Source organism: Rhamphochromis longiceps, linkage group LG3, assembly GCF_057381845.1.
Source record: "Rhamphochromis longiceps isolate RC_006_pf linkage group LG3, R_longiceps_female_GT1.1, whole genome shotgun sequence".
In the NCBI taxonomy this organism is placed as follows: Eukaryota; Metazoa; Chordata; class Actinopteri; order Cichliformes; family Cichlidae; genus Rhamphochromis; species Rhamphochromis longiceps.
Window position 1 is genome coordinate 69427686 of NC_140559.1, and position 144179 is coordinate 69571864.

At 41.9% G+C, this 144179-nt stretch overlaps 6 protein-coding genes across 8 annotated transcripts; 4 read left to right on the top strand and 2 right to left on the bottom strand.

Annotated features, from left to right (window-relative positions):
* Positions 1 to 586: 586 nt before the first annotated feature.
* LOC146676573 (neuroligin-3-like) lies at positions 587 to 1254 on the bottom strand. Its single transcript, XM_085401205.1, has 2 exons — positions 1154 to 1254; positions 587 to 848 (listed from the first exon to the last, which is right to left on the bottom strand). The coding sequence occupies exons 1-2, from the start codon at positions 1252 to 1254 to the stop codon at positions 587 to 589; spliced, it is 363 nt and encodes a 120-aa protein (XP_085257331.1).
* A 15536-nt stretch (positions 1255 to 16790) lies between these two features.
* On the top strand, positions 16791 to 21326 carry LOC146676574 (protein NLRC3-like). The gene is made up of 3 exons (XM_085402210.1): positions 16791 to 17086; positions 17231 to 19022; positions 21134 to 21326. Exons 1-3 carry the CDS (start codon positions 16882 to 16884, stop codon positions 21324 to 21326), a joined length of 2190 nt encoding a protein of 729 aa, XP_085258336.1. The 5' UTR covers positions 16791 to 16881.
* Positions 21327 to 23340: 2014 nt separating this feature from the next.
* LOC146676575 (ribonuclease inhibitor-like) lies at positions 23341 to 99896 on the top strand. Its single transcript, XM_085401207.1, has 4 exons — positions 23341 to 23396; positions 33292 to 33468; positions 35839 to 36012; positions 97843 to 99896. The coding sequence occupies exons 1-4, from the start codon at positions 23341 to 23343 to the stop codon at positions 97850 to 97852; spliced, it is 417 nt and encodes a 138-aa protein (XP_085257333.1). The 3' UTR covers positions 97853 to 99896.
* LOC146676576 (protein NLRC3-like) lies at positions 74354 to 94642 on the top strand. 3 transcript variants are annotated; one of them, XM_085402148.1, is made up of 8 exons: positions 74354 to 74936; positions 77726 to 77861; positions 79284 to 79397; positions 81504 to 81605; positions 83076 to 83152; positions 83269 to 85096; positions 86607 to 86783; positions 91076 to 91589. In XM_085402148.1, exons 2-8 carry the CDS (start codon positions 77752 to 77754, stop codon positions 91269 to 91271), a joined length of 2604 nt encoding a protein of 867 aa, XP_085258274.1. In that variant the 5' UTR covers positions 74354 to 74936; positions 77726 to 77751; the 3' UTR covers positions 91272 to 91589. The 3 variants fall into 3 exon arrangements, with proteins under 3 accessions (XP_085258274.1, XP_085258273.1, XP_085258275.1); XM_085402147.1 differs by lacking the exons at positions 74354 to 74936; positions 77726 to 77861; positions 79284 to 79397; positions 81504 to 81605; positions 83076 to 83152 and adding an exon at positions 88523 to 88699 and having other exon boundaries at positions 83275 to 85096; positions 91076 to 91585; XM_085402149.1 differs by lacking the exons at positions 74354 to 74936; positions 77726 to 77861; positions 79284 to 79397; ... (1 more) ...; positions 83076 to 83152; positions 91076 to 91589 and adding exons at positions 88523 to 88699; positions 94447 to 94642 and having other exon boundaries at positions 83348 to 85096.
* Positions 99897 to 105108: 5212 nt separating the features above from the next.
* On the bottom strand, positions 105109 to 107223 carry LOC146676577 (neuroligin-4, X-linked-like). The gene is made up of 2 exons (XM_085402175.1): positions 106945 to 107223; positions 105109 to 106639 (listed from the first exon to the last, which is right to left on the bottom strand). Exons 1-2 carry the CDS (start codon positions 107043 to 107045, stop codon positions 105811 to 105813), a joined length of 930 nt encoding a protein of 309 aa, XP_085258301.1. The 5' UTR covers positions 107046 to 107223; the 3' UTR covers positions 105109 to 105810.
* Positions 107224 to 126605: 19382 nt separating this feature from the next.
* On the top strand, positions 126606 to 139660 carry LOC146676578 (protein NLRC3-like). The gene is made up of 8 exons (XM_085401208.1): positions 126606 to 126731; positions 126844 to 126993; positions 127100 to 127213; positions 130433 to 130509; positions 130626 to 132441; positions 133952 to 134128; positions 135867 to 136043; positions 139465 to 139660. The coding sequence occupies exons 1-8, from the start codon at positions 126643 to 126645 to the stop codon at positions 139658 to 139660; spliced, it is 2796 nt and encodes a 931-aa protein (XP_085257334.1). The 5' UTR covers positions 126606 to 126642.
* Positions 139661 to 144179: the final 4519 nt, after the last annotated feature.

Below are 144179 nucleotides of genomic sequence, written 5' to 3' on the forward strand. Positions count from 1 at the left end.
TGACGGTAAATAGCGAAACTCTATTTTTCTTTGGTTTTTCTTCTCCCTCGATGAGAAATGAAACACAGCAGTACTTACTTGGCACCTAAAAATGCTGGTCGAATGAAAGATATCAGTGTTTTCATAGTTATATGTTTAGTGTACGCCTCCCGCCTCCAAACTGCTCAGCAGATCGGGAATTTTTAGAGAAGAGCAGGAGGGAGGCGTGTCAAATGAGAGGAAGAGAGCAGTAATAAAACACGGATGTAGAAAAGAGAAGCATAATGTGCACATAACACACAGGAGATGGAAAAAGAGATGACGCCAACGTAAAAAAGAGAAAACAGCGAGGAGCGAGAGAGCATTCGTCCCTTTGACAAATGTTGGAGGTCATGAGCCTGGAAACAGCAGACCGTCTTTGAAAACAGTATCTTTGAAAGATCTGAGTCACCCACCCCAAACTGCTCATCTGCTGCTGGACACTTCAGTTGCACCTCCACATGCCACCAGTGGAGGGAGCTGCCAAGTTTCACAGCACATGACGCAGCAGGTGTAGTTGCTTTTGGAGAAAGAAGAGAATAAGAGGACAGAACGAAGGCCCAGCGCATCATCTGGTGCCGGGGTCACGGCCTGCGGGGGAGCGCGTAGTGGTGGGAAAGAGCACGTCGTGCAGGCTGTGAAGATGAGGGACTAATTCCAGCCAAAAGGCCACTTTGTTAGCTCTGTAGTTGTCTCTGACACGAGGTTTCAAACCGATGTGAAGGTACTGCTTGTCCTTCCAGTTGAACTTGGTCCAGATGACCTCCTCGAAGCGGTTGGGCTTGGTATGAATGAACTTGGTGTCCTGAGGGACGGGCAGGTTGGGGTCCCTGGTGGAGCATAAAGGTTAAACGTTTCAGTTCAAAGTTATATTCAGTCTCCATTATAAGTAACATGTGGCATCAATACACTGAATACAGACAGGAGGCCCATTCTCTGTGCAACCTTTAAACTATCTAAGACCAACCGGCTGCTCTGGGATCTGGATGCTTTTGGTGAACCAGTATGTTCAATTCTTCAAAGCCACACGGGAATTAAACTAGCAACCTAGATTCAAGTATTCAAGATGACTAGAAGGCTATCAGTGAACATACAGTAACGTGTACAGTTTACACTACTGTGACATGAGGCCTACCCAGTCTTTGCGAAGTTAGTCCAGTAAGTCATGACCACAGCGCTCAGCATCACATCGTTCTTGGAGAAGTTGCACGGGAGCAGGTCCGTGGCACCGATCATCGGTACGCCGAACACGTAAGGTATCTCGTCTCCGTGTGCGGCGTCAGCCCACTCGGGCCGCGTCTCGGTCTGGCAGTGGTGGTAGAACGTGTAAAAGTAAACTGGGGACTGAAACTCAGCATGGAGTTTGGCAGTGGCCACAGCCACAGCTGGTGCCACCCACTGGTGGTCCGTAAACAGGAAGTGAGTGAGAAATCTAGAGAGGAAAAAAAAGTCTTTCTGATAACAGAAGGAGTGACAGGCAGCAGAGAGGAAGCATGACTGCATTATCCAAACATGTCTGTACTGTGACTGTGGTCCGGCTGTGAGGGGTTCGCAGGCCGATCTGTCAGAAACACCGACACTGAGATTGGGAGCCCACTACCTGGGGGATGATAGCATTACTGCCCACAGAGCCTCAAAGGTTAAGGCGCAGACACGCCGTGATGTGGATGAGTGGCTCTCTTTAGCACGCTTGTCTTGTTTGATGCACTTCACTGGGCTCACATGTTACTGATTCCATTCTTTACTCGCATGTTTTAAACGCTTAAAGCACTTTCACAGCTTTTTATATTCTTTTGAAAATTCATGTGAACTCAAGCTGTCAGAATTGTAATGTAAGCTTTGATAATTGTCCACATTTGTCATTTTGACGATTATCCGTTTATTTTAATGAATACAGCAAACAGAAAAAAACGAACAAATCAACAAACGCGGCTCCTAATGAGACAAAACCTGATGATGCTGCAAAATGCAGTTAAGTGAGAGGAGGCTGTAAAATGGAATAACTGAAAAAGTGGCAGTGTACAGAGGTGGCGTCCTCACCCTCTGGGTAGCCGTAGAGGTTGTCAACAAAGTTGGAGATGGTGTAGTCGAACGCCGCAGCTGAGATGCCGTCGTTGTCCTCACTGTCGTCCACAAACTTCAGCCCCTCTCCCTGGTTCACTCCTATCAAGATGTCATAGTTTAGGAGCTCCCCCTGGTGGAGCAAATAAGGAAGAACATGCTGAGTGCTGGAACAGAGCCTGTGTGCATCACAAGTCTACAACAGGAAGTGCAGCTGAAGCACAGCTTTGTGAATTGGCAGCATTTCATTTCCCAGTAAACAAAATAAAGATTAGCTGTTGCCATGAAATTCCTACTATAAACTGTAAATACTGCAATATATGCAGGGTTCATACACATTTTTAGGGTCAAATTCAAGCACTTTTTAAGCACATTCAAGGTCAATTTTCAAGCTTTTCCAGCACATTACCAAAAAAGAAGCATGTTTCACTTTGCATCACCTCAGTAAGACCTTGTAAAAATTTAAACAAATCATCTGAGGTCGATTTAAATGTCTTTTGTTCCCCTTTTGTTAAAAGAGCAGCACACAAAAATACAGAAAAAGGAAACGGTTGCCTTACATGCATATAGTGTACAAACTCAAAAAACACATTCCTCTTAAAAATTAAGATGTGCAAATGTGAACAAATCAACTTGTTAGAGATCTTCATCTCCACTGTAAATAAACAACAAGCCAGAGAACAAGAAAACTGCACCAAACACCACAAACACCAACAAATTAATGTCTTCTCATCAGACATTGAAGCTTCTTTCCTGTGTGACATAAAAAATAAGAGACAGATGTTTGTTTGTTTTTTTAACTAGTTAAGCACCCACGTTCAGTCATCCACCCATTCACGCACACATTCACACACTGGTGATGTAGCTACAGCCACCCTGGGGCGCCACCAGGCCCTCTGACCACCACCAGTAGGCAACGGGTGAAGTGTCTTGCCGGGTGAAGTGTCTTGCCCAAGGACACAACGACCGAGACTGTCCAAGCCGGGGCTCGATTACAAGGCGAACTCCTAACTCTTGAGCCACGATCGCCCAGTGGGGACATGGGGACATTTCAATTTCCAGCAGGAAGCTCCCCCTTTTTGTTAAACCCTTTAGATCAGGGGTCGGCAACCTGCGGCTCTTTAGTCCTTATAGTGCGGCTCCGCGTGGTTTGTGAAAATAAATTAGCTGAAGTGTATTTTATTTATGTTAGTTCTTTTTTTAAACTTGTAGTTCTAAATTGGAAGATTATTGTGATTTTGCAATATACAAATAAAATTTTGTTATTTTTTCATTGCTCAAAATAAGCGTCACACTCACGGAAGCCGGTGTACCCGGCGAAACGCCGTGCATTTATCGAGCCTTTCAACCCCAGATAGGCCAATTATGGCTCTTTGGCTCTTTGGGTCTTAAAGGTTGCTGACCCCTGCTTTAGATGAACAGAGTTTTTTAATTAAATACATAATCTTTAATAAATGTTCTCTTTTATAAAAAGTAGGATAATTAAAAAAACTTTTATTATACCTCTATTGCGTTTAAAAAAAACTCGTGTTTTCTGTCGTCTGTTATATAATATTAGTGATGTTTGTGACACTTAATTTCTTAATCGGCTGGACTAACCAATAGTCCACAACCAGGAAACACTGAAATTTTAAGTTAAGTTTGAAAACAGTTTAAAAAAAAATACCCCATTCCAAAATGTCTTGTGACAATCTCATTGGCTTAGGGAGTGATGATGTCATAGATCTTAAGAATCTTAAGTCCTTTGATGTTTTTCCTTAAGTAGGGGTGAGAAACAGCAAGTTTTAGTTCGTTTCAGCAGCATCTGTGTTTGCAGCCTACAAAACGTTCACCACAAGCTCTTCAAAGTCATCGTATAGAAACTCCAACATGTTTCCAAGAAAAAAACAACCAATTCAAAAAGATTACGCCGCCTCTCCTTCCTGGCGTGGCCGGCCAATTTCCCCAAATGGCTCCTCATCCTTCCAAAGGGCGTTAGAGGAGAGTAGGAAGGAAAACTACCTTCTCCAGAAAAAAATGCAACAAATTGAAGAAGAGAAACTTCAACTGGAGGACAAATGTAGACGAATGGAAGCCCAAAATAAAGAGCTGGAAGAAAGACAACAGCGCCAGCCGGACATAAAAATTATTAATGAGGGCTGGGGAATCAAGTTTGCTCAGACCCGAGAGCAGATTGTGCACCTCATTAAAGAAAACAGGCAAAAGAGTGCAGAACTCAAAGAAATGACCAACCAGCTCCAAGACAAGAAAACGATGACTGATAAGATACAACGGGATCTCCAATACATGGACCGAAAAAATCGGCTCCTCCAAGGACAGCTCCATGAAGCTGTGGAAGAAAAGAAAGAATTCCTCCAACAGAAGGAAGAGCAGGACAAAAAGCAACGAGACATGCAGCACGAACTGAAGAGCATGCAGGAAAAATACCGCATGCTGAAAGAAAGCCTGGATGAAACACTGCGCCAAAATAAAGACCTTCTTCAACAGAAAGAGCAACAGCAGGAAAGACTGAAAGAAGGAAAACGTATCGTCCAGGACTTTGAGTCTAAAAATCTAAAACTGCAAGAGTTTTGTAATCAGCTGGAGGACAAAGCAACTAAAGTGGAAGAAGAAAAGGACAAACTGGAGAAACGCTGCTCACAGATGCAGAGAAGGATCGATCAGATAGCGAGAAACAACTCCGAGCTCGTTAAGGGGATTTTGGTGGAATTCAATAACTTGAAGCGTGAAAACACTCAAATGCAGGCGCAAAAACAACAAGAAGACAAAATACATGAAGACCTTCAGCTCACGCTCCAAGAAATCCAGAAAAGAAACGAGCAGTTAGAAGACAAGCACAAAGAGGTCCAACAGAGAAATGCAGACATGCACAAGGACAAGCTGATACAGGAGGCAACATCCAAACAACTCAAAGACAAGCTTGAAGAACAACAAGCAACATTGGAAGAGGTGGAACAAAGATGTGAGAAACTTGAAGAACAAAACGCAGAAACCATCGATGAGCTGAGAAATCTCATCCTGGAGAAAAAAGCGCTCGTGGAAAAGTGCATGAAAAAAAAGAGAAAATGGTTCCACTTGTTCCGGAGGAGAGACGCTACTGCTTCCTCACCTGATGTAGCCTCGTCTTGCTCCACCTCTGTTCACCCCCCCAACCAGTCCCGGCCGTTGACTGTCCCCTCCTGAGCCTGGTTCTGCCGGAGGTTCCTGCCCGTTTAAAGGCAGTTTTTCCTCCCCACTGTCGCCAACTGCTTGCTCAGAGGGGATTGTTGGGCTTTTCTCTCCTCTGCCTTGTTTCTTCATTTACTTGTTTAACTTTTTTCAACTTATCTAAATAATAAACCAATTAAATTTATCCTTTGAGTATTTTTCATCTCATCTTTACAGAATCTTTCCAAAACATTTTCAAACATTCAGATCTGTCTTTTATTTTCTTCTTGAAGCCTCATAAATGGTGAACTAAAAACCCGGAACATGGTTTGAAACATAGTTTCAGCTGAAACTGGCATAACATGCTGTGTGTGTGTGTGTGTGTGTGTGTGTGTGTGTGTGTGTGTGTGTGTGTGTGTGTGTGTGTGTGTGTGTGTGTGTGTGTGTGTGTGTGTGTGTCAGGATATCACTAGTTAGGTCATCATGTTTAGACTCATTCACTCCAAAATTATTTAGGCCAAATCTTTAAAACAGTGTCATTTCATACACATTTTCAATTCACTTCAATCGCACAAATGCAGAAATAATTATTTGCAGTATCTTATTTATTATGAGAATGTCATGCCTGATCATTTGTACCTACACCACCAAAAATGGGGGCAAAAGGGAGGAGATCATGTTTAATCGGTTATAAGAAAAGGTCAGAAATATAAGTGCCGACATGAGCAGTGTCCACAGAAACCTCTGACTCTCAGCTCAAAGCTCATATAAACCATTTCTACAACCAGCAAACAAACAAAGACACCGAACAGTTAAAAGAGCAGTGACGTCACCACGAATCTGTGGTCAGGTAATATCCATGTTTTGACTGATGATTTTCTGGAGTTAAATGTGAACCGAAGCATATTTTGGGTGTTATATGCTATTAAATACTTTTTAATTTATTTAAAAGTATTTAATAGCATATAACACCCAAAACATGCTGGGTGTGGAAAGAAAAAAATCAGAATTTCCTCTGTTTGAGTCACAGTAACTTTGACATAGTAACATTTGCAGTAAGTCCTAAATGTTCACCTTTAAAATCCCTCCCTCTGTTCATTTTGCCCACATCATGTTTCAGTGGTTGGCCTCAGGTTCTTCAGCTTCCTGACAGTCTGAAGTCAGCTGACAGAGTTTCACCTGCTAAATACACAGAAAATCTTGTTAAAGCCGCACAGTTTGCCCAACAGTAATATTCCCATTAAGCCCTTTCTAAACACTTTATAACAATGTGTCATCACTAAATTATAAACTTCTTCTCCAGATCTGCACGACTGCACTTAGTCACAGACTTTATTTAATTGTCCTGCGGCTGCTATCATATATTTTACCAAACAGTTCTTCTCACACAGTCACAGATATATTTCTCTCAATGCAAACTTCACTCATGTCTCAGACAGGAAACTTGAGTTTTTCTTTTTTTTTCTGTCCCCACTCATTCAACTAATTTGCATATTGAGTCACATCTCGAGAAGTTGCCCTGACAACAGAAATGCATATTCAAAACATTGCTGCATAATTCAATTATTATTATTTTATTTTTATTTCTACAGTCGTCACTTCTTTTGCTCAATCAGCTGGAAACCACTTCTAATTCACTATTTTAAACCTGCTTTAAGCTTCTAATCCCTGGTTGGTCCTCCCAGTCTCTTTTTCCTTGTCACAAAAGTCGCTCTATTGTCCTGCAACTTCCTGAGTTATTCCTCAGCTTCAGCCTTTAAGTGTGTTAAATCTACACCATTCAGCATTTATGTCATGTATTCACATTCATGAGTGTAAGCATGTCTTCATTGCGTGTATGTTGTGTGTTCATATTAATATTGAGTGTAAGCTGGTCTTCGTTGCCTCGATGTGTTTTTATAATCAGATTTAATTCCTGCATCTTTGCGCTGAACTGTGGATTCAAACTGTCTCACTTCTGATTCTCTCCAAAAACAATTTCACATGTGACAATTTCTACATGTGTGTTTTCTATTTTTCTATTCATTTATGTATTATTAGTTCATTTATTTCTTTATCTCTCTCTCTCTCTTACTTTTTTTATTTACCTTTCTGTTGCGATGCTCTGGATGTTTCTAAACCCCACAAATGCAGTCTCACTGTTCAACCCAATTTTCCTATGCTGGCATCCTGGCAGCTGCACGCTTGACTTTTCTCAGTTCATGGGCAGTTATTTTGCGCCTTGGTTTTTCCACACGCTTCTTGCGACCCTGTTGACTATTTTGAATGAAACGCTTGATTGTTCGATGATCACGCTTCAGAAGCTTTGCAATTTTGAGACTGCTGCATCCCTCTGCAAGATATCTCACTATTTTTGACTTTTCTGAGCCTGTCAAGTCCTTCTTTTGACCCATTTTGCCAAAGGAAAGGACGTTGCCTAATAATTATGCACACCTGATATAGGGTGTTGATGTCATTAGACCACACCCCTTCTCATTACAGAGATGCACATCACCTAATATGCTTAATTGGTAGTAGGCTTTCGAGCCTATACAGCTTGGAGTAAGACAACATGCATGAAGAGGATGATGTGGACAAAATACTCATTTGCCTAATAATTCTGCTCTCCCTGTAGACTTTTGTCTTATCGCCTTAACCTCCATGGTCTCAAATTCTTTAAGGATATAATTTCTTTTAACCGGATTAGGGCAAATTTCATTTATCAAAATATTCCTGATCACTTTGTTTGTAAACCTGCTGTCACCAAATTCAACTCCAGCTATGCAGAGCTGCCTCAGTCCAGGAGAAATTTTAGAGTGCACAATATCTTCTTTTATCATTGATCTCAAAGGGACTGGGATGGCTTTCACTGGGGATTTATATCTCTTAGCAGTACATCTTACATCAAATTTCTCACAAAACGTCTCATGTTTTAGTAAGACCCCATTATCATCCATAAAATGAGCTACAGCCCAAATCCCTTTAGATCTCCATTCATCCACGTACACAGGTTTCCTACACAAACGGATATACCTGTTGTTCCATATAGGGGTGTTGTGAGGAGTAAAGCTATGTTTATAGATTAATTTCCAGTAGAGACGGACCTGCTGATGGAAAGCTGAGAGTTTAACAGGTAACGAACTGCAATCAAAGTCACAACGTAACAAAAAGTCTATTCCACCCATTTTGCCAAAAATCACATTGGGAATAATGTTCCAAAAGGAATTTTTGTTCCTAATGAAAGATCTTAACCATTTCAATTTTAGTACACCATTCATAACATCAAAGTCAGTGGCATTAGCCCCACCCTCTTCATAATTCTTAATCACATCATTTTTCTTTATATAATGACATTTGTTCCTCCATATGAACCTAAAATTAAGAGTATTTATAGATTTAATTAGTTTTGGAGGTATGGGCAGAGAAAAGGCTGGATAGATGAGTCTGGACAGACTGTCCATGTTGGTTAGCAAGATTCTCCCAAACAGAGTTATGTCCCTTTGCAGCCACATGTTTAAAATTGACTTACACTTTTCTATATTGGTACAGATATTCTTATTTTCTGTTGATGTCTTATCCTTGCAAATTACAATGCCCAGATACTTCACCTCTTTTTTGATCTGCATATTATTTATTGCTTGCAGGGGACACTCATGCAGAGCTAGAATTTTGCATTTATTAATATTCAGCTGTAGGCCAGAAGCTTTGGAGAAATGGTTGATCGCCTGCAAGGCTAAAGGAATCTGGTCCTCATTTCTTAGAAACAGGGTGGTATCATCTGCCAGCTGACTGATTATTATCTGTTCACCCATCACAGTTAACCCCTTAATGTGACTGTTTTTAATCAAAATAATTCCTCTGACACAGAAGACCTACATTCCTGGTTTAATTCTTGCTGTCAAAAAATCATGGACTCTGTGGCTCCTTTAAAAACCAGGCAGCTTAAGGCTAAACCTGAGCCTTGGTTTAATGAGAGCAGTCGTGCTGTTAAGAGGGAATGTCGTCGAGCAGAACGGAGGTGGAAAAAGGATAAACTGCATGTATCATTTCAAATTCTCAAAGACTGCTGGCATCGCTACCAGAACACTGTTAAAGAGGCAAAAAGGGAATATTTTGCAAATATTATTTCTTCCAACTGTCATAACCCACGTGTGTTATTTAGGACCATTGACTCCTAAATAACACACGTGAATTTAGCAGGTTTAACTATACTTGGGGCAGTCATTTTACTACTTTCGAGTGGAAACAATAACGAACACAAAGTAAATTCTGGGACAAGTTCAACGAGCTCCTAATTCGTGCGACTGCTCAACTCGCCATCTTGCGCCACCGTCTCACTACTAGATGAACTTGTGACACACATCTGCAGCAGAGGCTGAGTGGCTGCTCTCACACCTGGAGCATCCAAATCGACCCACAAACACGTTGAAAGATGCAATGCCATCAATGTGGATTGTCAAGACTGAGAGACCTCTTCCCTCTGACCCCTCCCCAAACCCTCAAACCCTCCTACCCACCTCGACATACAAACTCTGTGTGGCTTCACGTGTTCTGTTGATGTTTACATGATCGAAATAACTTGAACACAAACACAAACAAACAAAGAGGAAGACCGCACCGGAAGGAAAAAACTACAAGTCCCAGCATCCTCTGTGTTTAGGGAGCAGCAGTGAAAGTGAAAGCAGGAGGAGGAAGGTGGAGCTGAGGCAGGTGAGTGTTAACATGAATATGTTTCTTCTTATGACATAAAATAATTCCACGCTGTTCGTGTCTGTGGGTGAAATGTGAGGCCGGTCGGCTCCTCTGAGCGCTGGTTTCCTGTAAGTAGAGAGGAAGTGAGTTTAGCTGAGCCTCCGTTTAGTGTGAGAGAGCAGGAGGAGAGTGAGAGCTGTGCTGAGGCAGGGTGAGTGTTAACACCGCTCTGACATTACTGTGTCTCTGTGGCGGGAACAACAGGCTCCGTCAGTGGAGGCAAAAATAATCAGACTTTGGTTTTTCAAAGGAAACAACTTTATGTCGGAAGTTCCCGCACGCTCATTGGATAACGATGTGTCAATCTCGAGCTATTAGCCAATGAGCGTGCGGATTCACAGAAAGACCCGCCTTTATCACGGGACTTTAAAAACTACAATGGCGACAGAAACTCCGTGAGTGGAGTTCAGGGTGACGTTATGAAACTGTGACGTTTGAGCCACTTCCCGTTGATCGTGAAACTGATGGTTTCTGGTGTTTGGGTCTGTTTTTCTGTATTTATGCAGATAAAGTGTAAACTCAGATGAATTATACCATCAAATGTTAAAGGAAAATATGAGGATGAGTGTCTGTGAGCTGAGAAGGACGTGAAGCGAGCAGTTTATCCCAGAGCTGAAGCTGCTCTGTGTGCAGAGATGAGCTCAGATTCCTGCTGTGATTGATCAACAGTCACAGAAATGTAGACTTGTAGTTATTACTGCAGTATGGTCACAGCAGATACTGATAAACATGTATTATGAGGATGGATGATCAAGTTTCTCACTCTCTCCTTTAAATCTCAGTTTTTTCTTCTTCACAGTTTATCTGTTAATTTATTAATGAATAACACTGAAAGAGTTTCTGTTATATTTCCCCTTGAACATCAGCTTATTAGGGCGGCATTAGGAAATAGCCCCCCTCCAAAGAATGAATAAATGAATGATGATAATAATAAAATGATTCAAAAGCAGAGCTCAGAGTGGTAGAATGGTCAAACATGGATCCACGGGTGGTTCAACTGCATTTGGTGACGTGACCAAAGCAAATCTTTCAAATAATCCCACCATCAACGGGATGTTGTCTCCTATACTACGGTTACTTTACTTGGTCACCGTGTGAATTTCTTTGAAATGAACCAAATTCTTTTATTTGTCGGTTGTTGCATATTTAACCTCTACAGTCAGGAAAGGAGGAGATGAGGCCTCAACAATGTTGGGTTGTAGCTGTGCTTCAGGTTAGAGTGAGTGTCCATGGAATAAATGTAAGTCAGTGAACTGGAAACATGACTGTGTTCAAACTTTGTTTTCCTTTTTATAATGAGTCTAATCAAAGGTGGACAGAAGTATCTCCACTGTGACTTTTCTGTGTCACCATCAGAGCTTCTGCACAGTGTTTCTGGGGCAGATAACATTGCAGCATTATGGAGACATTATGGAGACAAAAAGAAAAGCGTCTGGACTTCTTTAAGTTAAACTTAAAGAAGTCCAGACGCTTTTCTTGGACTGTTGGTTTCAGTGTTGAGTCTCATTCACACACTCCCTCAGACTCTTCACACACACTGATTTGCTGACATAAACACACTCCTGTGTGCTTCACACACACACTGAGGACCATCTACAGACTGTGAGCTCCGTCTTCTTTGTCTTTGGAGCCGAACTCTGACAAAGTTAGGAACAAAACTTTCTCCAGCGTGTGAACTTTCCTCCTAGACTCAGTCTGAGCAGTCAGACCACATATTTCTAAAGCAGCACATGAAGGTGTGGCTCACACACACACAGGTGAAGGAAACAGCTGCAGTATTAAAAACTGCTTCACTGTCTACAAATATATGAACTGAATGTTTCTTTCAGGCTGTAAAAACCTTATTTATCCTCCATTACAGTCCTGCATTCAGAGCATTACTTCTGTTATATTAGTACATGTATTTTATTCTGATGAACACATGAAACTCTGAGCTGGATTGAATCCATTGAATCAGAGTCCAGGACTCAGACTAAACACACTGAATGTGTCCTGAGCTCGGCCGCTGTTCCACAGTAACTGCTGTCAGAGTCACTGTTACTGAGTTAGCTTAGCTAGCAGAGCAGCTAGCAGTTAGAGTATGAACTCTGTAAGCAGTCAGCTCGGTCCTGGACATGGTTACTGACATAAAGCTGCTCTCTGCAGCCATGTTTGACCTGCTGCTTTGTAGGACTACAGTAATGGAGGATTTGGAGGCTGAACTGGGCTCTGTGACACTTTTTGTAGTGAACTGATGAAAGCTGCGTCTCAGATGGATGTTAGTCCAACACATCAGACACGACCTCTGCAGCTCTCAGTTGATGTGCACATGAATGATTTGTGTTTCCTCTGCAGGTGAAGGTAGAAAGTGTGTGTGAGCTGATGTGAACTGAGCAGCATGGATCAGTGTGAGGACAGAGAGGAGGGAGTCCCTCCCTCTAAAAGCACTCTGTGTGGGGAACATGAGAGCCAGACCAAAGCTCAGAGGTGAGATGACCATCTCTAACTGTCCATGACTCTTCTCCATGTCACAGCTCAGCACTCACATCACTGCTCCATCATTATTCACACTCATACCTCTGTGTGTGTTGTTTTAAAGCCCAGAGCTGTGGGGCGTACCAGGCTCAGCTGGACATAACCCTGAAACTAATCCAGAGCCTGGACCTGAACCCAGCTGTGTTTCCTTAAAGAGCAACATGTCGAAGGGTGTTATTGTAAACTTTAACAAAAGACTGTTATGTGACAAAGAGTAAGTACATTATTTTTATGAGATTGTTCATCATGTCTTTAATTTAATGTTTCCAGTTTTTCTTCCTATCTCATGAAGCTGTTACATTTATTGTTTTTCTTTTAGGATCAATAAGAGGCCAGAATCTCCTGGACCTGAACCCAGCTGTGTTTCCTTAAAGAGCAACGAGTCGAAGGGTGCTGATATAAACTTTAAAGGCTGTTCTTCTGCTGCTGAGAGGTAATGTGTGTCTAGATGTTGTTCCTGACTCTGTATTTCTGAATAAATCCTCATGTTTAATATCAGCTCAGCTCTTTTTCACACACATTTCTATGTTGGTATGTGAAGCGGTGTGTGTTGGAGTGTTTCCACAAACACAGCAGTCAGAGTGGAAAGAGTGGATGTTGTAGGAGGTGTTTGTGTAGTGAAGAGGCTGAGTGTCTGTAGGACTCCAGCTGCTCCAGCAGGTGTCTCCTTTGTGCTTTGCTTCAAACACAGTGTAGGGAGGAGCTTCCACTCAGGTGTTTCAGGTGTTGCTGGATGGAGGAGGACAAATAGTTTTTCCCTTCAGTGACACTTCAGCAGCTCAATGTTCTGGGAGATGTTTGTCTTTATGAAGGTTTATGGATTCTTGTTCTTACTTTGGTTAAACTGAGCAACACATTTTCCATCTAACATTTAAAGTAAATTTCCAGGTGAATAAAAGATCTGCAGCTGCAGCCTCTGTGATGTTTCACAGTCTGAAAGTAACAAATTCAACCAGAGTTCAAACAAAGGCTTAATATACGTGTGTGTTTGATATAATGCCAACAAGTACAAACAGGTGTTCTTACAGGTCTTAATCACAGAGCTCTGATAAGTCTGGTGACTTTCACACTCAGCAATTTTGCTGCCTTTTATTTTATATTGGCCTTTTTAAAGCCCTTCAAAGTCTCCCACATTCATACAGAGCTTTTAACACCAAACTCCTTTACAGTCCTTCTCCTCTCACACACGATCACACGACTGATTTGTCTGCAGCAGCTGTGTTACTGCTAGTATTTTATTATGTGTGTAATCTCCTCATATTGTTCCTGTGGTTTAGTTTGACTTCCTTCTGCAAACTCAGCTGCTCTGTTGCTGATACACGTCTCCATGAATATGATTGATCAGATGCTGCCAACACCATGTGTTTCATGTGAGCGCTCAGCTGAAACCCTGGGTTGACTTATCGAGTTAATAACAAGCTCCACGTGACTGTGAATGCTAAAGTGAATCAGATAAAGGAAAGAGACCCTGCTAATGTTGGACTCACTTCTTAGTGTAGATCCCAGGAGGAAGTTCAACATAGCCATTCTTTGTGCTAGCTCGACCAAACCTGAGACCACAGTGCAGGATAATGATCATCATCTGTCTCTGTCAAGGACATTTAAAATCCACAAATAACAAACATAATTATATTTGATCATTAAAAATGATGATTAAACAAAGTGTCAAACATACTTAAGTAGAAGGACTGATGTTTGTGTTAAAATACCCTCTTAAAGCTGAAATAATGATTCAACTTCTTTACTCAAGTAAAGGTAAAAGAGTACAGGCTCTGAAATGTACTCACAGTATTAAAGTAAAAACGCCATCTTTGAAGGAAATTTCTGCCAGTTTTTGTGCAAAGTTCCCTGAATTTCTACCTCCAACATTAATATGAGAAAATTATCTGAACTTTTATTCTAATGAATTTAATCAGCTTGAACATTTTGTAGCACAAAAGTAGAAAAAACTCAAAGGGAATCAAAAATAGCTCCGTTTGCTGTTGCCTGCATTGTAGATGGGCGGCTTTGCCTCAACACCTAAACAGGAAAATGAGTTTAGTCAAGTATTAAAGTGGGATTGAAGAGGTGAGGAAACCAGAGATCAGGTGTTGTGGTGCAGCATTAAGATAAGATGGGGCCTGATTATTTAAGACCTTGTATGTGAGGAGCAGCCAATGAAGGGAAGCCAAAACAGGAGAAATCTGCTCTCTTTCTAGTCCCTGTCAGGACTCTTGCTGCAGCATTTTGGATCAGCTGAAGGCTTTTCACTGAGTTTTTAGGACATCCTGATAATAATGAATTACAGTCGTCCAGTCTGGAAGTAATAAATGCATGAACTAGTTTTTCAGCGTCACTCTTTTTAGCATTTTTTAACAACAAGCTTCTATCTATTAGGGCTCTTGTCTCGCCGACTGCTGCCTCAGATCCGAGTCTTTCTCCTGTGTGCTCAGCTGTCTTAGAGCAGTTTGATCCCGTCTCCCTTAATGACTTGACTGCGGTAGTTCGTAACCTAAGATCATCACACTGCCCCTCTGATTGTCGCCCCCCAACTACTCTTTCAAGGATTGTCAGGTTGGAGATTGGCCTATAATTAGCTAAGACAGCTGGGTCTAGGGATGCTTTTTAAGTAAAGGTTTAACTACAGCCAGCTAGGGATGGGTACCGTTTAGATTTGAAAACCTGCTAAATCAGAATCAGTTGCTGATGATGGCTTTTTTCTTTTCCATCAATCACGTATAATCTTAACTCAAAGTGAACATAGACTTGATTGAAGTAACTCAGATCAGCCAATTCAAAATGCTAATTCAATCAACTCTGAGTTCATGGCTAGACTCAGTTTGTTGGCCCTGCACCTTAAAACTATTTCCTGTTTGTCTCTCGTGTTTTTTGGATATTGTTTTCACATCTTATGTCACGGCTAGCGGGGCGAGCCATGTTGAATTTAATAAAGGACCCAAGATGCCGACACTGCTGTGAAGTGAGTGAGCTTTATTGAAACGGTGAAGTGCAGTGGAGATGGCCTGTGCAGAAGCTAAGATAACCTCTACTGAAAAACTACAAAACTAACCTGAAACCTTAAACGGAGACACGGGGAGACAACACAGACGAACCAGCAACAAGCAGGAGAAAACAAAGAGCTCATATACACAAAAGAGCCATCAGGGAATGAGAAAAGGGAGACACAGCAGGATTCATTGGACATAACCAGACAAGGGGAAGCAAAAGTAGACACACTAACATAGGACATGGCACTGTCAAAATAAAACAGGAAGTGAACACAGAGACACAATACTAACACAGTACAGAGGGAACACAGAAACCAAAACCTCAGAACTAGAAAATCTTAATCAGAATGAAATTGTAACAAAAGACAATAACAATCAAAACAAAACTACTGAGTCCACAGACTCGGGACATACATCGGCTCAAACTGTGGTCATAAATATTTTGTACTTGTAAATCAGACTGTGTAGTTTTGAACTGAGTTTTGTAACATTGTGAAACAAAATATCTGGAAAGTTTATGTTTTTGCGTTCATTGATTTGTGTGTGTAAAAATGTAAAAATGTAATAAATGTAAGAAACATTAGAACTACTTTTGCTGACACAAAGTTTGGCGAGCACTGCAAGTTGTCCCTTTAAACCAGTCACTGATATAAAGAGAGCACCTTGTTCCAGGGCATCTGAGCATGGAGGGAAAGCTTTATGCAGGAGATGGTAAGAGCTGTTGGGACTAAAGAAACTGAGCAGAAAACTACAGACATCTGGAAACTGAGTTGTTAATTCTCAGTGGGATCAGCAGGACTAGCAAAGCTTCACCATGACAGTCATCTGATTGACTGAACCCATCCAAACATCACTTCATGGACCTTTAGCTTGTGTCTGTGTGTGGACAGACATAACATGAGCTAATTATACATTACTCCTCCACAGAGTGGACCAGCAGAGAGCAGAGGTTTCCACTGGTCAGTCTGCACAGCAGCATCAAACACACCTGGACTCTGTGGTTATGGTTTGTAGTACTACGTTTACATTTGTTCTTTTCAGTCACCTCTATGCTGCACTTTGTGGACCAGAGGATTGTCAGTGTGTCCAACATAAGTCAGAGTTTGGGCTCCATGATTTCAGTCAGATTGGGGTGACTGTAGCTCAGGAGGTGAGCAGGTCAGCTACTAGTTAGGTTTGTGAATCAAACCCTGGCTGGCAAATGTACTGGGTAACGTACTAAACCCAAGCTGCCCTCTGATGCATCCATCAGAGTGTGAAAGAAAGTATTTAAGCATAGAACAATGTGCTTGGTTGAATGAGGCATGTTGTATAAATGCTTTGTGTGCACAGAGTATCAAAGAGAGCTATATAAGAACCAGTCCATTTACCACTGGGTAATTCATATAGTCTTCTTTTCCAGCGGCTGGAGGACAACATCACCATGTTTGTGAAGAACGAGCTGAAGAAGATCCAGAAGCTTCTGAGTCCAGATCACCCAGAAACTTTAAAGAGCCAGATGGAGGATGAGGAGATGTTTGAAGGTGAGGATGAAGATGAAAGAAAGAGCTGCAGAGAAGCATTTCTGAAGATCACACTCCACTTCTTGAGGAGACTTAAGCAGCATGAGATGGCTGACCATCTGCAGAGCAGTAAGAGAATTTCTCTAAAGACTGAATATTGATCTTTCCTAATAGCTCAAGAAATGGACCAATAGACATTCATCCTTTCAGGGTACTGAAAGGCTATGATATTTATTATATAATATTTGTTTCTGAATTTCTTACCTTCAGAAATATTTGCTCCACTCTGTAAACGTGAACTTAAAGCCCAACTGAAGAAGAAGTTCCAGTGTGTGTTTGAGGGCATCGCTAAAGCAGGAAGCCCAACCCTCCTGAATCAGATCTACACAGAGCTCTACATCACAGAGGGAGGGACTGCAGAGGTCAATGAGGAACATGAGGTCAGACAGATTGAAACAGCATCCAGGAAACCAGACAGACCAGAAACAACAATCAGACAAGAAGACATCTTTAAAGCCTCACCAGGAAGAGACGAACCAATCAGAACAGTGCTGACAAAGGGAGTGGCTGGCATTGGGAAAACAGTCTTAACACAGAAATACAGCCTGGACTGGGCTGAAGACAAAGCCAACCAGGACATCCAGTTCATATTTCCATTCACTTTCAGAGAGCTGAATGTGCTGAAAGAGGAAAAGTTCAGCTTGGTGGAACTTGTTCATCACTTCTTTAATCAAACTAACGAATCAGGAATCTGTAGGCTTGAAGACTTCCAGGTTGTGTTCATACTTGATGGTCTGGATGAGTGTCGACTTAATTTGGACTTCAACAAAACTAAAATCCTGACTGAAACAAGAAAGTCCACCTCATTGGATGAGCTGCTGACAAACCTCATCAGAGGGAACCTGCTCCCTTCTGCTCGCCTTTGGATAACAACACGACCTGCAGCAGCCAATCAGATCCCTCCTCAGTGTGTCGACATGGTGACAGAGGTCAGAGGGTTCACTGACCCACAGAAGGAGGAGTACTTCAGGAAGAGATTCAGAGATGAGGAGCAGGCCAGCAGGATCATCTCCCACATCAAGAAAGCTCGAAGCCTCCACATCATGTGTCACATCCCAGTCTTCTGCTGGATCACTGCTACAGTTCTGGAGGATGTGCTGGAAACCAGAGAGGGAGGAGAGCTGCCCAACACCCTGACTGAGATGTACATCCACTTCCTGGTGGTTCAGGCCAAAGTCAAGAGGATCAAATATGATGGAGGAGCTGAGACAGATCCACACTGGAGTCCAGAGAGCAGGAAGATGATTGAGTCACTGGGAAAACTGGCTTTTGATCAGCTGCAGAAAGGAAACCTGATCTTCTATGAACCAGACCTGACAGAGTGTGGCATCGATATCAGAGCAGCCTCAGTGTACTCAGGAGTGTTCACACAGATCTTTAAAGAGGAGAAACAACTGTACCAGAACAAGGTGTTCTGCTTTGTTCATCTCAGTGTTCAGGAGTTTCTGGCTGCTCTTCATGTCCACCTGACCTTCATCAACTCTGGACTCAATCTGCTGGAAGAGCAAGAAACAACTTGGAAGGTGTTTCAAACAAGAAAATCTTCAAAGAAATACTTCTACCAGTGTGCTGTGGACAAGGCCTTACAGAGCCCCAATGGACACCTGGACTTGTTCCTTCGTTTTCTCTTGGGTCTGAAGACTAATCAAACTCGTTTGCAAGGCCTGATGACACAAACAGGAAGTAGCTCAAAGACCAATCAAGAAGCAGTTCAGTACATCAAGGAGAAGCTCAGTGAGAATCTGTCTGCAGAGAAAAGCATCAATCTGTTCCACTGTCTGAATGAACTGAATGATCGTTCTCTACTGGAGGAGATCCAACAGTCCCTGAGATCAGGACGTCTCTCCACAGATAAACTGTCTCCTGCTCAGTGGTCAGCTCTGGTCTTCATCTTACTGTCATCAGAAAAAGATCTGGATGTGTTTGACCTGAATAAATACTCTGCTTCAGAGGAGGCTCTTCTGAGGCTGCTGCCAGTGGTCAAAGCCTCTAAAAAAGTTCTGTAAGTTATAAAGTTTTTATTATTTAATTTGGTTGGTATGTTATGAAAAACACACTGCCATGAACTTCTGTTTTGTTTTTGTCAAAATCACTGTAATATAATCACTGTACCTTTATATACATGCGACTTAATGCTGCTGCCCTCTTGTGGCTAAAGTGTAATTATGTTATTGTTATTAGGGAGGATTTGAGAGTAAGGCTACGTTCACACTGCAGGCGAAAGCGCATCAAATCCGATTTTTCTGACCTTTATAAATCTGACTTTTTTGACCCTATGCGACCCATATCCGATCATGCTATGACAGTGTGAACGTCGCGAATCCGATATTTTCAAATCCGACCTGGGTCACTTTCGTATGTGGTACTGAATCCGATACATATCCGATGTTTTAGAAAGCGACTGCTGTTTGAACGGTCATGTCGCATTAAATCCGTCTTTTACGTCACCAACACAAGACAGACGCCAATTATCAGCGCCCGATAAGACATCGCGAACGCTTCCTGTCCATCCCGTGTAGATGTCAGTGAAACTGTTGGGAAGACAACGTTGGAGAAACGTGAACATTTTATTTGTACTGTATAATCTACAGATTCTGAGAGAAATCTGCAGCTATCCTTTGAAGCACCGCTCCTCTAAAACAGCAATAAGGATCATTATTAGGTTATCTACATTATTATGTAAATAACAAAATAACTTAAAGCAAAAATTGGGAAACGTAAAGTCCGAAGTCTTCATATTAAGGGTCATCTGTCAAACAATATTCTTTGCTCTGGGTCTAAACAGAGCGCGTTGTGTGTGAAGTCTTCTTTTGCGCATGCAAATGCACAAATGCGTCCTTCATTTCCCCGAATTTGAAGGATTCGTCGGGTGTGTCCTTCGTGGCCCACCATATCCCAGAATTCATAGCGCGGCCCAGCCAAATTTCCGCTGCCAACAATGGCGGCTGCTACTAAGTTTTCAAATTACTCTTATTAATCTTTCTGGGTCACAAAATAAACTTTTAACATATTTTCAGGCGAGAAAGTAGCTGTGTAAACTTCAAATATCTGCTTGGTTTATCAAGACATCGCATATTTGCAAAAGTGTGCCGACGTTTTCGGAGACGTCTGTTCCCCACCCGCTCGCTAGCAAGCCGGGGGGTTCAATGGTCACTCCAGCCGGCGAGAGCAGCGGACGCCCGGCTTCATCGTTTTCAGACCCCTGCTCTTTCGCTACTCAGGTTAAACATGATATATAAGTCACCCGGATAACTTAAAAATGTAATTGTTTGCCTTTTTTCTGTGTTTTATTTGTTCCCGAGTAAATCGGTTTGGCTGAGATCAAAGTTCCTCCGGGATTTTCACACAGCTGAATAAACGTTAAACAGGAAACTGATTAAACAGAAGTGTGAGACGGTCGAGAATTTACGCCAGTGTCCTGTTATATTTTAGATAGCAAGGAGCAGACGGGCGAGTTTATTAAACTCCACCAACACAGCGGTGACGCAAATCTGAAGGCTAGACCGTCCCATTTCACAGCCTCGCACTTCCAGCCTTTTCGATCTTTGAAGGACCCGGCCCACGTAGACCACGAATACCGGGTCCTCCGAAGGATGCAGCCGACGTTTTGGGACACAGCTAGTGTGTGATGTTCTTTCAGTGTTGCACTTTGTAGACGCTCCCTGAGCACTGGTCTCACAGCCAGCTGCACATAGAGACCAGTGTTGTTAGTCCAGGTCAGAAGATGACTTGTTGGAATGAAAATGAGCTTGTAGTTTGTCTGCTTTAATAATGTGACTGGAAAAAGGTGTTGGACTTCAAATATGTCCATTTCTTTCACACTTCACCTTTAAAAGTGAAGCCTTGTGGTTCCTGGAACGGAAAAACACGACTTTTTCAAGTCTTTGTCCTGTTTTTATGATAAATGTACGACTTTAATGTGAAACATTCAGAGTTTTTTCTCTTGTTGTGTTTGTTTGAAGCTGCTTCCTGTTGGCTTCAGCTGTTTGGAGTTTCCATTTTCTAAACTTCTACATTCTGAACCTTCTTCAGCTCTGAACAGATGATGAAACACTGAATGATTTCAAGCTCACACTTTGTCTAATAAACTTACATCTTTCATTCTTTATACAGATTGGAGAGCTGTGGTTTGTCAGAGATCAGCTGTGATTATCTGGCAGCAGCACTGAAGTCCAACCCCTCCCATCTGAGAGAGCTGGACCTGTACAACAACAAGCTGCAGGATTCAGGAGTGAAACATCTGTGTGGTTTCCTGGAGAGTCCAGGATGTGGACTTGAAACTCTGAGGTCAGTCAGCATGTTTTAGTTGTGCTGAGATGAATATGATGTGAAAGTTGTGCTGACACTAAACTGCAGACATCAGGCTGATATTATACTGATCCACACTGAGGATCTTCATGGTAAAGTCTGTTTTCTTCTTCTCTGGTTTAGTCCATTGACTGCAGCAGAACAATGTTCACATTTCAAACCTTCAAAGAAGAAGAAAAATCCTCCACTGGATAATTCACTGTGAAACTCTCCAACTCTTCATTCCACCTTAAAGTCTGTCTGACACTGAAATCCAAAGCAAAATGTGCGTTTGCTTTACAGACAGCAGTCCAACACAAACATACACACATCATCCAAAACACAGTCCAACATCCAAATCTCCTCCACTGCCAGCATGAATGATGGGAAAGAGAAGGAGGAACACTCTGACATTCAGGGTTAGAATGAGTTTCATGAAGCAGACTGTGAAGATCAAAGCTGCATTAGAAAGCTTACATGAATGAATGAGTGGACAGAAGTGGACAGAGATCATCTGAAGCACTTCAAAGGCTTTAAATCAGCACATTTCTCTTTATTCTTTATCAACTCTGTTAGTTTCTCTCAGTTTTCTGTGGAATGAAGCTAACAGCAGGCTAATAAGATGCTGACCAATAGGTTTCTATTAAAGGTTGTAATTTGTATATGAAAAAGTGCTTTGGCTCAGCAGGGATCAGCTTACAGGTAGAATACAGCTGCTGGATGGGATTAGCATGTCATAGCTATCTACCAAACTGCTAACTGGGGGATTTCAGGCCATCTATGGATCATTTTTGCTAACTGTTTATTCAGCTTAGGCTCACAGGGCTGCAGCCTGTGCCCTAGCTGTCATAGGGCAAGAGGCGTGGTCCACCTGCACAGGTGAGCAGTCCATCACAGGGCCAACAGAGAGAGACAGAGAAGCACTCTCTCACATCCACACCTACAGCCAATTTAGAAGCACCAATGAACCTAAGCAGCATTTCATTGGACTGTGGGAGAACATCCAACCTCCACAGAAAGGCCAACAAGCTTCAACCTACAACCTTCTTGCTTTAAGGCACTAGTGCGAACCACTTTTCCCCATTTCAGCCCAAATCCTGCATCTTCCTGTTTCTGACTCCAGGCCAGCTCCACTAACACTTTCTCATCAGACACTGCCACCTAGTGGAGGAAGTCTTAGTTCCATTTGAAGCTTCAGATTATAGTTAGTTCCTTTACAAAGAGGTGGAGGTGGTGGGGCCACAGCACCATCATCACTGAGTGCCATAGGACACTTAACCTTTGTTTCCATATGCTGGGAACTTCCTGTTGTTCCAAGGAGGACTGGAAAATGTGTGAAAATCTCCCAGTCAGTTCCTCACAGCACACTTCAATCATTTCCCTCCCACAGCATCAGGACCAGGGCTTTTTCTCTCTTTGGTCCCACTAAGAGATTTCCACACAAACACCTCATCAGTGGGACTCTCAGAGCTACCAGCCCTTTGCTACAATCACAAAGCTCTTCATTGAAATCAATGATATCAAAGCTGGAATCAAATGAGTCCAAGTCTTCTGCTGATTCAGCATCACATTCATCTTTGCTCCTTGTCCTGCATCCCCACCATGGACTTCATTCCTTTCCAAGCCAGCCTTGAGTGTCCTTTATTCAGCTCATCCTCTGCTTTACTTTTACACCTGATTTTAGCTGCTTTATCTCTCTTTCAACAAGTTTCTGTGCCTCAATCTTTTTCTTCTCTCCCTCATAACAAGACAGCTTCTTCTGCCTGAGAACATGTTGGAGTGATTTACTAATCCAGGGCTGCTTATTGGGGAAAATACTTCCTGTTTCCAAAGTAATCCCCATTTTTCCCAGAAAGAAATGCAAGTAGAAATCGATGATCTAAGTGAGAACATGAGCCTTTAACAATAGCAGCAAAATATCTCTCCAATCTCAATACTCCCTCTCTCGACCTCTGGAACACCAGAGGTCACAATACATTGTGTTGGGTCACTCCTCGGCCCACTCAGCTGCTTCCATGTCCATCCATGGCATCATGGACATCGGGGTCACCACTCCCGCTCTGACCCTCTCTAGCCGTCCTCTGGCTCAGCAAATCAGACAACCTCATGTCATCTAAGTGGTCCAGTAATAAACACCAGCTCCCCCTCGAGAACACTCCATGCGTAAGATTAGGTTTTTTCTGCGTCCCTCTCTTGTGGTCCATCATGCCTCGGGCCTCCAGGATCCTCACCCCCCTGTGGTCGCCGAGATCTTGTGTAAAGCAAACCAAACACCTTTTCCTGCACCTCCCTAACTTATCATCTCTGGGACTCTTTAATCAAAAGCCTGATCCTAATTATCTTCTTGACTTATTGACTTGTATTTATATATATTCTTCAACATTACTCATCATTTTAAAACTCTTAAAACGCTGCTTTCACGTCCCTGCATGCGTTTCCTGTCGCTTGCCTTATCTAATCATCAACATCCTGTACACAGAAGTCTCGCTGCTGCAAGGCCTCCACTCTGACCTAGAATCTCCTTTCACAAGAAAATCATTATAAGCGCCTATTCTACTAAAAGATCCAAAAAAAACAACCACTTTAATCAATTAAGTTTAAACATATAAGCAATTACTCCTGCATACATTTTATCACAGCTAAACGCTGCCTTGAAACAACTCCTGTGTGTTAACACTAACTTCATTTTAAAACTCACATTTCCTATGTTATAGCCTGTTTTTGGTACAGCCTTTTTATTTCATCTTGCTCCTTTGATGTAACAATACCTTCTCATTCTAGTTTATCAGACTTAACCAAAATATATGCTTTCCTTCCTTTGGTCCTTCTCTAAAGCAAGAAACTCCTATTCAGTTCCTCTTTTCTGTCACTTGTTACAGGGCCAGCTCAAGTTCAGTTAAACGCTAAATTAATTTGAGGCCTTTTGCCTGGAATCAATACTGTCATGTGTGTTTATGGACTCTATATGTCTGTAAGCGTGTGCAATCCTTCAATAACTCATATCATCCTCACAGTAGATTGGCTAATAATAGCGCTAGCCAAAGGCTCGTGACCCACAAGAGACGAATTGAGCCACAACTCCCTTAAAGGCACAAAATGCAATATGTATAAAAAGTCATTTCTACGTATAAGCTCTCCCCTTTATCCTAAAAATAAATCTATGTAATATCTGTGTGTCTTCTATTCATTAATGTAATTGTCAGTTATTTTCTCTCTTTATTTTACCTTCTTTTTGTTTACCTCTTTGTTTGTGACGTGGACATCCCTAAACCATCCTGAGTTCCGGCTTCAATTTCAACCCAATTGTACCCTCTATTCTCGCAGTCGAACTCGTCTGGGCTTCACCTTCCCACTGGCCCCTGTGCCCTTCTCTTAGTGTCCTTTGTTGTCTTGTGATCCCCAGCAAACACAGTCTGTTTCTTCTCTGTTTCTTCTCCGTTGCTCTTTTCAGTATTTTCCTTTTAGATTAAATCCCAGCCTGGCAAAATATCCCATTCAGTGTCTTTAAACAGTTATGTCACACTGTTCTTACCAGCCTGCAGTTCACCGTGCATTTTCCATCACGTGCTTTTCTTCCATGCTGCTGCTGGTATCGTCAGTGTAGTTTCAGTTGCACTGTCTTTTGCCTGCTGTTAATTCTTGAAGTCCACGATGTTCTGTCGGTCTTCATCAGGAGATTAACTGTCCTATGAGCTTCTTCTCAGGATCGGGACAAGTGGGAGGTCAAGCTGTAAAATTTTAAGCCAAAATCTGGCCTGTTTTCCTCCCAATTCTGTTAATCAATGGTTTTGTACTCAAGATTCTAGGTTGAAAGAAGTCCACCTGTATTGACACACTAAAGCATACAATTAATATCCTTTTCATTTCTTTTCTTAAAACCTCCATTTGCTTCATCTGCCTGGAGTTTAACTCGTATGTTTCTCTCTCTGTGTGCTCACTTGTCACAGTCAGTTCCTTTTATGGGCATGCAAAGTTCCTGTCACACACACCATTTCCTGTCAACCTTGCAGCTGCTCAGAACCATATTTTCTGTTTCTATCTCTCCTGTTTTGTTTTTTTTACAGGCTAATAAAACTCTTGTTTTACTAAGTCTTGATCTAAAACAATTCACCCTTATTTCACGCACACACTTCTAAATATACTAAATTCTTTGCGTTTGTCAGATCGTCTCACACACACACCGCCTTTTCTCTCACACTTCCACTTCTGCACTCACTCTACTATCAACTTTCATAGTGTTATTATTATTTATTATTTTGTACAAATCACACCCAATCACTCAAAACCTGCTACTCACAGCATTCACACACTTAAACTGTGACAAGAGTTGAGGAATATACTCACAACACGCTTTCCTAAGAGTATTTCAGACATGCCTTTCATAATCAGAAAGAGCAAGTCAAAGAAAACAATTGAAACCTCTATTAATTCTCACAGCACACACATAGAATAGAAAAAATAAAACACACCAGCATTTATTGCTGATGAGAGGTTACTCCTAAAAGTAATATGTTAGTCTTAAATATATACAGTGCACTCACTATATTTATATATCAAAACTCAGTCAATTACTATACATCCACTACGGCAACTCAAAACTTTATTTATAGCCCTCTAATGAACATAAATGGCGTCTTAAACACACACTCAACAATGTTTGCAGCAGTATTTGTAAAACCAACTGTGGTTTAAACAGTTCACTGCTGACTAATTTGCATTTTCACACTCACACACACACAGTCTAAAAATAGCTCCAGCACTGCCTCAGACTCCTTTCACACAGAGATCTCTTATTTTATATTACAAAGACGTCTTATATTTACAACCACTGTCACATCTGTCAGCTTTAGCGCCTAAACAATTTCGACAAATTTAAGTTAACGGTCCAACCGATAAAGTCCAACTTTTTTGTGATCAATTAACCAGTATCTGTCCAACTGGCCTCATCTCTAAAATCCCTAACTCAATTTAAAAGCGTCAACCAACCCAAACTTTGCCTGAAGCTCTATTTTTGGCATTTCACAGCCAAGACTTACCCCGAAGTTTTAAGTTAAAGTTACACGCCCGAAGTCCAACTTCTGCTGGCCAAAAAAGTGCAGACTACCGTTCCAAACGGTAAGGAGACTCTAACTCCTAGTTATTCTGGAGTGCCCCAAGCTCCACAGTGACCAACTGACTATCCCTCTTCGAGGACAATGCCTAAGCGTCCTTGGCATTGGCAAGCGTTACCTCTGAGCACTGCGCTTCCTATCAGTCCAACTGACGTTCTTGAATAATTTATAATACTTTGGAACAACAGTAAAACAGCCAAAAAAGTGTAAGACTGAAGCAGGTCCAACCTTATAACCAATACGGGCTCCACCCCAAACAATAACCAAATTCCCTAATATACTAAAATCACTCAGCAGTCCAACTGCTTTCCACGGTCCAACCGTATTAAATCCTTTAGCGGTCCAACCGCATTCAATCATTTTTAGCAGTCCAACCGCATTAAATCCTCAGTACTGTCATGAGATTCTCATCAAAATCAAAGCAGACATTCCCCAGTAATTTCAGTGAGTAGACTTTAATTTGTAATGTCCAATTTGGCACACTTTGGAAATAATTCAACAGGTAGTGCCTTACCTTTGGATAAGCGGCTTAGAACAACAATGAGAAAAAGAGAGCTGATTATTAGCTCATCAAAACACAAAACAAAATCACAATGAATTATCGGTTAATTTCATTTAAAATAATTCATTAAGTATTTATGTACAATTCAAATTAGTTAATTACATATTTTGTTGGTTTGTTTTCTATTTTAATTATTTTACTGACACATTTAATGAATTATTTAATGATGTATTTATTTAATTCACATTGCTACTCCTGGCCCTGCATTGCTGTTCATAAATACATTTTATTTGTCAGCTTCACCCATCAAAGTCAGGGGGCGGGGTTAATGCTGATCAAGTCAACACCATTGCTTTGGTCTGGTGGGCGTTCTTTTAGTGGGCTTTTCTCAATACTAAGTAGGCCTACACACCAGGGTTTGGACATGTGTGGACCCAAACTATACTTTTACCCTTTTTTGTGTGTCACCAAATACACTTTAATATTTTCTAGACAAGAATGTAGTGGCGTAATCTTTAAGCTCTTTTGGCTCCAAACAGAAGTGACAGACTTGAGCAGGGTTCATTTAAAGGCTGACAGAAGTGGAGTGGTGACGGGGAGATGTTTGACAGGACAGTGTTTCAGCCTCCACAGGTTCATGTTGTGCTCCATCAGTCAGTGAAGATGAAGTCGGTGCTGATGAGGCTGTAGAGTGTGTGAGGGATGTGAATGAGGATGATGAAGATCTGATGATAGCAGATAAAAACAGGCTGCAGAGACTTTGAGCCATACAGGGCACACAGTGTGTGTACAGAACAGCTGAAATCATTATGGAGGCCTCACTGGGATATGGAAGCATCACAGTACAGCTTCAGTGAAGCATTAAAGTCTCTGATATGAGATGAGAAATGAAGCAGCCAGAGCTTTTTCATGAGTGGAAATCCACTGTGACTGTGAGCTGCTGCTACAGCCTCCAGATTAGCCAGCAGCTCATCCTGCTCAACATTTCCTCACCAACTTTAATGGAAGTGTGATGTTTTCAGCTGGAGTGATGGTCAGGGTGGCCTCCCTCTCCTCTTCTTCTCCTCTTCCTCTTTCATTTGTAAAGCCACTTCTGCTGCTTTCATTCATTTGGAAGTCCTGTAGCTGAGTTTGGGAGAGACTAACAGCCTCGGCAGCAGAGGGGAGAAAGGCTGTAACACCACCACTTTACTCTGTTCTACCTGTCACATCATTTTATCAGGAAACAAATGTGCTCATGTTTTTACTATGTTTGTCTTGAAGATGTAAGAAGATCACATGGTGCTTTTTATTATTGTGTTGGTTTGTTTGCTGTCTCTTGGATGGAGCCCAGCTGTGCGTGGCCCCTGGACCTGTGGTCAGAGTGTGTGCTGGATAATCCGGCCCAGGATGAGGCCAAACTGACATGGGATGAAATGTCTGTCACATAATTGAGCTTAGTGTAGTTTCATTTCTGCACAATTTAAAAACAACCAAAACTTTGTTCTGTCTTTTCTATGTTATACTGTAGACTTTCTTTGATACTGTGTCCAAAAGGAGCAGCTTTTACTTTGAAGGGGAGGCGTCTCTGTTTCCTCTTCAGGTTGGATGATGGAAGCAAATTAGTAGCTGTGTCCCAAAACGTCGGCTGCATCCTCCAGAGGCTGCATTTGAAGGCCGATTACGTCACAGCCAGGCAATGAAGGCTGTCCGTATTTGTCGACTCCTTCAAATGTGCCCGACAAATGCGTCCTTCATTTCCCCGAATTTGAAGGATTCGTCGGGTGTGTCCTTCGTGGCCCACCATATCCCAGAATTCATAGCGCGGCCCAGCCAAATTTCAGCTGCCAACAATGGCGGCAGCTACTAAGTTTTCAAATTACTCTTATTAATCTTTCTGGGTCACAAAATAAACTTTTAACATATTTTCAGGCGAGAAAGTAGCTGTGTAAACTTCAAATATCTGCTTGGTTTATCAAGACATCGCATATTTGCAAAAGTGTGCCGACGTTTTCGGAGACGTCTGTTCCCCACCCGCTCGCTAGCAAGCCGGGGGGTTCAATGGTCACTCCAGCCGGCGAGAGCAGCGGACGCCCGGCTTCATCGTTTTCAGACCCCGCTCTTTCGCTACTCAGGTTAAACATGATATATAAGTCACCCGGATAACTTAAAAATGTAATTGTTTGCCTTTTTTCTGTGTTTTATTTGTTCCGGAGTAAATCGGTTTGGCTGAGATCAAAGTTCCTCCGGGATTTTCACACAGCTGAATAAACGTTAAACAGGAAACTGATTAAACAGAAGTGTGAGACGGTCGAGAGTTTACGCCAGTGTCCTGTTATATTTTAGATAGCAAGGAGCAGACGGCCGAGTTTATTAAACTCCACCAACACAGCGGTGACGCAAATCTGAAGGCTCGACCGTCCCATTTCACAGCCTCGCACTTCCAGCCTTTTCGATCTTTGAAGGACCCGGCCCACGTAGACCGCGAATACCGGGTCCTCCGAAGGATGCAGCCGACGTTTTGGGACACAGCTAGTGTGTGATGTTCTTTCAGTGTTGCACTTTGTAGACGCTCCCTGAGCACTGGTCTCACAGCCAGCTGCACATAGAGACCAGTGTTGTTAGTCCAGGTCAGAAGATGACTTGTTGGAATGAAAATGAGCTTGTAGTTTGTCTGCTTTAATAATGTGACTGGAAAAAGGTGTTGGACTTCAAATATGTCCATTTCTTTCACACTTCACCTTTAAAAGTGAAGCCTTGTGGTTCCTGGAAGGAAAAACACGACTTTTTCAAGTCTTTGTCCTGTTTTTATGATAAATGTACGACTTTAATGTGAAACATTCAGAGTTTTTTCTCTTGTTGTGTTTATTTGAAGCTGCTTCCTGTTGGCTTCAGCTGTTTGGAGTTTCCATTTTCTAAACTTCTACATTCTGAACCTTCTTCAGCTCTGAACAGATGATGAAACACTGAATGATTTCAAGCTCACACTTTGTCTAATAAACTTACATCTTTCATTCTTCATACAGATTGTGGGGCTGTGGTTTGTCAGAGATCAGCTGTGATTATCTGGCAGCAGCACTGAAGTCCAACCCCTCCCATCTGAGACAGCTGAACCTGAGCCTGAACAACAAGCTGCAGGATTCAGGAGTGAAGCATCTGTGTGGTTTCCTGGAGAGTCCAGGATGTGGACTTGAAACTCTGGGGTAAGTCAGCATGTTTTAGTTGTGCTGAGATGAATATGATGTGAAAGTTGTGCTGACACTAAACTGCAGACATCAGGCTGATATTATACTGATCCACACTGAGGATCTTCATGGTAAAGTCTGTTTTCTTCTTCTCTGGTTTAGTCCATTGACTGCAGCAGAACAATGTTCACATTTCAAACAGTGAGACTCAACGTATGGCCCGCGGCCCACACGCGGCCTGCCCACCTTTCCTGATTCAGAGAGAGGGGACCCTGATTAACTGTGTAGTGTTCTTCCTCACAGTTCTAAGTATCAGACACAACAATGAATAATCCACAGCTGACTGTCTTTAGCAGGTCAAAGGTCACGACACACAGCAGACAGTGGGAAATATTATAATTCTGATCATTTATCAGCACATATCCATATGTATAAAAACAAAGCTGACACTGTGAGACTTGATCAGAGGTGTGATCATCACAGCAGAGGCCTTTGTGTCAAAGTCACTGAGGATCAAACAGAAACACATGAAGCAGATTTTCCTGTTCTGGCTTTTTATAGCAGATAACCTTCAAAATATTCTGCAGTCCATCAAAAACTGAAGCAAACCATGAATCAACATGTGAACATGAGCTGATGCTGCTGAAGGGAAGCAAAGTTACAGAGGTTTGATTACAGACACAGCTGAGAGTTTGTAATCTGTCATCATTTTAAAAGGTTTACATTTCTTCAGTATATCCACATTTGCAGCTGGTACCTCAACCTCCACTTGTCCAACACAACTGCTGTCCACTGCCTCCATGACATTGTGATTTTGCTGTTGGTCTTCTGTCAGATCTTCATCAATCACTTCTGCACGGGGCACACCTTCAGACTCTGCAGCTGCATAACGAAAGCCTGTAAGATAAAATTAGACATAAGGTAAATGTACACCAATATTCCAATGACAGGTGTGTGATTCATCTGGAAGTTATGTGCGGATTAGTGTACAGTGATAGCAATTTAGTATGTTTTTAGAGGGGGGGGGGGGTTGTTTACCTCCGATGGGTGCTCTTTTTCGCTTCCGTTGCGTACGCCTTGAGTGCCGGTCCGAGTCTGATACAGGTATGTCGTCATGCCCCATGTGCAGTGTTGGTTCCCAGTCTGGATTTGTTACATCCATTTCATATGCTGGTTTGCCTGCAATAATGCCAAATCATAAGCTACTCAGTCGACATGATGTGGTTCTGCAGCATCACACATTAGCATGTTTTATCTCATTATCTATGACCTCAGCACGTTGAAAATAACACTAAAAGCCTTTCAAGAGTGATATGAATTAATTTAGAACTCACCGGAAAGAAAATGCCGTGAGCAAACCAACAAAAAGCTGGGGATTGCAGAGAACTCGATATCCGCTCGTCTCACCGCTGCAATCCAAGCCTGACGTCTTTGTTTAGTAATATCGGATACATGGGATCCCTCACGTTGCCTCCAGGATGGAAAACGATGAAAAGAGAGCCCGTTATCCAGCTTCTTGCCTTCACGATCGTGTGATCTAACGTTGCAACCGACAACACGTACGATCCATAGCTGAAATGGTATCCTTTGGCTGGCCTACTGTCATGGCGGAAGGGGGCATGGCCCATCTCCCGTGACATCACGCTCCAAAGCCCTATAGGTGGGAAAATGTACCATGTCGACCAATCAAAAATGATATGGAAACATGACATTTGGTTGTTTAGCAAAAGGGGGAAGTTTTAGGAGTGACCGGCAAGAGAGAGCGAGTGAGCGAAAGAGAGAGAGAGTTTTGATACGTGAGAGATTTGTGACGTTTACCGTGTTTGGTCTCAAGTTAGTTTGTTGTCTTGTGTATTTAGTGTGTAGCTGTTGTTTTGTTTTGTGTGTCAGTTCTACTAGTGATCGTCACAGTTGCTGCCTTAAAGCCAACAAAGGCAGATTGCAGTGTAAACGCTGAGTGACACACCTGCTGTCAGACCTGCAGGTTTATCCCTGTGCTGTTCTCATATGTGTTAGAGTGACACAAACTATTGTTTGACACCTGATTGTTCTGTAAATAGTTTGAAATGATTATATGAAAAACGTCTGAGCCTTGGCTGCATTTTTTGCTAAATAGTACCATATAACTTTGTTGTTTGCAAAACGTGTGCGTATTTTTAAAAATGTACAATCTCTATTTGCATTTCAAGTTATGAAGATGATTCGTTAAACATGTGTGTGGTTTTTACAGTCAAAATATCACTTTCTACGTGTATTTTAAATTTTGTCTGAATTTAGATAAATTGTGCTGATACAGTTGGTCAAAATGAGAAAATAACAGATTGGCAAGATAAACTGTTTTTAAAGGTAAAATATAGAGGCCACATCAAAAGTAGTCAAGAAGGGTTAAAGGCTAAAAGCAAAGTTGTCACCAAGTACTGTTTATATTTGTGTGTATTGCTGCAGCTTTTTTGAGTATTAATTTGGTGCCTTTGTGTGAAATAATGGTATTGTGAGTGATCCATATAGTCACAAAGAATAGCCACTTGTTTCTGTGCTACCAAAGTTCCCCGGCTTTCATTCAAAATGTGTTTATCGTCAGCACCTGCACATTAAACTACTTAAACATTATAAATGTCTTCAAGCTCACACTGAGGCCTGTGGGGTACTATCAGCCACTGAGACAGTACACACATTTATATGTGTTTGTATATGAATATTTCATACTTTAAGACTGCCTGTTTATTTAAGGGAGATGAACAAAATACATTGGAATTGTACAAAATAATATCATGGATGATAAATTAAATAGATTTTAAGTAGATGCTTGTGCATTCTTAAAGTCTTATATGTTGAACTGAACTATGTGATCTGTTCAAAGCCTTAATCTTAATTTGAAGTGAAATGTGCATTTTGAGTTTATACACTATGTATATAAGGCGACCGTTTCCTTTTGCAGTATTTTTGTGTGGTGTACTTTTCTATGTCTTAACAAAAGGGGAACAAAGGTGTTTAAGTTCACCTAGGATGATGTGTTTTAATTTTCACATGGTCTTGCTTGAATTTGACCCTGACAAAGGCGTATGAACTCTGTCAGCTGTTTGGAGTTTCCATTTTCTAAACTTCTACATTCTGAACCTTCTTCAGCTCTGAACAGATGATGAAACACTGAATGATTTCAAGCTCACACTTTGTCTAATAAACTTACATCTTTCATTCTTTATACAGATTGAGGGGCTGTGGTTTGTCAGAGATCAGCTGTGATTATCTGGCAGCAGCACTGAAGTCCAACCCCTCCCATCTGAGAGAGCTGGACCTGAGCTGCAACTACAAGCTGCAGGATTCAGGAGTGAAGCATCTGTGTGGTTTCCTGGAGAGTCCAGGATGTGGACTTGAAACTCTGAGGTCAGTCAGCATGTTTTAGTTGTGCTGAGATGAATATGATGTGAAAGTTGTGCTGACACTAAACTGCAGACATCAGGCTGATATTATACTGATCCACACTGAGGATCTTCATGGTAAAGTCTGTTTTCTTCTTCTCTGGTTTAGTCCATTGACTGCAGCAGAACAATGTTCACATTTCAAACCTTCAAAGAAGAAGAAAAATCCTCCACTGGATAATTCACTGTGAAACTCTCCAAGTCTTCATTCCACCTTAAAGTCTGTCTGACACTGAAATCCAAAGCAAAATGTGCGTTTGCTTTACAGACAGCAGTCCAACACAAACATACACACATCATCCAAAACACAGTCCAACATCCAAATCTCCTCCACTGCCAGCATGAATGATGGGAAAGAGAAGGAGGAACACTCTGACATTCAGGGTTAGAATGAGTTTCATGAAGCAGACTGTGAAGATCAAAGCTGCATTAGAAAGCTTACATGAATGAATGAGTGGACAGAAGTGGACAGAGATCATCTGAAGCACTTCAAAGGCTTTAAATCAGCACATTTCTCTTTATTCTTTATCAACTCTGTTAGTTTCTCTCAGTTTTCTGTGGAATGAAGCTAACAGCAGGCTAATAAGATGCTGACCAATAGGTTTCTATTAAAGGTTGTAATTTGTATATGAAAAAGTGCTTTGGCTCAGCAGGGATCAGCTTACAGGTAGAATACAGCTGCTGGATGGGATTAGCATGTCATAGCTATCTACCAAACTGCTAACTGGGGGATTTCAGGCCATCTATGGATCATTTTTGCTAACTGTTTATTCAGCTTAGGCTCACAGGGCTGCAGCCTGTGCCCTAGCTGTCATAGGGCAAGAGGCGTGGTCCACCTGCACAGGTGAGCAGTCCATCACAGGGCCAACAGAGAGAGACAGAGAAGCACTCTCTCACATCCACACCTACAGCCAATTTAGAAGCACCAATGAACCTAAGCAGCATTTCATTGGACTGTGGGAGAACATCCAACCTCCACAGAAAGGCCAACAAGCTTCAACCTACAACCTTCTTGCTTTAAGGCACTAGTGCGAACCACTTTTCCCCATTTCAGCCCAAATCCTGCATCTTCCTGTTTCTGACTCCAGGCCAGCTCCACTAACACTTTCTCATCAGACACTGCCACCTAGTGGAGGAAGTCTTAGTTCCATTTGAAGCTTCAGATTACAGTTAGTTCCTTTACAAAGAGGTGGAGGTGGTGGGGCCACAGCACCATCATCACTGAGTGCCATAGGACACTTAACCTTTGTTTCCATATGCTGGGAACTTCCTGTTGTTCCAAGGAGGACTGGAAAATGTGTGAAAATCTCCCAGTTAGTTCCTCACAGCACACTTCAATCATTTCCCTCCCACAGCATCAGGACCAGGGCTTTTTCTCTCTTTGGTCCCACTAAGAGATTTCCACACAAACACCTCATCAGTGGGACTCTCAGAGCTACCAGCCCTTTGCTACAATCACAAAGCTCTTCATTGAAATCAATGATATCAAAGCTGGAATCCAATGAGTCCAAGTCTTCTGCTGATTCAGCATCACATTCATCTTTGCTCCTTGTTCTGCATCCCCACCATGGACTTCATTCCTTTCCAAGCCAGCCTTGAGTGTCCTTTATTCAGCTCATCCTCTGCTTTACTTTTACACCTGATTTTAGCTGCTTTATCTCTCTTTCAACAAGTTTCTGTGCCTCAATCTTTTTCTTCTCTCCCTCATAACAAGACAGCTTCTTCTGCCTGAGAACATGTTGGAGTGATTTACTAATCCAGGGCTGCTTATTGGGGAAAATACTTCCTGTTTCCAAAGTAATCCCCATTTTTCCCAGAAAGAAATGTAAGTAGAAATCGATGATCTAAGTGAGAACATGAGCCTTTAAAAAGTCCCAGTGGGTGCAGTCAAAGCAGTCCCTCAGTCCCAGTATAGAGTCTTTGGTCCAGACTGGAACAACTGTGTGCCCAGTTTGAGCTCTCTTCAGTGCTGTGACCTGACAGACCCAGAGGGGCCATCACATCACATTTAGAAGCTCCCCTAATGGAGCCACAACACATGTCCAACACTTAGTCTGTCTTGTTGGACCAACTGGAAGAAATGATTCAAGGACTTAGTCACAGAACAAAGTTTCAAATCTCCAAAATCCAACTGGCTGCATCAGGACATATAGTCTGAAACTCTGCACAGTTTCCTGTTTGAAGCTGCTCCCTGTTGGCTTCAGCTGTTTGGAGTTTCCATTTTCTAAACTTCTACATTCTGAACCTTCTTCAGCTCTGAACAGATGATGAAACACTGAATGATTTCAAGCTCACACTTTGTCTAATAAACTTACATCTTTCATTCTTTATACAGATTGAGTTACTGTGGTTTGTCAAAGATCAGCTGTGATTATCTGGCAGCAGCACTGAAGTCCAACCCCTCCCATCTGAGAGAGCTGGACCTGTGGGGAAACAACCTGAAGGATCCAGATGTGAAGCAGCTGTCTGATCTTCAGCAGAGTCCAGACTACAGACTGGAGACTCTGAGGTCAGTAGAGTGATGGAGTGAGTGGGTGGTGCTGTCAGCAGTATTGTACTAAACACAGTCAGTATGAAACAAAGATCCAGTGTTTCCTGTAAAGCTGCAGCTTCTCAGTGAAGCTGTGAGAGGAGAATGGTGACAGGCTTCAGGATTGGACACAAACACTTCCTGTTTCTGACCTTTATGGTCACCATAGTAACGGCTGACACGCTCAGATCAAACACTGTCAACAGCCAATCAGCTCTCTGAACAAAGCAGCACGCAGACCAATGACTGCATTCATTTCCAAGTTTAAAGCAGTGAAGAACACAGTCTGTAGGTGAGGAAGAATTTAGTGAGAGCAGATGTTGGGATGGAATTCCTCCAGTTAACAGCTGGAACCGTCCATCTGGATTGTTGGGCTTGTTGTTGGGGTTCCTACAGAGCTCAGAGTGGACACACCAAGGTTCTTCTAATGAATGAAAGTCCAAACTCAAACTAGGAGGGAAAAACATTTTCATCAACTTCAATAAAAATCCAAAGATTAGAAAAAGTGAAGCAACAATGAGTCCTAGTACAGTCCCAGCACTGAAGTCCCTGCTGCTCTTTATACTGGATGTGCTGCATCACTGACTGACAGCTGATGAAGAGTCTCTGGAAACACTCGTTTATCTCCTCTGCTCTTCCTTCTTCTCTCTGCAGGTGGGGCTGATGATGGTAAACAGGACGGTGTGTGTGCTGAGAGAGGAGGAGCTGTGTCCTGATGATCCAGAGAGGTTGAAGCAGCAGCAGCTTGTGTGTAGAGACGCTCTGACTGGGCCATGTTACTGGGAGGTGGAGAGGAGAGCTTCATCCAGCAGTGACTGACAGAGGAATGAGAAGAAGTGCAGATGACTGTCAGTGCTGCAGAGTGAACTGCTCTGAGAACAGCTCCACTGTCAGACACAATGTAGAGTCCAGCATCATCCCTGTGTGTCCCTCTGGATCTGACAGAGGATCATCAGTGTATCTGGACTGCTCTGCTGCTGCTCTGTCCTTCTACAGTCTCTGCACAGTCTCTGTCTGACTCTGGCTTCAGACCCTCCTGGATCAAACTCACCTGGAAAGACTTTCAAACATCACTCAATAGATTTGAATACAGAATATATTTGATATATACTGTAGATGTACTGTAGAGTTGCAGTTTGTCACTTGTAAATACAGTCTGTGAGCAGCTATGAGCTGAAAGATCTTTCTAGAATCAGGAAATGTTTTCACTCTTCTGTGCTTTTTCATATATTTCCACAACATTAATATTGATCCCACCTGTCTCACCTGTTTCATGCTTTTATACATAATAACAGGACACGTGTGATCTGAGCGCTGCTGTGGTTGCTGTGCTGCACGTCTTCATTTAGATAACAGAGACATCTAGTGGTTCAGAGGGAGAACTGCAGGAGGTGGAGCTGTGTTTTAGCATGGAAAACTTTTTATCTTTTAGGCGCAGATACAAATATGACAAGTATCAGTGTGAGATAAAAAAGGTCACATCAGTCAGCAGAGGGAACAGTGATCACACAGCAATGTAAGAATAGAAACATAACAGTGAATCTGGACATGTATGCAGATGGAAGCAAACAAACAGGATGTAACACTACATTAAAGCCACAAATGGGAAGAAAACAAACACAAAGGAAAATATATTTGATCTCAGGAATCCAAATCAGATGCTTTAGAGCAGGGGTCGGCAACCCTGGGCACGCGTGTCACAGCTGCCACGTGAAGGGTTAACTGATGGCACGACCATAGCTGGACTGGCCATCGGGCATACTGATGGTGATTTTTCGTTTTTAATGGGCCGATGATGTTTTTTTATTTTTTTGTAACGGTATAAACAATGAAAGATGGCGGATTGGCCGGATGCTGGTCGATGTGTAAAAATAAGTCAGTTGTTTGGTGGTGGCTATGGCGGAGCTTCCACAGAGGCAGCAGGTGGATGAGGGAAAGGGGAGGCAGGAGGAGCAGAGACCCGAGGCGGCCGCCGGTCCGAGTGTCAGGTGAACTGAACTTCTGGTAAGAAGTTATGACCTGCAGTCTGTCTGGGTCAGATATAAACCAAGTTTAGGTGGAGTTTATTTTCCTTGTGCTGACTTTTTACAGTCAGTTATAATAACTCCCACTCAGAGGAGACCAGAGATCACATTAACATGTGTGTCTCTGTAGTAACAAACATGCCATATTGGCCCAGTTTATTTTTCTTATCATTGTTGTGAGGAGACCATAAATAGCATTTGTATTTTCTGTTGTACAGTTCATTTTCTGTTATGGATAAAAAGTCTTTCTTTGTTTCAAAATAGCTGATAAATATTCGCTGATAGCTGCAAACATCTGCGCACAAATATAATCCTATGAAGTGGTTCTATATAGTGTGTAATTTATTGCTAATGCAATCATATGGCACATTGACTTCTGAGGAAATGTTAGATGCACTCATCATCAGAAAGGTTGCCGACCTCAACCAGGGGGTTTAGAGTATCATAGAGTTTTTGTGGTTTGTTTTCTTTAAGTCATTTCACAGATTTTCTCTATAATTTCAATTCCTTGAATAAAACAACAAACTTAGGGGATGATTTTGTAATCCAACTTTATGTATGAAAGATTTGACTAAACATAAAACAATCTTCCAACTCAGTCGTCATTCTTATCTTGTGAAATCAAACCAAATGTTCTGTTGTCTCTAAATCAGGGATTGATGAAATCTTTGGTTGCATCCATTTATGAACATGTTCTCATTCATATTAAATCGTAGTCTAAGTCCTTCTTTAGAGGGATAAATGTCATTCATTGTCTTCAAATGTGTTTCTGTTGTTTTGGGGGGAAGTTTGAAGTCCATTGTTCAAAGTCTGTTAATGAAACTTTATGAAGTTTATGTAGGATGTTTTTCCTATTTTGTATTTGTTTGAATTATGATGTATTTCTGACTCTTGCTGCCATGATGCCAGGTCTCTCTTGAAAACCACATTTTTAATCTCAATTAAATTTTCACCTGGAGAAATAAAGATGATAATAATAATTTTGTCTTCAGGGAATCATTTCTCTGTAAAACAGCTTCTTCTGAAACTCTTGTTACATTTCTTGTTTATTGTTTGCTGGTTGTAGAAAAATGTCATCGTCTCTGTGTGAACTTAAACTCTACATGTGGTGTCAGCTATAAACGAGCTCTAGAGTCTAATAACGATGCTTTTATTATTGTCTGGTATCCAACCTAACCCTGGGCCTCTGGCTGAATGTGAAACACCAGCAGATGTTAAAAACTGTCTGGGTTACACGTGCATCACGTCGTGTGCTTCCTAACATGGATATGATTGGAATCTGGGCCTGTTCAAGCGGTGCTGGTATCGTTGTTGTTTCTGAGACTTTCCAAATCTTTACTGGATAAAAACGTAGCAACTGATGGATTTAACATTTAGCTCTCAGACTGTCCCAGAAAAGGCGGAGGTCTGGAAGTTTATGTGAAGCTCTGTCTTGCTGCTCAAGTCTTGTTCTCTCCATCTGCACCTCAGCCATTTGAAATCTTGGCCTTAACTATTGATCTGTTTGGAAATCAGACTGTTGTTGGCTGCTATCAGCCTCCACCTGCTTCCCCCAGCACATCACCGTCTCTGGTTCAACTTTTATCTGAGCTGCATTTTAATGATGTCTTTCAGATGGATGATTTTCATTGGGACTGGCTTTCTTCTGTGTCTGATGATTTTAAGGCACGCTGCTTGTTTTTAAAACTGACTCAAATTATTTAAAGCCTCACACGCCTTGATCCTAAACACCCAGATAAATCTGCTCTTATTGACCTTTTTTAACTAATATGCTGCGTAAGTTTTCCACATCTGCAGTTTTTGCCAACGACCTGAGTGATCACTGCATAGTTGGTGCTGTGAGAAACACTAAAATCTCACGCTCCGAGCCCGCATCAGTTTGAACTGGGGTCGTATTAAACAGGCTGACAATGTCAGTTTGGGAACATTTACAGGAGAGTTGTGTCTACTTTGTGGACAGACACGCCCCTTTTTGCCAGGTCAGGGTGAAAGGTCGGGACAGGCCTGGTTTGGTTCAGTACCGGCCGATCTCCTACATGAGAGAAACCAGGCCTGGGCAGGAAGTCTGGCTCTGATGCTGATTGGCTACGTTTTCATTAGCTGTGTAATCGGATTACTGCCTCCATCATCAAGATGTAACTATTTTTTACTTTAACGACTGACAGTCCAAACGACCGTAGGAGGTTTTGGCAAACTATAAAGTGTCTCTGCCAGCTGTGACTCCTCAGAGCTTCCTCCTCACTTAAATATCGACTCCACTCCTGTGTCAGACAAAACTGAAATGTTGCTTTAACAAACACTTTGTTGCTTCTTGCTCTTTGTTCAGCACAGTATCTGATGGTAAACCTCTTGCACACAACTCTGCTCGTAGTTCCTGCTTACTGATACCTTTTCCTTCACACCTGTCACAGTAGAAGAGGTTTGTAAGGCTTTGAATAGCCCCAACACCAGAAACTCGTCCTCACAATCGTTCTCCTTCCTTCTTGCACTTGGCTGCAAATATCATAGCTGAGCCAGTGTCTTATATTTTTAATCTTTCTCTACAACAGAAGAACACCACTATACTCTGTGTTCTCTGGTTAACTGGTCCTCATTGGTCTTACACAGGATGGTCCATTAGTATCATTTTATCTATAAATCTGTTTCTGGGTTACTGCCTCCTATTCATCAGAGTACATGTTAGGCAAACAGTTTAGTCACAGCCTGCAGTCTCAGGACATCATTACATTCACTGTTCCATCAGTTCATGCAGAGCTTGGGAAGAAGGCGTTCTCCTTTTCTGCTCCGTCTTCATGGAAAACATAACCGAAGGATTTAAGGCTCTCCGTTGATTTCACTTGCAGACTTCAAAAGACGTACACATGTTTTTGTGAAACCATCTCTGGGAACTTGTTCTCGTTTTTAATGTGACTGAGTACATTACACAAACTTTTCTCTTATTGTTGTAATTTTAATATGTGTGTCTGGAACAGGTCTCTCTTGTAAATGAGACATTGAGTCTCAATGAGCCGACCTGTATAAATAAAGCTTCAATTACAAAGTCCTTTGTATAAAAGCTCCTTCAGCTGCCAGTGGGACGTGCTGTGGCACTATCGGTTGCAGAGCCTTTATATTGTTAGTTAGAAACTACAAATATAATGGCTCACTGTATTTCAGAATCAGAGAAACTTTATTAATCCAGGAGGGAAACTGAGTTGTCATAGCAGCAAATATACAAGAAACAACAAGCACTCATATAAAGTGAGTGTAGAAACAGAGTTATGATAAATAAATATTCAGATAAATAATATCAATATATAATATAAATAATCTATAATCCAGTTTTGAGTTCCCTCCCCAGACACCTTAACGCCCACTCACATCCTGGGCCATCTGACCTCAGGAAATCACATGATAGGGTGGGGCCAGGTTTCACAATGAGCTCACCCGAAACCCTGGCTGATTAGGACCCACATCCGCTTTCACACCTTGGCTCATGTGATTACGTAGAGGATCATCAGGGGGTCCTTTGTCCCTCTTTGGGGGGAAACTCCCACTGGGTTTAAATCTGGGACTCCCCACCAACTGACCCTTAGAACTGAAGAAGCTTCTCAGATGAGAGGTGAAACGTCTTCAAGCAACTCAAAGAAGTCCAGACGCTTTTCTTTGCAAGCTCCTTAGTCTACAATGACCTGGATGACTGAGAACCGTCACAGACAACTCAGTCCCATATTTTAGGTTATTCTGAATAAATCGTTCATGCCCTCTCTTTGGAAAGAAGCTGTTGTGGTTCCTGGTCCTAAATCTAGTCGTCCAAAAGTTCTAAACGACTTCAGGCCTGCTGCCCTCACCTCAGTCTTTGAAAAAATCATCAGAAATGTGATTATGGAAGACACTGAACTTCAGCTTGATTCAATGCAGATTGCACATAAGCCCAATAGAGGAGTGGAGGACGTGCTTTTGATTCTACTTCACCTGATTGTCAAACATGTAGAGAGTAAAGGACTTCAGTTCATCGATTTCTCTGCTTCTTTCAATAACACAGCCCCAGATTTGAATCAAAAGACTTTTAGAACAGTTTGAAATCCGGACAAACCTGAGCAAGTGCAGTCATATAAATATCTTGATGACAAATGCTATTATTTTTCTGTAAAGCAAATTGACCTAAAAGTAAAGTAACCTTGATATGTCAGGATGTAGATGTCCCACCCAACAACGTCACCCAGCCCTGAAACATCGGTACTGTTCAAGGCAGCATTGCTGTCCACACGTCCATCAGAGTGTTTCTTTGGACTTCATGGTGTTGCTGCTCCCAGTATTCTCTGAGACAACCTCTGAGGCCGTCACAGAGCAGCTGTATTTGTACTGACATTACATTACACACAGGTGCACTCTATTTAGTCATTAGCACTCATCAGGCAATGTCTATGGGCAACTGACTGCACTCAGACCAAAGGGGGCTGAATAATAATGCACATAACAATTCTCTTCACTCTGCTGACAAGAGATTCAACCCCCACTATGAGCACCTTCTAAAGAGCACCATTGAAAGTATCCTCACCAACTGCATCACTGTGTGGTATGACTCCTGCACTGGGTCCTGCAGGAAAAATATGACAACGGGTAGTGAGAGCAGTGGAGAGGATTGCAGGGTCCTCTCTTGCCTCCCTCCCCAGGAGATCTACTGTGCCTGCCTCATTCGAAAGGTCCTCTTCATTACAGGTGACTCCACTCATCTCTTCAACAGCGTCTTCAGTTTGCTGCCATCAGGAAGGATACTGAAGAGACCTTTTGACCTTTACATTTTCGTTAATATCTTTAAAACAGAAGCAGCAGAAACGAGAATTTTAGCAGCACAAACCAGCACAAGCGTAGCACAGTTGATTGACACCAGTTTTGTTTGATTTAATTAATGTGGGGGGGCTGGTTGACCTCTGGGGACCTCTAGAAATTTTCTTGAATATCTTTAAAATGATAGCAGCACAAACAAAAATTTTTACAGCACAAACGTTGCATAAACGTTTGATACCACTTTTGTTGGATTTGAAGAAGGTGGGGGGTCGCGGGAAAAACCAGCAAAAGAACTCGAGCAGCCGGGCTATGTAAAAGGTGTAGGGGGGCATGTTTGCGGTCACGTCCAGCGGGTGTGTGGGCTGTTTGAGTCATCTGTTACCAGGCAAACTCCAATGCAGCAGGCTGCTGAACACACACAGGCCTCCTGCATCCTCCTCTTCAGCTCTGCTTACCCGATATCGTGACCTAAGCAGGGTCGGGCCTGGTCAGTACTTGGATGGGAGACCGCCTGGGAAAACCAGGTGCTGTTAGCTTTTGCACTTCCACACACAAACTGCAGAGGGCACTTCTGCTCCTGCTTGTGCTTAGAGGCATGAGAAGTTAACATTTATGGGTGATAAAATCCTTTTTCTATATTTTTAACATGAGAATATCAGTTTTCCATCTTGTGTTCCAGAGTAAAACAAAAGACAAACGTAGAACAAGGAAAAAAGAGGCCAAGTGTCTCACCTATAAAACAAAATGACTGTTTTCTGAATAGTCTCACACAGATAAACATTTGCAGGGAATACCTTTTCCTTCAAAACAAACGTCACAGACTGTGTTTTTCTTTACTGATTGTATTTGAGTAGAAACTCAGATTAAAATGGCATCAGTGCTCATAAAATGATTTAACTGTAAAAGTAGGTGTAGTGGATCACTTTGCATAGATCTAGATAAAAGTGCAGTAAGCAAAGACTACAGTGGTCATTGAGCAGCTGTTCCTATAATGTGAATCTGGGATAAAGGCACAGATTATTTGTTTGCCTTTGTTTCCTGGTTCTTTCTTTCTTATCCAAATGGAAAAAGAGAGCATAAAAGTACTGTTTACAAGCAGCTTATCTATCTCATTGTGCCCACTATCATAAAATCTTGGTTGACTGAGCACTGAGCCATCTACCACTCGAAATTGAACCTGTGTGGGACAACAACAAAGTCCAGTATACTAAGTTTCAGTAATGTGCAGTTTTTTCTGTGGAAGATGTAAATCTAAATAGATGTCCTATTGTATGCATAATATACCACTGAACTTTATAAAACAACTTCTAAAAGCAAATTTCGATTTATTTTAGATTTTCTCAAATCCAAACAGTGCTAAAAGCATGCACACAGTCAAATATTTTTCATACGAGGTGCTGAAGGTTCTGCAATGTTCTGTCAGTGCGCCCCAGGGCAGCTGTGGCTACAATGTAGCTGCCATCACCAGTGTGTGAATGTGTGAATGATGTATCTGTGGCTTTTTGTCACACTTGGAAACCACGGTGTTGTGCAGCTATTTGCCTTGTTGCAGGGTTTTTAAAAAACTGCAGTTTTGATTTTAGTGAAAGACACCGTCTCATGACTCATTGAGTGCCGCGACTGACGAGCCAATCCGTGGCCTGCAGTCTGACGATGTCACATTTCCTGACTGCTTGGAACCCCGACTAAGTCGTCCTGTAGCCCACATCATAATGTTTCCATCTCTCTGCTTGACTGCGGGGATGCTATTTTTTGCATCACACTCCTATTTCAAAAGGTCAGTTAAAGCCACATAATTGGAATTTGGTTTCATCTCCCCACAGCACTTTCTCCAAAGTCTTCCCTGAATCATTTAGATGTTCACTGGCACTTGAGATGGGCCTATACATGTTTCTCCTTGAACAGGTAGCTACCCTATGTTAGCCTAGCTTTCTATCACTGATGCTCTGTATGTATGCTGCTGCCTCTCTCTCATGTTACTTAAAAAATTAACCCCACAGCTTCAATAACCGTATCTAAAAATCTCTCAGTGAAAGTTACGGTTGTAGGTTTGGAAACATTTTGGGGTAGCCAGTGTTAAATAGAGACAGGGCCACATTCTTTATCTAGTCATTGTAATGAAAGAAGCACATTAAAAACTATATGAGAGTTTGCTTTTAACAAGCATGTAATGACTCTACTTAGTTTAGGTAGTCTTAGGGAGTCAAACTGAAAGTAGCATTTTGTGGATGTTTTCCCTGCTGCCCGATCCCATCAGTCTCTTAAAGCATCATTTTTATGCGCCCTGGTGTGAAAGTGGTTTCATGGCGCTACAGGTTACCTGAGCACATCAGGTATATTACGGTTGAAAACCAGTGCCCGGCCTTCCAGTGGGTGTTCGACCCCTCGTGCACAGCTCAGGAGTCTAAACGACCCAGCAGTTATGGACATGTGTGTTTTTGGTGTGCTGTCCCTCGTTCTCCCTGCTTGCAGGTATATCTGTGTGTGTGTGTGTGGATGCCGGAGTTTCTGAGAGCACCTGTTTACAGGCACCTTCAGGCCTGGTGGGTGTGGCCCTGCCAGGTGGTTGGCCACACTTGAAGACCATCACGCAGCTGATCAAGCCTTGTCAGAGGAGCTACTTGAGAATGCGGTGGCGCTCTCTCTGACGCTGGATCATTGCGTGACTTCACGTTAGTCTCTCGGCCCAGTCAGTACGGATAGTCTGCCGCATTGTATGTGTCTTACGGCTGCCTGTTTGTTATCTCCCCAGGAGAAGCGTGGAGATGAGAGGGCAGCGAGCACGGGGTGCTCAGACACTGAGGAGCGGAGACAAGGAACACTAGCACTGGGAAGAGGACATTTCACGGGAGTCGGGAACGCACTGCGGATTTATTGTTATTTTCCATTCACTGTAAATAAACGCACTGCTTGCATTCAGAGCTCCGTGCCTGGCTCCTCCTTCCTCACATCCCCACGGTTGACGCTGGCCAACCGTGACAAATAGCTTTTCTTAGATTCATTATTAGTTCAACATTGACAAATAGTAGTTGACTAATATCAGGAGCCAAAAAGAAAACAAAAAACAAACTAAATAAATATTTCAGACGCTGAAAATAAATTATTACGGTTGTTTAAATTTGCTGTCAGCAAGTTAGGTCTAATGCATGTAGTCAATCTAATGAATCAATATTACATGTAAAAAGTACAGAACTGAAAATGAAACTAAAATATAACGGTAAATGAACTGGTTCTTGTATAAAACCTTTCTACTCTCTACAACTTGCCTCATTCATGCACTCACTTTTTTCTATGCTTTTTCTCTGTAAGTGCTTTCTATCTAACATTAATACGCATTCATCCTCCCGATGGATGCATCGGAGAGCAACTTGGGGTTAGCGTCTTGCCCAAGGATATTTGGCATGCAGGCTGGAGCAGGCGGGGATTGAACCAGCAACTTTCTGATTAGTAGGTTTCCTGCTCTACCTGAGCTACAGACACCCCAATTTGTGGTGCTCTGGAAACAACACGTTCTCATCCCAACAGGTAACGATGCTATGTGACAAATCATCGGTATGTGTAAATGTGTTTTTTGTTCTAATCATGAATCGCTTTGTAAAACAAGACCTGATAGGGTTAAGGTTAAAGTTATGGTTAGAGTTAATGTTAGGGATAGGGCTGGAATGGACGGCTGGAGCCTCTCCTCCAAGTGTGTGTTACTGCCGCCATCAGCATTCTGTTGTATTCTGTTGTCTGCTTTTCTCTGTAAGCGCTTCGAGCCTGTACTTTTTTGCTTTAGCTGAGTAATGAAGTTGAATCAGTACTTTAACTTTCACTGGAACAATAGTATTTTTACTTCTACTTAAGTGGAGAATGTCTGATCTTTTGCCAACTCTGGCTGTCTCTCAGTCTTGGAATACCCACTTGTTGTCCAGCGGTGTCCTGGGAATATGGGAACTAGACAGACTGGGGAAACAATGGGAGGAGACACAAAGATGGAATCACTTTTACCATCTTTTATGTATTTGCTGGTCGTCTTATTTCTTCTATTTTGCAAGCACAGTGTTGCAATCATTGTCTTTGTGGTACAATGACACAGGTAGAATGCAGGTGTTTTCATGTAACACGATGCCAGAAAGATGAGTAATGTGTTTTGAAGAGAAGATAAAACATCATGTTTGAACAAAGATAAGCAGCAGACACGTCTGTGTGTGAGTTGTTCAGGTTCAGTAAGAAGGTAATATGTCTGCAGAATTTGTAATTCTTATGAAGATATTGCTTGTACAATAAATAAAATCCCTTTAACTTCTTCTGGAGAGTGTCTTTATATATTTAGTCATTTTGGGGCGATCCTTTATTTAGTAGTAACTCTAGTCGGGGATATATATCAGAGTTTACTTTCAGATATGAGCATTGTGTTTCCTGTGGATGAATGAATGAATTATTTATTTATGTAATTTTTGAAAGACTGGCTCATGTAAAATCTCTGAAAGTATGACAAAGCTCTCCTGTTACACTTTATGGACACCTGAGCGTCACCATGAGGGCCTGTCTTTATTCACTTTATTCACTGAAATCCACTTTTATAATGAATTCACAGTAATCACTGACACCTTCAGAGCATTACATTCATTAAAGACGTCTTCTACACCTACTCTTCCAGACGACCGACACATGCTTCAACCACTGCAGGTTAACCAGCCACTCATCAGTAAAGCAAAAACTAAATGTAAATGTCCTCATGTGGAAAAGACTGAAACACAACTCCCATATATCACTAATGTAACAGATCCATTTAGGGAGAGTGAGAACACTAGGCTGGATGTGTTTTAATGCAGGAACATTCATCATGTCTTCAGTTCAACAAATCATTTACATTGAATATGTGAGCTGGATGGTTACACGACACAATGTGATTGTCAACAATAACTGCAATGAACGCTGGTTTGAGGGCGGAGTCAAGGAGGCCATTTACGTGAAAAGGGAAAGACCCTCTCTGAATCAAGGAGGGGGCCTAAGGGTACATCTGTCACCATCTTACAATGCTGTGATTGCAGCCGTTCTCCAACTCTCTGTGAATGGTACTCAGGACCATTGATCAGTGGTTGTTGATCAATGGTCATGAGAATTTGCATAATCATGATTAAGGAACTGACCTCCCAGCCCATTGTTCCTTCAGTCGGCTGGTTTCTCTGACTGAAAACGCTACGTCCAGAAGAACAGAATCAACTTTTGGAGATTTACTTCCCTGATGATTGAGCACGCATCAAGACCTTTTAATCAGGCCAACAAATATCTTGTACTCAATTTTAGCAGCAGCCATTGTGACACTGATGATAAAACTTGTGTAAAAGTGCGAAGCTGTAAAAAAGTAATTATAAAAAAGCGTTTTTGTAGCTGAATGTTACTGGATAGCTGTTTCATCTGTAACACATCAAAATAACCTGCTAAGGTTTAATAGGCTATAAGGAACACACTCACTTCCTGAGCCCTGGGCAATAAGAGACGTTTTGTGTTTTATAATTTATTGATATGTTTGATCCTTTCTGACCTGCGTTAATGAAGCAGTCATTAGAGCACCATGTCAGCTAGAATAGTTCTGTAGTTTGATGCTTGAGTCGCTGCAGACTTGTTGAAACTCCCTCACCCGTCAAAGCAGCGTCTTTGTTATTCGAGTCCAGCAGATGGCAGTGTTTCACTGTCTGACGGCTGTCTGAAGCTTCAGCTGGATTATCCGTTTAAATGAGATCGTTTTATAAAACTTACAACAACAGGCCTGAACCTGCTCAGCTCCAAAGAGCTGGCTAAACGATGGGGCATGTTCAGAATCTTCCTGAAGTTTAACAATTTCCCAAAAAGCTACACAAAGTGAATTTTCATATAAGACAAGAAGGAAAGAACAGGGTGTGACGTGGAAGGGGCCCTCTGGCAAACAAATTACTGCTTTTATTAAGTTACAAAACTCGCAGTCCTGTTCACGAGTGATCAGAGAAGGGAACAGGAGATGGACAGATGGATCGGTGCTGCGGCTGCAGACTCTTCACCAGTCCCTCTTTACCAGTCGATTTACGTCCTTACCCTCTGTCACAACGGGACTGAACGGACTCACGCGTAGGCTCTGAGTAGGGAACAATAAAGGTTTTTTATTTACAGAAGCACCAGGTGATCTATTTACACAGTGGGGAAAAGACGGGTTCCGGGAATCCACACACGAACAGGAGGGGGGAAAGACACTTGCAGTCCACACACGCTCCAAAGTCCTCACTCCATCCACGCTCCACGCTCCTCTTCACACTCCACAAGAAACACAAAAGCTCGCTCCAATCCTCACACACTTGATCGCTCAGGTAACACAGGGGCAGGTCCAGGGAAATCTATTCACAGAGATGCAAAAGGTTACTGTAAGAAGATCGCTAGGGAAACACGAGAACGAACTGAGCTGGGGTTAACACTGACGAGAGTCGGCAACGGTCCAGCGACGAGAAATACAGGGCTGCCATCTTATAAGGGGACTGGAACACTGTTGGGTGATGAGCCACAGGTGTCACCAGGTGCGTGGGCCAAGGGCAGGAGCCCACAGATGAGCTCCGCCCAGGCAGTGAGAGAAGGAGGGAGGGAGAGAGCGGGGACAAAATCAAAACAAAAAAACACATGTAGCCACACTGAGGCGACCGGGTAGACACAGGGACCCTGACACCCTCGCCTTTTTCACAAATGTCATGTATGAAAATCTATAATAACTCCAGTTATACGGATATCAATATCCTCATAAGTGAGGATATTGATAAACTGATTTGAACTTTTACTGATTTCTGTTTAGATATAAATTGATTCAAAGTGGTCAGATATGCAGATCCTGACCTTTCCTCTGGCAAATATATAAACTCACTGAAAACAGTTTGACTTTTCAGAGAGTTTCCTATCTATCTGTATTTTTACTTTAATAGTTAAGCACGATTAACATTTAGGAAAATGGAAAAATAAACAAGTTAATAAATGAAATGAAATAATACTGATTTATATATTCACTCTGTTTACTTTTTCGATATAGAAATACAATGAAGACTTCCATGTTCCTGCTGGTGGCGCTCTCTGGCACTGTGCTCTGCATGACTAACGGACGTGTTCAGAAAACCAGCATATCATCAACATGATCCCACAAGGGGGATGTGATGATCTGATAGCAAACAGAGATAATAATGGTAACTGTAAGCGCAAGAATACCTTTATCATTGGTGACTTTAATCAAGTTAGAACAATTTGTGATCCAAGCAATTGTATCAATGCAAATAGAAATCATTATAAAAGCCCCACAGACGTGCACATTCTGTATTGTAAACTGCTGGGACAAACAACGATACCCATTGTACATCCAGATACAGATGAAAAGGCGTATTGTAATTGCATGTGATAAAATCAATACTTTCCTTCAGCCTGTGCACTTTGAATGTTGCTCTTGAGTTGAGAGATGCTGTGAGCTTGCTGCCATCTTTAAACATCACTTCATGATGCTGGTTTAGATGCTTTATAAGACTTTGTTACGTTTCTTAAACAGTGATGAAAATAATAAAGAGGAAATATGAGAGAAGTGATTTTCAGTGAATGTTGAAAAAAATCCCACAATAACAAAAATGATGGCAACATTGCTACACTTTGCTTTCTTAGCTTGCATATTGTACATTTTCACAGTTGTTTCTGATTGGCTCCATCTTCTCTCGTTGTCACAGCTGTTGCTCAACTTTCAGCACTCATTCAATTAAAAAAACAACAAACAAAAAAACCAAGCTGCTGCTGGTAAGGTTGGCATTCTTGCAAGACTCAGTAACACAAAACAAATAAAAAAATGCACATCCCATGTTTATCCCATGTGATTCCAGGCTGAGTTTATGCATTTATGCTTATTTGTTTATAAAATATTATAAGCTGGTCTGAGGTCATTTGTTACTAAAGAAAAACAAACAAACACTGTGTCATTATTTAATCCACTAAAACTAAGACACAATGCAGAAGCAGTGTGTGAAAACTAAGTGCACCTTCACTGGTGTAGCATCTGCCTTAGAAACAATGAAGTCAAATGAAACTGTTGAATCATCTCTATGTGCTAAAGGCTCATTTTAATGCAGCATTAATCACGTTGCTTTAACAGTGCTGCATTTTAATAATGTTTATCACGTTCTTTGTAGATTTTAATTATCACCATCGTCGCTGTGAGAACATGTCTGGTTGGAGCAGGCGGCACTCAGGGATCATGTTGTGTGGAAGAAGAGTCATGTGATTGTTTTTTTAAAGATTTATTTCTATGAGTGCACAGAGTGTGAAACAGAAAGATAGGATCGACAGAGAAAGCTGATCATGTCTGTTGTGACACCTGCAATCTCTGACTAGAGTTTTAGGTTTTGTCAGGCAGCTAACACAAAGAAAGCCTGGCTTCATTGTACAAATACAACTTCCATATACAACACATGACATATTACACAGAGTCATTATTTATTCAACAAAAACTAAGCCAGATGCAGTTTTTGGATTTTATTTCAAAATGTTCTTATTCTGATTGTTTACTTAATATATTTAGACACATTTGGTTTATTTCTATAAAAATGATATTTTACACAAAACTTCAAACAGCTGCCTGCAAACATGGCTCTTTATTGTAAAGCCAGGTATGAACAACAACCTGCAGCTGCATGCTGTTGTGCTCATTGGTGTCACATTAGGTTCTGAACCACAAACAGAGAAGTTTCTTAGAACTGCTGGGCTAGTGATGTAGGTGTTGATGCAAATGATGGCTTAGGGTGGTGCTACGACAGTGTATAAAAACTGAAGCTCCCAGAGCCAAGTGTTATTTGTTCTTCCGTAACTGAGGTGAACTATAACCTGCTCAGGTAGAATTTAATAACAGCGTGTCTGAACTGCTCGTCTCCAGGCTTCACGTCTCATTCTGTAAGAACTTGTTGTTTGTTTATTAACTTTTTAGAAACAACAGACTTTTGTATACTTCCAAGAAAGAGGGAGAACTGACTCTTCTGCCACACTCACGTTCATCTTTATCTGTCATCAGTTCAGATAAAAGCATCACTGATTATTCTGAACACTGTTTTAAAGCTTCTGCGTCACTCTGATTTCTTCTTAAAGTTGGCAGACAGGATTGTGAAGAAGGACATAGTGGATCCCCCCTTTTAATGAGCATATTATCTGTGAACACTGAATACAAACAACCTAAATGCTCATTAAAGAAGCAGGTTGGCTCATAAAGTGCTCTGTACTTGTTTTATGCAAGTGCTGTTTCTGGAAACAACCACCATCTGTAATCAACACAGGACTTATTGAGCTGTCAGGTGTGCAGACAACATGGCACATTTTGGGAACACCTATAGTTGATGTCTTAATTATGAAAATAGCTACTCTGTAGTTGATGCTTCCTGTTCTGCCAGAGCAGGTGCAGCCTTTGTGGAAGTGGGTTCCACTGGACCAGCGTCTGTGAACGATCCATTGTGGGTGATTTTTTTTTTTTGACCTTACATCTGTGTGTAAGGACCAACCACAACCATCTAAAATCTTTGCATGTTATTTTATCTTCTGTGTAAGAAGTACACAGCATACCCTGATGATCAGCTTCAAGGGTTCTCAGTGTAGGATGCATACAGTATGTCATGCTGAAATATAGAGCACTTACAATAGAACCCACTAGAAACCAACTATTTTAGCCTGGTTCCTTAAATCTATGGCATTTTTCCCATGCTGACTGATATGCTGCTCAGTGTCTTTTGCTGTCTGTCATGATCCTGGGCCATGTTGGCCCAGCATTCTTAGTTTTCATATGTTTTGTGTGTTGTTCTTTATTTATGCCATGGTTTCTGTTAAGATGTTCCTTATTTGATTACCTCCTGTGTGCCCCTCTGTTTATCTGTGAGCCCTCGTTTCCCCTCCTTGAGTTTTATTCCATGTTTTCCCAGCCCGTTATGTCCGTGCTCTCCCCGTGCTGTCTCTCCTCCTCTCTGAACCTCCGTGTACTTCCTGTTTTACTTTGACAGTCTCCCGTCAGTGTTGCGTTCACTCCTGCCGTGTCTTGTTATGATTATCAGTGTCACCTGTGTTCCCCGTGTGCTCCCACTTCCCTCGTTAACCCTCTGTGTATTTATGTCTGCGTCTCCCTCAGTTCTGTGTCGCGTTCTCCCTCATTCATGGCCGTGTGTTTCTCTGTGTATTACGTTATAGTTTCCTCGTTTAGGTTGTATGGTTTCTCTCTCCAGCAATAAAGCTGTGTTTTGAGTTCATTCCTGCCTCCGTGAGCTTGCGTTTGGGTCCTCATCCTGCCTGCACACAGCCGCAACCATGACAGTGTGCTTTTAAATCAGATGTCACTCTGAACATAAACACAAGCCACAGCAGCCCAGCTGTCTTAGCTGAGTACAAGGATACATTTACTCTCTTTGTGTAAAATATTGTGATGATTTTACATTATATTAGGCAGGCAGCTGCCCAAATTAAACCGTGACTATTAGCAGTTTGGTTATTTTGAACGCCTCGGCTGGAAAAAATTCAAAATGGTTTGTAAGGTTGGCCACAGCTTTGTATGTAAAGGGGAGTTAGAAGATTGCTTCATATTTTAAGATTGATTAAGATTAATTAATATTTTTAATTGTTTTATTTTACATCTCACCTTTTACACTGCATTGAGTTGCTGCCATGTGATTGGCTGAGTGTACATCGTTCTTTGTTTCAAAATGGACTTAATGCTTGGTTGAACAGTTGTGATGTTTATCTCCTTTAGATTTATTTTTTATTTTCATGATGAAAAATGGTTTGTTGGTTCATACCTATGAAGTTAGTGTTTCTGAAAAGCCTAAAAAGATGAATTGTTACCATAGTAAACTTCAAAACAGACTTTATTATATGATATAGTTATAAAATTGGATAAAAACTGACTTCAGCATAATATAAAATAATGTGTTGTCACTATGTATGCATTGGTCAACTTTCAGATCTATGAAGTTCAGCTCCCCCAGCTGTGTCTCCCTTCTGTGGCCCATTCCCTCATTACTACCCTGTGTATTTAAGCCCTGTGTTTTCCCACGCTTGGTGTCGCGTCGTACCCTCAGACCCTGCCTGTGTGTTCCTGCTTGGTTTCATGGTTTGGTTTCTGTTTTTGTTTCATGCCAGCAATAAAAGCTGTGGTTTTAGTTACATTTCGTCTCGGAGTCCTGCATTTGGATCCACATTTCCACCTGCCCGCACTCAGAGCCCTGACATCATTTTCCCGATACCTGATTTTTAGCACTATGTATGCATTGGTCAACTTTCAGATCTATGAAGTTCAGCTCAGTTATCTATGTTTTCATTTTTAGTTTCCATTTGCATTTAGATGCACGGCCGATTCTCTGATGTGTGATCTGTTTCTACCTGTGCTGATGCTAGCAGGACTAAAGCTGATCAAGCAGCAGTAAATATGTGAAGCAAGGCTGAAGGATACACTCATAAAATGAACAGAATCATAAGAATATAACAGCACGAGCACTGCAAATGCAACTAAACCATGTTGACATCAAATGGTATGTTATTTGAAATCTATATGAAATAATGACACATCTATGTTTTCCAATTTATTTATTTTTTTTGTATTTATTTATTTTTTCCACAGTTGTGTAAATCAGTCTGTCTGTGGACTGGTACAGCTGAAAAGCCGACGCAGCCAGTTCCTCTTCTTCTTCTTGGGTTTTTTCTCTGGCACAGTCTTAGCTTCAGTTTCGAGTTCAGCTGGATTGGTAGTTATCGTTTTCTCTCTGTCTTCTGTTTGTTGTAGAGAGTCATGCAGAGACATCTCAGTTGATGTCAGGGAGTCTTCTTCTTCTTCCTTGTCCTGTTCTTTGGTGTCTTTTTCCACCAGAAGCTCAGATTTTCCATTTGCTGTGTTGGAATTTTGTTCATTTTGCTCCTGTGTGATTTTAATGTAGGACGCTTTGACTTCTTTCAACTCTTGATAAAGAGTCTCTACTTTCATGTCATGAAGCTCCTTGTTGGAGCAGAGCTGGGATTTAAGCTCACTGATTTCCATGTTCAGTGTCTCCTGGTCCTGCCTATGTTTGTCTTCCTGTTCCTTGAGTTGGTGTTGAGCTTCTAGGAGCTGTTGTTGGAGTGTTCCTATTTGCTCTTGTTGAGTCTTGTATTGGACTTCAAATTGAGCCTCCTTCAGACCTACACAGTCCGTGTGTGAAGCCTCTGTGGTTTGTGTAGAAGAATCCACACACTGCTCTGTGGTAGGGTCGCTGACGTCTTCGTGCAGGACACGGATCATGTCATCCAGCATGACAACTGCTTGGTTGTCCTTTGCTTGAACCTCTGTTTTGCTCTTATCAGGCTTATTATTATCATTAGCCTCCTCCAGTTGCTCTATGAGCTCTTTAATTGTTTCTTCATGCTGTTTTTTGTCGGCGATCATCTGTGCATGAAGTTTGGTCACCTTAGACTGGTAATAAGAAGCCCTCTTATTAGCAGCTACCAGTTTCCAGTAAAGCTCGTTCTGGTGGTTTTGGGAAGCTTGTAGTTGATGCCTGAGAGCAGCAATCTCACAACATGAATCATACTGGACTCTGCCATGATGGGGTATAAATCTGGGATTTGGCTGATGTTGCCACGTCCCTCCATTTGGCCCAGGGTTTTGTCCACTGGCGTTATTCATGTTTGCCTCTGTCTCCATATTCACGTCGTCCTTTGGTTCTGACATAGGGAGGGATTCAGGGTTTTCCCTTTCAGAGGTTCCTTCAGGGTTTCCTGACACTTCTTCATTTCTCAGGTTGCTTCCATCAGCCACGTTGTTTTGGGCTTCTAGAAGAGCCCGAGCATACGCCCGAGTAATCGGTCGTCTGGGTTCTTCAGCCACTCTTTTCTGTTTTTGCCCCCTTTTTTTCTTGCCTTTCACGACCACTTCTGTTTGAACTTGTGCCAGAGGACGTGTTTCAGGATTTGGTGTTTGGGCTTTTTTGAGGTCATTTTCCGATCTTTGCAAAACTGTTATATTTGGGCTCACGACCACTTCCATCTGTGCTTCTGCCATTTTATATGCGTCTGCTTCAGCGTCTGCTTCTGCGTCTGCTTCTGCTTCAGCGTCTGCTTCTGCGTCTGCTTCAGCGTCTGCTTCTGCGTCTGCTTCTGCTTCTGCGTCTGCTTCTGCGTCTGCTTCAGCGTCTCTGTGTCTTCCTTATCTTGGTTTTAACAAACAGGTTGTTTTGTAGTTCTGCCACCAAAGAGTTGCTACAGTTGACTGAATTTCTCCTTCCAATGACAGAATGTGATGACATCACAAGCTTTGTGCCTTTGATGACATCACAGGCTTTGTGCATTTGATTCTGTGATTGGATAGTTTGAAAATAAAATGTCCACAAATGTACTTTAAAAAAAGTCATTTTATTTTGTAGTATATGTTGAATTAACACTATAAAAGCTACTCGACCAGAATTGCAGTTAAAAATAAAACAAAAGCAAAACACAAGTTTTTATAAATGGTTGTTACAAACAAACCAAAGGAGAAGACGACTGTTTAGTGGAAAAATATTAGACATGCTCTCTCATAATAACTGTGTAATAATGTAAACTAAGACATGTCGAAAACATTGATATTTAGTTAAAGGTATTTATTCAAACGATCCAATGACCAGCATGTTTTAGTGAATGTCTGTAGGCACTGGGAGCTTGGTGGTTGCCTAGGCGACAATATGTCATCTATGTTTTGTTTTTAATTCAGTTTCACTGGTGAAACTAAGAAACAACAGGCTGTAGAGGGACACGTTAACAGAGCTTTACTAACTCTTACTGTCATATCCAGTGTGGACAAATCTGTATAGATTCATATTAATATATTAATCATTCATTTGAATAACCAAGGATGCAAAATAAAAATCACAGGAGAGTTTATGAGACGAGGTCAAGTTCAGAGACACACGTTTAGCAGAGGTGAAGCCTCGAGGACAGCTGGCAGCTACACCCATGTATGACAGCACCCACCTGTCACAAAGAGCAGCCTTTCCATGCCTGACTCTGCATAATTGTCAGCATCCAAGCATTTTCAATGAGTCATCATCCTCAGAAATCATCCTTTGCACAGTTGTTATGAAGAGAAAAATAAACTTTAGAGCTGAAAATCAGATATGAACCGTGATCTGGGAGGGGAAGGGCACCTGCTGCCAGACAATGTTCACCTTGGAAAAAGTCAAAAGTGGTTTATAAATTTTGCCACAGGTCTGTTTGTCAGAGGGAGTTAGGCCATTGCTTCATAATTAAAGACTGATTAAGATGATTCATATTTTCTTAAAGGTTCTTTTTAGACCTCACCTTTTACACCTGCATTGAGTTGCTGCCATGTGATTGGCTGATCAGATATTTGCATTAATGAGTATTTGAACAGATCTACCTAATGAAGTTTTATATTCATGATGAAAATGCTTTGATGGTTCATACCTATGAAGTTACAGTATATCTGAAGAGCCTTAAAATATTTTTTTTACCATAGTAAACTTCAAAACAGACTTTATTATATGATATAGTTTTAAAAAAGGATAACAATTGACTTCAGCATAATATAAAATAATGTGTTTTCCCGATACCTGATTTTTAGCACTATGTATGCATTGGTCAACTTTCAGATCTATGAAGTTCAGCTCAGTTATCTATGTTTTCATTTTTAGTTTCCATTTGCATTTAGATGCACGGCCGATTCTCTGATGTGTGATCTGTTTCTACCTGTGCTGATGCTAGCAGGACTAAAGCTGATCAAGCAGCAGTAAATATGTGAAGCAAGGCTGAAGGATACACTCATAAAATGAACAGAATCATAAGAATATAACAGCACGAGCACTGCAAATGCAACTAAACCATGTTGACATCAAATGGTATGTTATTTGAAATCTATATGAAATAATGACACATCTATATTTTCCAATTTATTTTATCACCTCTACAAATGGATTTGACCTTTGCTGGAATGCTGAGGATGAATGTGTTGGTTTCCTTACAACTGTTGTCAAGTTTGTAGATATTCCTATTTGATATTTCTGTGTTACACAGCTTTTCAGTCATCTTAGCATCTACATGCTGTCTTCTAAACTTTTCATAAGGTGTTTCTTCAGGTCGGTGCTCGCTTGGTTGAAAATTGTTCACTTTGGAAAATCCGGAAGCAAAGAGCAGCACGAGCATCATGCAGACAAACAGTGTCTTCATCGTCTCCTGGAGAAGAAAACACATGGACATTTTTCCACATTAAGAATTTGGCAGATACATCCTTTTGGATCCTGAAGCTCAGTAAGTCGTCTTTGTGAGCTGCAAACACACACGACAAGAGGACTGATAGACCTTTTTCTTTAAATGAAAGAAGTCGTTTTATTTATAGTTTTCTTTTTTATTTATTTCTAATCATATATATTACTTTGTTCTCTGTTTATTTTTTATTTTTCAACTGTTAGGACGATTTCTAAATATCCTGAACAAGCCTGATCTGGACGGCTCCTGGAAGCAGATTCAGGCGTGATGATGTCATTTTCAACTGGAAAAAGAAGCTTTGAAAAGCTGAAGTAGTTTAAATGTTTAGATATTTAACCTTGTTGTATTACTTTATATTTTATATTCATCGTATTAAGACATCAAGATATTTGTTTTTGCCTTAAAATTTTGTGTTTTCATTTATACTTTTTGTTATTCTTTTTTTTAATTTTGTCATTTTGCCTTTTTTACTTGATGTGATTTGGATAAATATATATTTATATCTACAGATATATTGAGAGAGTTTTCCTCTGGGTTTCACAAGCCCATTTTATAGATAAAAGTCCAGGTCATAATAGATCCGGTTCATTAAGAACAAAGTTTAAATCCTATTTAATATAAAAGCCTTTCTGCACTCAGTTATTCTTTCCTGTCACATGTTTCAGTGTGCTCTGTAGTAACAATGACACACTGCAAAATAAAAATAATAAGACACTCACCTTTTTTTCCTTTACTAATGATGATGATTAACCTGCAGTGGTTCAGGTATAAGTTGGTTGTCTGGAACAGCAGGTGATGAAGATGTGGTGAAGGGTCTGTGGTTCATGTATATAGTGGGTTCATTACATAACTGGATAGGCAACATCTGACAGTCAGTTTAAATAAGATCTTGTTGTATTTGAACACAAATCAGCAAAAACAGGTCTCTCACCGTGCAAATATACAGCTTACGTAAGTTTAGTATGCTCACCGAATGCAGTGTTTAGTGTAGCAGCAGAATTATGACAGTTTATGGAGATGTTCAACGTGAGCCTGCTGCCCAGCTTTAAAAGGAAAATCATTTTAAATGATACATAATAAGTTCTTACCAAAAGAGGAATGCAGACGGAGATGAGCAGAGATCTCTTCTGCAGTTCAGATGCTGCTGTGAGTTCTAGTTCACTTCTGTCACAGAGGAACAAAGTGTGTTTGGATCTGGACACTTTGATTTTTATACTTCTGATCAGCACCACCTCAAGTAATCCTTTGCATCCACACCTACATCACTGGCCCACCACTTCTAGGAAACTTTAACACTTCCCTGCTTGTGACTCAGAAAGATAATGCAAATATGATGACCACTGACCACAAGAACCTGCATGTAGATGCAGCCTGTTTTTCCACATCTGGCTTTAGAAAAAAAATTAATGCACAAACAAATAGATTTAAAATAAAAAGATGTGTTGGTATATTTTGACCTTTCAAATAAACTATTAACACTTCTTTTTTCCCCTTTTTAAGTATAATTTTTGGCAAATAAAGTGAGTGTTTTGACCATTTGCAGTTAAAATGTTGAACAATCTTTTTATTTTTGTTTTACTACCAGTTGGTTGTAATAATTTCATATGAGGATTTACATGGATGTATAACAAAACAAAGGATAAAAGTATATATAAAAGTATATTTAATGAAGCTGATCGAACAACAGTGCAATATGGCATGATGACAGTGTTTACAATTTTGGCAGGAGAACAAAAGATAAATATTATAAAATACAAGACATGAAAATCTCAGAGGTCAGGGGTCGGGGGCCCAGGAAGTCTGACCCGCAGATTCCAGGTCTGACTTCGAGTACATAAAATATCATCTTTCTTGTGGGGAAGGAGCCTGAGTTAGAGCAGGAAGTTACACCATATTGATATTGTTGGGGTAGCCTCAATGCCAGTGTTGGACTCTCCAGTTTCCTTGAAGGAGGTTTGACTTTGTGCCATCGTTGGCTGGACTCTGTGCTCATTGATATCCCCGTATCAGTGAGTTAAGACACCATGCATTTATTTTCTGTGTGGCACACAACAAGAAAACAAGCCAAGAGAGAACACATCAGCCTCCAATGACAGTTTATTAAAAGGTTTATTGGAGGTTATTTGTTGTGTTATTGAACCTGTGTGCTAATGAAAGAGTGTCCTTAATAAACGTACTCCATAAGGAAGTGTGTTCACAAGTGCACAGAACACATTAGGGCACAGGTCAGTGATCGGTTTTACAATTGTATTGTCAGATCGATGGACACTTTCGGATACTTGGATATTCAGGTGATTAGAGGAGCAGAGATGATCAGCTGATCAGGATTTGGTGGTGTGTTGGATCAGGTGGTGGAGAGATACAGGACAGGCCTGACATACACAAACGTATAGTGAAGGTGCAGAGACTCAGATCTGTGACATCGTCCCAGCTCAGTGTCCATATTTAGATGTAACAGTGCTATAGACTTTACCTGACAACTTGTATGAGTAATGTTTTCATCTCAGGCATGTCAATTTCATTTGTGAATATATTTTTAATACTTGTACAACAGATTTTTTTGAGTGTTAAATAGAAATTATATGCTGAAACTGAAGTGATGGGTCGCACTCTTTAGTTCACCCCTGCTCTCGAAACAATGTAGGTGGTCCAGTTAACATATTTACATTTTTTCATTTGCTGTTTCACTTGCAAAATATTTCCAGTGTGACATTTGATCAGGTCTTGTAAACCTTGTCGTTAACCAAGCAGTCACTCCCAGGCTGCTGTGCTGATCACCGGATCTTAACTTCATTGTCACAGTGCACTCAGAACAAAACAGCCATGCAGAGATATGAGTCACAGTGACATTAAAACTGATGAAGACCGTCGTCGTTAGAACCAGCAAACTGAACGAACTAAAAAAGATCATCTAAATTCAACTGGTCTAAAATATCAGGATCTCAGTGTTAAGTCCATATTTTTGAAGTAGAAGCTTTTACTGGTTTTACTTAAGAAAAAGAAATAATAAGGAATTGTTTTGGAATTTGTCCAGGTTAACAGATGAAATCATGTTCAGTGCTTTGTCCTGTCAGTAAACACAGATTCTTTATTTGCACTGAATGGGACAGCATATAATTTCACTGCTTTTGGCGTAATGACAATAAAAGATAGTTTCAAAGTCTGACCTGCAAAGCCCGTCCACCCAGTGTCCTCCTCAGTCCTGCTGGTTGCATGATTGCTGTAGAAGTGCTAAACTACTGTGACCTGATTAATTGAACTGAACTCACACTGCAATAACTAATCAGTGAGGTGGTAGTTTAAGTACTTCATTACCAAAATGTATAAATGAAGTACATCAGAAGATGTTGGGGAAGAAGGACTTCACCGGGTGGGCCTGGACCCCCGAGGCCTGTCCCTGTGCCGACCTCGTCTGAGTCTAAAAGATTTATAAGATAGAGCTCATCAGAAGACTAAGATATGAATATAAACATGATATTTGTCAGTTTAATTTAATGTTAAGTTGAACTGGAGTTAACCAGAATCCTTTACTCTTCCAACTCCTCTACTTTGTCTAACAGTTAGCTTAGCTTAGCCTAGCCAAGTTTTCTTTGCAAAATTGCTAATTGCATGGTTTCAAATTGCAGTTTTGATTTTAAGTGGACTAATTGTTCAGACCTGCTCTGGGGCCTGTCTGAAGTATTAAATTGACATATATTTGTCTCAACACCTACGCAGGAGAACTTTTTTGTAAGTGTGAAATGGAAAATAGAAGAAGAAGTAGAGATGTGGGTGTTCCTATTTACATGTTTTTATTTTCTGTTTCTTTAGCCAAACATGTTATTTGATCAGAGCACCTGCCTGTACACCTGCTGTTAACCAAGCAGTTATTTTCAAGCTGCTACACTGATCACAAAGTCAGGACATATGAATGACAGGAAGTGTCCAGTGTCACGTACCGATATTAATGACAACAATGATGGGGCAAAGCAACATATGATGAACATTTATTACGATATCCTGATAAATGTAATGCAGCGGGATAACTTCTACAGTTATTATGTTAGTGATGATGCCTCTTTGCTTTTCATTTATTCACAGCTTTGTGGCGTACGATGGAGTGTCAGGGCCACATTAAGATGATAACCTGCCACGGCTGCAGTACCCTCTACAACACGGCTTGTGTCGATGATTTAGTGAAGCAAACTGATCAGCTGTCTCATTGTGTCTTTTGTGTGTTTGGTTTTGTGTTTTCAATGAACTGAAAGCCCTCTTTAATGCACGAGGGTGTGACCATCCACATCCTCTCATCTGTCCAGTGTCAGCCATTCATTTTGTGCAAATGGTCAAGTCTTCCAAGTGTGCGTGCTTTTCCTTCTGACCAGATGCAGCTTTTTGCACCATAACTTTATTGTCCTGATACTGATCCCCACTGTGTATGTGCACTAAAACAGCAATCATTTCACTGCTCAGGTTACAAAATGTCATAAGATGCTGCATGGCCGTACAAGATAGACTTTGGTTAGCAACAACTCTCTGAGGCCTCAACTGTGAAGCAGAACGCTGTCTTATCCGGCTAACTTCAAGAGCCAAGTTATCCTTTGAACCTAATCTGCTCCAAAGCAATTTATGTTCCAAATGTGAGATCACCAGGTACAAAATCACCACCTACTAACCAGTAAGACCAAAAAAGAACAAAATAAATAAAATCCCCGATCCTGGAAGGTCCCTCAGACCGCTGTGTGCAGAGAGTAGGAGGGTGTAATATTTTTCAGCAGAGTCTGACGTCTTTGTCTTTCCATGATTAGCAACGATAATGAACATAGGTTCTCTACAACGTTACTGTTTTGGAAGTATTAATTTATGATCCTAAAGCAGGACACCTGCACTGTAATTAATGACCTCACATCACATGTTTAAATTATGCTTTTACATTTAACCTTTTAATCAGACCAACAAAAAGCTCATACTCAATTTTAGCAGCAGTCATTGTGACACTGATGATAAAACTTGTGTAAAATTGCAAAACTGTAAAAAGAAATAAAATAAAAATAAAAAAAGCATTTTTGTAGCTCAATGTTGAAATTACAGGTAACTTCACTGGTTGGCTGTTTCACCTGTAACACTTCAAAATAACATGCTGAGGTTTAATAGGTTATAAGGAATATACTCTGAGCCCTGAGCAGTGTTGTGCTAATAAGATACGTTTTGTGTGTGCAGTGAACCAGTAAGTTTTGTATTTCATAATTTATTGAGTTTCTATTATCCTTTCTGACCTGCGTTAATGAAGCAGTCATTAGAGCACCATGTCCGCTAGAATAGTTCTGTAGTTTGATGCTTGAGTCGTTGCAGACTTGTTGAAACTCCCTCACCCGTCAAAGCAGCGTCTTTGTTACTCGCGTCCAGCAGATGGCAGTGTTTCACTGTCTGACGGCTGTCTGAAGCTTCAGCTGGATTATCCGTTTGCTATGTTTGCCATGTTACAGTGGGGAGGAAAAACTCCTTTTTAACAGGAATATCTAGACATGAGTGATTACTGCAGTGGGGCACTATCTGTGCTATCTATAAGAAATGTTAGCAACAATAAAACTCTGAGGATCAGGGCTCCATTTCACTCCAGTGTTCAGTGGCATTTTAAAAGAGTGAATACCGACGCTGAATGTCTTTGTAAAGCAAAAGCACTTTGTTAGCCTTTACAGAGCAAAGCTATGGATCAATGTGCAGTGAAGAAAAATCCAGGTGGCCAGTCTGTCCTTTCCTAACCAATCACAGAGCTCCTTACATTGCACCATGTGGCTAATTTGTGTTTTACTGATATTGCTGGGCTGCTGTCAATCATTTTGTCTTTATATTACAACAGAGCATTGACCTTTAACCTGTTTAATTCATACTGAGTATTTAAAAAAATGTATTGTCATAATAAATTCTGCCTCACTGAAACACCATTTTGCATTAGCCTCTATCACCTGACTTGTCACTGATGATATCACTGCATGAGCAGGCGAGCGGTAGCGGCGGGGGGGTGTAGGTGAAGCTCGTGAAGAACAAAATCCTGTACGAGCGGACGCAGTGAGTCCAATAACCAGGGGTAACTGGAAATAAGGTGTTGTAGGCTGGCTTCCACAGTGTAAAGAGACACTTCTCCCTCATGCTCTAACAGCTGGTAAATCAATTTAAAAGCAGAGTCGATAACGGCCTCCTGAAGCTCCCTAGGTGGGGTGACTGCCGCTGGATCCATATCTGGCTGGTCCGTACTGTCACGGCGGGTGAGGAGAGCCGTGTGAAAATAATAAATGAGGATCCAATCGCAGGCAGTAGTGGAGAAGTGAAGGTGGTTTATTGAACACAAAAATAAATATGGACAAACAGCAAATGGAGCACGAAGTAAACTAGACTGGAAACAACTAAACTACAGAGCACAAACCTGGACAAGAACGAGCAGAGGAGATGGACAGCAGGGAGAACACACGGGTGAGACATGGTGGATACACAGACGGACCAACAACTACAATGACAGAGGACACGACTTAAATACACAGAGAAACACAGGGGAATTACACACAGGTGGTGGACACAGCTGGGAATAATCACCAAGACGAGACAGAGGTCAAACTGAACACACTCACATGAGACGCAGACCTTCACCATAAAACAGGAACAAGAAACCATCACACTAAGACGCAGACTCGACATAGAGAGAGAGACAGAAAATGACACATGGAACTAAACTAAACCTGCAAAAACATGACAACTCAAAATACTGGGTCAAACTGAGCCAGAACCGTGACAGACTTTCTATAATGTTTTGCTTGAGCATGTCCTGCTTTTCTGTAATGTTATTTCTACAGTTTTAGCAGTTCTTCTCGAGGGAAAGAGAAAGATGTAAAAATCTTATACGTTATATATGTTAAATAACCTGTGTAGTGCTCACATGTAATGCAGATGTTAGCTTTGATCTAACCAATAAATCCTGATTGGATGTTGTTAGCGTTAGCACTTGTGTTTGCTTCCCTGCTGTACAACAGCATTACCAAAATACAACTGAAGAAACAAACTCAGTTATGAAAAGTTTGTGTTCAGTTTGCAGTCGCTGAAAATAATTACACCTTTGGGAATGACATGGAAATGCTCCCACACTAAAGATTGGGTTTTGTTTTGGGGATTTTCCATCTTAATTTATCTGTCTTATTTGGCTACATCTACGACACTGCTATGCTCTCTCTTGCCTATGTTTTCGTGGCTGCTGCTATCTGTATTTTAATATATATATATATATGCAATGAAAATTCCCGTCTCGCCCCTCCCGGCAGTCTGTATACTTTAAGCTCGGGTAGTTTTTACACAGGATACGGGAGGATTATTGAGAAGAACCTAAGCAAACACGTGACAAGTTTTCAACAGGAATGAATGACAGTAAAAATGTTACCTCACAGATCGTTTTCATGCCATCAGTAATGAGCTGGTTTCAGCTGGACTGGACACACTCAAATGGCAAAGAAGGTTGTGTAGCCTTTGCAGAGAAGATGAAATGCATTCATGTAAATCAAAATGCATCTTTTAATTGAGGGAGAGGTTTGTCAGAGATATTATTCTCATAATGTACCTTTGTCCCAGCTGATTACCTTCATTAAACAGCAGGTTGCAAAACCTCTTGTGTACCTCTTTTCAACCACGGGGAGGCGCTACAGCTTCATTCCTTTCACACTAAGGCAGTGGTAGGGAACTCCAGGCCTCGAGGGCCGGTGTCCCTGCAGGTTTTAGACGTTCCCTACCCCTGCACTAAGGCCTTTGAAATCTTCATTAACACTGAGCTTGAAATTTCTATCAGTCGAATGCAAAGGAGTCCTGTGGTTGTAGGACAGAGGTAGGGAACGTTAATCTGCCATCATTTAGATTATATGACAACAACCTTCAAATCTGAAGTCTCAGAAATCTGCTTCATGTACAAGTTCCTCCAATAATCAGGGCTAATATCACCAAATTGTACATAAACAGACTTTTACATGTTAAATATTTCTCAAATATGGGGAAAAAAACAATATAAAATACTATATTATTAACAAAATATCTTAAGATACAGCTACAAATTGCTTGAAACATTTGCAATGAAATATATAAAACAGCTTTATTGTCAGTGAGGACAAAGTTATAGTGATGCTGTGCTGGAGTGTTCAAAAGAAGACAGAGACATGAAGTATAAATATTGTATAATATTAAATATAAGAAAGAACAAAGTTATAAAAACATTAATAATTGAAATCTGCAACAATATTCACATAAAGTGTAAAATACAGAGTTAACTGTTTAATAGGTAAAGTTTAGGTCTTGCAGTCGAACAATGATCCCAAACACAGCAGCAAATCTACAGCAGAATAGCTGAAAAGCAAAGTCCAGACCTCAACCTGGGACATTCAGAGAGCTGTGCTTAAATAAATGCCCACAAAGCTCAAAGAACTGAAGCAACGTTGTAATGAAGAGTGGGCCAACATTCCTCCACAACAATATGAGAGACTGATAAAGTCAAGCAGAAAACAATTACCTCACATTTGTGCTGCTAGAAGTGTTTCTAGTTATTCACAGGACTGTAGTTTGAATTTAAAGAAATGTGAAAGTGCACTGAAATTAACATAAAGTTATTGCAATTTTTAAAAAAAATCAAGAAATCTAAGAGGAAGAAACAAGGTAAACCACACAATTGTTTTCCTTATATTCTCCACACGGCAATGCACATAACAGACATAAAATATTTGCATTTATCAATAGAAAATATACAATTTTTCCATAGTCATAGCCAGGCCCGATTACTGCCAAACCTGTGCTGAATCCATCACTTAAACAGGACCTGTCTGACAAAGTAGAGTAGACCAAAAGATCCTCAAAAACTACACATCATGGCGCAATCCAAGGAAATTCAGAAGCAAATAAGAAACAAAGTAATTGAGATCTCTCAGTCTGGAGATGCAACGTCAAGATGAACAGAATCCAGTTTCTGGGATCCTGAAGGAGAATGTCTGGCCATCTGTTCACGACCACAAGCTGAAGTGCACTTGATCCAAAGCACACCAACAAGTCCACCTCTAAGCAGCTTAAGTAAAACAAAAGAAAGACTTTGGAATGGCTTAGCCAAAGTTCATACGTGAATCTGATTGAGGTGCTGTGACCTTGGAAAGGTGGTTCATACTCAAAAACCCTCCAGTGTGGCTGAATTACAACAATTTTGCAAAGATGAGTGGGCAGAAATTCTTCCACCACCTCGTAAAGGACTCATTGCCAGTTATCCCAAACGCTTTATTGCAGATGTTTCTACTCAGGGTGGCCCAACCAGTTATTAGGTTTAGGGGGCAATCACTTTTTCCACACAGGGCCATAATAATGGCCGCCTTAATAATAAATGCCTTGATTTAGGAACTACTTTTAATGTTTACTTGTGCTATTTTGCAAAAAATAAAATCTCTGCAAAAACATCAAAACTGCTGACCGTCTGACCTCAATATGAAATTATTAATCTTTTGACAAAAAACATTTAGATTTGTAAAAATAAAGAAACCATAGAGGAACAAACAATGTTGTTTGTTACGTTCTAACATGGCAATCTAAATAACAGTAATGCAAACATATATATTTATCAATAAAAACAGATCGCCTTTTCACTGTTACAAAAGTCAAGTATATCAGTGTTTGTTCAGCTTTCATAAATGTAAGTTTATAAGTACATAGTACATTTTTTGGTCCAACTTCTTTTAATACATGCAACACATTTCAGAACATTTGGGACAGAGACAACAAAAGACTGGAAATACTTCGTAAAAATCTGGTGAAACACTTTAAAGCCAGTGGGATTAAATGGGAAACATAAAATTTAATACTAGACAAAGACCGATTGAATCCTGAAGCAAAGAATTAATAACTAAATCACAAGTAGAAAATGTTATGCAGATATTATTGGACAGATTTTGGTGTAGAAAAAAATGACAAGAAATGAAAAATGAAAGTTATCTGGTCTTTTTCTTTAAAGAGTAGCCTACTGCAGAGCAGCAACACTGACAAACACCATCATCACCAATACTGCAGCTAATACAATGATCCAGGAGGAAACTTGAAAAAGCAGGAAAAATGTGACACTGATCAAAATGAATACATCAATTATTGATCAAAGAGAAAATGCATACTAGCACAATGCATTGTTATTGCATCTCAGTTTCTCACCATCACTGATAATCTGACGTCTGCTGGACCTCAGGAATCGTCTCCATCACCTCTCTGTGAGGAGCAGAGAGCACTCGTGCTGCACATCCCACCTGTGTGCTGTGTTTACGTGAACCTGAGAGCACAGCTGTAGTGGTGACAGTGAATGTAGCGTTGGTGTTGGACACACTGACAGTGTTGTACTGTGAGAAGCTGAGGTGTTGTTGTGAGAGTGTTACAGTGGGAGCAGGTCGACCAGTGGCTGAACAGGAAACAACCCACTCTTCAGCAGAGTTTGACTCTCTGACATCAACAACAGGTTCATGCAGCTCTGTGAAGGATCAGGAGATATAAAATAAGGAGTATATTGTTAAAGATACATTGACTTCTAACACATGTAACGCATTAAGGTAAAATTTCTTACCATAAGGATGTGTTACACGATTTATAAACCCCAGTTTGTTAATTATTTGTTCATTATTCATAACTATATACTTAATTTTTTAAAAATTAAGTGTTTTTGGTCAAATGGAATTTCTTTTTGGGTAATTTTAGCCCCTTTTAGCCCTCTGCCAAAATGTTTTAACCTTTCTGTCTCTAACAGTAAAACATCGTTCCTTTATCTTCTGTGTCTGGTGTGTTGGTCAGGATTAGCTAGCTTGGCAAAAAGTTCACATTAAACAAAGTGTGTTACTGTGAGGTGTGTGTTCGTACTATGAGTCACAGCTCGAGTTTTCTTGTGGGTGAAGGTTTTTCACCTCGCTGTCATTCTTGCATAAAAGTGTTTGACCCCTTCAGAAAAAAAACGAAATTTGGGATTATTTTTTGTTTTGTTCATTGTGTGTACAGTGGGGCAAAAAAGTATTTAGTCAGCCACCGATTGTGCAAGTTCCCCCACTTAAAATGATGACAGAGGTCAGTAATTTGCACCAGAGGTACACTTCAACTGTGAGAGACAGAATGTGAAAAAAAAATCCATGAATTCACATGGTAGGATTTGTAAAGAATTTATTCGTAAATCAGGGTGGAAAATAAGTATTTGGTCACCTCAAACAAGGAAAATCTCTGGCTCTCACAGACCTGTAACGTCTTCTGTAAGAAGCTTTTCTGTCCCCCACTCGTTACCTGTATGAATGGCACCTGTTTGAACTCATCATCTGTATAAAAGACACCTGTCCACAGCCTCAAACAGTCAGACTCCAAACTCCGCCATGGCCAAGACCAAAGAGCTTTCGAAGGACACCAGGAAAAGTATTGTAGACCTGCACCAGACTGGGAAGAGTGAATCTACAATAGGCAAGCAGCTTGGTGTGAAAAAATCAACTGTGGGAGCAATCATCAGAAAATGGAAGACATACAAGACCACTGATAATCTCCCTCGATCTGGGGCTCCACGCAAGATCTCATCCCGTGGGGTCAAAATGATCATGAGAACGGTGAGCAAAGATCCCAGAACCACACGGGGGGACCTGGTGAATGACCTGCAGAGAGCTGGGACCAAAGTAACAAAGGTCACCATCAGTAACACACTACAACGGCAGGGAATCAAATCCCGCAGTGCCAGACGTGTTCCGCTGCTGAAGCCAGTGCATGTCCAGGCCCGTCTGAAGTTTGCCAGAGAGCACATGGATGATACAGCAGAGGATTGGGAGAATGTCATGTGGTCAGATGAAACCAAAGTAGAACTTTTTGGTATAAACTCAACTCGTCGTGTTTGGAGGAAGAAGAATACTGAGTTGCATCCCAAGAACACCATACCTACTGTGAAGCATGGGGGTGGAAACATCATGCTATGGGGCTGTTTTTCTGCCAAGGGGACAGGACGACTGATCCGTGTTAAGGACAGAATGAATGGGGCCATGTATCGTGAGATTTTGAGCCAAAACCTCCTTCCATCAGTGAGAACTTTGAAGATGAAACGAGGCTGGGTCTTCCAACATGACAATGATCCAAAACACACCGCCCGGGCAACAAAGGAGTGGCTCCGTAAGAAGCATTTGAAAGTCCTGGAGTGGCCTAGCCAGTCTCCAGACCTCAACCCCATAGAAAATCTGTGGCGGGAGTTGAAAGTCCGTGTTGCTCGGCGACAGCCCCAAAACATCACTGCTCTCGAGAAGATCTGCATGGAGGAATGGGCCAAAATACCAGCTACTGTGTGTGCAAACCTGGTAAAGACCTATCAGAATCAGAATCAGAATCAGAATACTTTATTGATCCCTGGGGGAAATTATTTTTTGTTACAGTGCTCCATTTTAAACCAACATTAAGACAAGACAGACAATACGCTAACTAAGAATAGTACAATATATACATATATATACATACATACATACATAAGTCACTTATAAATAAATATTTGGAAAAGAAACATGTGTAGTTGTAGCAGCAAACAGTGTGTTAAGTGGATGCGTTGTACAGGGAGATGGCCACAGGCAGGAATGATTTCCTGTGTCGTTCAGTGGTGCTTTTCGGTAATCTCAGTCTCTCACTGAACGAGCTCCTGTGACTGACCAACATGTCATGGAGTGGGTGGGAGGTGTTATCCAACATTGTCTTTATCTTGGACAGCATCCGCCTCTCCGACACCACCTTGAGGGAGTCCAGCTCCATCCCCACAACATTGCTGGCCTTACGGATCAGTTTATTAAGTCTGTTGGCATCTGCGACCCTCAGCCTGCTCCCCCAGCATGCAACAGCATAGAGGATCGCACTGGCCACCACAGACTCATAGAAAATCCTCAGCATTTTCTGGCAGATGTTGAAGGACCTCAGTCGCCTCAAAAAATAGAGACGACTCTGGCCCTTCCTGTAAAGTGCTGTGGTGTTTTTAGCCCAGTCCAGTTTATTGTCAATGTGTACTCCAAGGTATTTATAGTCCTCCACAATGTCAACACTGACCCCCTGGATTGAAACAGGGGTCAAGTGTTTCCTGGTCTTCCTGAAGTCCACGATCAGTTCCTTGGTCTTAGTAAACGTTTGACCTCTGTTATTGCCAACAAAGGTTATGTTACAAAGTATTGAGTTGTATTTTTGTTATTGACCAAATACTTATTTTCCACCCTGATTTACGAATAAATTCTTTACAAATCCTACCATGTGGATTCATGGATTTTTTTTTTCACATTCTGTCTCTCACAGTTGACGTGTACCTCTGGTGCAAATTACTGACCTCTGTCATCATTTTAAGTGGGGGAACTTGCACAATCGGTAGCTGACTAAATACTTTTTTGCCCCACTGTATTTGTTTCTACTTTTTACTTTTTCTTTTACTGTGTACAGCACTTTGGTCAACCTGTGTTGTTTTTAGACATGGTTATTGATTGATTGATTGATTGATTGATTGATTGATTGATTGATATGTCTTTGATTAAAATACAGCCTACTCCACATCCTCCAAGTTACAGAGAAGAGGAACCATCTGGGGTGAACTTGTGCACTTGGTATTGGCTGTCATGGTCCCTGTGCCTCTCCGGCTCGCTCATGTTGGCCACAGGTTTGTTTTGTTTTCTCTCCTGCTTCCCTGGGTGGAGCTCATTGTGGGCTCTCACCCTTGGCCCACGTATCTGCGGTGATTTCTACACCTGTTGCTGATCAGGCGGCGTCCCCCTTGCCTATTTAACGCTGCGGCACGGAGTATTCGGCACTGGAACGTTGAACCTCCCATGTTCGTGCTCTCAGCTCTCCTAAGACAAACTCTCTCAGTGTTGTGTGGCGTATTGATCTAATTGGACTCTTTGTGTTTAGATCTCCCCGGAACTGGTGGCGGACCCTGACCTGTGATCCCTGTGTGTGTCAACATAAGTGGAAATTGGAGCGAGAGTGGCTGTGGAGAAGCGAGTGTGCGTAAGAAGAGGAGTGGCGGAGTTTGGGCCGAGTGGAGAGCGAGTGTGGATTCCTTCCCCTGGAGCCCTGAAGCCCTGCCCCATTCACTGTATATACACATCACTGTGGTTTCCCTTCTGTGTTAATAAATTGTCAACCCTTTGCTTGCCAGAACGCTGCCTGCGTCTGAATCCATCTGTTAGCCCTGACATTGGATACCTGGAAATCAGTGAAGGGACCATTAATGCTTAAACTTGTACACAGGTTTGAGAGCAACCACCCAAAAGCTTCTGCTAATAAACACTAGTCTGTGTTTGTGATGCAAATGTTTCTGGCTGTGTTCACAAACATTTAGTAAGGTGAGTGAGGAATATTAATACTTATTATTAGATCATTAGCAGACTGTAGAACTTGACTGCACGCCAAGGTGGCAGTTCAGCCATTTGATTGATGTTGCAGCAGCTCATGAGTGAATGAACATCGTGCAATAAAAGTACTTCTAGAAGTACATTTTTGCAAAAACGGACATTGTGGAGGAATGTAGGGAAGACACGAGGGAGCCCAATATTTTACTCAAACGTTAATCGCTGCATCACACAACTGAACATTCAAAGCGCCAAAACCTAACCCTCTCACTTCCCGTTACACTGGGTACGAGTGGAGCTACCTGGTGGTATGTACTTACATTTATTTAAATTTACTTGAGTAGGGTAGAGTCATGCTAATGACCTAATAATTTTATTCAGGTGTGTTGCAGCAGAGATACATTTAAAAGCTTCAGGACGCTGGCTCTCAAGGCCTGGAGTTTGACACCCCTGCTTTACACAAAGATGGGTTAAATCACAGTGCAAAGAATGAATGAATAAATGAAATATAAACAATAAATAATTATTAAATAGTCTTACACATCAATGTCATTGGTTGACTTTTGAAGTATTTGAATCCTTATTGGGTTCCCTGAGTGACAGAAGGATTAAAACACTTTAAAATCAGTACTGAAAATATGTGCAGACATTACTGGATAGATTTAGGGTTAGAATCAATAAATCACTATCATGTTAAACACTCTTAGAGTTCAAACCTTCGTAGAAACATAAGTCCAGTATCATGGAATGAAACCTGAAGGTGCATTTGAGGGTGCAAAACGTTTCGTCGGCATTGTTGTGTTTGTTTGGGAGAAAACGTACAAACATACAGTGCAGCACTTCAGAGTTACACTGCTAGTGATCGAAGATTTATGTAAATTCGACAAGCTAAACGCATTCTGTACTGTACAGCAGGAGTCCCCAACCTTTTTGCACCACAGACCACTTTAATGTCAGACAATATTTTCAGGGAACGACCTTTAAGGTGTCGCGGATAAATACAACAAAAGAATAAAAAAAAGAAACTGTGGTATTTTGTAAATATAATAATAAACGTGACTTGAGCTGTGCGCCAACAACAATGACAGTGACGTCCTCCTCTCTGCTTTTTAATGCTCTCTGGTCACTATGGTAATGCGTAAATAGTTCTTTCAAAATAAGACACACAACTACAACCATACATTTCACACCGGAGGATCAACTCTCGCGGAACGGTACCAAAAGACTCACGGACCAGGACCGGTCCGTGGGCCTATTGGGGACCGCTCCTGTACAGGAGACACTGGACTAGATTGATTGACAATGGTCTACAGCAATCAGAACGCACAACACGATGTACTGTAAAAAAAATAAATGAATCAGCGAAACAGCAAGTGTCACTTTTGGCCACGAACAATTTAGGGGAATTTTCTGAACAAACCCAGAGTGTTAAAAAAAACTTAAAACCATTTTTATTTCTCAGCAGCATCAATAGTAACAAAAACGCAATTTAGTTTCGCTGTCAAAGTCGATTTAACTGAAGTTACGTGTTTCCGGTTACTGTGGAGCTCCACAGTGGCTGCAGCCAGAAGCTGTTTCTACAGGATCCTGATGGACACTCAAAGCTTTTAGAAAATGTTCTCATTAGTTGTTTGCAGCAGAATATCAACCGATGTGAACCAAAACAACAAAAGTGCTCTGCACATGTGTGTGAGACTACAGATTCTAGAATCAGAACTGCTGATTTCATTACTCTGAACTTTTAAAGGCAGGTTTTGTATCTGAGAGCAGGGACACTTGCTGTGTTCAGTGTGACTCGTCTCTGCAGAAGGTCAGGGCTCTGATAGTTGCAGTTAGCGGGTGACTTACTGGGCAGGTGGCTCCTGAGTGTCTGTTGGAGTCAGGGTTCATTATGGTCCTGGTTGCTAGTGGAAATAAAGAAACAAAAGGAGGGTGTGTTGTTCAGGAAGTACAGACTGTAGCTCAGCAGGTAGAATTACTAACTGGAAGGTTGGAGGTTTGATCCCTGGCTGCTCCAGTCTGCACGCCACGGTATCCTTGGGCAAGATGTGGAACCCCGACTTGCTCTCCGATGCATCCATCATAGTGTCATTGTTAGAAAAAGAAGTGCTTGTGTGAATGAAGCACGCTGTATAAAATGCTGTGACTGCTCATATTGAAAAGCAGCTCATAAGAACTGGTTCATTTTCCAGATAATTCCACTATTAAGACAACAGACATTTGGGAGGCTTTCTCTGAGAGTAACACTGAAAGTCTTGCTGCTCCTCCACAAAATGAACTTCAGATTAAAGACACAGCTCAGCTAAACACAACTCAAACTAATCTACACTATTTTTCTTTATTACGCAGCGTTTTTATAACTATTTCCAGATGTTTCTAAAGATGAAAACAGAATTAAACTCCAGCCTGATGCGTTTCTGAGGTTCCTGACTCTGACCGTCCCTCAAACGCCTCTCTGGGCGTTTCCTTCCGTCGCTTTTACTTTCGCTTTCGTGAATGTTGTGGCGCAGTTGATCGTCTCGAAGTTAAGGTAACGTTAGCAGTCTGTACTGTTTTCCTGGCTGACATCAGCTGTGTGCAGCTTAGTTTCAGCATAAATCTGCTTCGTTTTATGTGAGATCAGAGTCTGGGAACGAGACAGAAACAGTTGATGATCAGCAGCTGAACTCGATGTTACTGTGGATCCACTGACTGATGTCTGTAGGCAGCTTCTCCTGCCTCCGTCAGTCTGTGGCTGTATGGGCTCAAATTGTGGTCATAAATATTTTGTACTTGTAAACCAGGATTTGTAGGTGGAAAAATAATTTGTGTGTGGACTTAGCCAAGGAATACGTGTGAAACTCTGCACTCAAGTTTCAAGTTACAAGTACGTCCCTATTTTTCTGCCTTTCATCTGATTGGCCAATGTCATGTCAATCACAAATTTAACAATCCAATCAGAGAACAGGTGGGTTTGTTCAGGGTTCAGGGCCCTGTTTCAGGAAGCCGGTTTAGTGCAAACTCTGAGTAAGTATACCCTGAGTTAACGAAAACTCTGGGTTTTCGGTTTCACAAAGCGAGTTTAGATTAATCCTGAGTGAGTCACTATGACGACACACTCCGTGAAGCTAACCTGCCCCCTAGCAGGTTTACTTCAACTAACCCTGACTTTCTCCGCCTCTGTGTTGGAAACCTGACTGTAGGAAGTGTCAGACATGGCGTGCCCCTTCCTTGAAGAGCCAGTAGATCAGGGGTGCCCAATCCCGGTCCTCGAGAGCTACCGTCCTGCAGCTTTTAGATGCATCCCTACTCCAACACAGCTGAATCAAATGGTTTGATCTCTTCAGCATGCCATCATGTTTGGCAAAGGCCTGATAACAAGCCATTCATTTGATTCAGGTGTGTGGGAACAAGGATGCATCTAAAAGCTGCAGGACGGTAGCTCTCGAGGACTGGGATTGGGCACCCCTGCAGTAGATGTTGAAGCCCAAATTCTCTGCAGAGCTCTCCGCCGGGAGAGAGTGATCAGAGCGCGTTTGGACATTTTATCCTTTCCTGATGATTTCCTGTGTGAACGTTACCGTTTTTCAGCACAATCTATAATTTATTTGAATAACATCCTCAGGCCTAATATTGCTCATAGGACACATCGCGGACATGCTCTCAGTTCTGTACATATTATTTGTATTGCACTTCGGTTTTTTGCAAACGGGAGCTTTCTGTATAATATTGGTGACGCTCAGCACGTTTCCAAGGCTACCGTCTGTCGGGCAGTCAGGAATGTTACAGTTGCACTGAAACGTCTCCTGTACTCGTTTGTGGTGTTCCCCGGTCATAGACCCACAAGATTTATCAAAGAGGGATGCCACAAAATTGCAGGTAGCAGGATGAACAAAACTTAATTCATGATGTGGTGATACTTGAACTACTTAAATTTTACATTTATTTTCACGGTTCCCAGGCGTGATTGGCTGTATAGATGGCACTCACATTCCAGTCATTGTTCCTTCAGTAAATGAAGGAGACTATGTGAACATAGTTGCTTGTGGGGCTCGCACACAAGAATTTCACTCGCATGTGCTGTGCCAGTGTGCCTGCACATGTGATGTGACAATAAAAAGTGATTTGATTTGATTTGATTTGATTTGAACAGGAAGTCTTTCCACAGCATTAATGTACAGGTACATAGTTCCCTGTAGCATTTCAAACTAACAAATTATTTCATTATAGTAATGGATGCTAATTTGTGTTCTCTGCACTGTGAAGATCATATGTGATGCTGCCAACATTATCACAAATGTGGAAGCCAAGTGGCCAGGCTCTGTGAGTGGTGGTGGTGGAGGACCCCCACCTGTTTTTCGGGCCTCCGCTCTTTTTCTAGTGGCTATAACAGGTCACATTTGAGCATACAGAGTAAGCAAATATGTACTTGTAATGTGCTCAGATAATTTCAATAAGTGCTTACAGAAGGAAAATTAATGTAGCCTCTAACTGCAATTGATTTACATCGGACAAACAGACCAAGCACTATGGCTCATAATACAATTACACCTTACCTGTTTGGACTATATTTTTATATTTCATTTTTACTTGCTGCCAGGAACGTTTGGGGCCTGTTGGGTTGCACCTGCGCTCACATCACATCACAAAATAAAATGTATAAAATAACAAATGAAATATAATAAATAACGTGTTAAATGGGTGGAAATCCCTAGATCAATGTTTATATTAACACTCACGCATTGACTCTGTCGGCTATGTTTTGCCATGCATGCTCCCTTTCTTTTGCAGCTGAGGCTGTGTTACTTTTTTTCTGCAAAATTTGCATGTTATCGGCATATGCTGCCATCAGAATTTCGGCCTCAAGCGCTGTAAAATACATTGACCGCGCCTTCTTTCCCTCCGTCTCCATGGTGACTCGCTTAATCTGTGCTCCACTAATCAGGGCTTTATGTATCCTCGTGCGCGCGCTTAACTTGGGGTTAAAGCAACTCCGCGTTGACTGAACTACTTGTTATCAGCCTTTCTGAAACCGAATATTCTGAGTTGGACAGTTCGGGGTTACTCAACCCTGAGTATCGTTTTTCACTCTGAGTTTTCTAAACCGGCTTCCTGAAATAGGGCCCTGGTTAGGTTTAGGCTGTTATTGTGCTTCAGGCTGAAATATGAGGAGGAAGGAGTGGGGCTGGTTAGCCCTCATGACCCTCACCATAACACATACGTCACAGGACAGTGTTTACCACAGAAACTCCATGAAATGATCAATGAGAACTTTAGAAACCTGTCAGTGTGATGCTTCCAGTACAACAGCACCTCTGAGTGTGTGTGTTTGCCTCTCAGACTAACTCCACCCTGACATCAAGAAGATGGAGGAAGAGGATGGAGCAGGATCTGCAGCATCCAGCTGTTTGTCTGTGAGGAGTGACTGGTCCAAAGACATACCTCTAAGGTTCAGTAATGAACCTGCAGCAAGAATGTAAGAGAGCTGCTGACTCATTTATTCAGTGTAAATAATGATTTTTGATGCAATGGGAGAAGAAAAATGACAAAAACAGTTTTAAAAATAAGGATTAAAATATTACAAACTATGTTTTTGAGTTTCCTGATGTAGTACAAAAATATATGAACATAACTGTATATAGGACAGATATTTACGGTTCTTTTAGGCAGCACCAAAAAACAAAAAGACTATTTTTAAGCTGTCTGAGGTAGTGAGTCAACATGTCACACTGGGTCAAAGGTCAGGGAGTAAAAGTGTGTTTTAAAGAGCAACATGTCAAAGGGTATTATTGTAAACTTTAACAAAAGACTGTTATGTGACAAAGAGTAAGTACATTATTTTTATGAGTTTCAGATTGTTCATCATGTCTGTAATTTAACATTTCCATTTTTTCCTTCCTGTCTCATGAAGCTGTTACATTTATTGTGTGGAGATCAGGGAGATATGTTACTGTTACTGTCATAACCATTATCATTACCATTGCATTAATCATCATTTCATCAAAGCATTTATTGATGCTGTTGGTATTACGTTAAAACTTGTTTTACAGGTGTTATCATAATCCCATATTAACCTTTATTCCAGGTGCAGTTATAACTATTTTTATACACATCTTGCAGTTTGTGCTTTTAAAGAGTTTAAGCTCAGTCTGATAATTGATGGTCAGAAGCTTCGTCTGGCGCGATGTCGCGATGCCGATCTATTGTGCAAAGTGACTTAGAGGTATGGAAGGATTGCCTACACGCTTACAAAACACACATGATACAAGTATTCATTATTATCTTTTATTCGTTTATATCCTTTTTATTGAGCTTTGAGTAGTGGCATTTGATTAAAGCATTTATTCAATATATTACACATACAGTTTCAGTTAAATTGTTACACATATGAGAGTCTGGGTGTGAGCTTTAGTAGGCGAGAGGTGAGACAGAGTGCAACTGAGGTCGAGACATCCAGACATCCTAGACTTATATTCTAGGTTAGAGTTCAGACATATTTTGCTTGTAACTGCATTTTGTGCCTGCATAAGTGATAGTTTGCTGCAGGACGTGCGTCTGATGTTCCAGGGATAAGTGAAAGCAAGACGAGCTACAGGAAGCACCTGGCGTGGAGACGATGTTCTTTTCAAACTGTGTCAAAAGTTGTCAACAGAACATTTGTGTTTTTAACTCATGCAAGTATCTGTTCTGACGCAAGAGGGGGCGTAATAATATCCTGATGTTATAAAAGCAACTGCTTGTGTGCTTTTGGGCGGAGATCGACGCTGATTGTGTAACGGTGTTCATCTCCCTACGCATGTGTTCATTAAAATCATCGTTTGACCTAATTCTTCTGGACCTTCGTTGTTTTGTTCTCATCCTCAATATTCTGAATACGCGACAATTGTTTTTCTTTTAGGATCAATAAGAGGCCAGAATCTCCTGGACCTGAACCCAGCTGTGTTTCCTTAAAGAGCAACGACTCGAAGGATATTGATATAAACTTTAAAGGCTGTTCTTCTGCTGCTGAGAGGTAATGTGTGTCTAGATGTTGTTCCTGACTCTGTATTTCTGAATAAATCCTCATGTTTAATATCAGCTCAGCTCTTTTTCACACACATTTCTATGTTGGTGTGTGAAGCGGTGTGTGTTGGAGTGTTTCCACTAACACAGCAATCAGAGTGGAAAGAGTGGATGTTGTAGGAGGTGTTTGTGTAGTGAAGAGGTTGAGTGTCTGTAGGACTCCAGCTGCTCCAGCAGGTGTCTCCTTTGTGCTTTGCTTCAAACACAGTGTAGGGAGGAGCTTCCACTCAGGTGTTTCAGGTGTTGCTGGATGGAGGAGGACAAATAGTTTTTCCCTTCAGTGACACTTCAGCAGCTCAATGTTCTGGGAGATGTTTGTCTTTATGAAGGTTTATGGATTCTTGTTCTTACTTTGGTTAAACTGAGCAATACATTTTCCATCTAACATTTAAAGTAAATTTCCAGGTGAATAAAAGATCTGCAGCTGCAGCCTCTGTGATGTTTCACAGTCTGAAAGTAACAAATTCAACCAGAGTTCAAACAAAGGCTTAATATACGTGTGTGTTTATATATATATAATGCCAACAAGTACAAACAGGTGTTCTTACAGGTCTTAATCACAGAGGTCTGATAAGTCTGGTGACTTTCACACTCAGCAATTTTGCTGCCTTTTATTTTATATTGGCCTTTTTAAAGCCCTTCAAAGTCTCCCACATTCATACAGAGCTTTTAACACCAAACTCCTTTACAGTCCTTCTCCTCTCACACACGATCACACGACTGATTTGTCTGCAGCAGCTGTGTTACTGCTAGTATTTTATTATGTGTGTAATCTCCTCATATTGTTCCTGTGGTTTAGTTTGACTTCCTTCTACAAACTCAGCTGCTCTGTTGCTGATACACGTCTCCATGAATATGATTGATCAGATGCTGCCAACACCATGTGTTTCATGTGAGCGCTCAGCTGAAACCCTGGGTTGACTTATCGAGTTAATAACAAGCTTCACGTGACTGTGAATGCTAAAGTGAATCAGATAAAGGAAAGAGACCCTGCTAATGTTGGACTCACTTCTTAGTGTAGATCCCAGGAGGAAGTTCAACATAGCCATTCTTTGTGCTAGCTCGACCAAACCTGAGACCACAGTGCAGGATAATGATCATCATCTGTCTCTGTCAAGGACATTTAAACTCCACAAATAACAAACATAATTATATTTGATCATTAAAAATATGTTTTCACTTAAAAAAGCATGAGCACACTGGTGGATTACAGAAACATGAAAACTCGTTAACAGTAAAGTTAATTTAGGCGTAAGATTTTATCATTGATTTTAAAGTCTCTGCTGCAGAGAGGTGAGCTGTTAGTAACAAGAACTCTCTGATTTAAATGATTTTGATGTTTCCTGGTTTCTAAAATGCATCTCTGTAGCAAAGCAGTGTCTCCAAGGACACACAGGCTCAGCTGTAACTGTCAGTTTATCAGGTTTAAGACACATTTGGACTCAATTGGCTGTTTTTAACTATGTATTTTAATCAGAGGTGTAAATCTAGACCTCACACATCTGGATCCTAAACTATGATAGAAACAGCTGCTAGCAGTGGGTAGTTTGACTTTGATACGCTGCTCTAGAAAGCAAACAAAGGTTTGTGCAGCTCCTCTTCAGAAAAGTGTTCAGAGAGCAGCTGCTGTATTAGACAAAGGCTCATCGTGTGAGCCCAGATGTGTGTAACAGCTGGATGAAGGAGAACCATCACAGTCGCGTCTCCATCCCGCCTTTATTAATGAACTTCCTGTTGCTTGCAGATTACAGGAACACAAAGTGTTTGTGCCACGTGATGCTGCAGGATTTGTTAACGTGTCCATGATGGTAACATCTCCTCGTCTAACTGCAAACACATGAGCGCTCCTAACGGCAGCTATCACAGCCACACAGGCAGACTGTGTCTCACTGTTGCATTCAGGGACATTTGTTTTCCTGTAAAAAGCTGAACTCTAATCTAAGAGGACTGTTACTGACAGGAAACAGCTGCATTATCTGCAGTCTGTGTGATCACAGCTGCTTCAATCACTTCATCAGAGAATTGATCATTGAATAAAACATGTTTGTGTCTGCAGAGGTCAGAGGTCACAGTCTGCAGGATCCAGCTGTCCGTCTGTGAGGAGTGACTGGTCCAAACATCAACCCCCAGACTTCAGTGCTGAACCTGGACCAACGAGGTCAGAGAACTGTGATGACTCCTTTACATGTTTGTGTTTTCCTGGATAAATATGACCAAAGATTCATTAAAAAGATAAAAATCTTAGACTTTGTCCTGTAGCGCTGTGTGGCAGGCAGAATTGGACCCAAACACAACAGGATGAAGTCAAAGAGGCAGCTTTATTTCAGCTGTGAACATGCAAACAGCAGAAATAAGGAAACATAACTGTAGGTTAGGTTAGGTAAGGAAAACACGTCTCTGCCTAGTCTTGAAAATCTAATCTTATCATCCATTGTTCTTCTAGGGCCTCTTCTTCTTGTGGCCTCAGCTAACTGCTAATATTTAAATGGCTAATATTAACATGTGTGCCAGCCAGGTTCACATTTATGATGAACTATGATTAATTAACTGATGTTGAAACTGGAGCTTTACTGACCTCTGAAATTCCTCCTAAAGTGTTATTCAGTGTTGTGACAGTCAGCTGCTTCAGCTGCTGCTGGGATGGGCTGTGGCAAAGAGAACAGAGAAAATCCAAATCAGAGTTTTTCTCTGAATTAAAAGCAAGGAAACAACAATATATTCTACATGGTGAAACTGATGGTTTCTGGTGTTTGGGTCTGTTTTTCTGTATTCATGCAGATAAAGTGTAAACTCAGATGAATTATACCATCAAATGTTAAAGGAAAATATCAGGATGAGTGTCTGTGAGCTGAGAAGGACGTGAAGCGAGCAGTTTATCCCAGAGCTGAAGCTGCTCTGTGTGCAGAGATGAGCTCAGATTCCTGCTGTGATTGATCAACAGTCACAGAAATGTAGACTTGTAGTTATTACTGCAGTATGGTCACAGCAGATACTGATAAACATGTATTATGAGGATGGATGATCAAGTTTCTCACTCTCTCCTTTAAATCTCAGTTTTTTCTTCTTCACAGTTTATCTGTTAATTTATTAATGAATAACACTGAAAGAGTTTCTGTTATATTTCCCCTTGAACATCAGCTTATTAGGGCGGCATTAGGAAATAGCCCCCCTCCAAAGAATGAATAAATGAATGATGATAATAATGAAATGATTCAAAAGCAGAGCTCAGAGTGGTAGAATGGTCAAACATGGATCCACGGGTGGTTCAACTGCATTTGGTGACGTGACTAAAGCAAATCTTTCAAATAATCCCACCATCAACGGGATGTTGTCTCCTTTACTACGGTTACTTTACTTGGTCACCGTGTGAATTTCTTTGAAATGAACCAAATTCTTTTATTTGTTGGTTGTTGCATATTTAACCTCTACAGTCAGGAAAGGAGGAGATGAGGCCTCAACAATGTTGGGTTGTAGCTGTGCTTCAGGTTAGAGTGAGTGTCCATGGAATAAATGTAAGTCAGTGAACTGGAAACATGACTGTGTTCAAACTTTGTTTTCCTTTTTATAATGAGTCTAATCAAAGGTGCACAGAAGTATCTCCACTGTGACTTTTCTGTGTCACCATCAGAGCTTCTGCACAGTGTGGAGAAAGATCCAGAAGCAGAGCTGGACTGCAGACAGCCAGTCAGAGCAGCTGTGTACAAAGTAAGACTGAACATCTGTCTGCTGATGGACTCATTTCTGAAAACTGGACTTCTTGTGTTGTTCAGACATTGAAGAGTTTTCTTTCTCTTTAGTCTCATTGTTTTTCTTTCTTTCAGCAGATGTTGGTCTGCAGGAGGTTTTAGATGAACATAAGATCAGTCTGAGGAGGAGATGTGAACGTGTGACTGAAGGAAGTGATGAAACAGGAAGTAGAACCCTCCTCAACACCATCTACACTGAGCTCTACATCACAGAGGGACAGAGTGAAGAGGTTCATACCCAACATGAGGTGAGGCAGCTGGAGACAGCTTCCAAGATGGACGCCCTCCATGACGCTCCAATCAGGTGCCAGGACATCTTTAAAGCCTTACCTGACCAACAGAGACCCATCAGAGTGGTTCTGACCAACGGCGTGGCTGGTGTTGGAAAAACCTTCTCAGTGCAGAAGTTCACTCTGGACTGGGCAGAGGGCTTGGAGAACCAACATGTCAGTGTGGTGGTTCTGCTTTCATTCAGGGAGCTGAACCTGATCAGAGATGAGCAGTACAGTCTTCTGGAGCTGCTCCATGTTTTCCATCCAACATTACAGAAGGTCACAGCAGAGAAGCTGGCTGTCTCTCAGCTTTTGTTCATCTTTGACGGCCTGGATGAAAGCAGACTTTCATTGGATTTCACCAACAGGAAGCTGCTGTCTGATGTCACGCAGAAGTCATCAGTCAGCCAGCTGCTGACAAACCTCATCCAGGGGAATCTGCTTCCCTCGGCTCTCGTCTGGATAACTTCCCGACCCGCAGCAGCCAATCAGATCCCTCCTACATGTGTTGACAGGCTAACAGAAGTACGAGGCTTCACTGACGCCCAGAAGGAGGAGTACTTCAGGAGGAGATTCACTGATGAAGAGCTGTCCAGCAGAATCATCTCCCACATGAAGACATCCAGGAGCCTCCACATCATGTGTAGTATCCCAGTCTTCTGCTGGATCACTGCTACAGTTCTGGAGCACATGTTGACTACAGAGCAGAGAGGAGAGCTGCCCAAGACCCTGACTGACATGTACTCACACTTCCTGCTGGTTCAGACAAAGAGGAAGAAGAACAAGTACCATGAGGGACATGAGACGAGTCCACAGGAGCTGACGGAGGCTGACAGGGAAGTTCTTCTGAAGCTGGGGAGGCTGGCGTTTGAACATCTGGAGAAAGGAAACATCATGTTCTACCAAGAAGACCTGGAGCAGTGTGGTCTGGATGTGACAGAGGCCTCGGTGTACTCAGGAGTTTGTACAGAGATCTTCAAAAGAGAGTGTGTGATCTTCCAGAAACCAGTCTACTGCTTTGTTCATCTGAGCATTCAGGAGTTTCTGGCTGCTGTCTACATGTTCCACTGTCACACCAACAGGAAGACAAAGGTGCTGAAGAACTTCCTTAAACCAAAATCTTTAATCAAGATGATTTCCAGTCTTTTTGATGACGATGATCTCCAATCACTTGATGTATTTCTGAGCAGAGCCATGTATAAATCCCTCCAGAGTAAAAATGGCCACCTGGACCTATTTGTTCGCTTCCTTCATGGCCTCTGTCTGGAGTCCAACCAGAGACTCTTAGTAGGTCTGCTGGGTCAGACAGAGATCAGTCCAGGAACCATCCAGAGAGTCATCAACAACCTGAAGGAGATGAACAGTGATGAAATCTCTCCTGACAGAAGCATCAACATCTTCCACTGTCTGATGGAGATGAACCACCTCTCATTATTTCAGGAGATCCAAGAGTTCCTGAAGTCAAAGAACAGATCAGAGAAGAAACTCTCTGAGATCCAGTGCTCAGCTCTGGCCTTCATGCTGCAGATGTCAGAGGAGGTTCTGGATGAGTTGGACCTGCAGAAGTACAACACATCAGAGCGGGAACGACAGAGACTGATTCCAGCTGTGAGGAACTGCAGAAAGGCTGGGTGAGTCCAGATGTGATCATTAACATCATTGATCAGTGTAGGTTGGTAGTTTAATGTTGAAAATAAAATCAGATTGTAACCACAAAGTGTTTGTGTCCGTACGCTGCAACCTTCCACACCATTCCTTTATTGTACAGACTCAGCAGCAGCTCCATGGATCCCAAATCCAAGAGTGGAGAACAGATTTGAAGTGTGTCACATCCATGCAGTCACAGCTGTTTCCACCATGTTTCCACTGATATTAATCCTGTTCAATGACACGTTTCATATCAGTGAATATGTTCTTTAGGACGTCCACTGACATGTTTAAGTGTCCTGCTGGAAATCACTCAAATCATCCATGAAATCCATGAAAAATCCTTTTAGTGTTTCTAACTTCACCCTCTGTCCTCTCTCTCTCTCCATCCTCCTCACTGCTTCTTTCACTGATAATCACACAAACATCGTATTCAGCTACAAAATAACACAATAATATCATCTGATGATCATTATTATAAGAGCAGGATCCATATTTGATATCAGAGTAACACACTGCTTGGTTATGTGCAGTCATCATCAGTGACTGTGGGTCAAACAGAAGCTCTCTGATTGGTTGCTGACCTTGGTCACCTGTCCACTCTCACCTGTTTGTGTTTGCTCTCTCTTTGCTGTCTCCATCCTCTCTCTCCTTTCTCTCCCTCTCTGTCTTTGTACGTCACTCAGGTCCAATGGAAACAGTGACATTTACAAACCAATCAAAGACAAACTGATCCATGTCAGGTTATAACAATATTCAAAGTGAATACAGGCTGCTGCTGGACACAGACAGGTAACATCATTTTGACTTGCTGTCACCTGGATCTGGACTCATAAACACTGAAGCCCTGAACAGGAATACAAATCATTTTCTGCCAACTAGCGACACACCAGCAGATAATGGCTCAGAAAGCTCAAATGAGCCAATCATTTCTGTGTTTAGTTCCCCTGAAATCAGATCTGATATCAGCAGCTCTGAGTTCATTCATCATTATTGTCCAGTGATGAGATTTCTGCTCCGTTTGGTAACAGTCAGCAGGTTTTTCCTGCGTGTGGACGTGAACAGTCGTACCTGACAGCAGGTAGCAAACAGAGATCATCTTTCCAGCTGGAACTCTTCACTGAGCTGAACTCATTCAAAATGTTCTGGAGTCAAAACAGGAAACAGTCCAAATGTGTGTCTTCACTCTGACTCTGGATCAGATCTCAGTGACAGACTGTGGACATTATGGAAGCCTAAATGTGACACCATCTTCCTCCTTCATCTGCAGATTAAAGCCAAACAAAGATTCTCATTAAAAGTCTGCAGGTCTGAGAGAGACTCAATCGTTGTGTCATGTCAAACACAGTAAGAGGAGCTGAAGCACAGATGTGAAGAGCAGATTCATCAGATTATGACCTCACTCTGTTTTGTCTTCATATACATTCAGTCTGTGTTTATAATGCAGATTTTCTGCTTTTATAATAACACATTTTATATTTTCTATCATCACAGACTGACTCACTGTGGACTCTCAGAGTCTCACTGTGAAGTTGTGGCCTCAGCTCTGAAGTCCAGCCCCTCCCATCTGACACAGCTGGACATGAGTGGAAATAAAGACCTCCAGGATTCAGGTGTGAAGCTTCTGTGTGCTGGACTGGAGAGTCCAAACTGTCGACTGCAGACTCTGAGGTGAGTTCACTGACTGCGGCTGTTGTTGTTTTTCTATATTTCAGGTCTTTGATGTTTGAAACTTTCTTCAGTTCCTAAATGTTCAGGATGTGTCTGAAGACAAATGTGAAGAAGTTTGAGTGCTTTCAGAAATGTTGTCTTTCCAAACGACTGAACAACAGTTTTTCCTTTTGGCTCCAAACAGAAGTGACAGACTTGAGCAGGGTTCATTTAAAGGCTGACAGAAGTGGAGTGGTGACGGGGAGATGTTTGACAGGACAGTGTTTCAGCCACCACAGGTTCATGTTGTGCTCCATCAGTCAGTGAAGATGAAGTCAGTGCTGATGAGGCTGTAGAGTGTGTGAGGGATGTGAATGAGGATGATGAAGATCTGATGATAGCAGATAAAAACAGGCTGCAGAGACTTTGAGCCATACAGGGCACACAGTGTGTGTACAGAACAGCTGAAATCATTATGGAGGCCTCACTGGGATATGGAAGCATCACAGTACAGCTTCAGTGAAGCTTTAAAGTCTCTGATATGAGATGAGAAATGAAGCAGCCAGAGCTTTTTCATGAGTGGAAATCCACTGTGACTGTGAGCTGCTGCTACAGCCTCCAGATTAGCCAGCAGCTCATCCTGCTCAACATTTCCTCACCAACTTTAATGGAAGTGTGATGTTTTCAGCTGGAGTGATGGTCAGGGTGGCCTCCCTCTCCTCTTCTTCTCCTCTTCCTCTTTCATTTGTAAAGCCACTTCTGCTGCTTTCATTCATTTGGAAGTCCTGTAGCTGAGTTTGGGAGAGACTAACAGCCTCGGCAGCAGAGGGGAGAAAGGCTGTAACACCACCACTTTACTCTGTTCTACCTGTCACATCATTTTATCAGGAAACAATGTGCTCATGGTTTTACTATGTTTGTCTTGAAGATGTAAGAAGATCACATAGTGCTTTTTATTATTGTGTTGGTTTGTTTCCTGTCTCTTGGATGGAGCCCAGCTGTGCGTGGCCCCTGGGCCTGTGGTCAGAGTGTGTGCTGGATAATCCGGCCCAGGATGAGGCCAAACTGACATGGGATGAAATGTCGGTCACATAATTGAGCTTAGTGTAGTTTCATTTCTGCACAATTTAAAAACAACCAAAACTTTGTTCTGTCTTTTCTATGTTATACTGTAGACTTTCTTTGATACTGTGTCCAAAAGGAGCAGCTTTTACTTTGAAGGGGAGCCGTCTCTGTTTCCTCTTCAGGTTGGATGATGGAAGCAAATGAGTGTGTGATGTTCTTTCAGTGTTGCACTTTGTAGACGCTCCCTGAGCACTGGTCTCACAGCCAGCTGCACATAGAGACCAGTGTTGTTAGTCCAGGTCAGAAGATGACTTGTTGGAATGAAAATGAGCTTGTAGTTTGTCTGCTTTAATAATGTGACTGGAAAAAGGTGTTGGACTTCAAATATGTCCATTTCTTTCACACTTCACCTTTAAAAGTGAAGCCTTGTGGTTCCTGGAAGGAAAAACACGACTTTTTCAAGTCTTTGTCCTGTTTTTATGAGAAATGTACGACTTTAATGTGAAACATTCAGAGTTTTTTCTCTTGTTGTGTTTGTTTGAAGCTGCTTCCTGTTGGCTTCAGCTGTTTGGAGTTTCCATTTTCTAAACTTCTACATTCTGAACCTTCTTCAGCTCTGAACAGATGATGAAACACTGAATGATTTCAAGCTCACACTTTGTCTAATAAACTTACATCTTTCATTCTTTATACAGATTGAGTCTCTGTGGTTTGTCAGAGATCAGCTGTGATTATCTGGCAGCAGCACTGAAGTCCAACCCCTCCCATCTGAGAGAGCTGGACCTGAGCTACAACAACAAGCTGCAGGATTCAGGAGTGAAGCATCTGTGTGGTTTCCTGGAGAGTCCAGGATGTGGACTTGAAACTCTGAGGTCAGTCAGCATGTTTTAGTTGTGCTGAGATGAATATGATGTCAAAGTTGTGCTGACACTAAACTGCAGACATCAGGCTGATATTATACTGATCCACACTGAAGATCTTCATGGTAAAGTCTGTTTTCTTCTTCTCTGGTTTAGTCCATTGACTGCAGCAGAACAATGTTCACATTTCAAACCTTCAAAGAAGAAGAAAAATCCTCCACTGGATAATTCACTGTGAAACTCTCCAACTCTTCATTCCACCTTAAAGTCTGTCTGACACTGAAATCCAAAGCAAAATGTGTGTTTGCTTTACAGACAGCAGTCCAACACAAACATACACACATCATCCAAAACACAGTCCAACATCCAAATCTCCTCCACTGCCAGCATGAATGATGGGAAAGAGAAGGAGGAACACTCTGACATTCAGGGTTAGAATGAGTTTCATGAAGCAGACTGTGAAGATCAAAGCTGCATTAGAAAGCTTACATGAATGAATGAGTGGACAGAAGTGGACAGAGATCATCTGAAGCACTTCAAAGGCTTTAAATCAGCACATTTCTCTTTATTCTTTATCAACTCTGTTAGTTTCTCTCAGTTTTCTGTGGAATGAAGCTAACAGCAGGCTAATAAGATGCTGACCAATAGGTTTCTATTAAAGGTTGTAATTTGTATATGAAAAAGTGCTTTGGCTCAGCAGGGATCAGCTTACAGGTAGAATACAGCTGCTGGATGGGATTAGCATGTCATAGCTATCTACCAAACTGCTAACTGGGGGATTTCAGGCCATCTATGGATCATTTTTGCTAACTGTTTATTCAGCTTAGGCTCACAGGGCTGGAGCCTGTGCCCTAGCTGTCATAGGGCAAGAGGCGTGGTCCACCTGCACAGGTGAGCAGTCCATCACAGGGCCAACAGAGAGAGACAGAGAAGCACTCTCTCACATCCACACCTACAGCCAATTTAGAAGCACCAATGAACCTAAGCAGCATTTCATTGGACTGTGGGAGAACATCCAACCTCCACAGAAAGGCCAACAAGCTTCAACCTACAACCTTCTTGCTTTAAGGCACTAGTGCGAACCACTTTTCCCCATTTCAGCCCAAATCCTGCATCTTCCTGTTTCTGACTCCAGGCCAGCTCCACTAACACTTTCTCATCAGACACTGCCACCTAGTGGAGGAAGTCTTAGTCCCATTTGAAGCTTCAGATTACAGTTAGTTCCTTTACAAAGAGGTGGAGGTGGTGGGGCCACAGCACCATCATCACTGAGTGCCATAGGACACTTAACCTTTGTTTCCATATGCTGGGAACTTCCTGTTGTTCCAAGGAGGACTGGAAAATGTGTGAAAACCTCCCAGTCAGTTCCTCACAGCACACTTCAATCATTTCCCTCCCACAGCATCAGGACCAGGGCTTTTTCTCTCTTTGGTCCCACTAAGAGATTTCCACACAAACACCTCATCAGTGGGACTCTCAGAGCTACCAGCCCTTTGCTACAATCACAAAGCTCTTCATTGAAATCAATGATATCAAAGCTGGAATCCAATGAGTCAAAGTCTTCTGCTGATTCAGCATCACATTCATCTTTGCTCCTTGTTCTGCATCCCCACCATGGACTTCATTCCTTTCCAAGCCAGCCTTGAGTGTCCTTTATTCAGCTCATCCTCTGCTTTACTTTTACACCTGATTTTAGCTGCTTTATCTCTCTTTCAACAAGTTTCTGTGCCTCAATCTTTTTCTTCTCTCCCTCATAACAAGACAGCTTCTTCTGCCTGAGAACATGTTGGAGTGATTTACTAATCCAGGGCTGCTTATTGGGGAAAATACTTCCTGTTTCCAAAGTAATCCCCATTTTTCCCAGAAATAAATGTAAGTAGAAATCGATGATCTAAGTGAGAACAAGAGCCTTTAAAAAGTCCCAGTGGGTGCAGTCAAAGCAGTCCCTCAGTCCCAGTATAGAGTCTTTGGTCCAGACTGGAACTGGAACAACTGTGTGCCCAGTTTGAGCTCTCTTCAGTGCTGTGACCTGACAGACCCAGAGGGGCCATCACATCACATTTAGAAGCTCCCCTAATGGAGCCACAACACATGTCCAACACTTAGTCTGTCTTGTTGGACCAACTGGAAGAAATGATTCAAGGACTTAGTCACAGAACAGAGATTCAAATCTCCAAAATCCAACTGGCTGCATCAGGACATATAGTCTGAAACTCTGCACAGTTTCCTGTTTGAAGCTGCTTCCTGTTGGCTTCAGCTGTTTGGAGTTTCCATTTTCTAAACTTCTACATTCTGAACCTTCTTCAGCTCTGAACAGATGATGAAACACTGAATGATTTCAAGCTCACACTTTGAAAGATGTAAGTTTATTAGACATTCTTTATACAGATTGTATCGCTGTGGTTTGTCAGAGATCAGCTGTGATTATCTGGCAGCAGCACTGAAGTCCAACCCCTCCCATCTGAGACAGCTGGACCTGAGCTACAACTACAAGCTGCAGGATTCAGGAGTGAAGCATCTGTGTGGTTTCCTGGAGAGTCCAGGATGTGGACTTGAAACTCTGAGGTCAGTCAGCATGTTTTAGTTGTGCTGAGATGAATATGATGTGAAAGTTGTGCTGACACTAAACTGCAGACATCAGGCTGATATTATACTGATCCACACTGAGGATCTTCATGGTAAAGTCTGTTTTCTTCTTCTCTGGTTTAGTCCATTGACTGCAGCAGAACAATGTTCACATTTTAAACAGTGAGACTCAACGTATGGCCCGCGGCCCACACGCGGCCTGCCCACCTTTCCTGATTCAGAGAGAGGGGACCCTGATTAACTGTGTAGTGTTCTTCCTCACAGTTCTAAGTATCAGACACAACAATGAATAATCCACAGCTGACTGTCTTTAGCAGGTCAAAGGTCACGGCACACAGCAGACAGTGGGAAATATTATAATTCTGATCATTTATCAGCACATATCCATATGTATAAAAACAAAGCTGACACTGTGAGACTTGATCAGAGGTGTGATCATCACAGCAGAGGCCTTTGTGTCAAAGTCACTGAGGATCAAACAGAAACACATGAAGCAGATTTTCCTGTTCTGGCTTTTTATAGCAGATAACCTTCAAAATATTCTGCAGTCCATCAAAAACTGAAGCAAACCATGAATCAACATGTGAACATGAGCTGATGCTGCTGAAGTGAAGCAAAGTTACAGAGGTTTGATTACAGACACAGCTGAGAGTTTGTAATCTGTCATCATTTTAAAAGGTTTACATTTCTTCAGTATATCCACATTTGCAGCTGGTACCTCAACCTCCACTTGTCCAACACAACTGCTGTCCACTGCCTCCATGACATTGTGATTTTGCTGTTGGTCTTCTGTCAGATCTTCATCAATCACTTCTGCACGGGGCACACCTTCAGACTCTGCAGCTGCATAACGAAAGCCTGTAAGATAAAATTAGACATAAGGTAAATGTACACCAATATTCCAATGACAGGTGTGTGATTCATCTGGAAGTTATGTGCGGATTAGTGTACAGTGATAGCAATTTAGTATGTTTTTAGAGGGGGGGGGGGGTTGTTTACCTCCGATGGGTGCTCTTTTTCGCTTCCGTTGCGTACGCCTTGAGTGCCAGTCCGAGTCTGATACAGGTATGTCGTCATGCCCCATGTGCAGTGTTGGTGCCCAGTCTGGATTTGTTACATCCATTTCATATGCTGGTTTGCCTGCAATAATGCCAAATCATAAGCTACTCAGTCGACATGATGTGGTTCTGCAGCATCACACATTAGCATGTTTTATCTCATTATCTATGACCTCAGCACGTTGAAAATCACACTAAAAGCCTTTCAAGAGTGATATGAATTAATTTAGAACTCACCGGAAAGAAAATGCCGTGAGCAAACCAGCAAAAAGCTGGGGATTGCAGAGAACTCGATATCCGCTCGTCTCACCGCTGCAATCCAAGCCTGACGTCTTTGTTTAGTAATATCGGATACATGGGATCCCTCACGTTGCCTCCAGGATGGAAAACGATGAAAAGAGAGCCCGTTATCCAGCTTCTTGCCTTCACGATCGTGTGATCTAACGTTGCAACCGACAACACAACACGTACGATCCATAGCTGAAATGGTATCCTTTGGCTGGCCTACTGTCATGGCGGAAGGGGGCGTGGCCCATCTCCCGTGACATCACGCTCCAAAGCCCTATAGGTGGGAAAATGTACCATGTCGACCAATCAAAAATGATATGGAAACATGACATTTGGTTGTTTAGCAAAAGGGGGAAGTTTTAGGAGTGACCGGCAAGAGAGAGCGAGTGAGCGAAAGAGAGAGAGAGTTTTGATACGTGAGAGATTTGTGACGTTTACCGTGTTTGGTCTCAAGTTAGTTTGTTGTCTTGTGTATTTAGTGTGTAGCTGTTGTTTTGTTTTGTGTGTCAGTTCTACTAGTGATCGTCACAGTTGCTGCCTTAAAGCCAACAAAGGCAGATTGCAGTGTAAACGCTGAGTGACACACCTGCTGTCAGACCTGCAGGTTTATCCCTGTGCTGTTCTCATATGTGTTAGAGTGACACAAACTATTGTTTGACACCTGATTGTTCTGTAAATAGTTTGAAATGATTATATGAAAAACGTCTGAGCCTTGGCTGCATTTTTTGGTAAATAGTACCATATAACTTTGTTGTTTGCAAAACGTGTGCGTATTTTTAAAAGTGTACAATCTCTATTTGCATTTCAAGTTATGAAGATGATTCGTTAAACATGTGTGTGGTTTTTACAGTCAAAATATCACTTTCTACGTGTATTTTAAATTTTGTCTGAATTTAGATAAATTGTGCTGATACAGTTGGTCAAAATGAGAAAATAACAGATTGGCAAGATGAACTGTTTTTAAAGGTAAAATATAGAGGCCACATCAAAAGTAGTCAAGAAGGGTTAAAGGCTAAAAGCAAAGTTGTCACCAAGTACTGTTTATATTTGTGTGTATTGCTGCAGCTTTTTTGAGTATTAATTTGGTGCCTTTGTGTGAAATAATGGTATTGTGAGTGATCCATATAGTCACAAAGAATAGCCACTTGTTTCTGTGCTACCAAAGTTCCCCGGCTTTCATTCAAAATGTGTTTATCGTCAGCACCTGCACATTAAACTACTTAAACATTATAAATGTCTTCAAGCTCACACTGAGGCCTGTGGGGTACTATCAGCCACTGAGACAGTACACACATTTATATGTGTTTGTATATGAATATTTCATACTTTAAGACTGCCTGTTTATTTAAGGGAGATGAACAAAATACATTGGAATTGTACAAAATAATATCATGGATGATAAATTAAATAGATTTTAAGTAGATGCTTGTGCATTCTTAAAGTCTTATATGTTGAACTGAACTATGTGATCTGTTCAAAGCCTTAATCTTAATTTGAAGTGAAATGTGCATTTTGAGTTTATACACTATGTATATAAGGCGACCGTTTCCTTTTGCAGTATTTTTGTGTGGTGTACTTTTCTATGTCTTAACAAAAGGGGAACAAAGGTGTTTAAGTTCACCTAGGATGATGTGTTTTAATTTTCACATGGTCTTGCTTGAATTTGACCCTGACAAAGGCGTATGAACTCTGTCAGCTGTTTGGAGTTTCCATTTTCTAAACTTCTACATTCTGAACCTTCTTCAGCTCTGAACAGATGATGAAACACTGAATGATTTCAAGCTCACACTTTGTCTAATAAACTTACATCTTTCATTCTTTATACAGATTGATGGACTGTGGTTTGTCAGAGATCAGCTGTGATTATCTGGCAGCAGCACTGAAGTCCAACCCCTCCCATCTGAGACAGCTGGACCTGAGCTGCAACAACAAGCTGCAGGATTCAGGAGTGAAGCATCTGTGTGGTTTCCTGGAGAGTCCAGGATGTGGACTTGAAACTCTGAGGTCAGTCAGCATGTTTTAGTTGTGCTGAGATGAATATGATGTGAAAGTTGTGCTGACACTAAACTGCAGACATCAGGCTGATATTATACTGATCCACACTGAGGATCTTCATGGTAAAGTCTGTTTTCTTCTTCTCTGGTTTAGTCCATTGACTGCAGCAGAACAATGTTCACATTTCAAACCTTCAAAGAAGAAGAAAAATCCTCCACTGGATAATTCACTGTGAAACTCTCCAACTCTTCATTCCACCTTAAAGTCTGTCTGACACTGAAATCCAAAGCAAAATGTGCGTTTGCTTTACAGACAGCAGTCCAACACAAACATACACACATCATCCAAAACACAGTCCAACATCCAAATCTCCTCCACTGCCAGCATGAATGATGGGAAAGAGAAGGAGGAACACTCTGACATTCAGGGTTAGAATGAGTTTCATGAAGCAGACTGTGAAGATCAAAGCTGCATTAGAAAGCTTACATGAATGAATGAGTGGACAGAAGTGGACAGAGATCATCTGAAGCACTTCAAAGGCTTTAAATCAGCACATTTCTCTTTATTCTTTATCAACTCTGTTAGTTTCTCTCAGTTTTCTGTGGAATGAAGCTAACAGCAGGCTAATAAGATGCTGACCAATAGGTTTCTATTAAAGGTTGTAATTTGTATATGAAAAAGTGCTTTGGCTCAGCAGGGATCAGCTTACAGGTAGAATACAGCTGCTGGATGGGATTAGCATGTCATAGCTATCTACCAAACTGCTAACTGGGGGATTTCAGGCCATCTATGGATCATTTTTGCTAACTGTTTATTCAGCTTAGGCTCACAGGGCTGCAGCCTGTGCCCTAGCTGTCATAGGGCAAGAGGCGTGGTCCACCTGCACAGGTGAGCAGTCCATCACAGGGCCAACAGAGAGAGACAGAGAAGCACTCTCTCACATCCACACCTACAGCCAATTTAGAAGCACCAATGAACCTAAGCAGCATTTCATTGGACTGTGGGAGAACATCCAACCTCCACAGAAAGGCCAACAAGCTTCAACCTACAACCTTCTTGCTTTAAGGCACTAGTGCGAACCACTTTTCCCCATTTCAGCCCAAATCCTGCATCTTCCTGTTTCTGACTCCAGGCCAGCTCCACTAACACTTTCTCATCAGACACTGCCACCTAGTGGAGGAAGTCTTAGTTCCATTTGAAGCTTCAGATTACAGTTAGTTCCTTTACAAAGAGGTGGAGGTGGTGGGGCCACAGCACCATCATCACTGAGTGCCATAGGACACTTAACCTTTGTTTCCATATGCTGGGAACTTCCTGTTGTTCCAAGGAGGACTGGAAAATGTGTGAAAATCTCCCAGTCAGTTCCTCACAGCACACTTCAATCATTTCCCTCCCACAGCATCAGGACCAGGGCTTTTTCTCTCTTTGGTCCCACTAAGAGATTTCCACACAAACACCTCATCAGTGGGACTCTCAGAGCTACCAGCCCTTTGCTACAATCACAAAGCTCTTCATTGAAATCAATGATATCAAAGCTGGAATCAAATGAGTCCAAGTCTTCTGCTGATTCAGCATCACATTCATCTTTGCTCCTTGTTCTGCATCCCCACCATGGACTTCATTCCTTTCCAAGCCAGCCTTGAGTGTCCTTTATTCAGCTCATCCTCTGCTTTACTTTTACACCTGATTTTAGCTGCTTTATCTCTCTTTCAACAAGTTTCTGTGCCTCAATCTTTTTCTTCTCTCCCTCATAACAAGACAGCTTCTTCTGCCTGAGAACATGTTGAAGTGATTTACTAATCCAGGGCTGCTTATTGGGGAAAATGCTTCCTGTTTCCAAAGTAATCCCCATTTTTCCCAGAAAGAAATGTAAGTAGAAATCGATGATCTAAGTGAGAACATGAGCCTTTAAAAAGTTCCAGTGGGTGCAGTCAAAGCAGTCCCTCAGTCCCAGTATATAGTCTTTGGTCCAGACTGGAACAAGTGTGTGCCCAGTTTGAGCTCTCTTCAGTGCTGTGACCTGACAGACCCAGAGGGGCCATCACATCACATTTAGAAGCTCCCCTAATGGAGCCACAACACATGTCCAACACTTAGTCTGTCTTGTTGGACCAACTGGAAGAAATGATTCAAGGACTTAGTCACAGAACAGAGATTCAAATCTCCAAAATCCAACTGGCTGCATCAGGACATATAGTCTGAAACTCTGCACAGTTTCCTGTTTGAAGCTGCTTCCTGTTGGCTTCAGCTGTTTGGAGTTTCCATTTTCTAAACTTCTACATTCTGAACCTTCTTCAGCTCTGAACAGATGATGAAACACTGAATGATTTCAAGCTCACACTTTGTCTAATAAACTTACATCTTTCATTCTTTATACAGATTGGTGAGCTGTGATTTGTCAGAGATCAGCTGTGATTATCTGGCAGCAGCACTGAAGTCCAACCCCTCCCATCTGAGAGAGCTGAACCTGTACGGAAACAACCTGAAGGATCCAGATGTGAAGCAGCTGTCTGATCTTCAGCAGAGTCCAGACTACAGACTGGAGACTCTGGTGTAAGTAGAGTGATGGAGTGAGTGGGTGGTGCTGTCAGCAGTATTGTACTAAACACAGTCAGTATGAAACAAAGATCCAGTGTTTCCTGTAAAGCTGCAGCTTCTCAGTGAAGCTGTGAGAGGAGAATGGTGACAGGCTTCAGGATTGGACACAAACACTTCCTGTTTCTGACCTTTATGGTCACCATGGTAACAGCTGACACGCTCTGATCAAACACTGTCAACAGCCAATCAGCTCTCTGAACAAAGCAGCACGCAGACCAATGACTGCATTCATTTCCAAGTTTAAAGCAGTGAAGAACACAGTCTGTAGGTGAGGAAGAATTTAGTGAGAGCAGATGTTTGGATGGAATTCCTCCAGTTAACAGCTGGAACCGTCCATCTGGATTGTTGGGCTTGTTGTTGGGGTTCCTACAGAGCTCAGAGTGGACACACCAAGGTTCTTCTAATGAATGAAAGTCCAAACTCAAACTAGGAGGGAAAAACATTTTCATCAACTTCAATAAAAATCCAAAGATTAGAAAAAGTGAAGCAACAATGAGTCCTAGTACAGTCCCAGCACTGAAGTCCCTGCTGCTCTTTATACTGGATGTGCTGCATCACTGACTGACAGCTGATGAAGAGTCTCTGGAAACACTCGTTTATCTCCTCTGCTCTTCCTTCTTCTCTCTGCAGGTGGAGGTGATGATGGTAAACAGGACGGTGTGTGTGCTGAGAGAGGAGGAGCTGTGTCCTGATGATCCAGAGAGGTTGAAGCAGCAGCAGCTTGTGTGTAGAGACGCTCTGACTGGGCCATGTTACTGGGAGGTGGAGAGGAGAGCTTCATCCAGCAGTGACTGACAGAGGAATGAGAAGAAGTGCAGATGACTGTCAGTGCTGCAGAGTGAACTGCTCTGAGAACAGCTCCACTGTCAGACACAATGTAGAGTCCAGCATCATCCCTGTGTGTCCCTCTGGATCTGACAGAGGATCATCAGTGTATCTGGACTGCTCTGCTGCTGCTCTGTCCTTCTACAGTCTCTGCACAGTCTCTGTCTGACTCTGGCTTCAGACCCTCCTGGATCAAACTCACCTGGAAAGACTTTCAAACATCACTCAATAGATTTGAATACAGAATATATTTGATATATACTGTAGATGTACTGTAAAGTTGCAGTTTGTCACTTGTAAATACAGTCTGTGAGCAGCTGTGAGCTGAAAGATCTTTCTAGAAACAGGAAATGTTTTCACTCTTCTGTTGCTTTTTCATATATTTCCACAACATTAATATTGATCCCACCTGTCTCACCTGTTTCATGCTTTTATACATAATAACAGGACACGTGTGATCTGAGCGCTGCTGTGGTTGCTGTGCTGCACGTCTTCATTTAGATAACAGAGACATCTAGTGGTTCAGAGGGAGAACTGCAGGAGGTGGAGCTGTGTTTTAGCATGGAAAACTTTTTATCTTTTAGGCGCAGATACAAATATGACAAGTATCAGTGTGAGATACAAAAGGTCACATCAGTCAGCAGAGGGAACAGTGATCACACAGCAATGTAAGAATAGAAACATAACAGTGAATCTGGACATGTATACAGATGGAAGCAAACAAACAGGATGTAACACTACATTAAAGCCACAAATGGGAAGAAAACAAACACAAAGGAAAATATATTTGATCTCAGGAATCCAAATCAGATGCTTTAGAGCAGGGGTCGGCAACCCTGGGCACGCGTGTCACAGCTGCCACGTGAAGGGTTAACTGATGGCACGACCATAGCTGGACTGGCCATCGGGCATACTGATGGTGATTTTTCGTTTTTCTGGGCCAATGATGTTTTTTTATGATTTTTTTTTTTTGTAACGGTATAAACGATGGAAGGTGGCGGATTGGCCGGATGCTGGTCGATGTGTAGAAATAACTCAGTTGTTTGGTGGTGGCTATGGCGGAGCTTCCACAGAGGCAGCAGGTGGATGAGGGAAAGGGGAGGCAGGAGGAGCAGAGACCCGAGGCGGCCGCCGGTCCGAGTGTCAGGTGAACTGAACTTCAGGTAAGAAGTTATGACCTGCAGTCTGTCTGGGTCAGATATAAACCAAGTTTAGGTGGAGTTTATTTTCCTTGTGCTGACTTTTTACAGTCAGTTACAATAACTCATACTGTGTACTAGCTAGCATGACGGAGTTTCTATACAGCTGGGTGGTGCTATGATGTTACTGATAGTGAACTTTACAGTGGCTTGCAAAAGTATTCGGCCCCCTTGAACTTTCCCACATTTTGTCACATTACAGCACAAACATGAATCAGTTTTATTGGAATTCCACGTGAAAGACCAACACAAAGTGGAACGGAAATCATACATGATTCCAAACATTTTTTACAAATAAATAACTGCAAAGTGGGGTGTGTGTAATTATTCTGTCATGGAAAAACACACTGCCATCAACTGTTTTGTTTTTGTCAAAATCACTGTAATATAATCACTGTACCTTTATATACATGTGACTTATATTAATGCTGCTGCCCTCTTGTGGCTAAAGTGTAATTATGTTCTTGTTATTAGGGAAAACATTTGAGAGTAACATGACAAATGAGTCAGCACTTTGGCTTCAGCTTAAGAAATCCTCATTTTTATGTCATCAGTTATAGTTGCATGTATTCATTATCATAAGTTAACCTTTAATATTGATGTCTTAAATTGATTTTACTTAAACTAGCAATAATTTTATGGTTGCATTAAATAAATGCATCACTAATGAATGAACTATTTCAGTAATTAATTTAAAAAATCTACATAATCAATTAAAGATATATATTAATAATGAATTATCCATTAATTTCATTTAAAATTTTTCAATATATGTTTATATACAATTCAAATTAGTTAATTACATATTTAATCAATTATTGGTTTGTTTTCTATTTTGATTATTTTACTGACACATTTAATGAATTATTTAATGATGTATTTATTTAATTCACGTTGCTACTCCTGGCCCTGCATCGCTGTTCATAAATACATTTTATTTGTCAGCTTCACCCATCAAAGTCAGGGGGCGGGGTTAATGCTGATCAAGTCAAAACCATTGCTTTGGTCTGGTGGGCGTTCTTTTAGTGGGCTTTTCTGTCACGGCCTGCGTGGCAGACTATGATGAGGGGAAGGAGGACCCAAATGCCAACACGTTCTCACTCCTGTATGGAGGACCACAAGAGCCACGCGCATCGAAATAAAGAATTCTGTGCTTAAGTAATGAATTATAGAATAAATTCTGCATTTGTAAATTCATTTTTGAATTCCCATTTAATAAACTGATTTTTGAAATGCTTTTAAAAACTGCATTTCAAAATCCTTTTTCCAATTGCACTTTAATAAACTGCATAAATTGCATGAATGAAGGGATCCTGCAGCGAAACGGAGAGCCCAACCTCTGACTTAGTGCCTGTTTACTCAGTCTGACCACCTGTGAAGTTAACGCGCTAACGTGGCTAACGCTAGCATCACCACACGTAGCCCCGTTATTTTAAGGTCATCTTAGCTCATGAAAGTTTAACGTCGCAGCTGTACGAGCTAGCTACGTGTTTTGTAAGCTGCTGTGCTCTTCACAAATAAAGCTGGAAGCAGCTCAGACTATTAGAACCAGCACTGAGGCCTGTTACATTTATGTTAGAGCAACAGCTGCAGCCTTTAAACTAGCGATTAAAATGCTGACAGTAATCAGAATCAAAAACGGTTTTATTGCCAAATGTTGAGCAGGTTTACAACATTAGGAAATTGCTGCGGTGCTTCAGTGCAAACATACTGTCATATAACACTTAAATAAAAATAAAAATAAGGATTAAAAGTGCTAAGTAGATAGATATATACATGAGTGCAGGTGGTGATCAGGGCCAAACATGGAATGATGCAGTGAACACAGCGTAGGGTCACGTGGTAGTGGTGGGAACAGTCATACGGTTATTGTTCATGTGTCCAACAGCAGAGGGGAAGAAACTGTTCTTATGGCGAGAGGTTCTGGTGCGAATGGACCGGAGCCTCCTGCCTGAGGGGAGCAGGTCAAACAGACTGTGTCCAGGGTGAGAAGGGTCAGCTGTGACTGAGCTGCACGCCCCAGTGTCCTGGAGGCGTACAGGTCCTGCAGAGATGGGAGTCTGCAGCCAATCACCTTCTCAGCAGAGCGCACAACATGCTGCAGTCTCTGTTTGTCCCTGATAGTGGCTCCAGCGTACCACACGGTGATGGAGGAGGTGAGGATGGACTCGATGATTGCAGTGTAGAATTGCATCATCGATCATATAATCCATTGTTTCAAATTAGACCTAAAACTCCCCCTTTTGACACATCTTCATGTGTCAAACAAAACCACAACTAGAAAATTAAAAGAAAAAGGTTCATCAGATAATTTCTCAGGAAACCTCAGCGATTCTCCTCTCGAGTATATTTGCTCCGGGCCTGCAAACCTGTGTTTAAATAATAAAATCAGTTTAATTATCATGTTCGATCTTTTCAGCTCCTGGCTCCACCCAGAGCCTGCATCCCCAGAACGACCTAGAAACAAAACCTGTATATTAGCATCAACTTCACATTTAAACTCAGTTCCCCCCCTGTCCTTCCCTCACTGTGATCCACTCTGTGCTATAAGAAACTAAACTTAAAACACAACAGTTATCAGTCATGTGCTTCATACAAAATGTGTGTATGTTTTAGTTTCACGTTGATCCTCTGAGTGTCATGGTACTTCTTTTAATCTGACTTTATCAAATCGAACCAAAATAGGTTTGCTGTCTTTACTTTGCTCGTTTCCCTCCAGCACCACCTCGTATCACCTGCCCTTTCCCTTGGACCAGTGTTTGTTGTTCCATAACTGGATTTGGAATGTGACAAGTCCACCAATCCCCTATATAACTCCTACATTTGGCTTTGGTTCTATTTTCCTTCTATAAAATGTCGTTGACTTCTACAGTGGCCTGCTTTGGTTAATGGTAACATCAGTAACATCAAACATTTTCTCCCCTTCAGCATTTGGCATTTTCCCAACAATATAATGTGACACCATCATCTAAACCCAGTCAATAAAACAACATTTTCTTAAAGCAAACATCAGCAACCCAAAATTAGCCGCCCAAGGGTGGAGTCTGCAGCTCCACTCTCATGTGAACCTTTCGGTCTCCCTCTCTCTCTCTTGTGCTCCTGCCAAAAGCAAAGCAAAGCATCCACCTTTTTCTTACCGGCGTCGTGAATTGTTTGTCAACATCTACTCATCCTAACGCTGGTCCAGTCTTTGTCACGGCTGCACAGCAGACAAGTGGAGCCTCACGCGCAAAGCATCAGAGTCTCCACCCTCATCAATATGAGCTCATTTATTTGTTCTTTCTTTTGTTTTTAGAAAAAGAGTTCTTTATGATCTTGGACTGGATTGACTCGCTGCAATCCTTTAGACAGGAACTGGCAGGTTCCCACAGGTGACCTTTCCCTCAGCCCATTGTAATCTGGAAAAGCTCACCTTATATTTGCTCTCACAACAATGTTTTACAGCGCTGTTAATTCAATCTTGCAGGCCTGCTTAGAACAAAGAAGGAGGAAAAGAGAGCTGATTATTAGCTCATCAGAGCACAAAACATCATCACCAAAGGGGGCGACACCTGACAGTTTTCTCTAAGTGCACTGTTACAGAAATAATGAGCCGCTCCTCGACATGTCCATGTTTAGTAAAACTCCCTCTATTGAAATAAGAAAACAAGCCAAAGCTAACTGACAGAATGAACCCATCACTAAAACAACAACCCCAAAAATCTTCATCACAGAAAAGTTTTGCTTACTAATCCAACAATATGTTGTGGGAATTAGAACTTTCCGGGCCATAAAGCTTTTGCCCGACTCTTGGCTTAACTAATACTGACATAGTCTGAAATCAGACTTAAAGTCACTCCCTCTGTTCATTTAGGATAAATGTATCTATATCTGATTTAGGCTAAGTGCCTTTTGTTTAGATGAACTGCTGGACTTCCAGACCAGCAGGTTTAGGGAAGTCTTTATGGGGTCACACTCTGACCCCCCCCACCACACACACACACACACACACACACACACACACACACACACACACACACACACACACACACACACACAGGCAACGTACTCTTTGTTTGTATGTAGACGTCATATGTTAATGAACGTCATATGTATATTCATGTAACCTCAATAAAAGAGCAGTGTTACGGGGGAGCGGACGAGAGCAACTGGGGTGAAGCGAAGGAACGGCGTTTGTCCGGTTCTCTCCCGTGCACGGGAAACATAAAGAACTTTGCCTACTCGTGTCTTGCTTTGCTATGTAATTAAATTGTCCTTAACGTTCCAACGAATAGGTTTATGCTACAAACCTATCACTGAGGTTAACTACACAACCCCTCGCCACCTCCTTATACACAGGAGTGAGTACAAAAGGGTTCGTACGGACGCATCAGCCGGCCGTCCTTCTGCTCGACACTGTTAGCTGAAAGATGATCGGATCATCCTCTGTCCTGTATTTAAGGCTGAGAGTCTTTGTCCAGTCTCTTTTCCACAGCTACTGTCCACAGCACTGATCCACCTGCAGCACAGCCCCACTCAGTTGTTTTATGATTTACATTGTGCACGTTTCCCTTCCAGTGAGCTTACAAAACCTCTGACAGGAGAAGTCAGGCATGTGTTTCCCCCACCTCCCCTTTTAGGCAGTAATAAAATAGAAAACAAACAATCAAACAGGCTAAAGCTAGAGCACAAGCAAAGACAGCACCGGTGACTAAGTTCTCCCATACTGGACGTACGCTACCACGTGGGCTCAAACAGCAGCACATCAGCTCAGTTTACATACTGTTGACATCTTCATCAGAGGATCAGCAGGGAGCGCTGCTGAGCTGCAGTTGTCTCCACCAGAGTGACGGAGCAGGAATCACAAACAGCACAAACCCACCGTGTTGTTTCCACCCTGTTCAGGAGATCTGAGCCCCCATCCCTTTTTTTCATGTTGCAGCTCTGCACTGCAGGCCCTGAACGCCTCCCGGTTACCCTCAGTGTGCTTAGAGTTTAATTTACAACCGACGAGCTCACAGATCATCTGCAGGCAGGTGAACGAACCCTTAATGTGAGGATAATAGCAGAGCTGAGCTGAGGTCAGAAATAGTCAGGAACGGTGTCGACACAGTGAAGTCAGCTGTTTGGGAATTTGTCTGATTATCAGTTTGGGGGGGTCGGTGTTAAATAACAAAGGCGGTGTAGGATGGAGAGAGGAGGAGGGAGGGAGCAGTGATGATATGAAGTCAGAATACACATGTGGCAGACATAAGGGGGTCAGACAGGAGCAGCATCAGTCTCTGCTCTGTTTTGTTAATAACGTAGAAAAATAGTTTTGTACAATCAAGCTACATCGACGGACGCTTTACCTCACGTACCCTAAAATGAAAAAGTAGTGACAGTAAGACGGAGGCTGCACATGACACCATGACTGAGTTCACAGCTGTTGCTTTGATTCTAACGTTTAAGACTTTTGGCATCGACTCCGTTTTAATAAATGAGTGCTGGGAGGCGTCGTTTGACTTCAGGAGCTCCTGCGATGCTCCTGCGATGCTCCTGCGATGCTCCTGCGATGCTCTTACTCTGCGGGAGAAAACCTAAAACCAAAAGTAGCAAACATGGAGCGATATGACTCGTTTAGATTTTGGGAAACGTGCATCGACAGGTACAGTGTCCTTTTCCCCGCGTCTTTAAAAATAATTCATGCATAGATCCCCCACTGAGAAAACCCTTTTATATACTTTCTCCTTTGTACACATTTTATATAGAACTATATATAATATCATTTCTCTATATCTATATTTTCAGAAAAATTCTTTCCACACAATAAAAAACAACAATTTAACAAATGCTTCAAACAAAACAACAAAAAGAGAGAAGATGGAAGAAAGAAAATCACGACTGAGGCCAGTTTGGCACTTTGTCATGAGAACATGACAGAACTCTGTTAGTTGACGGTAAATAGCGAAACTCTATTTTTCTTTGGTTTTTCTTCTCCCTCGATGAGAAATGAAACACAGCAGTACTTACTTGGCACCTAAAAATGCTGGTCGAATGAAAGATATCAGTGTTTTCATAGTTATATGTTTAGTGTACGCCTCCCCCTCCAGACTGCTCAGCAGATCGGGAATTTTTAGAGAAGAGCAGGAGGGAGGCGTGTCAAATGAGAGGAAGAGAGCAGTAATAAAACACGGATGTAGAAAAGAGAAGCATAATGTGCACATAACACACAGGAGATGGAAAAAGAGATGACGCCAACGTAAAAAAGAGAAAACAGCGAGGAGCGAGAGAGCATTCGTCCCTTTGACAAATGTTGGAGGTCTTGAGCCTGGAAACAGCAGACCGTCTTTGAAAACAGTATCTTTGAAAGATCTGAGTCACCCACCCCAAACTGCTCATCTGCTGCTGGACACTTCAGTTGCACCTCCACATGCCACCAGTGGAGGGAGCTGCCAAGTTTCACAGCACATGACGCAGCAGGTGTAGTTGCTTTTGGAGAAAGAAGAGAATAAGAGGACAGAACGAAGGCCCACGTCTAGAGGCCTCCCTTCCAGAGCGGAAGCAGAGCCAGTGTTCCTGGTCCCTAGGTGGCGCTGTGTCGGGCCTGTCCCTACTATACCCTGGTGGTGGAGTGGGGGTGGGGCAGGGTGTTGTTGTGGCCGGTGGAGGGGAATGTGTTGAAGGCGTGAAGAGGCTGCATGCTGGTGATGGTGCTGGGGATCACGGTGATGGTGTTTGGCGTCATCAGTGGCACGTTGTCGGGGGCGCGGCGCAGCGCCAGGGTGTAGTCGGGAGGGCAGGCGGGCCGCAGGATGTCGTGGGGTCGCAGGGGCTCCATGTCGTGGTGAGCGTCGTGCTCCCAGTCCTTCATCTGCAGGGACATGATCTCCTCCTCCTGGCTGTGAGCCAGGTCGTTGGCGGGGCCGCCCCGCTGAGGGGACAGCCGGTGCCGGCGCATCTCGTGCCGCTTGTCACGCTTGTAGTAAAGGGCGGCGAAGGCCAGGATGTTGAGGAAGAAGAGCGACGCTCCAACTGCAACTGTCACGCTCAGTTCGGTGGAGTAGTCGCGGGTGTGTCTGGGAAAGAGGTCCTGGGGCGGGCGCTCTGAGCCCTCGGGCTCAGGATCTGATGGGAAGGTAGGGTAAGGATGACGAGTGGTTCGAGGAACGTTGTTTCTGGGCCTCATGGTGCCGGGGTCACGGCCTGCGGGGGAGCGCGTAGTGGTGGGAAAGAGCACGTCGTGCAGGCTGTGAAGATGAGGGACTAATTCCAGCCAAAAGGCCACTTTGTTAGCTCTGTAGTTGTCTCTGACACGAGGTTTCAAACCGATGTGAAGGTACTGCTTGTCCTTCCAGTTGAACTTGGTCCAGATGACCTCCTCGAAGCGGTTGGGCTTGGTATGAATGAACTCGGTGTCCTGAGGGACGGGCAGGTTGGGGTCCCTGGTGGAGCATAAAGGTTAAACGTTTCAGTTCAAAGTTATATTCAGTCTCCATTATAAGTAACATGTGGCATCAATACACTGAATACAGACAGGAGGCCCATTCTCTGTGCAACCTTTAAACTATCTAAGACCAACCGGCTGCTCTGTGATCTGGATGATTTTGGTGAACCAGTATGTTCAATTCTTCAAAGCCACACGGGAATTAAACTAGCAACCCAGATTCAAGTATTCAAGATGACTAGAAGGCTATCAGTGAACATACAGTAACGTGTACAGTTTACACTACTGTGACATGAGGCCTACCCAGTCTTTGCGAAGTTAGTCCAGTAAGTCATGACCACAGCGCTCAGCATCACATCGTTCTTGGAGAAGTTGCACGGGAGCAGGTCCGTGGCACCGATCATCGGTACGCCGAACACGTAAGGTATCTCGTCTCCGTGCGCGGCGTCGGCCCACTCGGGCCGCGTCTCGGTTTGGCAGTGGTGGTAGAACGTGTAAAAGTAAACTGGGGACTGAAACTCAGCATGGAGTTTGGCAGTGGCCACAGCTGGTGCCACCCACTGGTGGTCCGTAAACAGGAAGTGAGTGAGAAATCTAGAGAGGAAAAAAAAGTCTTTCGGATAACAGAAGGAGTGACAGGCAGCAGAGAGGAAGCATGACTGCATTATCCAAACATGTCTGTACTGTGACTGTGGTCCGGCTGTGAGGGGTTCGCAGGCCGATCTGTCAGAAACACCGACACTGAGATTGGGAGCCCACTACCTGGGGGATGATAGCATTACTGCCCACAGAGCCTCAAAGGTTAAGGCGCAGACACGCCGTGATGTGGATGAGTGGCTCTCTTTAGCACGCTTGTCTTGTTTGATGCACTTCACTGGGCTCACATGTTACTGATTCCATTCTTTACTCGCATGTTTTAAACGCTTAAAGCACTTTCACAGGTTTTGATATTCTTTTGAAAATTCATGTGAACTCAAGCTGTCAGAATTGTAATGTAAGCTTTGATAATTGTCCACATTTGTCATTTTGACGATTATCCGTTTATTTTAATGAATACAGCAAACAGAAAAAAACGAACAAATCAACAAACGCGGCTCCTAATGAGACAAAACCTGATGATGCTGCAAAATGCAGTTAAGTGAGAGGAGGCTGTAAAATGGAATAACTGAAAAAGTGGCAGTGTACAGAGGTGGCGTCCTCACCCTCTGGGTAGCCGTAGAGGTTGTCAACAAAGCTGGAGATGGTGTAGTCGAACGCCGCAGCTGAGATGCCGTCGTTGTCCTCACTGTCGTCCACAAACTTCAGCCCCTCTCCCTGGTTCACTCCTATCAAGATGTCATAGTTTAGGAGCTCCCCCTGGTGGAGCAAATAAGGAAGAACATGCTGAGTGCTGGAACAGAGCCTGTGTGCATCACAAGTCTACAACAGGAAGTGCAGCTGAAGCACAGCTTTGTGAATTGGCAGCATTTCATTTCCCAGTAAACAAAATAAAGATTAGCTGTTGCCATGAAATTCCTACTATAAACTGTAAATACTGCAATATATGCAGGGTTCATACACATTTTTAGGGTCAAATTCAAGCACTTTTTAAGCACATTCAAGGTCAATTTTCAAGCTTTTCCAGCACATTACCAAAAAAGAAGCATGTTTCACTTTGCATCACCTCAGTAAGACCTTGTAAAAATTTAAACAAATCATCTGAGGTCGATTTAAATGTCTTTTGTTCCCCTTTTGTTAAAAGAGCAGCACACAAAAATACAGAAAAAGGAAACGGTTGCCTTACATGCATATAGTGTACAAACTCAAAAACACATTCCTCTTAAAAATGCGCAAATGTGAACAAATCAACTTGTTAGAGATCTTCATCTCCACTGTAAATAAACAACAAGCCAGAGAACAAGAAAACTGCACCAAACACCACAAACACCAACAAATTAATGTCTTCTCATCAGACATTGAAGCTTCTTTCCTGTGTGACATAAAAAATAAGAGACAGATGTTTGTTTGTTTTTTTAACTAGTTAAGCACCCACGTTCAGTCATCCACCCATTCACGCACACATTCACACACTGGTGATGTAGCTACAGCCACCCTGGGGCGCCACCAGGCCCTCTGACCACCACCAGTAGGCAACGGGTGAAGTGTCTTGCCGGGTGAAGTGTCTTGCCCAAGGACACAACGACCGAGACTGTCCAAGCCGGGGCTCGATTACAAGGCGAACTCCTAACTCTTGAGCCACGATCGCCCAGTGGGGACATGGGGACATTTCAATTTCCAGCAGGAAGCTCCCCCTTTTTGTTAAACCCTTTAGATCAGGGGTCGGCAACCTGCGGCTCTTTAGTCCTTATAGTGCGGCTCCGCGTGGTTTGTGAAAATAAATTAGCTGAAGTGTATTTTATTTATGTTAGTTCTTTTTTTAAACTTGTAGTTCTAAATTGGAAGATTATTGTGATTTTGCAATATACAAATAAAATTATATTTTCTTATTTTTTCATCGCTCAAAATAAGCGTCACACTCGCGGAAGCCGGTGTACCCGGCGAAACGCCGTGCATTTATCGAGCCTTTCAACCCCAGATAGGCCAATTATGGCTCTTTGGCTCTTTGGGTCTTAAAGGTTGCTGACCCCTGCTTTAGATGAACAGAGTTTTTTAATTAAATACATAATCTTTAATAAATGTTCTCTTTTATAAAAAGTAGGATAATTAAAAAAACTTTTATTATACCTCTATTGAGTAGAAAAAAAACTCGTGTTTTCTGTCGTCTGTTATATAATATTAGTGATGTTTGTGACAATTAATTTCTTAATCGGCTGGACTAACCAATAGTCCACAACCAGGAAACACTGAAATTTTAAGTTAAGTTTGAAAACAGTTTAAAAAAAAAAACCCCATTCCAAAATGTCTTGTGACAATCTCATTGGCTTAGGGAGTGATGATGTCATAGATCTTAAGAATCTTAAGTCCTTTGATGTTTTTCCTTAAGTAGGGGTGAGAAACAGCAAGTTTTAGTTCGTTTCAGCAGCATCTGTGTTTGCAGCCTACAAAACGTTCACCACAAGCTCTTCAAAGTCATCGTATAGAAACTCCAACATGTTTCCAAGGAAAAAACAACCAATTCAAAAAGATTACGCCGCCTCTCCTTCCTGGCGTGGCCGGCCAATTTCCCCAAATGGCTCCTCATCCTTCCAAAGGGCGTTAGAGGAGAGTAGGAAGGAAAACTACCTTCTCCAGAAAAAAATGCAACAAATTGAAGAAGAGAAACTTCAACTGGAGGACAAATGTAGACGAATGGAAGCCCAAAATAAAGAGCTGGAAGAAAGACAACAGCGCCAGCCGGACATAAAAATTATTAATGAGGGCTGGGGAATCAAGTTTGCTCAGAGCCGAGAGCAGATTGTGCACCTCATTAAAGAAAACAGGCAAAAGAGTGCAGAACTAAAAGAAATGACCAACCAGCTCCAAGACAAGAAAACGATGACTGATAAGATACAACGGGATCTCCAATACATGGACCGAAAAAATCGGCTCCTCCAAAGACAGCTCCATGAAGCTGTGGAAGAAAAGAAAGAATTCCTCCAACAGAAGGAAGAGCAGGACAAAAAGCAACGAGACATGCAGCACGAACTGAAGAGCATGCAGGAAAAATACCGCATGCTGAAAGAAAGCCTGGATGAAACACTGCGCCAAAATAAAGACCTTCTTCAACAGAAAGAGCAACAGCAAGAAAGACTGAAAGAAGGAAAACGTGTCGTCCAGGACTTTGAGTCTAAAAATCTAAAACTGCAAGAGTTTTGTAATCAGCTGGACAAAGCAACTAAAGTGGAAGAAGAAAAGGACAAACTGGAGAAACGCTGCTCACAGATGCAGAGAAGGATCGATCAGATAGCGAGAAACAACTCCGAGCTCGTTAAGGGGATTTTGGTGGAATTCAATAACTTGAAGCGTGAAAACACTCAAATGCAGGCGCAAAAACAACAAGAAGACAAAATACATGAAGACCTGCAGCTCACGCTCCAAGAAATCCAGAAAAGAAACGAGCAGTTAGAAGACAAGCACAAAGAGGTCCAACAGAGAAATGCAGACATGCACAAGGACAAGCTGATACAGGAGGCAACATCCAAACAACTCAAAGACAAGCTTGAAGAACAACAAGCAACATTGGAAGAGGTGGAACAAAGATGTGAGAAACTTGAAGAACAAAACGCAGAAACCATCGATGAGCTGAGAAATCTCATCCTGGAGAAAAAAGCGCTCGTGGAAAAGTGCATGAAAAAAAAGAAAAAATGGTTCCACTTGTTCCGGAGGAGAGACGCTACTGCTTCCTCACCTGATGTAGCCTCGTCTTGCTCCACCTCTGTTAACCCCCCCAACCAGTCCCGGCCGTTGACTGTCCCCTCCTGAGCCTGGTTCTGCCGGAGGTTCCTGCCCGTTTAAAGGCAGTTTTTCCTCCCCACTGTCGCCAAGTGCTTGCTCAGAGGGGATTGTTGGGCTTTTCTCTCCTCTGCCTTGTTTCTTCATTTACTTGTTTAACTTTTTTCAACTTATCTAAATAATAAACCAATTAAATTTATCCTTTGAGTATTTTTCATCTCATCTTTACAGAATCTTTCCAAAACATTTTCAAACATTCAGATCTGTCTTTTATTTTCTTCTTGAAGCCTCATAAATGGTGAACTAAAAACCCGGAACATGGTTTGAAACATAGTTTCAGCTGAAACTGGCATAACATGCTGTGTGTGTGTGTGTGTGTGTGTGTGTGTGTGTGTGTGTGTGTGTGTGTGTGTGTGTGTGTGTGTGTGTGTGTGTGTGTGTGTGTGTGTGTCAGGGTATCACTAGTTAGGTCATCATGTTTAGACTCATTCACTCCAAAATTATTTAGGCCAAATCTTTAAAACAGTGTCATTTCATACACATTTTCAATTCACTTCAATCGCACAAATGCAGAAATAATTATTTGCAGTATCTTATTTATTATGAGAATGTCATGCCTGATCATTTGTACCTACACCACCAAAAATGGGGGCAAAAGGGAGGAGATCATGTTTAATCGGTTATAAGAAAAGGTCAGAAATATAAGTGCCGACATGAGCAGCGTCCACAGAAACCTCTGACTCTCAGCTCAAAGCTCATATAAACCATTTCTACAACCAGCAAACAAACAAAGACACCGAACAGTTAAAAGAGCAGTGACGTCACCACGAATCTGTGGTCAGGTAATATCCATGTTTTGATTGATGATTTTCTGGAGTTAAATGTGAACCGAAGCATATTTTGGGTGTTATATGCTATTAAATACTTTTTAATTTATTTAAAAGTATTTAATAGCATATAACACCCAAAACATGCTGGGTGTGGAAATAAGAAAATCAGAATTTCCTCTGTTTGAGTCACAGTAACTTTGACATAGTAACATTTGCAGTAAGTCCTAAATGTTCACCTTTAAAATCCCTCCCTCTGTTCATTTTTCCCACATCATGTTTCAGTGGTTGGCCTCAGGTTCTTCAGCTTCCTGACAGTCTGAAGTCAGCTGACAGAGTTTCACCTGCTAAATACACAGAAAATCTTGTTAAAGCCGCACAGTTTGCCCAACAGTAATATTCCCATTAAGCCCTTTCTAAACACTTTATAACAATGTGTCATCACTAAATTATAAACTTCTTCTCCAGGTCTGCACGACTGCACTTAGTCACAGACTTTATTTAATTGTCCTGCGGCTGCTATCATATATTTTACCAAACAGTTCTTCTCACACAGTCACAGATATATTTCTCTCAATGCAAACTTCACTCATGTCTCAGACAGGAAACTTGAGTTTTTCTTTTTTTTCTGTCCCCACTCATTCAACTAATTTGCATATTGAGTCACATCTCGAGAAGTTGCCCTGACAACAGAAATGCATATTCAAAACATTGCTGCATAATTCAATTATTATTCTTTTATTTTTATTTCTACAGTCGTCACTTCTTTTGCTCAGTCAGCTGGAAACCACTTCTAATTCACTATTTTAAACCTGCTTTAAGCTTCTAATCCCTGGTTGGTCCTCCCAGTCTCTTTTTCCTTGTCACAAAAGTCGCTCTATTGTCCTGCAACTTCCTGAGTTATTCCTCAGCTTCAGCCTTTAAGTGTGTTAAATCTACACCATTCAGCATTTATGTCATGTATTCACATTCATGAGTGTAAGCATGTCTTCATTGCGTGTATGTTGTGTGTTCATATTAATATTGAGTGTAAGCTGGTCTTCGTTGCCTCGATGTGTTTTTATAATCAGATTTAATTCCTGCATCTTTGCGCTGAACTGTGGATTCAAACTGTCTCACTTCTGATTCTCTCCAAAAACAATTTCACATGTGACAATTTCTACATGTGTGTTTTCTATTTTTCTATTCATTTATGTATTATTAGTTCATTTATTTCTTTATCTCTCTCTCTCTCTTACTTTTTTTATTTACCTTTCTGTTGTGATGCTCTGGATGTTTCTAAACCCACAAATTCAGCCTCAGTGTTCAACCCAACTTTCCTATGCTGTCACTTTAACACGTCCAGCCTTCACCTCTCACCGGTCCTCGTCCCCTCTTCTCTCAACTTCCTGTGTGGCCTCCCAAATCAAACACAGGCCCACATCAGCTGTTTCTTCTTCTCTCTTCATTCTCTCTTCCTCTTTTCAGTCTTTTCTTGGCGCTTAACTCCCAGCATGGCAAATATGAGACTCAGACAGTCCCATCCAGTGGTTTCACACAGTCATGTCACTGGTACACTTTCCAGCTTGTAATTCAGAGCGCATGTTTCCATCAACATACATGCTGCTGGACCCTTCAGTGTTGTAGGTCAGGTGCACTGTCTTTTTGCCTGCAGTTAATTCTTCAAGTCCACGGTGTTGTTCTGTCTGTCTTCTGTCTTCATCAGGAGATTAACTGTCCTTTAAGCTTCTTCTCAGGATAAGGACAGGATGAGAGGTGAAGCTGTGACATTTTAAACCAAAGCCTGTTTTCCTCCCAATTCTGTTAATCTATCATTTTTCTGCTGTATTCTTCCAGGAGGTTGAGCAAGTCCATGGGCACCTGTATTAACACACTAAGACATTTATTTAATATCATTTTCATTACTATTACTTTGCACTTTCATTCTCTAATTCCTCTGTTTTCATTTTGAAACGTCTCTCACAAGCTCACAAGCTATATTCAGACTTCCTGCTTCACTTCCTGCCAGACACACACTGCGATTGGTTTATAAAGGCCTCTCTTATTAAAATACATAAAACAATCTAATCAGAAAATAAGCACTAAGAATATATATTTATCTTGTAACATTGTTTAAGTTAATGAACAATAGAATAGAATAGAATAGAATAGAATCCAACTTTATTGTCTTTGCACATGCACAGGTACAGGGCAACGAAATGCAGTTTGCATCCATCCAGAAGTGCTTTAGTGATATAGATATATTACAATATATATTAGCAATAATATAGATATGTGAGTATATTACAGAAATGGGTCTATTATGGTATGTTATAATGTACACGGTATGAAGTATGTTGTGAATATTGTATAACTATAAGTATGTACAGGCTGTAGTGAACACAAGCTATGTACAGGATATGAACAGGATATAAATATGAAAAACTATACAGAATGTGAAATAAATAACTTTACAGGAATCTGAGATATACAGCTATACAGAAATGGGAACTATGCAAGTTGTAAACAGTTGTAGGGTTAAAAATTATCGAATGTACAGAATGATTATTTACACAGAGCTATACAGTAGTGCAGTTAAGATAAGTGAGATATGTGGATAATTCTACAGAGGCTATATAAAGTGCTGGTGGTTGTGAGTGGTGGTTCAGTCCATGTTATTATTGTGTTTGAGGGTACAGTTGTCCGTTGTGGGTGTGTGTATGTGGTTGTGGGTGTGTGTATGTTCAGTCCATGTGTTAACGTGGGTCAGATGTCAGGAGGCAGAGTTCAGGAGTCTGACAGCTGTGGGGAAGAAGCTGTTCCGGTACCTGGTGGTCTTAGTCCGGAGGCTCCTGTGGCGCCTCCCAGAGGGCAGGAGGGTGAAGAGTCCATGTGATGGGTGACTGGGGTCTTTGATGATTTTCCCAGCCCTTTTCAGACACCGCTTCCTGTAGATGTCTTTTATGGCAGGAAGTGGTGATCCGGCGATGCGCTGGGCAGTTTTCACGACCCTCTGCAACGCCTTCCGGTCCGAGGCAGAGCAGTTCCCGTACCAGACTGTTATACAGTTGGTCAGGATGCTCTCGATGGTGCAGCGATAGAAGTTCACCAGGATGTCTGAGGACAGGTGGTTCTTCCTCAGAGTCCTCAAGAAGAAGAGGCGCTGGTGAGCCTTCTTGACCAGCTTGGAGCAGTTGGTCGTCCAGGTGAGATCCTCGGAGTGTTGAATTGTGTTGAAAACTAAGATTACAATATCAATCAAGATAATTATAATGATGGTTTTTGCTGTAATTAAACAGTCATGTGGAAATGTGGCAACCACAGAACTTTAGAGGCCTTTTGTTCAATTATGTGTGGACTGTTTCTTTAGTCTCATACACAAATTGTTCTCAGTGTCTATGAGACTGATGAAATATCCATGTGTGCTGAAAGAGACTGTGCTGGTCTGACGCCCTCAACCGAGGTATTGTGGGTAATGAAAGAGCAGATAGGTTGGCTAAAGCAGCTGTTAAAAAAGTAGACATAGATGTGCAGATACCATTGTTGAAATCTGAGGGAAAAGAATAGTTTGGACACAAAGTAAGAACTTCTGGAGAATGGCATGGGATAATGGAACAAAAGGGAGACATGGGGTACAAAACACAATAGAAGTTAAGAGGAGTAGTGGGTTAAATAGGCAGCAGGAGAATACAAACAGGTCACTGCTTTCTGAATGGTTCTCTTTTTATGATGGGGAAACATCCGACTGGGTTATGTGATGGTGTAATGCTATGGAGACGGTTGAACATGTGGTTATTAGTTGCAGGAAGTATAGAAGTCAAAGGAGAGTGTTGAGGGTGGGAACTGGTGGTGAAATGAAACTTACGTTTGAAAAAGTGGTTAATCAGTTAAGTCCTGATGAGGTGAAAGGAGTGGTTTTTCATTTTTGAGAAATACTGATGTCATCAAGAGGATCTGAGGATCTGGAGGAGAAGTAAGAGTAAAAGCCAGGAGATGGCAGTAGTGCAACATCTTTGGATGCAAGCTGCTGTTAAAAATGACAGAAGAAGAAGTTTGCTTGATCGTTCCTCAGCTCGTCTGTGTGAAGCTGAGTGTAAAGAGGCTCCTGCTGTCAGAGAAACACTCTGACTGTTTCACAGAGTCAGACATGTTCAGACTCAATCTCAGTCAGAAACTCAGCATCACATTGATGAAGCTGCAGATTAATTGTGGTTAATTTCTGATTAATTTCTTTGCTGCCAGCTGAAATTTAAATGTAATTTAAAAGAAGGATTCAAGGTTATTGTGTTTTTGAACCCAAAGATATCACATGAACGTGTATGAATTGTATGATATGTCTCTTCTATTTTTCCATCCATCCGTTCGCTTCCACATCTCCTTTTCAGGGTCGTGGGCGGTGCTGGAGCTGTCATCTTCTTCTTCTATTTTTCTATGATCATATTTTGATGTTGATTGTGATTGGTTTTATTTGTTTCTTCGGTGGTTGTAGTGTTTTAATATTTAGTCTTTTTTCCATTATTGTAATTGTGTATAAAGTTTGATTTGAATGAAATTTACACTCAAATGCTTTCAGTGTTGCTGTGTTAAGTGTTTGCATGTCTAACGTTTGTATGGAAGACTGGTGGGGGAGGCTGTTACATCTTGCAGGAGGTCTCCTCTCTCCAGGAACTCACTCTGCAGGTGGGGGAGATACAGGAGAGGTGGAGGAAGAACTCAGCCTGGGTGTCTATGTCTTGTGTAGTCTGGAGGATGAGTGGATGACAGGGTGCGTGAAGTTTTCTCTGTGGTGGGATCGGGTGGGCCGTCCTGGGCTCTGTGGGGCCGGGCGATGCTGCTTGCCCCTCCTTTCCTTCCCTCCCCATCTCCAGCTGCCTCCCTCTTCCCGCTCCACCACAATCACCCACACATGCAGGGCCTTGGGGTAAAGGTGTGTCACCAGGGTGCAGGGGAGGCATCCCCCCTCTGTCCCCTTTTGGCTGCCTGTGCCTCAATTTTATCCCACAACTTAGACATTCACATTACTCACACTCTCATAACACATACATATAGGACCTTGGGGGTGGGCACGCTACACGGCATCCAGAAGACCATCAGGGTGTACGACCTCACCCCTGGCGCCGTTGCCCACCTCTCAATTTTAAATCCACGTAGACATTGAGGGCTACCAGGAGGGGCTATGCGCTTACCTGCTGCTGAGTAAGTGCATATGAGAGCATGAGGGTGGGAATGGATGTTTGTGTCTGTGTGTGCCTGTTTGTCTGTGTCCATATGTCAGGTCGGGTATCAGACGCCACCTCTCTGGGGACATCTCAGGCCCTCCAAGGTATGGAGGCCTATCTCCCCCCACCACTCCCCCTGCCAGTGGCAGACGCCCTCAGACATCGGTGCATTGGTGGTTCTTTGTGTCCGGGGATGGGCGTCCAGGTACTGCTTGTCGGGGCCTGGAGCCTGGGGCTCGCTCGGGCTCCTTCGGGGGTGGGGTGCCTTTGGCCTCTCAGCCTGGGGCTCGGTCACTCTGTCGATCTTACGTGCTGCACAATAATATTCAATATTTAGTATTTACAGTTATATTCACATAGATCATCGCGATGCTGTTGTTTATTATATTGCTCTCTTTTGTTTGCTTGTTTTCTCTTTTTTCTTTCTCAACAGGTGATCCAGGTGATTGATAGATGGATTTTTTGTCTGTTTGTTTTGTTGGCTTGGACAACTTCCTACCAGACCCGTGGAAGTGGAAGCTTCAGTGAAGAAAGATTCCTGCTCCCAGCCGTTCATTGGCTCGGCATTTTAAACCCCTAAAGGGTCACCTGGCCTGTAACTAAACAGGGCCAATAAAAAAAAAATCTCAAGAATAATACAAAAATTTCAGCCAGTTTATCTTAATACATTAACTTATTCTTGTGTACACAGTAATTCATAAATAAATAATGTATATTATCAATAAAGATTGATCTAAACAGTTTAACTGCTATGTGCAGATAAAGGTTGCATAGCTTTAAAACATTTGCTATCCAGCAAATATCAGTCAAATTCAACACAAAAGGAAACACAACAATGGTTCAAATTGTTTGGACCGGTGAGCCAAATCAACTGGCGTTGGTCAAACAGATGTGTGGTAGACTTACTTTGAAGGAGCTGCTACCGACAAACCAGCAAATAAACACCAAATATTTCATCTGTGACATTTGTGAGATTTCCTCAAACACACTCCGTCAGTCTTGTTGCTGTTGAACGACAAACTATTTAAAAATGTCGCGGGTTTACCTGGTCATATTCTCATTCACGGGGCGCTCGCCAAAACAAAAGCAAACCATTAACACCACGCCGATGCTGTTCACAGGACAGCAAGAGTAACGATCAGGAGCATCTTGTCTTCGTTATCGTTCCCCTCGTGCGTGTTATTACTGCGATTTCAGCGTTTTCGCTTCACAACTAAAGTGTGCAGTTTACTTTGTGTGGACTCAGATGTGTCAGTTGGTTTGTCTTTGTTTGTGAGTGTGGAGGAGAGTTAGATTGGGTTGGTTTTAAAGCTAAGTTAAGAATATTCTGAGTTTCAATTCAATTTTATTTATATAGCACCAAATCACAACAACAGTCGCCTCAAGGCGCTTTATATTGTACAGTTTAATTTCCAAAACTTGCATATGATCTTCAGTTTGCAGCTGGACTATCACATAGCAGCTGGAGCAGTCTCACATGGAGGCCAGTCCACTGCTGCCACCTGTGGCCAAGTGCCATAGCCTACTACTAGATGAACTTTTTTTTTTTTTTTTAAATTTTAACTTTATTTACAAACAACAGTATAACATACACAGCACCGTCATTAAACCGATTATGTTACATCCTCGGTTGAGCATTATAGCAAGAAAAAAAACAAAAAAAAAACAAAAAAAAAACAAACAATAAGCACAAAGCTAAAAGAGTTAGCACAAAAAGAAAGAACAGTCATTGAAGGATTTGAACCAAAGGCAAAAAATAACATGAGCAAAAAAGGGCAGTCATGCTTATAAAATAGGGAGGTTTTTATTTTTTTATTTAACATAGATTAAACTCTTTAAATGGTAAATGGTAAATGGCCAGCTCCACATGTCAGTCCAGAAGGAGTGCACTGATTCACAGTAGAAAAACAAGTGATCCAGACTTTCAATATCATTTTCACAAAATGTGCAGGCGTTCACATCTAAGTTAAATTTCCGTCTTAAGAATTCATTGGTTGGATAAACCTCATTAATGATTTTAAAGTGAACCTCTTTTACTTTAGGGGAAAGAGGAAGTGAAATATACTTTTTTCTTATCGCCTTAACCTCTCAAATTCTTTCAGGATATAATTTCTTTTAACCGGATTTGGGCAAATTTCGTTTATCAAAATATTCCTGATCACTTTGTTTGTAAACCTGCTGTCACCAAATTCAACTCCAGCTATGCAGAGCTGCCTCAGTCCAGGAGAAATTTTAGAGTGCACAATATCTTCTTTTATCATTGATCTCAAAGGGACTGGGATGGCTTTCACTGGGGATTTATATCTCTTAGCAGTACATCTTACATCAAATTTCTCACAAAACGTCTCATGTTTTAGTAAGACCCCATTATCATCCATAAAATGAGCTACAGCCCAAATCCCTTTAGATCTCCATTCATCCACGTACACAGATTTCCTACACAAACAGATATACCTGTTGTTCCATATAGAGGTGTTGTGAGGAGTAAAGCTATGTTTATAGATTAATTTCCAGTAGAGACGGACCTGCTGATGGAAAGCTGAGAGTTTAACAGGTAACGAACTGCAATCAAAGTCACAACGTAACAAAAAGTCTATTCCACCCATTTTGCCAAAAATGACATTGGGAATAATGTTCCAAAAGGAATTTTTGTTCCTAATGAAAGATCTTAACCATTTCAATTTTAGTACACCATTCATAACATCAAAGTCAGTGGCATTAGCCCCACCCTCTTCATAATTCTTAATCACATCATTTTTCTTTATATAATGACATTTGTTCCTCCATATGAACCTAAAATTAAGAGTATTTATAGATTTAATTAGTTTTGGAGGTATGGGCAGAGAAAAGGCTGGATAGATGAGTCTGGACAGACTGTCCATGTTGGTTAGCAAGATTCTCCCAAACAGAGTTATGTCCCTTTGCAGCCACATGTTTAAAATTGACTTACACTTTTCTATATTGGTACAGATATTCTTATTTTCTGTTGATGTCTTATCCTTGCAAATTACAATGCCCAGATACTTCACCTCTTTTTTGATCTGCATATTATTTATTGCTTGCAGGGGACACTCATGCAGAGCTAGAATTTTGCATTTATTAATATTCAGCTGTAGGCCAGAAGCTTTGGAGAAATGGTTGATCGCCTGCAAGGCTAAAGGAATCTGGTCCTCATTTTTTAGAAACAGGGTGGTATCATCTGCCAGCTGACTGATTATTATCTGTTCACCCATCACAGTTAACCCCTCAATGTGACTGTTTTTAATCAAAATAGACAACAGCTCAGCAACCATGATGAACAGAAGTGGTGAGCTGCTACATCCCTGCCTTATCCCTCTATTAACCTCAAACCTTGAACATGTACCATGTTCTAGCAAAACAGAGCTGTTAATGTCATTATATAGCATCTCTATAACATTGATAAATTCCTCTCCAAAACCAAAAGACTGCAGAGTTTTTAATATGAACGTATGTTCAACTGAGTCAAATGCTTTGTAAAAATCCAAGAACAGGATGTACCCTCTCTCTTGGATTAATTCACTGTATTCAAGGAGATCCAAAACCAGCCTAATATTGTTATGAATTAGTCTTCCTTTCAAAAAACCTGATTGTGTTTCACTGATAATGTTTGAGATGCCTTTCTTTAGCCTCTCAGCTACAGCTCCAGACAGGATCTTATAGTCAGTGTTTAGAGTAAGGTGATGGGTCTTAAATTGTCTAAAATTCTTTTATCCTTACCCGATTTAGGGATCAGGGTTATCAGCCCTTGTTTCGTGCTCGGCATCACTTCTTTTTTCTCTATCGATTCCTTTAATGCATCAAACAATAAAGTTCTTAGGTCCTTCCAGAAGAATTGATAAAAATTAGTAGTGAGTCCATCTGTCCCTGGGGACTTGTTTAATGCCATTTTCATGACCACCAAATCCAGTTCCTCAATTTTAAGCTCTGAATCACACAGATCTTTGAACGGCTTGTCAATACATGGGATGAGATTATGAATCTTATCAAAGAAACTATCAGAATCAGCTGCTGAATATTCTGAGGAGTACAATTTGGAATAAAAAGTGAAGACTTCTTTTCAATCTTTCTGAAATCTTTACATTCAGTCCCATTTATCAACAAGCTTGAGATTAGATTTCTCTGCTGTCTGCACTTTTCCAGCTTACTAAAATATGATGAGTTCTTTTCACCTGCCTCAATCCACTTGGCTCTCGATCTTATAAAGGCACCCTGGGCTTTCTCTAGGTAAAGATCGTCTAATTTAGTTTGTAACTCCATCAATTTATTCTTTTCTTGCACGTTTAGTTTTTCTTTACTACAGCACTGAGTTATTTCACGAAGTAAATTACTTTCATATTCCCGTTTTTCCCTGTTCAGTTCTTTGCAGAATTTTATAGTGAATTCTCTGATTTTGAATTTAATAAGTTCCCATTTCTGTATATTACCCACTACTGAGTCATCATTTTTTATATCTGTAATTTTATGTCTAATTTTATCACAATACTTGTCCTTATTTAAAAGGCTGGCATTAAATTTCCAATATCCCCTGCTACTACGTTTCATCCTTGTTGGTTCTAAGACAAGATCAATGAAACAGTGATCAGATAGGGGTGCTTTGGAGATTTTAGATGGTGAAGTACACCTCAAAATGTCATCGCTCACTAACCAATAATCAATTCTTGACCTGCTTTCTCCATTAGGTTTAAACCATGAATAATGCTTAACTCCAGGATTCAAACTTCTCCAAATGTCTGTAAAATTATTATCACTAGAAAAGTTCTCAATAATGTTATTCTGTTGCCTCCTTCCTAAGCGAGGAGGCCATCTGTCCATCCATTCATCTGAGGTCATGTTCCAGTCTCCTCCTACTAGGATGTAATCTGTGGGGTACATAACTTTAAACTCTGAAATAACATTTGTTAGATTTTCCAATAGACGTTTATTTTGACCTTCGTTATTATGTCCATAAAGATTTGTAACAATTAGAAATATACCTTCGCTCTTCAAGCTGCAGTTGACCAATGACCCTCACTATCAGCTTTATATGTTATAATCTCCCCTGGGAACTTATTAAAACAAATCGCCACACCTCCAGATCTGTTAGATCCACGACTGAAAAGAATCTTGTCTCCCCACTGATTAGCCCAAAAGGTAACATCGGCATCCACAGAGTGAGTCTCTTGTAAAAACAGACAGTGACATTTTTGCCCCTTGCAAAATAAAAAAAGTGCCTTTCTCTTAACAATTTCCTTCAAACCCCGAACGTTTAATGAACCAAAAGAAATTTTTGAGTGAACCATAATAAGAGTATGCTAAGAAAATAACTTTTTTTTAAAAAAAGAAAAGAAAAATATATAAACATGAGTTTAAATTGTAACACTTGTCACCAACTCAGTGACTAATAACCTTTAACTTTAAGTAGAACTCTTTTGTCCCATTAATAATATTCCACTGTATACAGTCTTACATCAAGTCTTTCATTCAACGTCGATGATCCTCCGTCCTTCGATGTATCCATGAGGACCCCGGAAAAAGGCCCGTTTCCCAGCCCGTCTGGCTTGTTCAATTTGCGGCCACAGCCGCCTCCTCTCTTCCCAGTCCTCCCGCGGCAGTACCTCAGCGAAGTGGAAACCCCCGTTCTTACAGACAGCCGAATCTTTGGTGCGACGCCAAATCTCCTCTTTCACGTGTCTCAGAGCAAACAGAATGATGATATGTCGGACCTTGTTCTCAATCTTCTTCCCAACTCTATGCACCACATCCACAGATTCTTCAAGCTTTGATATTGTAACGACTGTGGGTTTGGGGAGCTGACTGGCTAAACTGCTCACTAGCTAACGGCTAGCGGGGCGCTAGCAGCTATCGCTAAACTTCGCAATGAATGGAGAGCGCTCGTGCCTCGTACACCGCATGACCCCGAGCGTCTCAGCAGCAGACTGGTAATCCCCGAATAATCCAGCAGGAGACAGTAGTGGTTCACCACAGGCATTTATTCACCATCTTTTTCAACCACAACGTAACACTGCTGACACCGAACCCCTATCACGCTCCCACCACATAGAGTCGCGGTGTCAGCCAACTACGCCAATTCACCCCCCTCCACAGAACAGACATCAACTTCACTGTGGCTTACATTAACATAACACTAACACAACATGCAAATCAAACACATATGAACTAGCAGAACGATAGAAAACACAGAGACAACACAATACCCAGAATGCACCTGGCTAACAACCCCAGCCAGGTCATTACAATATCATATCAGGTGCGATCTTGCCAAGAATTCCAATAACCAGCGATCTGACACCTTCATCTCTTTTCTCTTCTAATCCTTTAATCCGGAGGCACCACCTCATTTTGTACCTTTCTTGCTCTCACACTCTCTCCTTGAGATCGTAGTTATCTTTGGTCAACTGCTCGTTTCGTCTCTCCAACTCTTTAACCTTTTGTTTACATTCTTTCACCTCCTCCGAGTTGAACTGAACCGCTTTGGCTAGGCTGGCTAGCATCGTACTAGCTTGCTTGCATTGCACACTCAGGTCAGCTAGCTGCTCGTCCACTCTTTTTTCAAGGTTTTTTCTACGTAGTCATGATCCGTTCCTTCTCTGCTGTCTTCCTTTCCATCACATGGCGATGTTGTTTCTTGTTTTTTGAGGTCGAGTTTGAATTTAGCAGGTTTAACTATACTTGGGGCAGTCATTTTACTACTTTCGAGTGGAAACAATAACGAACACAAAGTAAATTCTGGGACAAGTTCAACGAGCTCCTAATTCGTGCGACTGCTCAACTCGCCATCTTGCGCCACCGTCTCACTACTAGATGAACTTGTGACACACATCTGCAGCAGAGGCTGAGTGGCTGCTCTCACACCTGGAGCATCCAAATCGACCCACAAACACGTTGAAAGATGCAATGCCATCAATGTGGATTGTCAAGACTGAGAGACCTCTTCCCTCTGACCCCTCCCCAAACCCTCAAACCCTCCTACCCACCTCGACATACAAACTCTGTGTGGCTTCACGTGTTCTGTTGATGTTTACATGATCGAAATAACTTGAACACAAACACAAACAAACAAAGAGGAAGACGCACCGGAAGGAAACAACTACAAGTCCCAGCATCCTCTGTGTTTAGGGAGCAGCAGTGAAAGTGAAAGCAGGAGGAGGAAGGTGGAGCTGAGGCAGGTGAGTGTTAACATGAATATGTTTCTTCTTATGACATAAAATAATTCCACGCTGTTCGTGTCTGTGGGTGAAATGTGAGGCCGGTCGGCTCCTCTGAGCGCTGGTTTCCTGTAAGTAGAGAGGAAGTGAGTTTAGCTGAGCCTCCGTTTAGTGTGAGAGAGCAGGAGGAGAGTGAGAGCTGTGCTGAGGCAGGGTGAGTGTTAACACCGCTCTGACATTACTGTGTCTCTGTGGCGGGAACAACAGGCTCCGTCAGTGGAGGCAAAAATAATCAGACTTTGGTTTTTCAAAGGAAACAACTTTATGTCGGAAGTTCCCGCACGCTCATTGGATAACGATGTGTCAATCTCGAGCTATTAGCCAATGAGCGTGCGGATTCACAGAAAGACCCGCCTTTATCACGGGACTTTAAAAACTACAATGGCGACAGAAACTCCGTGAGTGGAGTTCAGGGTGACGTTATGAAACTTAGACGTTTGAGCCACTTCCCGTTGATCGTGAAACTGATGGTTTCTGGTGTTTGGGTCTGTTTTTCTGTATTTATGCAGATAAAGTGTAAACTCAGATGAATTATACCATCAAATGTTAAAGGAAAATATCAGGATGAGTGTCTGTGAGCTGAGAAGGACGTGAAGCGAGCAGTTTATCCCAGAGCTGAAGCTGCTCTGTGTGCAGAGATGAGCTCAGATTCCTGCTGTGATTGATCAACAGTCACAGAAATGTAGACTTGTAGTTATTACTGCAGTATGGTCACAGCAGATACTGATAAACATGTATTATGAGGATGGATGATCAAGTTTCTCACTCTCTCCTTTAAATCTCAGTTTTTTCTTCTTCACAGTTTATCTGTTAATTTATTAATGAATAACACTGAAAGAGTTTCTGTTATATTTCCCCTTGAACATCAGCTTATTAGGGCGGCATTAGGAAATAGCCCCCCTCCAAAGAATGAATAAATGAATGATGATAATAATAAAATGATTCAAAAGCAGAGCTCAGAGTGGTAGAATGGTCAAACATGGATCCACGGGTGGTTCAACTGCATTTGGTGACGTGACCAAAGCAAATCTTTCAAATAATCCCACCATCAACGGGATGTTGTCTCCTTTACTACGGTTACTTTACTTGGTCACCGTGTGAATTTCTTTGAAATGAACCAAATTCTTTTATTTGTTGGTTGTTGCACATTTAACCTCTACAGTCAGGAAAGGAGGAGATGAGGCCTCAACAATGTTGGGTTGTAGCTGTGCTTCAGGTTAGAGTGAGTGTCCATGGAATAAATGTAAGTCAGTGAACTGGAAACATGACTGTGTTCAAACTTTGTTTCCTTTTTATAATGAGTCTAATCAAAGGTGGACAGAAGTATCTCCACTGTGACTTTTCTGTGTCACCATCAGAGCTTCTGCAGTGTTTCTGGGGCAGATAACATTGCAGCATTATGGAGACATTATGGAGACAAAAAGAAAAGCGTCTGGACTTCTTTAAGTTAAACTTAAAGAAGTCCAGACGCTTTTCTTGGACTGTTCAGTGTTGAGTCTCATTCACACACTCCCTCAGACTCTTCACACACTGATTTGCTGACATAAACACACTCCTGTGTGCTCTCTTGGCTTCACACACACACTGAGGACCATCTACAGACTGTGAGCTCCGTCTTCTTTGTCTTTGGAGCTGAACTCTGACAAAGTTAGGAACAAAACTTTCTCCAGCGTGTGAACTTTCCTCCTAGACTCAGTCTGAGCAGTCAGACCACATATTTCTAAAGCAGCACATGAAGGTGTGGCTCACACACACACAGGTGAAGGAAACAGCTGCAGTATTAAAAACTGCTTCACTGTCTACAAATATATGAACTGAATGTTTCTTTCAGGCTGTAAAAACCTTGTTTATCCTCCATTACAGTCCTGCATTCAGAGCATTACTTCTGTTATATTAGTACATGTATTTTATTCTGATGAACACATGAAACTCTGAGCTGGATTGAATCCATTGAATCAGAGTCCAGGACTCAGACTAAACACACTGAATGTGTCCTGAGCTCGGCCGCTGTTCCACAGTAACTGCTGTCAGAGTCACTGTTACTGAGTTAGCTTAGCTAGCAGAGCAGCTAGCAGTTAGAGTATGAACTCTGTAAGCAGTCAGCTCGGTCCTGGACATGGTTACTGACATAAAGCTGCTCTCTGCAGCCATGTTTGACCTGCTGCTTTGTAGGACTACAGTAATGGAGGATTTGGAGGCTGAACTCGGCACTGTGACACTTTTTGTAGTGAACTGATGAAAGCTGCGTCTCAGATGGATGTTAGTCCAACACATCAGACACGACCTCTGCAGCTCTCAGTTGATGTGCACATGAATGATTTGTGTTTCCTCTGCAGGTGAAGGTAGAAAGTGTGTGTGAGCTGATGTGAATTGAGCAGCATGGATCAGTGTGAGGACAGAGAGGAGGGAGTCCCTCCCTCTAAAAGCACTCTGTGTGGGGAACATGAGAGCCAGACCAAAGCTCAGAGGTGAGATGACCATCTCTAACTGTCCATGACTCTTCTCCATGTCACAGCTCAGCACTCACATCACTGCTCCATCATTATTCACACTCATACCTCTGTGTGTGTTGTTTTAAAGCCCAGAGCTGTGGGGCGTACCAGGCTCAGCTGGACATAACCCTGAAACTAATCCAGAGCCTGGACCTGAACCCAGCTGTGTTTCCTTAAAGAGCAACAGGTCGAAGGGTGTTGGTGTAAAATTTAACAAAAGACTGTTATGTGACAAAGAGTAAGTACATTATTTTTATGAGATTGTTCATCATGTCTTTAATTTAATGTTTCCAGTTTTTCCTTCCTGTCTCATGAAGCTGTGACATTTATTCTTTTTCTTTTAGGATCAATAAGAGGCCAGAATCTCCTGGACCTGAACCCAGCTGTGTTTCCTTAAAGAGCAACGACTCGAAGGATTTTGGTGCAAACTTTAAAGGCTGTTCTTCTGCTGCTGAGAGGTAATGTGTGTCTAGATGTTGTTCCTGACTCTGTATTTTTGAATAAATCCTCATGTTTAATATCAGCTCAGCTCTTTTTCACACACATTTCTATGTTGGTATGTGAAGCGGTGTGTGTTGGAGTGTTTCCACAAACACAGCAGTCAGAGTGGAAAGAGTGGATGTTGTAGGAGGTGTTTGTGTAGTGAAGAGGCTGAGTGTCTGTAGGACTCCAGCTGCTCCAGCAGGTGTCTCCTTTGTGCTTTGCTTCAAACACAGTGTAGGGAGGAGCTTCCACTCAGGTGTTTCAGGTGTTGCTGGATGGAGGAGGACAAATAGTTTTTCCCTTCAGTGACACTTCAGCAGCTCAATGTTCTGGGAGATGTTTGTCTTTATGAAGGTTTATGGATTCTTGTTCTTACTTTGGTTAAACTGAGCAACACATTTTCCATCTAACATTTAAAGTAAATTTCCAGGTGAATAAAAGATCTCTGTGATGTTTCACAGTCTGAAAGTAACAAATTCAACCAGAGTTCAAACAAAGGCTTAATATACGTGTGTGTTTGATATAATGCCAACAAGTACAAACAGGTGTTCTTACAGGTCTTAATCACAGAGCTCTGATAAGTCTGGTGACTTTCACACTCAGCAGTTTTGCTGCCTTTTATTTTATATTGGCCTTTTTAAAGCCCTTCAAAGTCTCCCACATTCATACAGAGCTTTTAACACCAAACTCCTTTACAGTCCTTCTCCTCTCACACACGATCACACGACTGATTTGTCTGCAGCAGCTGTGTTACTGCTAGTATTTTATTATGTGTGTAATCTCCTCATATTGTTCCTGTGGTTTAGTTTGACTTCCTTCTGCAAACTCAGCTGCTCTGTTGCTGATACACGTCTCCATGAATATGATTGATCAGATGCTGCCAACACCATGTGTTTCATGTGAGCGCTCAGCTGAAACCCTGGGTTGACTTATCGAGTTAATAACAAGCTTCACGTGACTGTGAATGCTAAAGTGAATCAGATAAAGGAAAGAGACCCTGCTAATGTTGGACTGACTTCTTAGTGTAGATCCCAGGAGGAAGTTCAACATAGCCATTCTTTGTGCTAGCTCGACCAAACCTGAGAGCACAGTGCAGGATAATGATCATCATCTGTCTCTGTCAAGGACATTTAAAATCCACAAATAACAAACATAATTATATTTGATCATTAAAAATGATGATTAAACAAAGTGTCAAACATACTTAAGTAGAAGGACTGATGTTTGTGTTAAAATACCCTCTTAAAGCTGAAATACTGATTCAACTTCTTTCTCCAAAAGTTGATTCTGTTCATCTGGACGTAGCGTTTTGTGGGAGAAACATTTCGTCTCTCATCCAGGTGACTCCTTCAGTCTCAGCTGACTGCAGGATTCAATCTTATAAACAGGACATTTGCATGATGACTGAAACCTGCCCACTGAAGGAACAAAGGGCTGGGAGGTCAGTTCCTTAATCTTAATTATGCAAATTTGTGTGTGAATCTGTGAATGGGACTCATGACCATTGATCAACAACCACTGATCAATGGTCATGAGTACCATTCACAGAGAGTTGGGGAATGGCTGCAATCACAGCATGTAAGATGGTGACAGATGTACCCTTAGGCCCCCTCCTCAATTCAGAGATGGTCTTTCCCTTTTCACGTAAATGGCCTCCTTGACTCCGCCTTCAAACCAGCGTTCCTCCCTGTCCAGGATTTTACATCCTCATCATTGAAAGAGTGTCCACTGGCCTGCAGGTGTAAATAGACTGCAGAGTCCTGGCCTGACGAGGTGGCTCTGCTGTGTTGTAGCCAAAGGTTGTTTGGTTTCCCCGATATATAAATCCTGGCAATCCTCCTGCACTTAGCAGCGTACACTATGTTACTCTGTTACTCTGATCCTTGGGGTGGACCAGTTTTTGGCGCAGCGTGTTTTGGGGTTTAAAAGCCACAGAGACCCGGTGTTTAGAAAAAATCTGTCTCAACTGCTCCGATACTCCTGACACGTACGGGATCACTACAGGTTTTTGCTTAAGCAGCGGCTGGTAAATGTGGTTATCCCAGCTTTGACAAAAGTCCAGCTGGAATAACCACATTTACTCTACATCCAGATGAACAGAATCAACTTTTGGAGATTTACTTTCCTGGATGATTGAGAATACATCAAGACGTTCCTCCTAAAGTGTTATTCAGTGTTGTGACAGTCAGCTGCTTCAGCTGCTGCTGGGATGGGCTGTGGCAAAGAGAACAGAGAAAATCCAAATCAGAGTTTTTCTCTGAATTAAAAGGAAACAACAATATATTCTACATGGTGAAACTGATGGTTACTGGTGTTTTGGTCTGTTTTTCTGTATTTATGCAGATAAAGTGTAAACTCAGATGAATTATACCATCAAATGTTAAAGGAAAATATGAGGATGAGTGTCTGTGAGCTGAGAAGGACGTGAAGCGAGCAGTTTATCCCAGAGCTGAAGCTGCTCTGTGTGCAGAGATGAGCTCAGATTCCTGCTGTGATTGATCAACAGTCACAGAAATGTAGACTTGTAGTTATTACTGCAGTATGGTCACAGCAGATACTGATAAACATGTATTATGAGGATGGATGATCAAGTTTCTCACTCTCTCCTTTAAATCTCAGTTTGTTTCTTCTTCACAGTTTATCTGTTAATTTATTAATGAATAACACTGAAAGAGTTTCTGTTATATTTCCCCTTGAACATCAGCTTATTAGGGCGGCATTAGGAAATAGCCCCCCTCCAAAGAATGAATAAATGAATGATGATAATAATAAAATGATTCAAAAGCAGAGCTCAGAGTGGTAGACTGGTCAAACATGGATCCACGGGTGGTTCAACTGCATTTGGTGACGTGACTAAAGCAAATCTTTCAAATAATCCCACCATCAACGGGATGTTGTCTCCTTTACTACGGTTACTTTACTTGGTCACCGTGTGAATTTCTTTGAAATGAACCAAATTCTTTTATTTGTTGGTTGTTGCATATTTAACCTCTACAGTCAGGAAAGGAGGAGATGAGGCCTCAACAATGTTGGGTTGTAGCTGTGGTTCAGGTTAGAGTGAGTGTCCATGGAATAAATGTAAGTCAGTGAACAGGAAACATGACTGTGTTCAAACTTTGTTTACCTTTTTATAATGAGTCTAATCAAAGGTGGACACAAGTATCTCCACTGTGACTTTTCTGTGTCACCATCAGAGCTTCTGCACAGTGTGGAGAAAGATCCAGAAGCAGAGCTGGACTGCAGACAACCAGTCAGAGCAGCTGTGTACAAAGTAAGACTGAACATCTGTCTGCTGATGGACTCATTTCTGAAAACTGGACTTCTTGTGTTGTTCAGACATTGAAGAGTTTTCTTTCTCTTTAGTCTCATTGTTTTTCTTTCTTTCAGCAGATGTTGGTCTGCAGGAGGTTTTAGATGAACATAAGATCAGTCTGAGGAGGAGATGTGAACGTGTGACTGAAGGAAGTGATGAAACAGGAAGTAGAACCCTCCTCAACAGGATCTACACTGAGCTCTACATCACAGAGGGACAGAGTGAAGAGGTTCATACCCAACATGAGGTGAGGCAGCTGGAGACAGCTTCCAAGATGGACGCCCTCCATGACGCTCCAATCAGGTGCCAGGACATCTTTAAAGCCTTACCTGACCAACGGAGACCCATCAGAGTGGTTCTGACCAACGGCGTGGCTGGTGTTGGAAAAACCTTCTCAGTGCAGAAGTTCACTCTGGACTGGGCAGAGGGCTTGGAGAACCAACATGTCAGTGTGGTGGTTCTGCTTTCATTCAGGGAGCTGAACCTGATCAGAGATGAGCAGTACAGTCTTCTGGAGCTGCTCCATGTTTTCCATCCAACATTACAGAAGGTCACAGCAGAGAAGCTGGCTGTCTCTCAGCTTTTGTTCATCTTTGACGGCCTGGATGAAAGCAGACTTTCATTGGATTTCACCAACAGGAAGCTGCTGTCTGATGTCACACAGAAGTCATCAGTCAGCCAGCTGCTGACAAACCTCATCCAGGGGAATCTGCTTCCCTCGGCTCTCGTCTGGATAACTTCCCGACCCGCAGCGGCCAATCAGATCCCTCCTACATGTGTTGACAGGCTAACAGAAGTACGAGGCTTCACTGACGCCCAGAAGGAGGAGTACTTCAGGAGGAGATTCAGTGATGAAGAGCTGTCCAGCAGAATCATCTCCCACATGAAGACATCCAGGAGCCTCCACATCATGTGTAGTATCCCAGTCTTCTGCTGGATCACTGCTACAGTTCTGGAGCACATGTTGACTACAGAGCAGAGAGGAGAGCTGCCCAAGACCCTGACTGACATGTACTCACACTTCCTGCTGGTTCAGACAAAGAGGAAGAAGAACAAGTACCATGAGGGACACGAGACGAGTCCACAGGAGCTGACGGAGGCTGACAGGGAAGTTCTTCTGAAGCTGGGGAGGCTGGCGTTTGAACATCTGGAGAAAGGAAACATCATGTTCTACCAAGAAGACCTGGAGCAGTGTGGTCTGGATGTGACAGAGGCCTCGGTGTACTCAGGAGTTTGTACAGAGATCTTCAAAAGAGAGTGTGTGATCTTCCAGAAACCAGTCTACTGCTTTGTTCATCTGAGCATTCAGGAGTTTCTGGCTGCTGTCTACATGTTCCACTGTCACACCAGCAGGAAGACAGAGGTGCTGAAGATGTTTCTAAAATCAGAATCTTTCACCAAGATGATTTTCAGTCTTTTTGATGACAAAGATCTCCAATCACTTGATGTATTTCTGAGGAGAGTCATGGAGAAATCCCTCCAGAGTAAAAATGGCCACCTGGACCTGTTTGTTCGCTTCCTTCATGGCCTCTGTCTGGAGTCCAACCAGAGACTCTTAGTAGGTCTGCTGGGTCAGACAGAGATCAGTCCAGGAACCATCCAGAGAGTCATCAACAACCTGAAGAAGATGAACAGTGATGAAATCTCTCCTGACAGAAGCATCAACATCTTCCACTGTCTGATGGAGATGAACGACCTCTCATTATTTCAGGAGATCCAAGAGTTCTTGAAGTCAGAGAAGAAACTCTCTGAGTTCCAGTGCTCAGCTCTGGCCTTCATGCTGCAGATGTCAGAGGAGGTTCTGGATCAGTTGGACCTGCTGAAGTACAAAACATCAGAGCAGGGACGACAGAGACTGATTCCAGCTGTGAGGAACTGCAGAAAGGCTGGGTGAGTCCAGATGTGATCATTAACATCATTGATCAGTGTAGGTTAGTAGTTTAATGTTGAAAATAAAATCAGATTGTAACCACAAAGTGTTTGTGTCCGTACGCTGCAACCTTCCACACCATTCCTTTATTGTACAGACTCAGCAGCAGCTCCATGGATCCCAAATCCAAGAGTGGAGAACAGATTTGAAGTGTGTCACATCCATGCAGTCACAGCTGTTTCCACCATGTTTCCACTGATATTAATCCTGTTCAATGACATGTTTCATATCAGTGAATATGTTCTTTAGGACGTCCACTGACATGTTTAAGTGTCCTGCTGGAAATCACTCAAATCATCCATGAAATCCATGAAAAATCCTTTTAGTGTTTCTAACTTCACCCTCTGTCCTCTCTCTCTCTCCATCCTCCTCACTGCTTCTTTCACTGATAATCACACAAACGTCGTATTCAGCTACAAAATAACACAATAATATCATCTGATGATCATTATTATAAGAGCAGGATCCATATTTGATATCAGAGTAACACACTGCTTGGTTATGTGCAGTCATCATCAGTGACTGTGGGTCAAACAGAAGCTCTCTGATTGGTTGCTGACCTTGGTCACCTGTCCACTCTCACCTGTTTGTGTTTGCTCTCTCTTTGCTGTCTCCATCCTCTCTCTCCTTTCTCTCCCTCTCTGTCTTTGTACGTCACTCAGGTCCAATGGAAACAGTGACATTTACAAACCAATCAAAGACAAACTGATCCGTGTCAGGTTATAACAATATTCAAAGTGAATACAGGCTGCTGCTGGACACAGACAGGTAACATCATTTTGACTTGCTGTCACCTGGATCTGGACTCATAAACACTGAAGCCCTGAACAGGAATACAAATCATTTTCTGCCAACTAGCGACACACCAGCAGATAATGGCTCAGAAAGCTAAAATGAGCCAATCATTTCTGTGTTTAGTTCCCCTGAAATCAGATCTGATATCAGCAGCTCTGAGTTCATTCATCATTATTGTCCAGTGATGAGATTTCTGCTCCGTTTGGTAACAGTCAGCAGGTTTTTCCTGCGTGTGGATGTGAACAGTCGTACCTGACAGCAGGTAGCAAACAGAGATCATCTTTCCAGCTGGAACTCTTCACTGAGCTGAACTCATTCAAAATGTTCTGGAGTCAAAACAGGAAACAGTCCAAATGTGTGTCTTCACTCTGACTCTGGATCAGATCTCAGTGACAGACTGTGGACATTATGGAAGCCTAAATGTGACACCATCTTCCTCCTTCATCTGCAGATTAAAGCCAAACAAAGATTCTCATTAAAAGTCTGCAGGTCTGAGAGAGACTCAATCGTTGTGTCATGTCAAACACAGTAAGAGGAGCTGAAGCACAGATGTGAAGAGCAGATTCATCAGATTATGACCTCACTCTGTTTTGTCTTCATATACATTCAGTCTGTGTTTATAATGCAGATTTTCTGCTTTTATAATAACACATTTTATATTTTCTATCATCACAGACTGACTCAGTGTGGACTCTCAGAGTCTCACTGTGAAGTTGTGGCCTCAGCTCTGAAGTCCAACCCCTCCCATCTGACAGAGCTGGACATGAGTGGAAATAAAGACCTCCAGGATTCAGTAGTGAAGCTTCTGTGTGCTGGACTGGAGAGTCCAAACTGTCGACTGGAGACTCTGAGGTGAGTTCACTGACTGCGGCTGTTGTTGTTTTTCTATATTTCAGGTCTTTGATGTTTGAAACTTTCTTTAGTTCCTAAATGTTCAGGATGTGTCTGAAGACAAATGTGAAGAAGTTTGAGTGCTTTCAGAAATGTTGTCTTTCCAAACGACTGAACAACAGTTTTTCCTTTTGGCTCCAAACAGAAGTGACAGACTTGAGCAGGGTTCATTTAAAGGCTGACAGAAGTGGAGTGGTGACGGGGAGATGTTTGACAGGACAGTGTTTCAGCCTCCACAGGTTCATGTTGTGCTCCATCAGTCAGTGAAGATGAAGTCAGTGCTGATGAGGCTGTAGAGTGTGTGAGGGATGTGAATGAGGATGATGAAGATCTGATGATAGCAGATAAAAACAGGCTGCAGAGACTTTGAGCCATACAGGGCACACAGTGTGTGTACAGAACAGCTGAAATCATTATGGAGGCCTCACTGGATATGGAAGCATCACAGTACAGCTTCAGTGAAGCATTAAAGTCTCTGATATGAGATGAGAAATGAAGCAGCCAGAGCTTTTTCATGAGTGGAAATCCACTGTGACTGTGAGCTGCTGCTACAGCCTCCAGATTAGCCAGCAGCTCATCCTGCTCAACATTTCCTCACCAACTTTAATGGAAGTGTGATGTTTTCAGCTGGAGTGATGGTCAGGGTGGCCTCCCTCTCCTCTTCTTCTCCTCTTCCTCTTTCATTTGTAAAGCCACTTCTGCTGCTTTCATTCATTTGGAAGTCCTGTAGCTGAGTTTGGGAGAGACTAACAGCCTCGGCAGCAGAGGGGAGAAAGGCTGTAACACCACCACTTTACTCTGTTCTACCTGTCACATCATTTTATCAGGAAACAAATATGCTCATGTTTTTACTATGTTTGTCTTGAAGATGTAAGAAGATCACATGGTGCTTTTTATTATTGTGTTGGTTTGTTTGCTGTCTCTTGGATGGAGCCAGCTGTGCGTGGCCCCTGGGCCTGTGGTCAGAGTGTGTGCTGGATAATCCGGCCCAGGATGAGGCCAAACTGACATGGGATGAAATGTCTGTCACATAATTGAGCTTAGTGTAGTTTCATTTCTGCACAATTTAAAAACAACCAAAACTTTGTTCTGTCTTTTCTATGTTATACTGTAGACTTTCTTTGATACTGTGTCCAAAAGGAGCAGCTTTTACTTTGAAGGGGAGGCGTCTCTGTTTCCTCTTCAGGTTGGATGATGGAAGCAAATGAGTGTGTGATGTTCTTTCAGTGTTGCACTTTGTAGACGCTCCCTGAGCACTGGTCTCACAGCCAGCTGCACATAGAGACCAGTGTTGTTAGTCCAGGTCAGAAGATGACTTGTTGGAATGAAAATGAGCTTGTAGTTTGTCTGCTTTAATAATGTGACTGGAAAAAGGTGTTGGACTTCAAATATGTCCATTTCTTTCACACTTCACCTTTAAAAGTGAAGCCTTGTGGTTCCTGGAAGGAAAAACACGACTTTTTCAAGTCTTTGTCCTGTTTTTATGATAAATGTACGACTTTAATGTGAAACATTCAGAGTTTTTTCTCTTGTTGTGTTTGTTTGAAGCTGCTTCCTGTTGGCTTCAGCTGTTTGGAGTTTCCATTTTCTAAACTTCTACATTCTGAACCTTCTTCAGCTCTGAACAGATGATGAAACACTGAATGATTTCAAGCTCACACTTTGTCTAATAAACTTACATCTTTCATTCTTTATACAGATTGTGGGGCTGTGGTTTGTCAGAGATCAGCTGTGATTATCTGGCAGCAGCACTGAAGTCCAACCCCTCCCATCTGAGACAGCTGGACCTGAGCCTGAACAACAAGCTGCAGGATTCAGGAGTGAAGCATCTGTGTGGTTTCCTGGAGAGTCCAGGATGTGGACTTGAAACTCTGGGGTCAGTCAGCATGTTTTAGTTGTGCTGAGATGAATATGATGTGAAAGTTGTGCTGACACTAAACTGCAGACATCAGGCTGATATTATACTGATCCACACTGAGGATCTTCATGGTAAAGTCTGTTTTCTTCTTCTCTGGTTTAGTCCATTGACTGCAGCAGAACAATGTTCACATTTCAAACAGTGAGACTCAACGTATGGCCCGCGGCCCACACGCGGCCTGCCCACCTTTCCTGATTCAGAGAGAGGGGACCCTGATTAACTGTGTAGTGTTCTTCCTCACAGTTCTAAGTATCAGACACAACAATGAATAATCCACAGCTGACTGTCTTTAGCAGGTCAAAGGTCACTGCACACAGCAGGCAGTGGGAAATATTATAACTCTGATCATTTATCAGCACATATCCATATGTATAAAAACAAAGCTGACACTGTGAGACTTGATCAGAGGTGTGATCATCACAGCAGAGGCCTTTGTGTCAAAGTCACTGAGGATCAAACAGAAACACATGAAGCAGATTTTCCTGTTCTGGCTTTTTATAGCAGATAACCGTCAAAATATTCTGCAGTCCATCAAAAACTGAAGCAAACCATGAATCAACATGTGAACATGAGCTGATGCTGCTGAAGGGAAGCAAAGTTACAGAGGTTTGATTACAGACACAGCTGAGAGTTTGTAATCTGTCATCATTTTAAAAGGTTTACATTTCTTCAGTATATCCACATTTGCAGCTGGTACCTCAACCTCCACTTGTCCAACACAACTGCTGTCCACTGCCTCCATGACATTGTGATTTTGCTGTTGGTCTTCTGTCAGATCTTCATCAATCACTTCTGCACGGGGCACACCTTCAGACTCTGCAGCTGCATAATGAAAGCCTGTAAGATAAAATTAGACATAAGGTAAATGTACACCAATATTCCAATGACAGGTGTGTGATTCATCTGGAAGTTATGTGCGGATTAGTGTACAGTGATAGCAATTTAGTATGTTTTTAGAGGGGGGGGGGGGGGGGGGGGTTGTTTACCTCCGATGGGTGCTCTTTTTCGCTTCCGTTGCGTACGCCTTGAGTGCCGGTCCGAGTCTGATACAGGTATGTCGTCATGCCCCATGTGCAGTGTTGGTGCCCAGTCTGGATTTGTTACATCCATTTCATATGCTGGTTTGCCTGCAATAATGCCAAATCATAAGCTACTCAGTCGACATGATGTGGTTCTGCAGCATCACACATTAGCATGTTTTATCTCATTATCTATGACCTCAGCACGTTGAAAATAACACTAAAAGCCTTTCAAGAGTGATATGAATTAATTTAGAACTCACCGGAAAGAAAATGCCGTGAGCAAACCAACAAAAAGCTGGGGATTGCAGAGAACTCGATATCCGCTCGTCTCACCGCTGCAATCCAAGCCTGACGTCTTTGTTTAGTAATATCGGATACATGGGATCCCTCACGTTGCCTCCAGGACGGAAAACGATGAAAAGAGAGCCCGTTATCCAGCTTCTTGCCTTCACGATCGTGTGATCTAACGTTGCAACCGACAACACAACACGTACGATCCATAGCTGAAATGGTATCCTTTGGCTGGCCTACTGTCATGGCGGAAGGGGGCGTGGCCCATCTCCCGTGACATCACGCTCCAAAGCCCTATAGGTGGGAAAATGTACCATGTCGACCAATCAAAAATGATATGGAAACATGACATTTGGTTGTTTAGCAAAAGGGGGAAGTTTTAGGAGTGACCGGCAAGAGAGAGCGAGTGAGCGAAAGAGAGAGAGAGTTTTGATACGTGAGAGATTTGTGACGTTTACCGTGTTTGGTCTCAAGTTAGTTTGTTGTCTTGTGTATTTAGTGTGTAGCTGTTGTTTTGTTTTGTGTGTCAGTTCTACTAGTGATCGTCACAGTTGCTGCCTTAAAGCCAACAAAGGCAGATTGCAGTGTAAACGCTGAGTGACACACCTGCTGTCAGACCTGCAGGTTTATCCCTGTGCTGTTCTCATATGTGTTAGAGTGACACAAACTATTGTTTGACACCTGATTGTTCTGTAAATAGTTTGAAATGATTATATGAAAAACGTCTGAGCCTTGGCTGCATTTTTTGGTAAATAGTACCATATAACTTTGTTGTTTTCAAAACGTGTGCGTATTTTTAAAAATGTACAATCTCTATTTGCATTTCAAGTTATGAAGATGATTCGTTAAACATGTGTGTGGTTTTTACAGTCAAAATATCACTTTCTACGTGTATTTTAAATTTTGTCTGAATTTAGATAAATTGTGCTGATACAGTTGGTCAAAATGAGAAAATAACAGATTGGCAAGATGAACTGTTTTTAAAGGTAAAATATAGAGGCCACATCAAAAGTAGTCAAGAAGGGTTAAAGGCTAAAAGCAAAGTTGTCACTGTTGGGTCTGTGTTTCCACAAGCCCCGCTAATTCTAGAGACTTATTCATCATGAAGAAAACAAGACAGTCGATCGATCAATTATTTGCGAAAGGGAGGCCTCGTCTGTGTCCACCACGAAAATGACCACAGATCTGACCTCCTCCTGCTACCTTTTATTGGGAGACAGTTCACACAAAACACGTCAGAACAAAGCCACGCCCCCTTTGTTCTAAGACAAAGCATTTTATGTATATGTGTGAACTTCTGTAAGAGTGTGTGTGTGTGTGTGTGTGTGTGTGTGTGTGTGTGTGTGTGTGTGTGTGTGTGTGTGTGTGTGTTACCTCCTGCTGACCAAAGGGTCGTAAACCCAGGAAGCTTACATCAAAAGAAACAGATCTTTCAGATAGGATGTATCTACAATAAAACCTCCACCAGCACAGAGAGGTTGGAGAGGTGGCCAGGATCAAAGGAATGGCTTTGATCCTACTGCTTGAACTAAGACTGTACAAATTTAAGAAACACAATGGCAACATTCAACAATTAGACTTAACAGTAACACCACCACTTTACTCTGTTCTACCTGTCACATCATTTTATCAGGAAACAAATATGCTCATGTTTTTACTATGTTTGTCTTGAAGATGTAAGAAGATCACATGGTGCTTTTTATTATTGTGTTGGTTTGTTTGCTGTCTCTTGGATGGAGCCCAGCTGTGCGTGGCCCCTGGGCCTGTGGTCAGAGTGTGTGCTGGATAATCCGGCCCAGGATGAGGCCAAACTGACATGGGATGAAATGTCTGTCACATAATTGAGCTTTGTGAGAAATGTACGACTTTAATGTGAAACGTTCAGAGTTTTTTCTCTTGTTGTGTTTGTTTGAAGCTGCTTCCTGTTGGCTTCAGCTGTTTGGAGTTTCCATTTTCTAAACTTCTACATTCTGAACCTTCTTCAGCTCTGAACAGATGATGAAACACTGAATGATTTCAAGCTCACACTTTGTCTAATAAACTTACATCTTTCATTCTTTATACAGATTGAGGGGCTGTGGTTTGTCAGAGATCAGCTGTGATTATCTGGCAGCAGCACTGAAGTCCAACCCCTCCCATCTGAGACAGCTGGACCTGAGCCTGAACAACAAGCTGCAGGATTCAGGAGTGAAGCATCTGTGTGGTTTCCTGGAGAGTCCAGGATGTGGACTTGAAACTCTGAGGTCAGTCAGCATGTTTTAGTTGTGCTGAGATGAATATGATGTGAAAGTTGTGCTGACACTAAACTGCAGACATCAGGCTGATATTATACTGATCCACACTGAGGATCTTCATGGTAAAGTCTGTTTTCTTCTTCTCTGGTTTAGTCCATTGACTGCAGCAGAACAATGTTCACATTTCAAACAGTGAGACTCAACGTATGGCCCGCGGCCCACACGCGGCCTGCCCACCTTTCCTGATTCAGAGAGAGGGGACCCTGATTAACTGTGTAGTGTTCTTCCTCACAGTTCTAAGTATCAGACACAACAATGAATAATCCACAGCTGACTGTCTTTAGCAGGTCAAAGGTCACGGCACACAGCAGACAGTGGGAAATATTATAACTCTGATCATTTATCAGCACATATCCATATGTATAAAAACAAAGCTGACACTGTGAGACTTGATCAGAGGTGTGATCATCACAGCAGAGGCCTTTGTGTCAAAGTCACTGAGGATCAAACAGAAACACATGAAGCAGATTTTCCTGTTCTGGCTTTTTATAGCAGATAACCTTCAAAATATTCTGCAGTCCATCAAAAACTGAAGCAAACCATGAATCAACATGTGAACATGAGCTGATGCTGCTGAAGGGAAGCAAAGTTACAGAGGTTTGATTACAGACACAGCTGAGAGTTTGTAATCTGTCATCATTTTAAAAGGTTTACATTTCTTCAGTATATCCACATTTGCAGCTGCTACCTCAACCTCCACTTGTCCAACACAACTGCTGTCCACTGCCTCCATGACATTGTGATTTTGCTGTTGGTCTTCTGTCAGATCTTCATCAATCACTTCTGCACGGGGCACACCTTCAGACTCTGCAGCTGCATAAGGAAAGCCTGTAAGATAAAATTAGACATAAGGTAAATGTACACCAATATTCCAATGACAGGTGTGTGATTCATCTGGAAGTTATGTGCGGATTAGTGTACAGTGATAGCAATTTAGTATGTTTTTAGAGGGGGGGGGGTTGTTGTCATTAGCAATGTTGTGGGGATGGAGCTGGACTCCCTCAAGGTGGTGTCGGAGAGGCGGATGCTGTCCAAGATAAAGACAATGTTGGATAACACCTCCCACCCACTCCATGACATGTTGGTCAGTCACAGGAGCTCGTTCAGTGAGAGACTGAGATTACCGAAAAGCACCACTGAACGACACAGGAAATCATTCCTGCCTGTGGCCATCTCCCTGTACAACGCATCCACTTAACACACTGTTTGCTGCTACAGCTACACATGTTTCTTTTCCAAATATTTATTTATAAGTGACTTATGTATGTATGTATGTATATATATGTATATATTGTACTATTCTTAGTTAGCGTATTGTCTGTCTTGTCTTAATGTTGGTTTAAAATGGAGCACTGTAACAAAAAATAATTTCCCCCAGGGATCAATAAAGTATTCTGATTCTGATTCTGATTCTGATATGTCCATTTCTTTCACACTTCACCTTTAAAACTGAAGCAAACCATGAATCAACATGTGAACATGAGCTGATGCTGCTGAAGGGAAGCAAAGTTACAGAGGTTTGATTACAGACACAGCTGAGAGTTTGTAATCTGTCATCATTTTAAAAGGTTTACATTTCTTCAGTATATCCACATTTGCAGCTGCTACCTCAACCTCCACTTGTCCAACACAACTGCTGTCCACTGCCTCCATGACATTGTGATTTTGCTGTTGGTCTTCTGTCAGATCTTCATCAATCACTTCTGCACGGGGCACACCTTCAGACTCTGCAGCTGCATAACGAAAGCCTGTAAGATAAAATTAGACATAAGGTAAATGTACACCAATATTCCAATGACAGGTGTGTGATTCATCTGGAAGTTATGTGCGGATTAGTGTACAGTGATAGCAATTTAGTATGTTTTTAGAGGGGGGGGGGGGTTGTTTACCTCCGATGGGTGCTCTTTTTCGCTTCCGTTGCGTACGCCTTGAGTGCCGGTCCGAGTCTGATACAGGTATGTCGTCATGCCCCATGTGCAGTGTTGGTGCCCAGTCTGGATTTGTTACATCCATTTCATATGCTGGTTTGCCTGCAATAATGCCAAATCATAAGCTACTCAGTCGACATGATGTGGTTCTGCAGCATCACACATTAGCATGTTTTATCTCATTATCTATGACCTCAGCACGTTGAAAATAACACTAAAAGCCTTTCAAGAGTGATATGAATTAATTTAGAACTCACCGGAAAGAAAATGCCGTGAGCAAACCAACAAAAAGCTGGGGATTGCAGAGAACTCGATATCCCCTCGTCTCACCGCTGCAATCCAAGCCTGACGTCTTTGTTTAGTAATATCGGATACATGGGATCCCTCACGTTGCCTCCAGGATGGAAAACGATGAAAAGAGAGCCCGTTATCCAGCTTCTTGCCTTCACGATCGTGTGATCTAACGTTGCAACCGACAACACAACACGTACGATCCATAGCTGAAATGGTATCCTTTGGCTGGCCTACTGTCATGGCGGAAGGGGGCGTGGCCCATCTCCCGTGACATCACGCTCCAAAGCTCTATAGGTGGGAAAATGTACCATGTCGACCAATCAAAAATGATATGGAAACATGACATTTGGTTGTTTAGCAAAAGGGGGAAGTTTTAGGAGTGACCGGCAAGAGAGAGCGAGTGAGCGAAAGAGAGAGAGAGTTTTGATACGTGAGAGATTTGTGACGTTTACCGTGTTTGGTCTCAAGTTAGTTTGTTGTCTTGTGTATTTAGTGTGTAGCTGTTGTTTTGTTTTGTGTGTCAGTTCTACTAGTGATCGTCACAGTTGCTGCCTTAAAGCCAACAAAGGCAGATTGCAGTGTAAACGCTGAGTGACACACCTGCTGTCAGACCTGCAGGTTTATCCCTGTGCTGTTCTCATATGTGTTAGAGTGACACAAACTATTGTTTGACACCTGATTGTTCTGTAAATAGTTTGAAATGATTATATGAAAAACGTCTGAGCCTTGGCTGCATTTTTTGGTAAATAGTACCATATAACTTTGTTGTTTGCAAAACGTGTGCGTATTTTTAAAAGTGTACAATCTCTATTTGCATTTCAAGTTATGAAGATGATTCGTTAAACATGTGTGTGGTTTTTACAGTCAAAATATCACTTTCTACTTGTATTTTAAATTTTGTCTGAATTTAGATAAATTGTGCTGATACAGTTGGTCAAAATGAGAAAATAACAGATTGGCAAGATAAACTGTTTTTAAAGGTAAAATATAGAGGCCACATCAAAAGTAGTCAAGAAGGGTTAAAGGCTAAAAGCAAAGTTGTCACCAAGTACTGTTTATATTTGTGTGTATTGCTGCAGCTTTTTTGAGTATTAATTTGGTGCCTTTGTGTGAAATAATGGTATTGTGAGTGATCCATATAGTCACAAAGAATAGCCACTTGTTTCTGTGCTACCAAAGTTCCCCGGCTTTCATTCAAAATGTGTTTATCGTCAGCACCTGCACATTAAACTACTTAAACATTATAAATGTCTTCAAGCTCACACTGAGGCCTGTGGGGTACTATCAGCCACTGAGACAGTACACACATTTATATGTGTTTGTATATGAATATTTCATACTTTAAGACTGCCTGTTTATTTAAGGGAGATGAACAAAATACATTGGAATTGTACAAAATAATATCATGGATGATAAATTAAATAGATTTTAAGTAGATGCTTGTGCATTCTTAAAGTCTTATATGTTGAACTGAACTATGTGATCTGTTCAAAGCCTTAATCTTAATTTGAAGTGAAATGTGCATTTTGAGTTTATACACTATGTATATAAGGCGACCGTTTCCTTTTGCAGTATTTTTGTGTGGTGTACTTTTCTATGTCTTAACAAAAGGGGAACAAAGGTGTTTAAGTTCACCTAGGATGATGTGTTTTAATTTTCACATGGTCTTGCTTGAATTTGACCCTGACAAAGGCGTATGAACTCTGTCAGCTGTTTGGAGTTTCCATTTTCTAAACTTCTACATTCTGAACCTTCTTCAGCTCTGAACAGATGATGAAACACTGAATGATTTCAAGCTCACACTTTGTCTAATAAACTTACATCTTTCATTCTTTATACAGATTGATGGACTGTGGTTTGTCAGAGATCAGCTGTGATTATCTGGCAGCAGCACTGAAGTCCAACCCCTCCCATCTGAGACAGCTGGACCTGAGCTGGAACAACAAGCTGCAGGATTCAGGAGTGAAGCATCTGTGTGGTTTCCTGGAGAGTCCAGGATGTGGACTTGAAACTCTGAGGTCAGTCAGCATGTTTTAGTTGTGCTGAGATGAAGATGATGTGAAAGTTGTGCTGACACTAAACTGCAGACATCAGGCTGATATTATACTGATCCACACTGAGGATCTTCATGGTAAAGTCTGTTTTCTTCTTCTCTGGTTTAGTCCATTGACTGCAGCAGAACAATGTTCACATTTCAAACCTTCAAAGAAGAAGAAAAATCCTCCACTGGATAATTCACGTGAAACTCTCCAACTCTTCATTCCA

What these genes read in the sequence shown, in the direction of transcription:
- LOC146676573 (XM_085401205.1), bottom strand. Translation starts at nt 1,254, where the DNA reads ATGATCGGTGCCACGGACCTGCTCCCGTGCAACTTCTCCAAGAACGAT. An exon ending in ACTAACTTCGCAAAGACTGG is followed by an intron (nt 849 to 1,153) that starts GTAGGCCTCATG and finishes ATGCTCCACCAG; the next exon opens with GGACCCCAACCTGCCCGTCC.
- LOC146676574 (XM_085402210.1), top strand. Translation starts at nt 16,882, where the DNA reads ATGTTTGTGAAGAACGAGCTGAAGAAGATCCAGAAGCTTCTGAGTCCA. An exon ending in GATGGCTGACCATCTGCAGA is followed by an intron (nt 17,087 to 17,230) that starts GCAGTAAGAGAA and finishes TCTTACCTTCAG; the next exon opens with AAATATTTGCTCCACTCTGT. An exon ending in AAAGCCTCTAAAAAAGTTCT is followed by an intron (nt 19,023 to 21,133) that starts GTAAGTTATAAA and finishes TTCTTTATACAG; the next exon opens with ATTGGAGAGCTGTGGTTTGT.
- LOC146676575 (XM_085401207.1), top strand. Translation starts at nt 23,341, where the DNA reads ATGGACATCGGGGTCACCACTCCCGCTCTGACCCTCTCTAGCCGTCCT. An exon ending in TCTAGCCGTCCTCTGGCTCA is followed by an intron (nt 23,397 to 33,291) that starts GCAAATCAGACA and finishes TTCTTTATACAG; the next exon opens with ATTGAGGGGCTGTGGTTTGT. An exon ending in TGTGGACTTGAAACTCTGAG is followed by an intron (nt 33,469 to 35,838) that starts GTCAGTCAGCAT and finishes TTCTTTATACAG; the next exon opens with ATTGAGTTACTGTGGTTTGT.
- LOC146676576 (XM_085402148.1), top strand. Translation starts at nt 77,752, where the DNA reads ATGGAGGAAGAGGATGGAGCAGGATCTGCAGCATCCAGCTGTTTGTCT. An exon ending in AATGAACCTGCAGCAAGAAT is followed by an intron (nt 77,862 to 79,283) that starts GTAAGAGAGCTG and finishes TTTTTCTTTTAG; the next exon opens with GATCAATAAGAGGCCAGAAT. An exon ending in TGTTCTTCTGCTGCTGAGAG is followed by an intron (nt 79,398 to 81,503) that starts GTAATGTGTGTC and finishes TTGTGTCTGCAG; the next exon opens with AGGTCAGAGGTCACAGTCTG.
- LOC146676577 (XM_085402175.1), bottom strand. Translation starts at nt 107,045, where the DNA reads ATGATCGGTGCCACGGACCTGCTCCCGTGCAACTTCTCCAAGAACGAT. An exon ending in ACTAACTTCGCAAAGACTGG is followed by an intron (nt 106,640 to 106,944) that starts GTAGGCCTCATG and finishes ATGCTCCACCAG; the next exon opens with GGACCCCAACCTGCCCGTCC.
- LOC146676578 (XM_085401208.1), top strand. Translation starts at nt 126,643, where the DNA reads ATGGATCAGTGTGAGGACAGAGAGGAGGGAGTCCCTCCCTCTAAAAGC. An exon ending in TGTTCTTCTGCTGCTGAGAG is followed by an intron (nt 127,214 to 130,432) that starts GTAATGTGTGTC and finishes TGTCACCATCAG; the next exon opens with AGCTTCTGCACAGTGTGGAG. An exon ending in TGTCGACTGGAGACTCTGAG is followed by an intron (nt 134,129 to 135,866) that starts GTGAGTTCACTG and finishes TTCTTTATACAG; the next exon opens with ATTGTGGGGCTGTGGTTTGT.